Here is a 144,179-nt window from a genome sequence, read left to right as displayed (position 1 = left end):
GCAAGTCCGCTGGCAAGGTAGCCTGGGGCTCGAGTTGAATTCTTTATATATATTGGATATTAGTCCCCTATCTGATTTAGGATAGGTAAAGATCCTTTCCCAATCTGTTGGTGGTCTTTTTGTCTTATTGACGGTGTCTTTTGCCTTGCAGAAGCTTTGCAACTTTATGAGGTCCCGTTTATCGATTCTCGATCTTACAGCACAAGCCATTGCTGTTCTATTCAGGAATTTTCCCCCGTACCCATATCTTCGAGGCTTTTCCCTACTTTCTCCTCTATAAGTTTCAGTGTCTCTGGTTTTATGTGGAGTTTCTTAATCCACTTGGATTTGACCTTAGTACAAAGAGATAGGAATGGATCAATTCGCATTCTTCTACATGCTAACTGCCAGTTGTGCCAGCACCATTTCTGAAAATGCTATCTTTTTTCCACTGGATGGTTTTAGCTCCCTTGTCAAAGATCAAGTGACCATAGGTGTGTGGGTTCATCTCTGGGTCTTCAATTCTGTTCCATTGGTCTATTTCCAAGACTTTTATCATGAATGGGTGTTGGATTTTGTCAAATGCTTCTCTGCATCTAACGAGATGATCATGTGGTTTTTGTCTTTGAGTTTGTTTATATACTGGATTATGATGATGGATTTCCGTATATTGAACCATTCCTGCATCTCTGGGATGAAACCTACTTGGTCAGGATGGATGATTGTTTTGATGTGTTCTTGGATTTGGTTAGTAAGAACTTTATTGAGGATTTTTGCATCGATATTCATAAGGGAAATTGGTCTGAAGTTCTCTATCTTTGTTGGGTCTTTTTGTGGTTTAGGTATCAGAGTAATTGTGGCTTCATAGAATGAGTTGGGTAGAGTACCTTCCGTTTCTATTTTGTGGAATAGTTTGTGAAGAACTGGAATTAGGTCTTCTTTGAAGGTCTGATAGAACTCTGCACTAAACCCATCTTGTCCTGGGCTTTTTTTTTTTTTTTTTTTGGGAGACTATTAATGACTACTTCTATTTCTTTAGGGGATATAGGACTGTTGAGATCATTAATCTGATCTTGATTTAGCTTTGGTACCTGGTATCTGTCTAGAAACTTGTCCATTTCATCCAGGTTTTCCAGTTCTGTTCTCCAATGCTCTAAGGCTTTGAAAATGAGTGGGAGCTATTTTAGCTCCCAGAGACTAAGCCACCAACCAAAGAGCATTCATGGGCTGGCCCGTGCCCCCCCACTATATATGTAGCAGAGAACTGCCTTGTCTGGTCTCAGTGTGTGGGGGGGTGTGCTTGGCCCTGTGGAGGCTTGATGCACTAGAGGGGGAAGGTAGGAGTGAGTGGGCAGATGGGGGAGCATCCTCTTAGAGGAAAAGGGGAAGAGGGGTGGAGGAGGGGCTGGGAAGGGGGACAACATTTGAAATGTAAATAAATAAAATAAAAAGACAATAAACCTATACCAATACAATTTTTAAATTTCATTTTAAAAGGTCTACCTATGCAGGAGAAAAAGCTGGTACGCAGGTAAGCAGATGAAATATTAGCTTGAGGGAAGATGGGATCAATATTCATGATTAGGTTCCATGCATTAGTGGGATTGGACATATGGGGCACATGACTTTGATAAGAAAGTTTGATCTGGCCAGACGGTGGTTGTGCATGCCTTTGATCCCAGCACTTGGGAGGCAGAGGCTGGTGGATTTCTGATTTTGAGGCCAGCCTGGTCTACAAAGTGAGTTCCAGGAAAGCCAGGGCTATAAAGAGAAACCCTGTCTTGAAAAAAACCAAAAACCAAACCAAAACAAAAAACAAAACAACCCCTCCCCTAAAAGATTGATGGGAGATGGAGCAGTGGATAGGTATGGTGGCTACACAAGAGTGAAGATCTGAGTTTGAATTTTTAGCACCAAAGTAAAAATCTGGTCATGACCTTATGTACCGTAAGATTACCACTGTGAGGGACAGAGACCCTGGGACCACTGGGGCTTGCTGGCTGCCAGTCTAGCTTCAGGTTCAGTGAAAAGCTTTGCCCCACAGGAATAAGGTAGAATGAGATAGAGTGGAGCATCCAGCATTGTCTGGCCTCTGTGCACACACAGGGGTGTCCCCAATAGCGCAATTCTGATCTAGAACTGTTCAGTGGTACAGTCATTAGAACTGCTGGGCTGAGATGGAGTTGGATTTGTGAAGCAAGGTCTTTTCATCTTAAGTGCATGCCAGGAGGGGCTTGGTAGTAGAGCTTTTGACTGCAAATAAAGGTGTTAACATAAGTCTTGCAGGAAGACAGACGCCATGATCAGCTACAGCACAGACTGGGCACTGTGATGGCTTACCCTGATTGTTGATCTGTGCAGATTTAAAAGGACCCAGGAGACACGCCTCTGGTTGTGTCTGGGAGTGTGATTTCCAGAGGATTCCCAAGGAGGGAAGTCTCATGCTGACTGTGAGTGTCGTACCCCATTGGATGTAGAACCAGGCTGAGGCAGACGGGAGAAACAAAAGCTCAGTGGTGACTGCTCTTCCAGAGTACGCGGGTTCAAATCTCAGCACCTACTTAGCAGCTCACAACTACTTGAAACTCCAGTTTCAAGAGATCTGACACACTGTCCTCTGGCCCTTGGGCAATGCACGCACAAGATGTACAGACACATGCAGTCAACACACACACACACACAAACACACACACACACACACACACACAAAATCTTAAGAAGGTAAAATAACTATTTCAAAATTAAAAGAATGAAAGGAATCCAGCTGAATGCCAGCACTCTCTACTCTGTCTCCTGATCTGTTGAGGTGTGAGAAATACCAGAAAATCCTAGCCTTGGTTCCCACTGCTGAGAACTCAAAATACCCACCCGGCCACAGAGGACTGAACCTTTAGAAACCTTGGGGGAAAACAATTCCCTCTTAAGTTGCTTCAGTCTGGGACCTGGGACCTTTGTCACAGCAGTGAAAGAAGCAATTAACAGAGTTGATGACATTCTTTCTAGGTCAAGTGAGTGTTAGGCCTTGGAGCAAAGATAAGGATGAGCTTGAATGTGAAGCCAAGGGTCTTCAGCTTTGAGTGAATTTCATAAGAACCAAGTGAAGCCTGGCATCTGAAGACCACCAGAACTCTGTTCCTTAACCTCCCTCATGCCTTAGCAACTGCCCCCACCCTCTAAGCGTGTGTCAGGACAGACTGCTGGGCTCCACCCCCAGAGACTCTGATTTGAGAGATCTGGAATGGAATCCAAGAAGCTACATTTTAAATAATGGCCAGGTGACGTTGATGCAGCTGCCCCAGGGACTGGGTTTGGAGAATCACCACACTAAGGTAATTGTTCTCTGCTCACTTGCAATTTGTACAACCTGGAGAGCTCTAAAATATCCTGGTACCTGGGCTGCACCCCAGACCAATTAAACCAGAATCTTGGGGTGGGACTCAGCCATCACTATTTTTTTAAAGCTCCCGAGGTGAACACAATGTGCAGCCAACGTTGAAAATTGCTGCTCTAAGGAGAATTAATTTAATCTGTTTAACTACTGGGTACCTTGGCAGTGGATACTAAATTAGCTCATCAGTGAGCACCACCCCTTTCTCAGTTGAAATGATGCCTGTGGACACTACGGCTTAAAGCTTGAAATCTGGCCACCTTCCTGCATCCCAAGGACATGAAGTGAAGCTTCTGATACTTCCTTAAGGTGAGACCAAAGAGAAGTAACTTGGGTGTATCTCTAGTAGAGAGGAACAATGGGCATATGGAAGATGGTTTCACTGAAAAGTAGGGACACTGTGGTGCTAACCTGGAGGTGGCATAAGTCTAGGGGTGAAAGAACCTTGTCAGCTTTCAAAGCCATCACTGTGAGTCTTTAAAGCTGTCACAGGAGGAGTCAAAGCTAAGATACTTTAAGATACTTTACATTCATATAATTTTGGGAGACTTGACTTGGAATTTACCCCCAAATTGTCTATTCTGTATCTGTCTTCCACTCCATTTAAAAGAAGGTTTTCTTGATTCCAAGAGGCATCATATTCTCTGGAGGCACCATGTTCTTCCTTCCTTCCTTCCTTCCTTCCTTCCTTCCTTCCTTCCTTCCTTCCTTCCTTCCCTCCCTCCCTTCCTTGGTTTCTTGGTTTCTCTCTCTCTCTCTCTCTCTCTCTCTCTCTCTCTCTCTCTCTCTCTCCCTTCCTCTCTCTCTCTCTCTCTCTCTCTCCCTTCCTCTCTCTCTCCCTTTCATTTTGTTTTTTTTCTTTTCTTGCATGAATGATGCATGTACAACACATGTTTGATGTGTGTGGGAGCACGTGTGCCATAGTGCTTATGTGGAGGTCAGATGCTGGCTCCTACTTTCTACCTTGTTTGAGACAGGATTTCATTGATATCCACTGAGTACTCCAGGCTAGCTGGCCCACAAGCTTCTGGGGGAGTTCTCCTGTCTCCTCCTATCATCTGTCTATAGAAGTGCTGGGAATAAAGACTCATACTCATGCCCATTGTTTACATAGGTTCTGGGAATTGAACTTGGGTCCTTATGTTTGCACAGCAAATGCTTTAGCCACTGAGCATCTCCTCAGGCCTATATTTGTTTTGAACTCTGAGGTGCTATGAGATTTTCTCCTAAGTCATATCTCCTTCCATTGGGGAAATCTTAAGCCCTTACATCTTGATAAAGAATATTATAGAAATTAAAAAATACTTGAATTCACTGGTTTTGAAATGTTGAGATTGTGCACGTGAAGGAAGACACTCTTTGGTGACTTCATTAGAGGCTGAATTAGATCCCTTAAAAGCCACATGTTCAAATTCTAAACATCCCAAACCCAGAATCTCTATTTGGATATAGCATCTTTGTCATCTCTCTGTCACTATGACAAAATACCTGAGAAAAATCCATTTAAAGGAGAAAAAGGGACATTTTGACATGTGTGTGTGTGTGGGGGGGTCAATGGATTCAGCTTATAAGTCATTTGGCTTAGCTGCTTTTAGGAAAGTGTTAAGTCAGAAGAACATGATGGAAAACATCTTTCTATCTCCATGGTAACCAGGAAGAAGAGGAATGGAGAGGAAGGAGGGGGATGAAGATAGAAGAGGGAAGACAGGAAAGAGGAGGAAGGGGGAGAAGGGATAGGGAAGAGGGAAAGGGGCAGAGAAGCTACTAGGCTTGAATAGTCTAAAAGAGCATGTCCCAAATAACCTACTACCTCCAACTAAACTTCACTCTCTAAAGGCTCTGACTCTTCCAAATCCTGCTACCAGTTGGGGACCAAGGCACCAACACATCAGCTGATCATTCATGGCTCATAGCAGAACAAGGTCAGGTTACTAGGCTGAACCTGCAATAAACTAATGAACCAACAAGAAAGGTATAGGTACCAGGTACAAAGAAGGAACAATTTTCAAGCTGAGAGAAACAGTGGAAAATCTATTTCTGTCAATTTCTTATTACCACACTTGTAGACTTCAGAACTGTAAGGCAGTTTAATTCCAGTATCCTAGCCACCCACTGTGTGCCATTGTGTTACAGTAGCTCTGGAGGACTCATACAGACATGTACGGGTGACTTGCTGAAGCAGAATTCAACTTATCTAGAGGACAGGGCCAGATGATTGAAAAGTACAGGCAGATTGAAAATTACTGGCAGATTGGTTATTAGGCTCAAAATGAATGTAATTGAACATTCTACACACACACACACACACACACACACACACACACACACACACACACACACAGAGAGAGAGAGAGAGAGAGAGACAGAGACAGAGACAGAGACAGAGACAGAGACAGAGACAGAGAGAGAGAGGAGATACCCAGTGAATGGAAGTGTGGAGACCTGAAATTATGATGGATGTCTCTACCTTATTTTTTTCAGACAGAATCTGGACTTCACTGATTGGACAAGACTAGTTACTGGGTATCCTCCTGACTCTGCCTTTCTAGCACCGGGATTAGGGATGTGTGCCACCATGCCTACTCTTTGTGTGAATACTGGAGATTTGGACTCAGGTCTTCATTCCCAGACCCTATGTGTTAGCATTCTGTCTAAGCTCCGCCCCACAGTTACCTGGCAACAACCAGGAATGCCTGACTCACTATAAAAGGGGCTGCTTGCTGCCTGTTCTCTATCTTGCTCCTCTCTTGTTCTCTTGTCTTTCTCTGTTCTCCCTCCCCCCTCTCTCCCCACTCCCTTCCCCCCTCTCTCCACTTGCTCATGGCCGGCCTCTACTCTACTCCTCTACTTCTCTGCTCTCTTTCTCTGCCTCTACTACCCTCTTAACTCCCCTCCCCATGCTCTTAATAAACTATTCTATACTATACCATCATGTGGCTGGACCCTAAGGGGGAATGGATGCCTCACCATGGTCTGCTGAGGCACCCCCTTCCCCCCAAACCTCACCACACCTCCATAGATCATACCCTCCTCGCTCTTTATCTTTTTATAAACAAGAAACTATGGTCCTGTTTTCTCATCTTGAGCATGTGGGTGCCATGATGTGTATACAGAACTTAACATGGTGTCAGCTGGCTCTAAGGAAATTAATAATTTCTTATTAATGTGTGGTCATTTCACAAAATATATCTTTCATTATGACCTTTTCATAAGTGCATGTTATGGGTTTTGATCACATTTGTTCCATTACTCCGTTTCACCCCTCCCCCACCTGTTTCCCCTCTTCTTACCCAATACTCCTCTTTCTAATTTCATGTCCTTACCATGTTATTGGCACATATTAATTTCACACAGGGCTTCACCACTCACATTTGCACAGCACACTTGGATTAGAGTCTTCTTCCATAACTCCTATAATTTTCCCATCTTACTTCATGTCCATTTTCCCTCCCAGCTTCCACATGTGAGAGAAAACATCTGATATCTGTGTCTCTGAGTCTGTCTTATTTCACTTAACACTGTCACCTCTAGAATGTACATTAGTGCAGCCACCATGGGAAGCAGTGTGGCAGTTCTGTGACAACCTAAGATAAAACAACCATGTGTTTTCTCCATTTCACTTATGAGTGGATACTCTCTTCTCACATCTATGTAAGCTAGGGATACTTGTTTTAATTTGACAATTCCACACAGCCAAGCTGTGGAGTCAGTCTTCCACCAACAGATGGATAAAGAAATAATGTGGGATACATTCACAAAAAACCATTTATTCATTCATAAAGAAGAAAAGAAACCTAAGGGCTGTTACTTTCATTCTCTCAGTGGTCATTAGGAAGAAAGCTCTCCTGAGTTACACCCCCTGGATCATCCTCCCCATCCTCCCTGGACCATTCTCCCCGAGGACAGGACGAAGCACAGAGGACTGATGGCTGTTGTCAGTTTGATAGATTTTCTGTTTCTTTCCAAAGTGAGGATCAACTGGATCCACAAGTTAGAAGCTGACAAGAGGCATTATAACTCTGCGCCGTGGGTACTGCTTATATATTTAAGCCTCTGGCCCGGGAATCATTCAAGGGCAATTGTACAGCTGGCCTTATTTTGCTGAATCAGCTATTACATGGGATGTGCAGGTGGCCAGGTTGATAGATATGTGAGAAAAATGTGCTTGTGTCTATGTATCTCCCTTTTATCTGTCTGTCTGTCTGTCTGTCTGTCTGTCTATCATCTAACTATCATCTATCATTCCTCTCTCTTTCTCTCTCAAACATACATATATCCTTATTTACTTTTTATTATTGCTAAACATTTCTACAAGGTAGAAATGAATGTTATTTGGGTGTGTCTGTGCTTACCTAACTCTGTGACCTTTTGTGTATCTACAAGGCTCACATCAGATTTGCAAGATTAAGTCTATGGTGGCTAGTTTTGATTACCTCCTGTCCTAACATCTAGATTAGTGAAGCATACCTTGGAATACACCCCTTAAAAGCATTCCCAGACAGGATTATCTGAGGTGCTAAGACCTGCTTTGAGAGTGAGTATCTCCATCTCATAGCTTGGGGCTCAGGTGAAGTGGAATGGGAGGAAGGGGGAGGCTATCAGGGCAGGCGTACCTGTTTCCTGGCTGCTGAAATATGAGACACTCTGCTTGGCCATTTCTTCCTCACCAGAATGGGTTGAAACCTCTGAGACCATGAGCAACAAACCTTCCAACCTTCAAGTTGTTCCTGTAGATGTTTTGGCCAAAGCTACAAAAACCTAATATAGAATTTTAAAACATCTGCCTGCCTGCCTGCCTGCCTGTCTGTCTGTCTGTCTGTCTGCCTGTGTGAGTGGGCGTGTATGTGTGTGTCAGAGGATGGGTTGCAGAAGTCTGTTATTTCTTTCCTTGATGTGGGCTCTGGAGATTAAGCTCAGGGTGTCAGGTTTGGCGATAAATGCCTTTATTTGCTGAGTCATCTTTCTGGGCTGTAACGCAGAAAAATTTTTTATAAAATGTGATCCTTTCTTTACTCTGCCTTTTTTTTTGCCCTTTGAGGCAGAGATCCATAGCTCAGGCTGGCCTCAAACTCATGATCCTCCTGCCTCAGCCTCCAGAGTGCTGGGATTACAGGCCTGAATCCTCTTTTAAATGGACCATTTGTGTTGAGTCCTGACCCTTTTGAAAGACTAAATAGAGCAGTTACTACTTTGCTGGCACAGACATTTTGATAATGACTCCAGTAATTTCCCTAAAGTTCTTTTAGAAGGATGTACTGAACCTGTGTATTCTAAGGTTTCTCTGATAGCCAGAAATAAAACACCGCAATCAAGCTTCCATAAAAGCACACACCACATCAATTAACAGATATCGCCAGGGGCAGGATCCTTCTTCAACATCTGCTCCTTTATCACTTACAGCACTGGTAGAATATATTATGGGGTGCATGCCTATGGATTTCCGTTGGCCTCCAAGGTGTACAGAGATTCCTGTTCAGCCTTCTGGCTTTCCTACGGAGCCATGTTAACTCCACAGTGAACTTCAGAGGGTACACTTTCCTCTTCCATTCTGGCCAAACCATACAGGCTGCGAGTGTGCAGAAAGATGGTCTCTCATTTCACGGACTAGGCTTTCCTAAGAGGCATGGAGATCGAGAAATGATGGTGGTGCCTAGGTCTGTATTTCTTGAATAGTCACTGTTGGGGGCACTTCACACCTGCTACCCTATTTGGTACTGAGTGAATCCTATGGAGAAACAGTAGCCACAGATTTTTCTTTCTTTGGTGTGCACAAATTAGTGCATGTGTGTGCTTGTGTGTGTATATATATGCATGCATGTGCACAGCTTGATGTTAGATGCCTTTCTTAATTACTCTCTACTTATTTTTTAAGACAAGCTGTCTCACCAAATCAGTAAGCAGCCAGTTTGGCTTGACTGACTGGCTGGTGAGCCCCAGGGATTCTCCATTTTCACTTCTCCAGTGCTGAGCTCACAAGTGTTCTCTGACATGTCAAGCTTTGAACATGGGTCCTGAGGAGCTAAACTCAGGTCTGCATGCTAGTGTAGCAAGCACTTTCCTGACAAAGCCATCTCGCCAACCCTAATATTCACACTGTGAGTGCAAGGAAGATGAGTAATGGCGTCCAAATAGCTACTCAAGGCATGGATCAGGAATCAGTCTCTGTGGGCCCTGCTGGTTTGTCTTTCCCATTTCCTCTTTTGGAAATAACCTGAGCCTTCTGACCAAGGATTATGCAAGTATGTGATGCAAACCAGATATGCCACAGGCCTCACTATCTGGATATCCATGACTGACTTTGGGTGAACTCTAACCTAGCTTCCTGAATTGCAATCTTCTTAGGAGGTTGAGATTCTTGGAGGAATATATAAAAGATCCCCTTTTCCTGCAGAAGTTCTCAGAAAACTCACCCTTCTCTCTTTGGAAGCTGTGGTCTGAAGACACGAGTGTGAATGTCTGGGAGCCATTTTGCCGCCCAGGCCAGTGTCTCCTGTTGGATGCTCTGAAGGGGTTTGGGAGAGCAAAGAAATGACGGGGATGGAGCAGATGTCAAGTCTTTGGTTGAAGCTAGCATGAGCCTTACCTAAAGACCTCTTGTGGGTTTTTTATATTTATCTTTAATTTTAGATACAAAATACAATATTTGATTATGACGTTTTAGAGGACACTTTTGTTGTTGATGATCTTTTCCTCTGTCACTACTTGCTTTCCCCTTTCTACCCTTCTACCCAGAGTGACCCCCTTTCTGCTTTTGTACACATGTGTTTAGTTGGTCCCCCTGCTTTCCTAAGCCCCTCTTTACTATTTCATGACCCATTCCTAGTTTCATGATTCAACCTTCCCCATATATGTAAACATTAAAAGCTTGGATCCACATATGGATAGCCATACTTGGGATTTGTCTTCCTGAGTGAGTATTTTAGCCATGTAGAAATGTGAATGGTATTGTTTAAGCTGCTTTATGTTGAGTTTTCAGTTTGCTGGAATAAGATGTCCCTCAGGTGATACACAGACCAAGGTCTGTCTGGTTCCAAGGCTCAGTCTTCTAAACTGTCAATAACTCTCAAAATGCTTCATTCTACTGAAGCTGTCCTGGAAGTGGTGTTGGACTCAATGGCTTTCAACTTTGTATTACAGGGACCCCAAGAAGACAGAGAAACAAGGGACTACTGTCAATACCTGCAAGGTGTTCCTTGAGGGACAATACTGGCAGAGTGAAACTGAGGACTGTGAAATTATCTGATGTCCAGAATAGGCAAGCCTGGTACTGTAAGCTCTTAGAATAAATTTTCTTCCCTCTTTCTTCCACATCCCAGTCACCACATGCAACAGAGTGACTCATCCTTTGTGAATGTTGGTGTTTTTAGTGATAGATCACTGCTGGAAGATGTTTTATAGAATCTTTTTGTATATTTATGCTCAGGCAGTGGTTTACTGTAGGATATACAGTGATGCAGGATAAAATGCAGTCTATTTCTTTTTCTTTGTTTGTTTTATTGGTTCTTTGTGGATTTCACATTATGCACCCAATTCCACTCATTTCCCTGTTCCTCCACATCTGCCCTCTACACTCAGGAACTCCCTGCAAAAGAGAAGAAAACAAATGTCATCATCATCATCATCAGTCAAACAAACAAAAACCCAAAAACATCTTATTGTGGAAGGCACAGCATGTAACAGTGTCTCACACACTATACCCTTTTGCCCAAACAGCTTTACTTGCAAATGATCATCGCAATGGGTCATTGGTATGGTTCCAGTTCTCTGTCTTCTGCTACATCATCAATACTGGATCCTGACCAAGACTCCTCTCAGCTATCCTGTGTCATGGAGATCCTGCAGTTTTGGATCTACAGGATCAGTTCCTTCACAAACTCCAGCAGTTCATAGATGGGTGGATGTCAGACGAGCCAACTTAAAAACCCTGGCTCTGGACCTGGATGGTAGCTGTGTTGGCCAGCCTGCCAGTTCTTCTGCACCATAGCCACCAGGGCCAGCTCTCCTACTCTGCCCAGGTCGGGGACGGGACCAGCATTCTCACAGCCTCAGGCTGGCACTCCTGCACACTTGTCACCAGGGCTAGCTCTCTAGTACAGCCCAGGCAAAGTGCACGGGTTTGCTTTCTCTTGTGTTGCAGCCAGTGAGGGGTGGAGCCAGCCTTCAGACATCACCATGGCCCTAGGTGGCAGCCCAGACCAGGGGCATCCACAGGGCCTTTGGTGGTAACATGGCTCACAGACATCAGCATAGATCCCTGCTGCTTCAGGGCTACAGACCCAGCCATGACGTTTGGTGGCCGTTCAGGCTCCTCACCACCCTTGTGTTTCCAGTTTCTCTTCTCTTCTCTTCATCAAGTACAAACAATTCTGATTCTCTTTCTCGCCCATCTCTTTATCACATACTTGCTCATCATAGTGGTGCCTCCCCACTCTCCTGCCTCTGCATGGTGGCTGGTGAGCTCCAGCCTGTTTCTTTAAACCAGCACCTTGTGATGCATTCCAGCTATTCAGGTGGCTATCAAAAAAGAGGTAACTCAAGTGTAGCAGTAACAGCAGGGCTGTCTCTATGTAAACGCTGGGGGCCATGCAGCTGCAAAAGCATCTCCTGCAGGAGGACCTAATTGAGGACTGTCTCTGACAGTAGCATTCCTGCAGGAGGACCTAATTGAGGACTGCCTGAGAGAGCAAGGATTTCTGTAATGCCAGCCAATCAGGAACTGCTGTTTAGAATACTTTCTTGGGACCAATGGGGGCATGGGTGGGGGGTATTAAAGGAGCTTACAGCAGTGCTCAGATGAGCTTGCTGTAGTTTTTCTCACCTGCTCCTGGAGTCTCATTGGCTGTGCACCAACTCACCCCCAAACCCCAAGAGCAGGTACGGTCAGGCAGAGAGTTGTCCAAGGCACAGGCAACAACACAAGGATATTTGAGCACTGAAAGACTGGCAATAAAGTTCATTGTGAATGTTGGTACACATTTTTTTTTATTTGTTCATTTTGTGTGTGTGTGTGTTTCACGGGTTTGAATGTTTTATATGTGTGTGAGTGCCCTTGTGTGAGTGTGTTTAGGTATGAGTGTGCACATATATGTAGAGACCTGAGCTTAAATGTTGGCAATCACCCTCCATCTTGCTTCTACTATACTCATTGAGGTAGGCTTTCTCAATCAAACCCAGAGCTCACTGATATGGCTTCTTCTGGGGATCCACTGTCTCTGACAGAGGGTGGGATTATTAGTGAGCCAATGAACTCACCCAGCATTTACATGGGTTCTGGGGATCCAAACTCTACTCCTCATGCCTGCATGCCAAGCGTTTTAACCAATGAGCATCTCTTCAGCCCCCTTTGTACTCTGGAAAACAAAATGAATCACATTAATGTCTTTTTCTTCAAGTGTAAACAAGCACTATTTAAATTTTGTCTCTGATAAATAATAGTAATGCCAGTAATTTAAAAACAAAACAATTGTGAGGTCTACTGTATTCTCCCACAATGCTAAATATCAAAAGAAAAATCTTATTTTAGAAATACATGTACAAGTATGTCTAAGATTAACTTCAGTGTGATGCTGTATTCTGTATTTTAACCTATTCTCTGACAATTTCATGCATGCACATAATGCATTTGATTGCATGAAAATCCAATTAATCCCTCTTCTTCTGAATCCCCTCTTTTCCTTAGCTGTTCTCTCTCTCTCTCTCTCTCTCTCTCTCTCTCTCTCTCTCTCTCTCTCTCTCCCTCCCTCCCTCCCTCCCTCCTTCCTTCCCTCTCTCTGTTTCTGTAACTACTAGGCTAATTATGATTGATTGCATTGGTATGGTTAACATTTTAAGTATAAGAAACACTAGAGTAGATTAAATGTAAAGGAAGAAACCTTTACATTAGATAAAACCGTATACCAGCCAACATTTAAGAGCAATTGGAACCTCTTTTTCTCTGACAGGGTCTCCCTCTGTAGTCCAGGTTGCCCTCCGACTTATAATCTTCCTGCTTCAGCCTCAAACCTTTGGAATGATGGATGTGAACAACAACATCAATAATGGATATTTCTCCAACATGATAAAGTATTAATTTAAAATAAGCAGTCAACAACTTTGATAATAGAGAAATGCACAGCCCCCCACCCCCAGCATTAAAATTATAAATTCCTTAAGATTTTTCTTCATTTGAAATAGTCTGGAGTGGTTTGAAACAATACACTGAGACATGAAACAGAAATATCAGGGGTTTCTACTAGAAAGTGAATTCCTGGCTGACACCAGAATCCTAAAGACACTCAACTCAGTAGCAGATTTAAAAAAAATTGATAGACAAAAATCCACAGCGAAACCTTTAAACTATCATTAATAATTAATAAGAATTCAAAGCAGAAAAAAAGATTTATCCTCAACTGCAAGACAGAGAAGGCAGCACTAATTGTGTGTTGTTTGTATAAGCAAATATATACAAGTTGTATGTATTTGAGATGGAATGTATTTGAAAGTGTGATTCTGTTTTGAATGAGAAGGTGAAGGGATATCCAGGTGCCAGTGACTCAGAATTTATATACAAGCTCACACTACCCCAACCAAAATCTTGACAGGATTTCCCAAGATCCTGGGAAAACAAATACTGTTGCCATTATTCAGAAGAAGCAACAGGTAAGATTATATGGAGATTTTGATGGGAAGAAGAGGAGGACTCATCAACATCTGGAAGGCATACATTTTTCTAACCCTGTTGCATAGTGGTCTAGAAAGCCAGTCATGTTATATTGGTACAAGAAATAATCAAGCTGGGCAGTGGTGGCACACGCCTTTAATCCCAGCACTTGGGAGGCAGAGACAGGCTGACTTCTGAGTTTGAGGCCAGCTTGGTCTACAGAGTGAGTTCCAGGACAGCCAAGGCTACACAGAGAAACCCTGTATTGAAACCCAAAAGAAAGAAGAGGAGGAAGAAGGAGGAGGAGGAGGAGGAGGAGGAGGAGGAGGAGGAGGAGGAGGAGGAAAGGAAGAGGAAGAGGAAGAGGAAGAGGAAGAGGAAGAGGAAGAAGAAGAAGAAGAAGAAGAAGAAGAAGAAGAAGAAGAAGAAGAAGAAGAAGAAGAAGAAGAAGAAGAAGAAGAAGAAAATAATCAATACTAATACGTCAAATTTTCACATTTACCATGAAAGACTACCAGGAAGAAGGCACCACAGACCTGTTTCCTAGCATCTTGGAGGCTGAGCAAGATCATGAGTTCAAGGCTAGCCTGGATTATATAATGAGACCCTGTCTCAAAAAACAAGCTCAGTGGTAGAGTGCTTTCTGAACATGCACAATGCCCCAAGTTTCAGCTCCAGCATCTCGAAAGAAAAACAAAAATCTCCAAACAACAACAGCAACAACAACAACAACAACCGCAACACCAAGGAGGGGGAGGCATTGGTTTAATGTTAATCTAGAAAAAGTGGTTGTTTATTTGGAAGAAGCAATGACTTCAGGACTTTCTTAGTATATTCTCTAATTCATTCTAAATTAATTAAACACATTAATAAAAACACAAAGCTCTGGATCATTTCCTGTTCATCTTGGCTGCCTACATCTTCATATTTGCATATCAAATCTACCTGCTAACCTAGACAGAGAAGAGAGGCAATCGTGGTATCCTCGTAGGGATGCAGACATTATTACTATGATGCCGTGACCATATGGTTCTCAGACTGCTCTAATCTCATGAGGGTGAGGTGACACCTTTGCTTTTCTCATCTTCCTAAAATATTTCTAAACCAAAGTGTCTGAAAATGTACTTACCTACTAGAACCATATACAGACACTAGTCTAAAATGCAGAGCCCAGTCCCTTTACTGTCCTGTGATATGTATATGTGGTTTTGGTGTGTGTACACGTTCACCTAAATAGAGGCCAGAGGAGGAGGCTGGGTATGGGCTCTCTTACTTTCCGTGTCCTGTTGAAGAAGGGTCACTAAACCTAGGCTGGTAACCAGCCAATCCTGTGAATTCTCTGGTTTTGTCCCCCGCTCAAGGCTCAATATGTCCCACTTTTTTACATGAGTTATGGGGATTCCAATGCAGATTCTCACTTTAGTTCATCAAGTACTCTCAGCATCACCAACCCATCTTACCAGCCGCACTGGGTTGTAGTTTAAGTAGAATATCCAGTTATTATTGTTGTTGAAACCAAATCTGTTTGAGACATACTATTTCTTGGTTGTTAGTTTTGGAGACTATGGGCAGTAAGGCCCTAGTTAACCTGCAGTTGGGGAAGAGGGGGAAAGCTAAGGTGTCACCTCACCCTCATGAGATTAGAACAGTCTGAGCTGACCTGGACTCAGTGCATGGAGGAGAAGGTTTCCAAGCCTCTGCACCTTCCCCACAGAGAGAAGAGGATATGAAGAAAAGGTGCAGGAACAAGATGACAGAAATAAAACTAACCTCAACCCCAGACACATCTTCTCATTCCCTTCTCATAGTCTCAACCTTGCCTATGGGCCACAGCTGACCTTGCTTAATATCTGCAAGGGTTGGTCAGAAAGCAGAGCTCAGGCCCGTATTTCCTACTGCATGTCGGGTGGTTCACCACAGAGTTAACAGAGGGGGTCTTGAGAGAAAGCAGCATTGAATGCCCAGAGCCCAGCTCCATGCCCCAAATTTCTTCTTGATGAGTCTAACATTTTGGTTGCTACATGGAACTCATAGATTTAGCTCTTAGGAGATCATGTAATAAATGCTAATTGTCATTGTCTTTCTTCTTGCTCTTTGAGTATCCCTGGGATCTCTTTTAGCCTTTCTGAACCATGTTACTCAACTGCCCAATGGGAGGCAACTCACACCCTTCACATTTGACCAAGGATTCTATGAGATACTTCAGGGAGAGCTCTTGGGTTCCCTGCCTCCCTTCCTTTCTTCCTCCTCTCTATTATTATCTTTCCACTCCCTTTTCCTGATGCACTTTTCAGAAGGAAATAGTGGAACAACTAAAGATGTGAGTGTGTCTGTATTTGAGTGGCATGCATGTGTTTATGTATGCATGTTTACATATGCTTGGGTGCATATGTCTGTAACTGACCTGTATGGCAGGAATAAATATATATTTAAAGAGACATTTAAATATATATTTATGAGAGACATGTGTGCTCTCCTCTTTGGCCATCTGACTCTTGAAAGAATGGACTCCTGGAGTTTATTTTTTTTTCTAGGAGTCTCTTGCTTTGAGAAGAAATGGCTGAAGCCCTGATACCTTCCAGAGGAGAAACATCTCTTGGAGAAAGATTTGCAGCTAGTCAGCTGCCCTTGCAGAAGAGATTCTGCCCCAGGCAGGAATGACATCTTGCTAGGAGCTTAGTTATGCATATTTATTGCTTTGTATATAAACCATACTCCCATGTCAGGTCTCTGGAAGACAGACATGGGAGAGTCTTTGCATTTTATGGTGTCTTCCCTACATTGAAAACATTCCCTTTTCCTGCTTTTTCTATTAATCTGACTCTCTGAACTGTTATTAAGCATCCACGGTCAGATGTGGCTTCTTGGGCCACAGGATGTGATTCCCAAGTTTGGTAACAATATGGCAAAAAACAAACAAACAAACAAACAAAAAAAAGGGACAATAAGCACATTTTGTGTGCAGTAGCTGGTCACAGCTACTGTATTACTTTTCTGATTGCTATGACAAAGACCAGACAATGACACTTAAGGAAGGAACGGCTTATTTTGGCTCACAGTTTGAGGGCACAGTCAGGATGGGGAAAGTGAGGCAACAGGAACATGAGGCAACTGGACATATTGTGTCTGGAGTTGAAAAGCAGAAAGAAGAAAGTTGGTACTCAGTTTACTTTCTTCTTTTCATTCATTTGGGACTTCAGACTGTGGGATGGTGCAACCTGTATTTAGGGTGGGTCCTCCTACTTCTGTTAACCCAATCTGGAAGCTTCCTCAGAAACACACTGGAAGGATTTGTCTCATAGATGGTTTTAGAATTTTTCAAGTTGACAGGCAACATCAACCAACTTGTCAAGTGACATTTAATGACACCAGGGTGGGGCAGGTATGCTACCATAAGAATTAAGTGAGAAACTAAAAGTAGGGTGAAAATTGATGTGTGGTGTGCTTCTTCTTTGTTTTAAACATATTGAAAACAAGAGGGAACCATGTGTTATTGTCATGTGATCTTGCTGATTGTGGCGCTTATTTACATCTCCCTCTGCCCCTACTTGTGCCTTTCACATTTTCAACTGTAAATGATCAAAATCTGTGGGAAGGGAGGAGTCCTCTGTCCCTTTCTATCATCAGTACATAGGGTGAATTAAATTAATTTTTACTTATTTTTTTAGTAACCTACTGTCTTAGGATTTTATTGCTGTGAAGAGACAACATGTCCAAGATAAATCTTATAAAAGAAAACATTTAATTGGAGCTGGCTTACAGTTTTAAGGGTTTAGTTCATTATCATCATGGCAGGAAACATGGCAGTGTCCAGGCAGACATGGGGCAGGAGGAGCTTGCTCAAGGTAACAAGTAGTAAGCTCTCTTCCACACTGGGTGGAGCTTGAGCATAGGAGGAAACCTCAAAGCCCACCTCCACAGTGACACACTTCCTCCAACAAGGTCACACCTTCCCCAACAAGGCTGCACCTCCTAATAGTGCCACTTCCCATGGGCCAAGCATTCAAACACATGAGTCTATGAGGGCCAAGCTATTCAACCCCCACACCTACTGCGTTCAACTGATACTCTTCTGAATGTGCATGATTGTGGGGCCACCCAGTCAAGCATGGGAAACCAACCAGTGGCCATACCTCTGAAGAAGGAGCCATTTGTATTTTCTACAGTGTAGCAGTTAGACAGATGAGATTAGTTGACTGCAGACAGATAAAATACCTCCAAGGATAAAGAAGATATATGTTAGTTACCCTTTTCATGCTGGGAAAGTATGCCCAACTTATAGGAGATATGACTTACAATTTCAGTCTGTCATGGTGAGAAGGCATGGCTGCTGAATTGAGCCTGGTCCCCATGACAGCAGCATCTTGTGGAATGACTTGTTCACATGTTGGAGGCTAGAAAGCAGTAAGATTGGACACTAATGGGTATGTCATATAGCTCTAAAAGACCCACCTCTGTAGTGGATATCCATCAGCTCGGCCACACCTCCTTAGGAATCCATAGCTTTCCAAAACAGAACCATTATCTGGGGTTCTAATCTTCAGACATATGAGCCTGTGTGTCTGGGGGTACGTTTTATACTTAAATCATCTCAAAGAAACAGGATGGGGTGAGGCTTTGAAAGACCTAGGAAAGATAAACTCTGTTTTCTTTGGCTTCCAATAACAAAACAAATTCCTGAGTCATGGTGTAAGTAGGTGATGACCTAAGCCATGGTATAGGCAGGTGATGACCTGAGCTATGGTGTAGGTAGGTGATGACCTGAGCCATGGTGTAGGTGGGCAATATGTACTAAGAGGGAGAAATGGCAGTGAATAGAAGGTAGTTGTAAAAATGGGGACAAGTGGCTTTGGCTCCATTGGAGGCATATTACTAAGCCTGGAATGTGTCCTACAAGGAGAAGGGAAACAATTCCTTCCACTATTTCTGGATTGTGGGTATATTCTGCATGGTCTGAGGGTTAGATCTGGTTCTCTGGTCTGTTTGGTTCACACCTCTCTCCCATATCATGTGCTCATTGTGGAGGCATTGTATGCTCCCAATAGAAACACAAATAAAATTGCTATACACACAACTACCATGCCTCTCTTACCTGACAGGCTTGCTGATGAGCCAGAATGAGACAATGAGCATGCTGGTGCTTTGTACGACACAGATGGAAGTTAACCATCAGCCGTGAATTCCTGGCTAGGTTTGTGCTGTGGTTAAGTCTAGCAGCTTAACCCAGGGTGGCAGCATGTCTCTAGATTTGGCAGAGCTAGGTCCCTCATTAGTCTTTTCTGGTGCTAACAGGGCCAATTCTCACTCTCGGCTGCTGACCTGGGGTGAGGTGGGGTGGAGGGGGTCAGTTCTGTGTTACTCTGAGTACTGTTGCACTGGGGAGGTAGAAATCTATTTCTTGGAGAAGCTTTGCAGAATCTGCTGGGGGGTTACATAGGCCTTGCCTGCCATGGGCTGAACAGGGAACTGGCAGGGTAGTGGGTATGTACTGGGGCAGGAGTGGGTGTGTATTGTGGAGTGAGTGAGTCTGGGGCTCCCTAGTGACCAGCTGAGCTAGGGTAGGAGAAAGAACAAATGTCTGATTAAGGGGACTCTGGTTGAATCATCAGGGTCAGGCCCTGTCCAAGGACGCTGTTGGAAACAGATCTTTATTTTAACACTGGCATTTCTTTTGTAGCCTTGACATAAGACTGCAATTCATCTGAATCTAGTACATTGCAAGTTATTCTTTTTTCTTTTCTTCCATAGCAGCCATGTGAAAGAATGGATTGACCTTTAATTTATAATCCTCATGTCGGAGAGTTTAGCAGAGCTTAACCTATGTCGGCTGTGGTTCAAAACTGTCTGCTTTGCTCTGGGAAAGTCAGGTTGTGTTTTCGCTGTCAGCCTGGAAATAAATGGCTAAGTAAGGGAAGGAAGCATGCAGGATAATAGAGTTCATTTATAAGGCAGACGAGAAACAGACAGAGAAAAGAGAAATATCCAGGAAAAAAGGAAGAAAGCCTGGGATGGAGATGAAGTTTTGAACAGGAAGAAGGATGCTGATGTGGTAAAGAAAACTGTTCCGGCATGACGGTGATAGATACAATCCCAGCTTGGGGTAGACCGAGGCAGGAGGATCATGCACTTGAGCTTGGTAGTCTGGGCTACAGAGTAAGATAGTTACTGGAGGGATTGGTGTTTTATTTCAGGGTTCTTAGTCTCATTAATCAAAATATTCATAAATAGTTCCCAAAGAAGTTCAAGTACAATTTTCTTAGAGTATAAGAAAAAACATAGTGTAGGTGAGGTGACAATCCTGGTGGCTGTCAGGAGGAGGTGGAAAAAAAGTTGTACCTTCTATGTCATGCATGGAACAGAAATAGCCAAGCTATTAAGGAAGGAAAAAAGCATGTTCTAAAATGACTATTGGATGGCAAGCTGAGGAAGGAGTCCAGAAAGGATCTGACTGTGCAGCACATGGTCATTTGTAGCAAGCTCTGGTCTCTTTTGGGTTTTGTGGGCTTTGTTTTGATGACGTCAGGGAAAGGAAGCACTTCCATTTTCTCTCTGTGTGGGCTTCTTTCACATGTTAATCTTGATGTATCTGTTTTGATGGAAAACTTAATTTAAGTATAATTACATTGTTATCCCCTTCCCTGTTCTCCCTCCAACCCCTCCCGTGTGTCTAACCCTTCCTGCATCCTCCATTCACACTCAAAGTGATATCCTCTTCTTGATTATTATTGATGTGTTCTTTTTAGTTCCCATTCAAGTGTCACAGACCCTTCCTGAAAAAAAAAAAAAAACAGACAGTCAGACAGACAGACAAACAACAAACTCAACTTCAGAAGACTGGGGTTTGGTTCTGGCACCCACTTCAGGTGGCTCAAAACCACCTGTAACTCCAGGGATACTTCTGCTACACACACACACACACACACACACACACACACACACACAATCCATTCCATATATAATGGAGTCTCTCAGCAGCCATAGATGGCCTGTAGTTCTTCATTCCAGTCCAGACCATGTGAAATTTCTCCATCTACCCTTGAATGTGATCTCGTATTGTCTGTCATTAGTGTCTTTGGATATGACAGGGGACCTGTACCTATAAAACACAACAGTATGGTTGCTTTTCTAGTCTATCTTTTTAAAAGAAACATGATCTTTTTTTTAAAAAAATATTTTTATTAGGTATTTTCCTCATTTACATTTCCAATGCTATCCCAAAAGTCCCCCATACCCCCCCCCCACTCCCCTACCCACCCACTCCCACTTTTTGGCCCTGGCATTCCCCTGTACTGGGGCATATAAAGTTTGCAAGTCCAATGGGCCTCTCTTTCCAGTGATGGCCGGCTAGGCCTTTTTTGATACATATGCAGCTAGAGTCAGGAGCTCAGGGGTTCATAATGTTGTTCCACCTATAGGGAAACATGATCTTTAAAAGAACATATTTTATCATTATTTTATGTGTATGAATGTCTTACCTAAATATGTATCTGTATCACACACATGCCTAGTGCTATCAGAGGCGAGAGGAGGAAGTTGGATCCATAGAACTGGATTTGAAGATGGTAATGAGCCACCATGCAGGAGCTAGGAATTAAAACCAGGTCCTCTGAAAGCCCAGCCATGCTTTAACTGCTGAGCCATCTCTTTAGTCTCTACTTTTCTATTCTTAATAAGCTCTCTTTCAATTTTGGGGGGGACATGGGTCTCACTATGCAGCTCTGAGTATCTTGGGACTCACTCTGTAGACTGTGCTGGCCTCAAATTCACAGAGACCTGCCAGCTAGAATAAAAGGCATGTATAACCATGCCTGGCCTTCTGTTTCTATTTTTAAACACATATCGCAAACGTAATTCTTTGCCCTGGGACACAAGAGCGTGGAGTCAGGTGCCCTCTGAATTTAGCTCTGTGGTCAGCACCCCTAAGCATGCTTTCTCTGCGCTCTGGGCTGTATCATTATTGTTCTGACCTGTCCAACTACTTTAAATCTAGGCCTTTTTCTCATCCCCCTCCTGGCAACTGCAGGATTTTCAGTTTGCCTGCTCTGTCGTTTTTCTCTAAAATTTTTATAAGATTGTTTTTATAACTCAGCCTTTGTCTGAGCTTTTTTCTTATTTATTCTTCTTTAATATATTATATGCTGACTGCAGTTTCTCCTCCCTTCTCTCCTCCCAGTCCCTTCCCTCCATCTCTTTTTTTCCCCCAGATCCACTCTCCTCCGTTTCCTTTCATAAAAGAGCAGGCCTCCCAGGGACATCAATCAAACATGGTCTATCAAGTTACAATAAGACTAGGCACACCTTCTCATATGAAGGCTGGACAAGGCAACCCAATAGGAGAAAAAGGGTCCCCAAAGCAGGCAAAAGAATAAGAGATAGACCCTGCTCCCACTGTTAGGAATCCAACAACAACCTCAAGCTATACAATCATAACATGTAATGCAGAAGACCTAGCACAGACCTCTGAGGGCTCTGAGATGGTTGCTTCAGTCTTTGTAAGCCTCTATGAGCCCTGCTTAGTTGATTCTGTGGGCTGTGTTCTCCTGGTGTCTTTGAACCCTTTGGCCCCTACAGTACTCCCCCAACATCTGTAGAAACAGGATTCCCTGAGCTCTACTTGATGTTTGCCTGTGGGTCTCTGCATCTGTTCTCATCAGTTGCTAGATGAAGTCTTTCTGATGAGGATTTTGCTAGATTGCCATTTGAGTTTGTTTTTAACTGTGTCACTAATTGCCTAAGAACCCATAAGAGCAAACCCCAGATTCTCTGCCAACAGAACCAGTGAACTTGCTTCCTTGCTGCCGAAAATATTTCCCAAGTTAGCCTTCAACTGCCAGTCCTCTTAGAGGATGGTCTTGGATGAGAGAACCTGCCTTGCCCAGAGTGACATCCTCCAGTGTCTTACCAGACAAGCTGGGGACACTCTGGACAGACATCTGATCTGTAGAGTGGCATCCTCCAAGTCTCTCATTCACTCCACATTATAGCTCAATGCTCTATTTCTTCAAATCCTTCCTCTTTATCTACCTTTTATCAAATGTTAATCCCTATAGCATCAGTTGAGTGTCCAGCCTTCTGACCTCTATCTTAGAATCTGTTACCTGGGGCAAGATGATATTTGGCGCATGATTTCTAAATTATTTAAGAAGTGGCTTTGTTTGAATAGTTCTCACATAGATGCTTACAGATAAAAGTTGTAGTGGGCAGAATAATAGTCTGTTAAAGTTAGCTACACCCAAGACTCTGGAAGCTGTGAATGAATTATTCTGTTGCAAATGAGGGATTAAGGTGGGAGATGAGATTAGCATGGACACCCAGCTGGGTTTAGAATAGATAATCCTGGGTTATTTGGATGAACTCAGTGTAATCAGAGGGGTCCAAGGGAAAGAAGTGATAGCTAAATTAGGGTAAGAGAGATAATGGAGGCTCTGAATAGAACTCAGTAGACAGGAATGTGAGTGGCCTTCAGCAAAGAACAGATTCTTCTGTTGGGACGCTAGAAGACCTGTGACAGGAAGAAGTGGGCCATTCGAGACCTTCTCTGGAGAAACTCACCTTGTCTTTGACTCCTTCCCTTATTCTCTCATCTTTCTCTCATGTTATCTTCTCTCCCTGACCCCACACCCCCACACATTTGCTCTCTCTCTCTCTCTCTCCCCCTTTCTCTCTCTCTCTCTCTCGCTCTCTCCTTGTATGCTGCTGCAGTTATGATAGTCTGCGCCACCCCAGGCACAAAGCAATGGATCCAACTAATTTTGGGTTGAAACCTGTGGGGCAGAACCATAATGACCCCCCTTTAAACAGTTTTCCTGGGTTTCTGCCACAGCAACGGAAATTCCACTATTAGCTGTGACCTTTTTTTGGGAAAATTAATGGCCAAGTAGGAGCCAGTTTTAGGTTGTATCCCTGGGAAGCCACTGAAGGAAAGAAATGGCAGACTTGATGCTGGCTACAGCGTTATTTTAATTAGCAATGAAAGCCAGGTTGAGGCCAAAGTTAGGAAGGATATTGGAAGTAGCAGATTGAAATGTATGAGATGGTTGAGGTTGGGAACATTTCCAGAGTTCTTTGAACAAAATCTGTAATATTCCTACTTGAGTCTAAAGGAGGCCCTGGGAAATATCAAACTGGTGGGACAAAGTAGGCTTTTCTTCGTTAAGACCCCAGGACCCTCTGGCTCATTCTGACATTTCCTCCTTTTCTACGTAGTTTCTCATAATATACATTCTGAGGAGTTTAATCACCTTTATGTCTTGTGGGTGCCTTCAACTACTCCTGACTGTTCCTGAAATATTTTCTTATATTTTCAAATGCATGGTGTCCTTTGGTCTTAGAAAAATATGAATAATGATTAAAATGATATACAATTAATCACTTTGTACACTCATATCAATTTGTCACAGTATTTGCTTAAGTATTTCAGAACTAATGTTTTTAGTTATATGTATCCACATATGTGTTTATATCCCCACCCGTGTGTGCGTGTGTGTGTGTGTGTGTGTGTGTGTGTGTGTGAGACATGTATTCAGGTACCTGTGGAAGCCAGAAGAGTACATCAGAACTCCTGGAGATGGAGTTATCTGGGGTTGTGAGCCATTTGACATGAGTGCTCTAACCTTCTGTGACATCTCTTCAGCCTCTCAAATACATTCCATATATAATTGGTTACATTCATTTGTACAGATATGAAAGATCTCTCTCTCTCTCACACAGACAAACACACACACAATTTAAACAAAAATTCAAGCCAGTAAATATTTTCCCTTAGCTCTGGTGTCTAACTTTTGGAAAGGCTAAACACAAACAAATATCCACACAGGTGGGCTTGAGGTGTTGGTCACAAAGGAAAAAAGGAAGGGTAAATTAAATGAAGAGCCCATTCCTGTGAGAATATAGAGATGTTCCCTTAGCTGGAAAGTTGTAATTCAAGTGTCTGATAAGATAGCAAGTATTTACTTTCCCCTCACTCAGTAAATATCTACTTTGAACTCTCTCTCTCCTCTTCTCGTCTTAACTGATTGCACTAAACTTGAGAACCATTGCATAACTGTTAAAATGATAGACTCTCAGGCTGGCCCACTGGAGATCTGAGCTCAATTGGCCTGAGGTTCAGTGCTGGAATCTGAATTTTTATCAGGCTTGCCCGGAGGTTCTGATTTAAGTGGTGTATGGGCCACATCTTATGAAACTCTGCCTTGCTGGAATCTCCAAATAATTTCATGTCTGGAATTCCTGGGTGAAAAGGACTGATGAACTGATCTCTGCCAGAAATAGGGAGCTGGGGACCTCTCCTCCACATCCCCCCCAGAGAAGAGAGTAAAGTAACCCATTTCAGAAAGAAAAATCTCGGTTGCAAGTCAAATATTTATGTTGTACGTAGGATAGTAGAAATTCCTTTTTCTATCAGCCTCTTCCTAACATTCATTGGCACAGTGCCAATAAAAAGTGATTGCTCTTGGAGAAACTTTTATGATGTGATTTTGACTAACAAAGGGAAGAGGAAAAAAAAAACAAATTAAATTCCAGGAAGAATGACAGAGGGCGATTAAGATGGGGCCACACTGTCCCAGACAGGTTCCTCTGTTGGAACAGACAATGTAGCAGAGTTAACACTCCTGTAGACAGCAGGTGCCAGGACACAGTGTCCTGTACAAATGAGTAGGGTAGGAGAGATAGAAAAGTACAGTATGCTTTTTAGGATGCCTAAGGTTCAGAAATCTCATTAAAATATCGTTTTAATGTAATAAAAACTGTAAATTCACTGCCTTCCCATCCTGATAATAAGGGATATTTAGATCATACTGAACAATTGAAACTCACAGTAACAAGAAAATAAGTGGTTGCTAGACAATGTTGTAGAGGGACCCTTATGTGGGAGGGAATCGGACTGCTGTGTAACACTGAGATGTGAATAAATACATGCTCACCTGTCAGGAAACCAGTGACAAAACAAAGTAATGATTCCACCAAAGCCCAACTTTATTAAGTAATGAGTTTATTGGCATTACTATAGACACATAGGTGAGGGTTTATGTAGTAGGTGTGTGGACAACTCAAAGGTGGCTGTAGCACTGAACACTTACTCCAGTATGCGACAACTCACGAAAGCTGGAACTTAGGAGCTATTTGAGTAATTTTTTAAAAAGATAGTTTGAGAGGCTAAAGCTGCTAACCTTTAGAGACTTCCTGATATGTATGAGTTGTTTGCCCTGAGTCATAATAAGCCCTCATTTTAAGACGTCTGTGTTTTAATGAGCTTCCCTACATGGTGGGATGTTTTGATTAGGAGACAATTGCTACACACAGACTTTGAAACTTGGAGAAGATTGGGAATCCAGGTCTAGGAAAGTGTTATTCAGTTGTTAATAGTTACAGCTCTTAAAAATGAAAAGAACTCAGATCTAGTGAAAGATGAGCCTGAATATACAGGATTAGAGTCAAGGCTTGGTGACAGCTAGCTAACACCTCTCTAATGCCTTAAAATTGATATCTTTTATGGTATTAGTTTTGTGTTTACAATAAACAGTGCATTTTAATCAAGGATGTAGTTGCAGATTGCCAAATAGCTCTGTGATAATAAAAAAATCAATGGGCCTTCCTTTTTACCCATGATTCTTCATCATCAGAATCATTCTCTGCTTCCTTCATAAAAGTCATAGTAGGAGTAGTATTTGATGCTCTGAGCCATCAGACCTGATCATATGTATTGTATGAAAGCATTGGGTGCTGTCTTAGTCAGGGTTTCTATTCCTGCACAAACATCATGACCAAGAAGCAAGTTGGGGAGGAAAGGGTTTATTTGGCTTACACTTCCATACTGCTTGTTCATCACCAAGGAAGTCAGGACTGGAACTCAAGCAGGGCAGGAGGCAGGAGCTGATGCAGAGGCCATGGAGGGATGTTCATTACTGGCTTGCTTCCCCTGGCTTGCTCAGCCTGCTCTCTTATAGAACCCAAGATTACCAGTCCAGAGATGGTCCCACCCACAAGGGGCCTTTCCCCCTTATTTGAGAAAATGCCTTACAGTTGGATCTCATGGAGGCATTTCCTCAACTGAAGCTCCTTTTTCTGTGATAATTCCAGCTGTGTCAAGTTGACACAAAACTAGCCAGTACAATTGACCCCTTGTCAACTTGACACACAAACACATCACTAGTAAGCCTCAACCCTTAATTTCTTATAGATCTAAACAACTTTAAAAGTCCCACAGTCTTTACATATTAAAAGTCAATCCCTTTAAAATGTCCAATATCTTTTAAAATCCAAAGTCTTTTTACAATTAAAAGTCTCTTAACTGTGGGCTCCACTAAAATAGTTTCTTCCTTCAAGAGGGAAAATATCAGGGCACAGTCACAATCAAAAGCAAAAATCAATCTCTAACCATCCAATGTCTGGGATCCAACTCACGATCTTCTGGGCTCCCCCAAGGGCTTGGGTCACTTCTCCGGCCATGCCCTTTGTAGCACATGCATTGTCCTCTAGGCTCCAGATGCCTGTACTCTACTGCTGCTGCTGCTCTTGGTGGTCATCTCATGGTACTGGCATCTCCAAAACACTGCATGACCCCTTCAGTCCTGGGCCGTCCATTGCAACTGAGGCTGCACCTTCACCAATGGCCTTCCATGGCCTCTCACAGTGCCGAGCCTCAGCTGTTCTGCGTGACCCCTTCATGCCTTCAAAACCAGTACTACCTGGACGACCCTTACACAGTACCAAGTCCCGCTGTAGCAGGAGTACAACCTTGGCTATCTCTGGAACACAGCCTCTTTGTGCTTTCAGAAAACACTTCCCAGAAGATGTCACCTCAATGATGCTGGTCTCTTCTTAATCACCGCTAATTTCTTAGCTCCAGCTAACCAGCATCAATAGTCCCAGTAATGCCAAGTTTTTGCTTTAATAGTTCTGGTATCTTGTTAATCACAGCTGATTCTTCAGCCCCAGCTAACCAGAACTACAGAATCTTCACAATCAAAACAGCAATGGCCCTGAAAAGAGTCTTTAATTTTCCCTCCGAAATTTCACAAGCCAGACCTCCATCTTCTGCACTGTTCTCAACATTATCTTCCAAGCTCCTACACAACATCTGACAGAACTCTTAATAAATGGATCTTCAAGCCCAAAGTTCCAAAGTCCTTCCACAGTCTTCCCCAAAATATAGTCAGGTTGTCACAGGAATACCCCACTATGCTGGTACCAATTTGTCTTAGTCAGGGTTTTTATTCCTGCACAAACATCATGACCAAGAAGCAAGTTGGGGAGGAAAGGGTTTATTTGGCTTACACTTCCATACTGCTTGTTCATCACCAAGGAAGTCAGGACTGGAACTCAAGCAGGGCAGGAGGCAGGAGCTGATGCAGAGGCCATGGAGGGATGTTCATTACTGGCTTGCTTCCCCTGGCTTGCTCAGCCTGCTCTCTTATAGAACCCAAGATTACCAGTCCAGAGATGGTCCCACCCACAAGGGGTCTTTCCCCCTTGATCACTAATTGAGAAAATGCCTTACAGTTGGATCTCATGGAGGCATTTCCTCAACTGAAGCTCCTTTTTCTGTGATAACTCCAGCTGTGTCAAATTGGCACAAAACTAGCCAGTACAGGTGCCATAAAGGGCCCCCTGGATTTTATCAGTTAGGGGTCTTAGCAAAGCAAAGAAGAATTGGTGTGTTTCTGCCCAATATATTTTTCTTGACTGTGATAATGGAGCACAATCATAATTAAGAATAATGAAATGACTGATATGGAATAAATGCTCAGTAATCATCTGGAGAACGTTGCTAAATTGTTTGCAAAGATGAAGCATCTTGAGTTTTCAAAGTGTGCAGAGAGACTCAGAAAAGGACCTTGGTCATAGGCTATGGAGATGAGATTTCCGTCTTACAATTTTGACTTCTATGCCACAAATTCACTTTCTTTGTGCCATTTGTTATGGTTCATCTTCATTGCCAACTTGGATGGATTTTGAATCACCTAGGAGACACATATCTGGGTACATCTGTGAGCATGTTTTCAGGTTGAACTGCTGACAGAAGGCTCAGCTTGAATGTACACAGCACAGTCACATGTGGGCTGGAAGCACAGACTGAAAAAAGACAACTGAACACTAACATTTGCCCATTTTCACTTGGCCAGTTATGCCCCGACTCTGACAATGCATCATTTACCAAGATGGATTGTATCTACTCAAACCATGAGATGAAATAAAACTTTTGCCTTAGTTAGGGTTTTACTGCTGTGAACAAACACCATTACCAAGGCAACTCTTAAAAGCACAATATTTAATTGGGGCTGGCTTACAGGTTCAGTGGTTTAGTCTAGTATTATCAAGGCAGGAACATTGCATTGTCCAGGCAGACATGGTGCAGGAGGAAGCTGAGAATTCTACATCTTCATCCGAAGGCCACTAGGAGAAGACTGGCTTCCAGGCAGCTAAGATGAGGGGATGAGGGTCTTAAAGCCCAGGTTCATAGTGACTTATTTCATCAAGGCCACACCTACTCTAATAAGGCCATGCCTCCTAATAGTGCCACTCTCTGGGCTAAGCAAATTCAAACCACCACACCCTTTCTTTCTGTTTTTTGATGCATTTTCACAGCAGTGGGAATAGTAATGACCACACTATTCTCCTGTGGACAGAGAAAGGAAAATCCGAGAAGTCAGATGACAGACCCATACAGAGAGGAGAACGAGAATGAGGGAGCTTGCTGTAAAAGCAAGGTGTCAAGACTCCTAAGTCCCTTCTAACATGCTGTTTTCTTCCTCATCCCTGAGGCTTTCCTTCCACTTAGAGAAACTTTTGAAGAATCCCAGGAAATTAAAGAATAACGTCCAGCCTGCCAACCCTTCCCTGGTGCACTTAAGTAAGCTACAGAAAGGCCAGGCCATTTATTTTCAGGAACAGCCTAATGATCACCCAGCAAGTCTAGTTACGGATGTGGTTCATCAGGCCACCTGGATATACTGGTGCGAAAAGCTCACAGTCCGTCTCGGCCTGATGGATTGCCTGAGTTATTAATACGGAAAAGGAGGGAGATTTACTTTTGGTAGTGGAATTAAGGTGCTCCTGTGCACCCTGGACTAGTTGTTTTAAAATAACAGGGGACCAAGTTTCTCTTGGAAAAGGACTTAATTTTTATTGAAAACCTACCACCTTCAAATGGCCGGGAAGTTGAAGAACTATAAAACTGTCAAACAGACCCATTATTAAAAGCTTTATTTGACAAATCTTCCACTGCTGGGGCAGCTCGTGCATTTCCTTTCTTTCTCACAAGAAATAAAACCACTCACTTATGCAAACTGCTGACAAGGAATGGAAACAGATGGACTTCTAAACACGAGGAGAAACACCCTGGCCCTTTCCCACAGCCTAATGGAAGTGAGAGCCATTCATAAATCTTGGGCCGCTTGGGTAGAATGGTGGCTCAAAACTTCTCATCTCCTGGGTTCATGGCTGAGAAATAAGTCCTATTTCTGGAAGGCTCTCTGTAAATGGGAGTAGTTTAGAGGCAAGGAATATTGCTTTGCCAACCTAGATGTTCCATGTTAGTTTTCTCTACTAAGAATGACCTACAGATGTTGAGACTTACCTCATATTTATTGTCTTGTGGTTTCTCAGCGTGAGAGGTCCAGGTATAATCTTATTTGCGATTTTGCTAGGATTTGGAAGGCTGAAAGCCAGATGTCAGCCAGGGTTGGGTTATCTGGAAATTTAATAGGGGGGTTGGGGGAGAGTCCAGTCCTTTTAGCCCCAGTGTTGGTAGCCTCTAGTCTAGTCCCTTGAAACCGGCACTGTCTGTCCAGCCTTGCCATTTCTAACACGTGAACTCCAGCATGCCTGCTTACTTCATCCAACCAGAGGAACTTCCAGTGTGTTAACAAGATAGAATCATTCACAATAAGCATGCTCATGGGAGACACAGCTCATCACTCATTACAACTCTGTGCTATACAGAGTGGAAGCAAGTTATGGATTCCACCTACACTCAAAAAGAGGGAACAATATAATGTTGGAGTGTGTGTATGAAGGTCATGTTTCCTCCTTAGCTAGCATGAAGGAAAGAAGGAAAGGTAAGGAAGGAAGGAAAGAAGGAAGAAGAAGGAAAACAGTCTCCACTTACGTGTTGCTTTGGACTCATAAGAAACTGGTAGTTTTCTATGAGAATAGTTACAAAAGAAGAAATAGAAGCTGGATGTGATGATGCATGCTTCTTTCCTAGCACCAGAGAGGCTGAGGCAGGAGGCTTTCAAAAATGAGGGCAGTCTGGGCTACATAGCAAGACCTTGCTAAGAGAAAGAGGAGGCAGGGGTGAAGCTTATTAATGAACAAGCCATCTTTGAGCTGCAGAGTGATGTCTTTAAGCAGGTCTTAAATGATTTGGGAAACATTCAGTGTTTAAATACTTGGTTCTCCCATCTAGCACAGACTTTGTTATCTATGGTCATGTTCTGCAAGCCCATTCTGCTTGTTTACCAGAAGCTCTGACAGGCACTAAGAACATACCAAGTCCTAAAAAAATAATCAGTGAACTGGCATAGCAGATAATTTTATTTTGGCTGAAGCCCAGATGAATGAGGTTACAGCAGGGGTGGAGGCTGATACACAATCAGTATTCTTACATACTACAGGTGGAAATCAGGACTTCTCTATCTTAGCAAAATTGGAACAGGTCTTTCTTTGGTAGCTATCCTGGGCACTGTAGGAGGCTCAGTGTATTAATTATTTTTCTATTTCCATGCTAAGACACCATGACAAAGGCTGCTTGTAGAGGAAAGTATTTATTTGCCTTACAGTTTCAGAGGGTGAGTCCATGACCATCATGGTGGGGAGGGAACATGGCAGAAGGCAGCGAGGGAGGCAGGCAGGACACTGGAGCCATAGCTGATTGCTTACATGTTGAAACAACAACTGTGAGTCAGACAGATACACATACACAGGCACACAGACACAGGAAGATAGAGAGAGAGGGGGAGGGGGAGGAGGTAGGAGAGGAAGAGGAAGAACTAACTGGAAATGGCATGAGCTTTTGAAAACTCAAGTCATACCGACAGTGACAATATCCTCTAACAAGGTCATGCCTTCTAATTCTTCCCAAATAGTTCCACGGGGGGGGGGGGGGGAGGGGGGAAGGGGTGCGGGGACACACGACCACACATTTAAATATTTGAGCCTATTGTGGGCCATTGTCATTCAAACCACTTCAATTTGGCTGCCTCCAGACTTGCTGGCCACCCAGTCTAGCCTTCTGGGGGAGTTTTAGGCCAACGAGATTTTATCTCAAGAAAGAGGCAGACAGATAATATCTGAGGAATGAAGGTAGTCTTCTGATCTTTACATGGACACAAACACATTCTACATTGAAGTATACCTGCACACGCATATCCATACCAGAAAACACACACACAAACAGACACACACAGACATATACACAGACACAGACAGACAGACAGACAGACACACACACACACACACACACACACACACACACACACACAATCCCTATCCTAATAGATCTGAAGTATTACTGTACTAATTTAAATTTGCATTTCTCTAACAGTTAGTGATGGGGATCATATTTTCTTGTTTACATGTTTCAGGAGATAATTTCAGGAGGCTTTAAACCATTTCTAGTTAATGAGTTGTTTTTAATAGTGGTCTTGGAGGTGGCTATAAGAAAGATATATATGATTTTCGGCAATGAGATCTCCTCTGTTCCAAATACCTGATGTACAGAAGTGAATGGGACTGTTTAATGCCTGCATGAAGTCTTTCACAGATGTTGTAGGGTCTGAGAACTCCCCAGTATAAACTATGCTCATTCATCTTGGTTATCAAGTAATATCCCGCCTCCAAAGTCTGCTGAGGAAAGCACGGCCAGCTGCCATCTCTTTAATATTTAGAAATCTGCTTGAATAAATCCTAGTCCTTCCTGTACATTGCTTTCTGTATCCATGCTCTCTAGTTTTCTGGGAATTCAGTGGGATGGTTTCTTATCTGTTAGCTTGTCAGAAACGGGCACGAGAACAATCAAATGCTCATTTTTCCGCATCTGGTGTTCTGCGGGGAACAGCATTTAGACCCCTACTGTGTTTAACTGTATAAATGGTCTCTATCGATCATCTAAATCAGAACCACTTCTGTGCAGAGCAAACCATATCAGATAGAGACCCACATACGGTTGGTGCTGGGGAGGGGGCGGTCTACTTTATCCCTGTACCTCTCTTCTGCCAAGAAAGGGGAGAAAGCTGAGTAGTCTCACTGCAGCATTTCTGACTTTGCTGTTGTGTGGTTGAAGCCTCCCTTTTAATCAAGGCACTGTGTGGCGTATGTGCCTGTGTTTGCTTAAGTACCTGCATCTGTACATGACTGTAGTCTACACCTTTCGTGCCTCGCTTCTGTGTTCCATATTTGGCATCTGTCAGTCATCCACACATGCCCTTATGCAGTCATTTAATGCTTTATTTTTTTCATTGTCTTTTAATAGCTTTGTGTCTCCTGTGTTGGTTTGTGGTATCTGCCTGTGTGTCAGTTGTTCTCGATGATGCTGGCCTAGGACTTGCAGAGGTTGGTACATGCCTCTGATTGTGCTTTCTATGCAGCTATCTTGGTGTGTATGTGTGTGTGTGTATGTGCGTGTGTTCCCATGCTTTATGAACGCTCAACAATTTCTCAACCTTTCTATGTCTTATGGATGGACGTTAGCCATCCATTTTCTTGCTGGAGGAGTGTTATAGGCTTGGACTGCTGTGACAAGAAGCAGCCATCCTTGTTTCGAGTGTGAGGTGTGACTTGAAGTGCCTCTGGGGACTACTTCTCTCTGTGTGCAGTCATGTGCCATAAGCACTCTAATGGAGAAGGATCACCTGTGTTGAAACCAGCGCCTTCTTGCTTTCAGTTTCTAACAAGTCTTGCACACAGCCTCCTAAGCTCATGCTTCCTATTTCATGTAATGAATGTGCTTAGACAACGTAGGACTGGGAGCTAAGGTGACAGGTCGTTAAGTAAAATGCTTCCTGCATAGGCCTGTGGACCTGAGTTTGGATCCCCAGTATCTGTGCCAAAAATTTTGGTGTGATGGGATGTGCCTGTTGTAATTCCAGCTCTTAGGTACTAGGCAGAGACAGGACTATTCCTGGAGCTTGCTGGCTAGCAAGTCTAGTTGAATTGGCAAGCTCCAGTTGTTTCAAAACAATAAGGTGGGGAGTGGTTGAGGAAGGCACTCAACACTGGCTCCTGGCCTATAGCCTTGCCCCCAGAAGTTGTAAGGCTAGCGCAGCTGCTCTGGCATCTCCCCACTTCTGGCATCTCCCCACTACCCGCAATGATACTAGTTCTCTCGACTGCGTTCCTGGCTTTTCTTTTAGCAGCTTGTCCTGTACTGTGCCCTGCATTCTACAGTGGAGGACTCACTTCCTCTGCCTGATCATGTTTCTAGCAGGCACGAGGATGGTGGCAACATTAATTGTTACCATCCCCATTATCATCCATGTTAACTTAGCCGTACACATGCTTTGTAAAGAATGAAGGCCTGCAGCGTGGCACACACAACCTTCTTCTACTACCTGGTCAGTAGTGGAGTTAGGAAGAGAACACGGGCATTCTGGATGGACTTTATTGCTGTTATTACTTATCATATAAAACAATGGCTTTCATTACAACTTTTTAGTACACTTACTCACTGTATTTTGCCCATATCAATGCACACACTCTCTGAGCACCTCTAACTAGTTCACTTCCACCTACAAACAAAATTGTCCTTCGTCTGCTTTCATGTCACACTCATATGTATTAAAACCTCTATTCTTTGTATGAAAGAAAACTTGTAATACCTGTCCTTGTTTTACCCCTTGCCTTATCATTACCTTGTTTCCTTTTAGCCCCCATAATGCATCTTTATTCCCAGGAAGCTACTGTTTCTGCTAGCTGTTCAGTGTCTTTCTAGAATGACTCTATACATATACATATACATATACATATACATATACATATACATATACATATACATATACATATACATATACATACACATACACACATATACATGTATATATACATAAACATATACATACATATATATATATATAATCTGTGTGTATGTCTATATATGTGTACAGCATCTATCCCTGTGCCTGTGTGTGTCTATATGTGCACAGCATCTGTGCCTGTGTGTGTCTATATGTGTATCAGCATCCAACCCTGTGCATGTGTCTATATGTGTACAGTAACCTCCATCCATGTGTTGTGTATGTCTATATGTGCAGTAACCTCCATCCCTGTGCATGTGTGTCTATATGTGTGCATCAGCACCCATCTTTGTGCTTGTGTGTCTATATGTGTACTGTAACCTCCATCCATGTATTGTGTATGTCTATGTGTGCAGTAACCTCCATCCATGTGTTGTGTATGTCTATATGTGTGCAGTAACCTCCATCCCTGTGCATGTGTGTCTATATGTGTGCATCAGCACCCATCTTTGTGCTTGTGTGTCTATATGTGTACAGTAACCTCCATCCATGTGTTGTGTATGTCTATGTGTGCAGCAACCTCCATCCATGTGCGTGTGTCTGTATGTATGCATCAGTACCCATCCCTACCTGTAGTGGTAAGAAATACAGACAGGCTTTTATCATCTTTTCTTTATTAACCTTTTTTAGAATCCTTTCCCATCAGGACATGAAGAATAACTTGGGTTTGTAAACTCTCTGTCTATTATATAATTACCAAAACATGCATTTATTATCCTTCCAGTCCCCTGTTGATAGACTTTTGGGCAGTTCTGGATGTTCTTCTCTTACAGACGTGACTATAATTAATAATGCAGCCCTAGCATCATTTCTCACAAATGCAAATCTATCTGCAGGATGAATTCCTAGAAGTGGAATTGTGTTGGCTTACTTAAGGAAAAAAAATCAATGCTTGGTTAGTTTAGCTTTCACAAGAGGGGGGTGTATGGCAGTGCTGATCCAGAGGGTAACCGTGCCATTGTGTATCATTATGTCAGAATTAAAAATCGACTCATTAAACAGTTAATGGGGACTTGCAATGAGTGGTAACTTGGAAGCTCTGCTCTCTGCCCCTCCCTTCTGCCTTGAGGAGGTGCATGAGTCTTTGAGGCTGAAAATGGGAAGCCATAATTTCCCCTCACAGTAGCACTGAGGCTGGGCCTTCCTTCAGGTTTGTGCAATTACTGCCTTTGACTCTGCCTTTCTCTCACTGGAGGTCCTTTTTAATCTTCTTCTGATATTTGTCTTGTGGGGACAGCATGTGGTGAGAAATGCTGCCCTTTATAGAAATGGACTGAAAAGGGAAACTGAGGACATGAGCTCTGCCTCAGAATCCTGTGAAGCTCTGGATACTGAAGCTTCTCTTCTGAAGAGTGGAGATAATAACACACCCATCCTTGCCATGCTTGATAATGCAAGTTTGCAATCTCAGCTACTTGAGGTCTAGGCAGGAAGATTCAAGTTCAAGTCCTTCCTGGATTACAAAGAGAGTCTGGGGCTAGCTAGTGCAACTTAGAGAGACTGTGTCTCAAAAACATAAGGCAGACAGAAATCATAATAAAAATGACTGGGGATGTAGCCCAGTGGTAGAGCACTTGACTGGCATGAACACAGCCCCAAATTGTGTCTCCAGCATGGCAAACCCTAGCAGCAGCAAGAGTGAAAATGAAAACAGCAGCAATAGTGATCACCTATACAACGCAATGCCACCACCATGCTAGCCCTCCATGCAGCTCCTCCTGGCACTCAGCTAGCTCATGGATTCCTGTGTTAAAAAGATCTACTGCATCCCATGCAGGTTGGAGGTTCAGAATGCAGAACTGAACAGGAGTCACAGTGTTTCCTGATAACATGGGTGTGATAACCTATGGAGGGCTGTTCACGGTGTCAGCCATGTAAAGGACACTGGAGAAGAGAGTGAGATGTGTTGGGTTGTGTTGTGTCTGCCTTAAAGAGTTAGAATATTGGTGTTCTGGAAGGGAAGAGGTGTGAGTATACCTTACCTGCAGGCAGAATGTTGTGGAGAAGGCATGTAAGAGCAACAGCATAAGGATGTGTTTGGAAAATGGAAAAGATATACAGCAGGTTATGGGGGGGGGGTGAATCTAGAACTTTGTGCATGATAAGTGTCTAAGTCAGGGTTTCCATTGCTGTAAAGAGATACCATGACCAAGGCAACTCTTATTATAGACATCATTTAATTGGGGCTGGCTTACAGGTTCTTAGCTTCAGTCCATTATCATCATGGCAGGAAGCATGGCAGTTTCCAGGCAGGCATGATGCTGGAGGAGCTAGCTGAGAGTTCTAAATCTTGTTCTGAAGGCAAACAGGAGGAAACTGGCTTCCAGGCAGTTAGGAGGAAGCTCTCTCAAAGCTCACCGTCACAGTGACACACTTCCTCCTACAAGGCCACACCTACTCCAACAACCATACCTCCTAATAGTGCCTCTCCCTGGCCCAAGCATATTCAAACCACCACAATGGGAAAGCCCTCTACCACTGAGCTAACCTTAACCCTTTCTTTTCTCTTAAAATTTGTATATATTTGAGATAGGGTCTTTCTACGTTGTGTAAGCTTGCCTTGAGCCCAGTCTGTAGCCCAGGCAGACCTTGCACTTGCAATCCTCTGTGAAGTCCACAAATTCCTGGCTCTTCCTCACCATGTGAAGATCAGGCTCCAGAGCTCACAGCTTTTTTTTTTTTTTTTTTTTTTTTTTGTGGTTCCCATGTTCAGTTCTTTCCATGCCCTCAGCTCAGCCTGCACCTGTCTGACCCAGAGCTTCCCACCTCCCACCGAGCTTCATTTCACATAAGACCCCATGTGTTCCCTCCATCTCTCCACACTCTGTGGCCAGCGCATTTTAGCAAAATACCAACTTTTGCTCATGTGTGTTCTGTCAGTTCCCTTATGGTTTTTAATCACTCTCTTTTGACTTGATAAATGAGTCTCGACTTCTCCTAACTTTCCTGAAGACCCAGGGTAGAAAAACATCCTTTCTAGTAGCTGCGGCGATGGTGAGGGAAAAATGAGCCTCCTCCATACTCAATAAATCACTTTGTCACCTTAATCTTTTATTGATCTCAATAAAAGTTGTATTTTGTTTCTTAACAAAAATCCACCAGGGAAGACATCCTATATAGGTGGGGCATGATGAGAATCATGGTCAAGCCATCACCTCATATAGTTATTTATGGGAGAGCAATGGATTTGAGAGGGGCTAGGAGTGGAAAGAGACTACGGAACCATTCTCACAAGTGATGCATTGTATTTTAAAAGACACACTTGACTCCAGGTAGCCCACTCCCAGACAAGCCTCTGAAGCTGTATTTTATGCAGACATTTATAAACAGGTCGTAAACATGCTGCTTCTCCAAGCCGAGAGAGCAAAGGCTCTTGTGATCGTGCAGGTAATGCATCTATGCGGTCAGTTAAATTTAGAACATGGCAATCATTGTAGTCCGGGTCGACTTGCTCTCCAGGGGAGGATTATCAAAACAGGGTACTCAGGAAGGAATGGGTCCAAAAGCAAGCTCTTGTTAGGGTTTGAAATAAATATATTTCTCCCTTGCTGCAGAAGCAGAGAAATACTAATAAAAGATGGCCTTCAATGTTAATACACGTGTCTTCTCATCTTCCCCCAGGGTGTGAGTAAACCTGATAGCTTCGTGACTGTGTCTGAAAACACAAAACAAAAGAAAACAAAATGAAACAAGACAACCAACAAACACATAACACAGGGCAATATACAAATGTGCTGGAGTCCTTCTGCTTACTTCTCCTGTAGGTCTTAACTCAGTTGTCAGTTCCATGAGGACATTACGTCACCTCTCCATCCTCCTGACCCAGAACTGGAAGGCTGAGGTACTGTAAGATACAAACCAGACAAGGTCAATGACCTCAGTGACCATCTGTTCTCTAGTGACACGGGCATGGCCATCCTTCTTTCTGAGTTCCAGTTACCTGTGGTCAAATATTAAATGGAAGACTCTAGAATATACAATTCATAATTTGTCACTAACTTTAGTTACACCATACAGTTCAGCGTCTTCTATTTTGTTACTTACCATTGCTAATATCTTCTTGTACAGAATAAAATACATTGAACTGTATAGTTGGTGTGATTCTATAGAAAATGTATGGCATGGGACAGCAGGAAAGCTCGAGAAGTAAAAGTGCTTGATGCACAAGCCTGGCAGTAGTTCAGTCCCAGAACCCATATAAAGATAAAGAGAAACTGACTCTAAAATGTCATCCTCTGACCTCCAAATGTGTGTGTTGTGTGTGCTCCCATGCATACATACTCAATAACAATAATAAGTATAAGAAACAAAAAGAAAATACATGATATAGATAGACGTTCCTACCCATAGTCTCACACATTCTAATGAGGGCCTTCAAATGTGTTCCCATGGCTAAGGGGGGAACAGTTTGTTCAACTGAAACTCAAATCTTGGTGCATGTTGCTTAACACATGGGAACTAAAATTTGTCTTCATTTCTTTTTCATCTGGCTGATAAGTATCACAGCACCTTTATGCTCAAATTGTGTGTGTTTGTGTGTGTGTGTGTGTGTGTGTGTGTGTATGTGTGTGTGTGTGTGTGTTTGTGTGTGTGTATACAGTAGTGATTCAGGGCTCATAGCTCTTACCAGAAAGAAATGGGCTAAATAATCTCCAAAAGCTAACTCTTGTAACTTTTGGTGATACTGAGCCCTGTTACTACGCTAAGTCCCATGGGGTCTTGCTAACAATGAGTGAGATTTATTGTATGCCTACTGAGATAAGTCACATTGTGACCTTGAACCATAGAGCCTGGGCTCCAAAACCAATTTTTCCTTTACCAGTTTGGAAACCTATGGACACATATTTTAATCGCAGTGTGCCACAGTCTCTTTTTATTGTACTTTGTTAAGCACATTTTCATGTACTCATCTGTTAATCTTTCTATCAATCTCTCTATCAGAATGGAGGTGTTGCGGCCATTATTGTGGTGGTGGTGGTTGTTGTTTTTCAAAGAAAAAGAGACTACGGCACACTGAGATGAAAATAAATGTCCATAGTTTTTCAAATTAGTAAAGGTAAAGAATTGGTTTTGGAGCCCAGGTTCTATGGTTGAAGGTCACGATGTGACTTATCGCTGTTCCTCTAGATTCTAGAGATTCTAATTCTACTATTCTCATTTCTGTGAGGCCACAGTTACAGACAGGCCATGGTTACTATTCAAATCTGCAGTAGAAGATGCCTGGCATAAATCTGGCCAATCAGAGGTATTGGTCAGGAACTACTCTGCTCAGATGGGTTCCAGATGTTGTGAACACTGGACATGTCCTGATGACTATGTGGAAGTCTTTCAAACATCTCTGAGTGGAGCAAGAAAGGGCTGATCATCCAATCTTCCCAACAGACCCCATAATGCTAGTGAGTGCTGTTTTTCTCTCTGCTCTCTTCTCCTGTGAGCAGCTTCAGCGATACCTTCTCATTAGCATATGTCACCCAGGATGCACTGGAGAATTGAGCCATGACTCCAGGAGATTTTTTTGTTGTCATTTCCCGCCCCATCCATATGCAGTGATTTATCCACTTGCAGACCATAGAAATCTCAGGTCTTTGCACATTCAGGGAAATATAAAGTGCTATATAAAACAAAGGGGGTTGCTAGTAAAACAGATGCAGCATTAACAGCACTTGTGAGAGCAGCATAAATAAAACAGTGCATGCACGAGATAGTCCTTTTATGATGCTCAGACTTTACAAAACTGGCTTCCATGCAATGGCAAAGGGAAAAAAAAGAAAACACAATTACCAGAATTAGGTCTTTAAACACATTGTTTGGATAGAAGCTAATGGAACCGATGCTTTTCATTGCTGCGCTCGTGGTTTTCACGCAACAGTTATATGATGGAGGTCACCTACACACCAGACCACAGCTCAGTGAAGCTTTATGAAGAGCATTGACTCCTGCCTTCCGGGAGCCCCAAGGTTACATGGTTATGACAATGTTCTCATGGGGTGAGGTGGTAGGAAGGAATTTGGCAATATCTGGAGTTCTGTTTTATAACAGTTTGTCACAACTGTTACAGAACTTGGGGGTCTCAGTCTGTGTCCAAAGAAATCACTTTCAGCTATCATATTCAAGCTAACATCCATGTCAATGTTAAAAATAAGAAAAAAGATTTATTCAATGTTGTCACATTGGTGAGAGGGACAAAGATATTTAAGAAGTCCCTGATTCCCCAAATCTATTTTAGGGGTTTGAGTGAGATTAAAATTTATAGAATTAGGGGACACATAGCAGTCAGTGTGGTCCTACACACATTGGTCTCTCACTGTTCCTGTAGGTTTGTCAACCTTCTCAGAGAGAAAAGCTTCAACTCTGGCTGGCCCAGGATTTTCGTCTCCCAGCACAATAATCCTGGCAGGAGAATTCCAGTCTCTTGAGTATCCTTGGTTTAACAGTCTGATGCACCTGGATGCATTATGGAGTACAGTCATTCCTTCTAGGCACACTGTACAACTGGGAAGGCTGTGCTGTTGGAGTAGTAGGCAGAACTATTGGATGCTTCTAAGCACTGTACAGTACAGAGGACATCCTATAGCCAAGAGTTATTTGTGCACCCAAAACTAGCAATACCAAGATTTGTAAACTACCTCAGCATGCCAAGCAGTGAGGGCTGGGGCTGTGGGGCTGCGGGGCTGTGGGGCTGGGAATGGGGCTGGGAATGGAAATGGGAATGCATTCAAGGTCTTTGGGAACTTAAAAGAGCAACTAAAACAGACACTGCAATAATTTCTATGTAGAATGTGATATTTGTTGTGTCAAAGATCTCAGCCCTAAGATTAATGTGCTTGCTTGGTGGAAGAAAAGAGCAGGGTATGCAAAAGATGTGTATGATCAGGGTGGGTTTGTAGCTTAGTGCATCATGAACCCAGAGTAGAGCAAGCTGATGTTGTAAAGGGTCCTTCAAGTGCCACACTCAGGACTCTGAAATCTTCTCTAGGTCAGGCATCATCACACTGGACCAAGGCATATGGCCCATGCCTTTTTTGGATAGTGTTTTAGCTAAAAATGTGTTTAAATGTGTCAAAATTCTTTCAAGAGAGTTCAAAGAAAAATAATATTTGTGACATATGCAAGTGATATGCAATTAACTCTCAGCATCTGTAAATGAAGTTTATTGGATCTCAGTTGTTTGTGTGTTGATCATTATCAGCATCCTCACAAGTAACAGTAGTGCTAAACAGTGCTGAAAGGAGGCTGTAAGTTCTGGAAAGCATGGGATACTCATTATCTGTCACTTTAGTTTGATAATGCAAACACAGGCTAATGTCATAATGACATACAAACGTATGTCATAGAAACTTGGATGATAACCCATACATTGGGAAATGTAGTTTGAAACTGTTGTTAAACTAAGCAGGGTGTAGTCAAGGTTGTGTATCAGTCAGGATATGCTAGAATGTGCAGTGGTAACAAGCAAGCTCATAGAACTCAGTGGTTCTGAAGCCTGCATTCGTGTTAAAGTAGTGTGTTAGTCAGGGTAGGATAAGTTGTGCTTCAGTAACAAGTGACTTTGAAGGGTCATTTTTTTAGCCTATTGTAGACTAGCCAGGGTTTTTAATTTGCCAACATAGATGTCTCTGAGATGTTTCAGCTCTTGAAGAAGGAAGAACAGATTCAGTGAGGCAGGTCTAGTTTTTAGAATCACAGCAGAGAGAGAAGTGTTCATGGTCCTGCTAACATTGCACTGGACAAAGTAGGTAGGCAATGCCTCCTGATGTCGACAGGCATGGATGTAATTTTCCTGTGAGGGTAGGCACCATAGACAGCAGAAGAATCAACAAAGATGAGAAAAAAAATCCTCTGGTCATCACACAGAGAGAGTGGGGATGGGGGTGGGTGGGAGGATGGGGGTAGGAAAGCACAGAGCCTAGGGCTCACTCAACACTCTGCTTCCTGCTTCTGGTGCTTTAGTGTGTGGTGACAGTGCCTTCCTAGGCAGCTGGGGCGGTAAGGGGTTGGAGAACAGCAGTTTTATTTCCCTTGTGATTCTCTTCCTAAATTAAATTACAAGATAATAAAGTGTTTAGCACACTGACTAGCACAGAATATAATATCAAATATTTCAGCAATGATTGTTTTTTATGAACCAAGTAGAATGATTAGAAAACTCATTAAATGATTTGCCTACACACACACACACACACACACACACACCTTCCTGACAGGAAGCTGATGTTGTTAAGCATCTACCCTGGAAACCTAATATGCACATTCAACTCACAGCCATTTTTGAGATCAGGTGGGACTGTGGTTCTATGATGCTACTAACCAGAGACGATTTTGGAATAATTAGAATTCTTTTTTTTTTTTTGGTTTTTCGAGACAGGGTTTCTCTGTGTAGCCCTGGCTGTCCTGGAACTCACTCTGTAGACCAGGCTGGCTTTGAACTCAGAAATCCGCCTGCCTCTGCCTCCCGAGTGCTGGGATTAAAAGTCTGCGCCATTAGGATTCATATCTTTCCAGTAAAGTAAAAAACCAACCAACCATTTTCATGGTACTTGAGAGCACTAGAGCTTAGGGAACATGGCAACACCCAGGTCCAGGTTTCAGGCACTATCTATACTTGTATTCCCCATCAAGTTAGGGAGAAAATAAAATTGTTTGGTTGCATTGGAAAGAACAAGTTTTTGATCTTGGTGGAAATATGGTTTCATAGAATCTACGCTGAACAAAGAAAAATTATATATACTTATACATAATCACACACAGCTCTCTTAAAGCTAGTCAACTTGGGCATAAATTCAAATATTTGTTCCACGTACATCTGGCTATTGTATTGTAGGATTCGGAGGTGGTGAAATGGTAAATAAGACAGAGGAATTTCCTGGTCTTTCTTTTTTGGACGAAAAGACATTAGCAGATAAATAGTATAGTATTGACTTGTAATACTCTAGTGAGCAAAGTTGACAAAGCAGGGCAGCGGCTTGACAAAGTGTCAAAGAAGATGTGTCTATGGTATGTTTGTCTCCCTCTGTTACTTTAGCAGGACCGGCTGGGTATGTACCACTTAGGAGATGAGTCTTATCGGAGGATTGAATTCTGCCAGGGTTTGGTGGAAGAAGTGTTCCAGTCAGGTAAAGAAAACATGTGACTCAAGAAGAACAAAGACCAAAGTGTGGACACTTTGCCCCTTCTTAGAATTGGGAACAAAACACCCATGGAAGGAGTTACAGAGACACAGTTTGGAGCTGAGGCGAAAGTATGGACCATCTAGAGACTGCTATACCCGGGGATCCATTCCATAATCAGCCTCCAAACGCAGACACCATTGCATACGCCAGCAAGATTTTGCTGAAAGGACCCTGATATAGCTGTCTCTTGTGAGGCTATGCCAGTGCCTGGCAAACACACAAGTGGATGCTAACAGTCAGCTATTGGATGGAACACAGGGCCCCCAATGGAGGAACTAAAGAAAGTACTCAAGGAGCTAAAGGGGTCTGCAACCCTATAGGTGGAACAACAATATGAACTAACCAGTACCCCCAGAGCTCGTGTCTCTAGCTGCATATGTAGTAGAAGATGGCCTAGTCAGCCATCATTGGGAAGAGAGGACCCTTGGTCTTGCAAACTTTATATGCCTCAGAACAGGGGAACACCAGGTCCAAGAAGTGGGAGTGGGTGGGCAGGAGAGTGGGGCGGGGAGGGTATGGGGGACTTTTGGGATAGCATTTGAAATGTAAATGAAGAAAATACCTAATTAAAAAAAGAAGAAAAAAAAAAAAAGAAAACATGCAAGGGGATGGGGTGGGAATACACTTGGGAGGAAGGTGGGAGCTGAGAGGGTGTGACCAGGGTGTTATGAGGCTGAAAGGGTGTGGCTGGAGTGATGGGACATAGAGGCAACATGACCCAAATCTCAGTTTAGAGGGATTGATTGCTGTGGCCTTCTCTGGGGAAGGGCTGTGTCAGATGGCCACGTTATGAGTGGGTTAATTCCTACCGGTGACAGGGATCTTTGTGAGGAGTTGAGAACAGGGGACACATTTCCAAGTTAAATATTTGCCAAGGGACTGCATATGGTGCAGGAGAGAATGTACAGGACTAAAAATGACCTCATGCATTTCAGACAGAGCAACTGGATTCTGTCATCTGTTGAAATGAGGAAAGACCAATGGGGGAGGAATAGACAGAGCTGCATCGAGAGCTCTGCCGCTTTCTACATAACCAGGCTTGTGTACTCAGAGATGACTTATATCCTTGTAACACTCAACATTTTGCAGAAACAATTTCATGTCAGATGTAGGATCTAGGCAGGATGGATGCTATTTGTTTCCATTTTGAGAATGGAAATAACCAGGGCTCAGATAGAGTGAGCCAGAGACAGGGTAATAGACAGGACAATTTTGAAACATGAGACAGAAGCCCAAATCCAACTAGCTCAAACACAGGAAAATGGATGGGCTCTTGTGGATGGTGGAATCTGAGAACGAGGCTGGGGCTGAGGACAGTTTGCCTGTTTCATTTATCCTAGATGGTACCTTCCAACCAGATGCACTCTCCAAACTCCCAAAGGGGGGTCTCACGAGACTGTGCAATATCCACACGGAACACACTCCTTTCTGAACTGTTCATGCAGTAGCCACTATGGCCAGCTGGGTGAGGACACAGGGAGGGGTGTTCAGTGAGTCTGCTGACAGGCTCTGCTTAATTCTAATCTGGGAGAGGAGACTCTCCCGGAACCCTGCCACCTCTGCCAGAAGTTGTTGCTTTCTTCTGCCTGGGAAAGATAAAGAGCTCCCTGCATCCCAAGGAAGCACTTTCCCTGAAACCAGTTTCTGCCAGAGCTTCTGGGATAGAAATTTCCCAAGATTCAGCTCCAGCTGGAACAGACATTTAGAAGGTCTGGTTTCCAAGCCTGGGTTGGAAGGTCTCTCAGCCAGGAGCCTCTGTGCTTGGAATTCTATTAGTCAAAAGTTATTCCTCTGGGCATTAACTGCCACCCTAAGCCCAATCCTTTTGGCACAGCTACAAATCCTAAACTCTCACAAATGGCATCCCCTTATCCTTATGCTTCTTTCTTTCTGTGTCTCCATGACAGCAGGACACACTTGCTTTCTTCTTCCTGGCTGGTTACATTCTGTGTCCTTTGGTTCTTTTATAATACAAGGTCTCACTATGTGACCCTGGCTAGCCTGGAATTTTCTATGTAGGCCAGGCTGGCTTTGAAGTGTGGCAGGTCTCCCATCTCTGCACTGGGTTCAGGTATCCACCAACATACCTATATCTTCCAGGCTATTTGGCTGATGTCTTGCCTACTCCTCAGCATAAAAATATTGTTTTCTTAGCCATCAGCCCATGTCCTAATTTCTGCTGCCTCTTTCCTTTCTACTGAGACACTTCCATCACTTCCTGGGGTAGAGACAATTGGCTTTCCTTCAGGTAGCAATGTCTCTCTTTTCTTTCACAAAATCCCATGTAGTTTAAGTGTCTCTAGGCAGAGATATGTTCAGGAAAAGTGGGAGACTAGCTCTTTCACTTGTAGGACAAGGGTTCATGATAGGAGTGAACCAGTCACAGTAATTGAATGACTCCTTGCTCATGATGATGAGTTTAGGGATAAACAGGTGAACCAGTTCTTGCCAGTGGGGTTCGAAAAAAAATGCTGGGGATTATGGGAGAAATGTTTCAAGAATCTCAACCATTTCCCACTCATGAACAGTTGAAAACAGTCTTTGTGGTAGTTTTCCCTGTTCTCTAGTGGATGGACTTTGACTCAGATGAAGGAGTGCATGGCATTGCTGTTCCTCTACAGTTCCTTCTTCATACATCCTTTGACCTTCTTCTCTCTGGTCCTCTGGACTCCCATACTCACTGGCCAGGATAAAAGGAGACTTTCTTCCTTGATCTTCAACTGTTATAGAGCAGAGGAGTTGGCTCATGCTATTTTTAAATATCCTAATGACATGAAGAAAATGTTTCAAAATCTGACCTGGAACACTGAGAAGGGATTGGTAATGTGGGAAAGATCAAGAACAGGACAGAATGGGGGAAATCTTGGGATACATACAGCCTGGATTCCTACTGTTTACAGGATACATGTTCTTATTAGCTTTAATTTTCAACTTGGCCCAGCCCAGAGTCCTCTGAGAGAAAGAGGAGCCCCAAGTGAGGATTACTTGGAACAGAATGGCCTGTATACACATCTTAGTTATTAATTAGTATAGGAAGTTCCAGTCCACTGTGGGCAGCACCATTCCTAGGCAGGTAGTCCAGGGCTCCTCTATATAAGAAAGTGTGAGCCCATGAGTAAGACAGCTAGTTAGCATCCTCCTCCATGGCTCTTGCTGCACTCTCTTAGTTATGAGTTCCTTGGTCAGAGGTAATGTTATCTGGAATAGCAAGCAGTCCTGTCTCCAGGTACCTTTCCTAAGTTCCCTCAGTGACAGACTGTGATCTGGAAGTATAAGTTGCTTTTGGTCAGAGTGTTTTTTTTTTTTTTTTCATAGTATCAGAAATAAAAATAGAACAATTCCTAAACTCATTCTGGTGACATCTAGGCCCTGATGCTTTCTTCTCTTATTATATCTCTACCTTAAGTCTCTTGCCTCAAGTCCACAGCACTGGGAACTTCAGGTTTTTAAACTCATACTTGTTACCTTCTGTCAGACAGCTGTGCCTTTGCACTGTTACTCTGCCTGGACTTTCTCTCCATCTGACTTGCCTTGTCAAACTCTTCTCATCTTTCAAAGCCTTATTCCAACATCATGTTTCTAGGGTGCTTTTTCAGTGTCCTCTCGAACACCCTTCATGACTCCCATTCTGCATTGAAAGGAAAGTTAGCAGTGTTGTGGTCTTAAGACATAAAAAACAAACAAACAAAAAAACTTTAGGTAGACAATAGGGATGAGAGCATTAGGTAGGGCCTAGATGTCACCAGAAAGATTGAGGAATTGTTCCATTTTCTGTTCTGCATTTCCCTGTTCTGTACTCCTTCTGTTATTGGACATACCTGCAAATGTGGCAGTTGGGCAAGTTGGCTGTGTCTTATGCCTCTGCATCCTGCTCAGAACCATGGATTTTCGGCCTGCAGACTCAAAGTTTCCTTCACAGATGCATCTCTGGTTAGATAGAGCCTAGTGTATCTTGGGATGATTCAGTTGAGCTCAATCTCTGGCTTTCCAATGACACTGGAGCTCCTCTTTAATATGTTCACTCAGACTCTGGCACTAGTCGTGAACCAATGGGAAATTAGAATAACAAGTCTAGCTTAACATTCTGAGCATTTGTATATGTGTATGTGTGCACATGTTCCTGTGTGTGTGAGAGTGCATGTACACTCTAGTGTATGAGTATGTATATGTGCATGTGCATGGGGAGGCTAGAGGTTAAGCTTGAGTGTTATTTCTCTGACACCGTCCACACACATCCCTTTTTGAGATGGAGTTTTTAATTGGCTCAGAGTTCACCAAGGAGCCTAGGTTGGCTAGCCAGTGAGGACCCACTGTCTGAAATCATAAGTGCACACCATGCTGCCCTTTTATGTACATGTAGTTTCGGGAGATCATGTCTTCAAAACAAGCAACTGTGCTCCCTTCCCAGCCCATTCTGAATATTTATTAGGACCCCCTTGGGGCTAGGGAGGTATTCTTGCACTTTATCTACAACCATTTTGCAATAACATAGAGGCAATTTGTATTTTGCAGACAAGCACAGAAAGGTTAAGTCCCAAGGTCACAGAGTCAATAATGGACAAATCGAGAATTCAAACTCTGATACCTGACCCTGATCCTGGTACACTTTGGGAATTAATAGCTCATGCCAACCTGTTGTCACTGTGGCCTGCCATATTTCCTGTGGCCTTGTCCCACATCTTTGCAACAGAGCTTTTCAATTCAGAAGTCTGCTAGAATTACTTCTCCCACCTCTGGCTGCAGAAAGCACAGTGATGTACATCACCGAGCCTGTGGCACAGTCTTCAATCTTCTTCACACTCAGCCACTTCCAACCTTGACCTTAGAGTGGTGAAGACGATTCTTACGGGGCTGTTACTCAAAGGAAAAGTGAAATGGTCCCTGTGGGGAGACTGCAGGATTTCCGTTCCAGCCTTCTAATTTCAGATCAGCCTGAAGAAAAGAACTGTGCTAGCAGCTAGATCCGCAAAATTAGGTGAGCTCCGTTCTTTGCCTCTCTTAAGAAATATGGGCGCTGCTCTAAAAATCTTTTTTTAATCTCCTCTCTGGTCCATGTAACAGGAAATTGGTCTCTGCCATAGGCCAATAAATCTCCAACTTTTTATTGAATATTAAAGAAAGACTTCAAGTCAAGTTCAAAATCTCTGTGCTTGGAGCATCTTACATAACGCTGCAGCTCTGGTACCTTGGGTCACAAGAGCTTTAAAAAGAAAGAGAAAAATGGGAAGCCTGCGGGTCAGCGGCCCTCAGGGATGATTACTTCTCCTTAAAAATAATAGCCTATTACTCTGAAAATCTTAAACAAGGCATTCCCTCGCTGGCTTGCACATTATAATTGAGAAGAGAGGGGATTAAGAGCTGCTGGTCTCTGGGTGTATCCACAATGAGCTTGCAGTGCCTTCTCCCTGAAGACTTCAGCCTTGAAATGGCTGTGGCCAGTGATGGATGATGGTGGCTCTTCTAAGCTACCTCTTTAGGACCATGACTCTCCCTTCTGCTGCATGGTCTAGCCATGTTTCTCTCTCAGAGGTGTCTTTGGCCTGAGAAAGCTGCATGGCTTCAGATCTTTTGTAGTTAGAATGTGAAATGTCTGCTGCAGAGTCGTGGGTTTGGACACCATGTCTCCAGCTGGTGGTGCTTTTCCAGGAAGTTGTGGAATCTTTAATAGGAGGGAGATAGCTGGATGTAGTCCACTGCTAGGAGGTAGAGCTTGACATTTGTAATCAGGTTCTGCTGATTTGGAGGCTCTGACAGAAGAGCACAGCTACTCATTTACTCTGGACCAAAGAATAACCCTCTTCTAACTGTCAAGATCTTTTACCTAGGACTCAACTTCAGGAAGGATGGATACACATAGATCCATGGGAGACGTGAACAATCAAGCTAGCCAGCAGGATCATCCAAATGAACCCTGGTGGAAACTGGATGGCAGATGTCACAGATGTAACAATCGCATATCTCCCACACCATCTCTCTTCATTCTTCCTGTTCTGCAGAAATGGAAGGAGGCATGAGTCCTAGCTCTGGAGCTGCCTGCTGCCATGCCTGTCAAGATGAATTCCTGAAACCATGTGCCATAACAAACCCTTCCTCTCTGAGTTGCTTCACACCACACATCTGTCCCTGCAAACCAGCACAAGGTCATACCCTCTTCCAGAGCACAGTCCAGATGCTCAGTGGAGGAAGAACAGGATAAAACGCTTGCTTGTCTCCATTTCCAGAAACGGAAGGCCTTGCCCCTACAGAGGCTTCCACATTGTGATTCTCCCCCTCACCTTGGTCTCTCACTCTGCCATAGGTGTGGATAATGTTGTACTCTACAACAATCTTCCTCCTTCATGGAGAAGTCTATGTCTCCAGGAACCCATCTTAATATAGATGTATCTCAAAGAGTCAGTATCTACAGAAAGTTGCATGTTTGATATGGAATGATCTTATAAGAAAACAGAGTAGAACACAGTTATAATATTTTAAGATGCACATACATCTGTTTTTCTTCCAGATGAAGATGTTTTAGTTTCAGTTCTGTTGCTGTGCTAAAGTATCCTGACAAAAGGGAACTTAAAGGAAAAAGAATTTGGAAGTTTATCACAGCTCACAGCTCTGGAGTTGACTTCTCTTTATTGTGGGGAAGTTGAATCAAAAACTTCAGACAGTGAGTCTTATCACATTCATGGTCAAGAGCAGAGGGATTTAAGTTCATGCATACTTGCTTACTTGGGCTAATCTTGATTTTTCTTTTCTTACATAGCTTAGGAACCCTTGTCTATGGAATGGTGCCACCCACGCTGGAGGTAAGACTTCTCACATCAGCTTACCTAAGACACCCCTCCCATTCATAGACATGTCCACAGGACAGCCCAATACACCAGTTATTCATTGAGAGCCTCTTCCTAGGTGACTCTAGGTTGTGTTGAGTTTACAGTTAAGATTAACCAGCACCAAAGATATAAAATTGATAAATACTATTTTCAGATGAGTGTTCACATTATGGATGGGGCAGCAAAACGTCAGAAAAATGGGGTACAGGATGGACACAGAGGTCCTTTAGTTCTGTTGGTAAAAAGAGATGTGTGCATATTTATCTTATTATTGGTTGCATGTTTTGGAGGCTAACATATTCTATAGGAAATTCAAAGGAGGAAATTTTATAGTTGCAGACTTGGAGCCTGTCTTTCCCACTTGAGAGTTGTGTGACCATAGACAAATGAGTTGACTTCTCTGATGCTACAACTTTGTAAGAAAGAGAAGATCTCTCCCCCTCCCTCTAATGACCAGAAGAGTTTAAAGATCTGGAGTTAAGATCCACTGAGAGCAAGTCTTTCCTCTTAGTGTTTCATCTCTCCATGTGTTTATTTGTCTCGGCCTTCAGAGGCTTTCTGTCCATGTCTCATCACTACGCAGTATCATGACCTTTCACCTTCAAGTTCCTAATTCCAATACTTACTCCAAGTTCCAAGGAGAAGAGCCTCCTCCTCAGCTCAGTGTGAGCCATTTTGGCACTGGGTGCTTATCCATGCTTCAGCAATTTGGCTGAAGCTTTCATGGTCGGGTTGGGAGGTATGTGTGGACTGCATTTAGGGTTTTCCTGAGAAACAGAAGCAGCAGCATCATTATGGAGTCATGGGGTGTAGTGTCAGGAATGCCAGGCATGGTAGTATAGGCCTGAAATCCCACTACTGAGATAGGATAAGTTCAATTTCAAAGTCAGCCTAAGTTATACAGTAAGACCATCTTAAAGCAAACAAAACTAAAACTAAAATAAAATCCAAAACCATAGCTACAAACAAACAAAAGAAAGTAAAACAAACAAAACGAAATAAACAAACAAAAACTCCAACCAACCCAACCAAACCCAACCAAACCCAACCCAACCAAACCAAAACCTTAGAACCCAATCCCAGTGAATCTGTAGTTGATTTTACCATTGTGCAAACACAGACAACACTTGTGAAAATTAATCTGGCTATAGCATCAATAAAAATTATAATCATACGGGAGTAGGATAAAGTATATGGTCAATGGTTGACCACATGCTGTTGTGCACATTTGGCTATGTATCTCTCTCTCTCTCTCTCTCTCTCTCTCTCTCTCTCTATATATATATATATATATATATATATATATATATATATATCTCCAGTTTTATACATTTCCCTAAATGCATATGTCTGAGTTGTCTCATAAATGCTAGAAGTGATGGGTGGAACCAATTCCAAAGCTAGAGGACAAGAATGAACAGCTATCTCTCTCATACATCTCAATACAAATATTTGACACTTCAACAGCCAGGAGTCACACGGTTGAGTTAAACAGTAAGTATCAATTTGAACAAAGCTTGGCACTAGAAGGTGCCCTGGAAGAGCCATCTCGGTTCCTCACTGTACTGTCATACATGGGTACTTCACATTCAGTGTCCTGTAGATCAACAGTTAAAAAGGTTGGCAAGGGCTAGGAAGATGACTCAGTGGTTAAGAACTCATACTGCTCTTGCAGAGGGCCAGACTCGGGTTTCTTACTCAACTGCCTGCTCCAGCTCAAGATCTGACTTCTTCTTTTGCCTCTATGGACACACACACACACACACACACACACACACACACACACACACACACACACACACACACACAAGAAATAAAATACTAAGGAAGCTGGTACAGGTGGGAAAGTGGATCTCCAGCATGCATGTGGAAGCTAGCACGGTGCCCTGAGCTTGTAACCCCAGTGCTATGGAGGAGAAGACAGGAGGAGCTCTGGGGTTTGCTGGCCATCTAGCCTCACTAAATCTGTGATCTCCAGGCTCAGTGAGACACCTTATCTAAAAAAATCTAAGATGGAGGGCCTGATGTTGACCTCTAGCCCCCACAGGCATGAGTATACACCCTGCCCCCAGCCAATGGGCATAAGCAACTACAAACTAAAAAGATTAGCAGCCTAACTTCTAGGACCCAAATTCTGTCCCTAGCTTTTCCTCTGTGGTATAGAAGTAGATCTTTTTGTGTCTTGCATTCCTTCTTTTTAGAAGCAACCATGGGAACAGTGTCTCTCCACCGTTTTTTCTCAGGAGGAATAAACGAGCTGATTTACATAATGCAGTTTGCTGGTTCATCCAGGCATTCCACTGCTGAGTGATTATTTTTACTGTTATCAATAAAAAAACACCCTTTTGGATAATGAACTCACATGTTGATACCGTTTGGCTTCTTCATCACCACCAAACCAACCAGGGATATATTTACTAGACACATTTACTGGTTACAGACTTTATTTTTAAAGATTTACCTATTTATTATACATAAGTACACTGTAACTGTCTTCAGACACCCTAGAAGAGGGCATCAGATCTCATTACAGGTGGTTGTGACCTACCATGTGGTTGCTGGGATTTGAACTTAGGACCTTCAAAAGAGCAGTCAGTGAGTGCTCTTAACTGCTGAGCCACCTTTTTGGGCCATCCTACAAATCACTTAATTACTGCCCTTCGAAGACAAACCTGAGAGTGGGTGTGGCTATGTTCCCCATTGTCCAGTTTCAGTGCTTATCAAGAAATGGGCAACAAAAGCAGAGTCCTCCCCTTTCCTCTCTTTAGGAAACCAAATCGCTCTGCTAACACTTTCCCCTAGTTTATAAAGCACAGCTTCAAAGACTGGCTGGCAAAGATTGAATGTGCAGTATGTAAATCTACGAGAACAGAGCCCTGCATGTAATAACTGCTAGGCGAGCATTGTAATTGTTTCATTATTATTGTTTTATTATTATTCACAGTGTTATCACTATTATCGTTTTCCAAGGTCTTATGGGTTACTTCCCCACTCTCATAATTAATTTTTTTTATTACATTTATTTATTTCTGTATGTTTGGGCGCGCGTGTGTGTGTTGTGTGTGTGTGTGTGTGTGTGTGTGTGTGTGTGTGTGTGTGTATGTGTGTGTGTGTGTGTATGTGTGTGTGTGTGTGTGTGTGTGTGTGTGCTGTGGTGTGTGTGTGTGTTGGAATGCATGTGGAAGTCAGAGGACAATTTCGGATGGTTAGTTCTCTCCCTCCACCACAGGGTCCTGGAGTTTGAACTCAGGTCATCAGGCTTGGCCGTGCCTTTACTGGGCCATCTCATGGCTCTCATGTACTTAAAAAGACATTTACCTCCCAGAGACTTGTCCCCTATGCTTCTGTGTGCAGACACCTTGGGCTTAGTGTACATGGGTTTGTTCGCATTTAAATGCTAGATCTTGTTTTCTTGGGTCCCTCTGGGGCTTTCTTATGCCTTTTCTTCCGGTTCCTGATAAAACCACCCTGATGCCTAGCTCCCTTCACTAAGCTCTTGACTGACCTAGAGGCCCCGGGCCTGTGGACCCAGATCCAAACAAATGAGAAGGTCAGACATCCACACATATACTCCCCCAACCTCTGAACAGCAAGGCATTCTTTTGCAAGGCTCCTCAAGACAGGTGCTTAAAGAGGTTAATCTCCAGGAAGGTTTCCAAAGACATGACTAACTGCCTTATTCCAACGTCTACGACAGAGCCCACATCGCTGCAAAATTAGTGACCAGACTTTCAGGTGCTCACAGGGAACTCTGCTGGGCTGTAAAGCTCACCCCTACAGGCTGCTTTGTATGATAGCCCCCCACCCCCGCCCTTAAAGAAAGCAGGCGATGACTTTTTGATACCACCCAGACTCCAAAGTAATATTCAGCTTACAAAACCTCCCCTCCCCCCAAAGCGAGTTATTTGCCAGATCCCAAATGGTCCAAGGTTGATGGATGGTGGGTGATTTCTACATCAGCACACCTTGGAGCCCCAGAGCTAACCCTCTGACAGCGTTAGCATAAAAGATTTACATTTATGTTACGAGGGCCACACAAGAATAATAATTTTAAGATACATTGCCTTGGCTGCTGGTGCGGCTGCTGGTGCACCCTGGGAAATCTTGCAGCGGCAGGAGCAGAGCAGCACTGTAATTACAAAATGGCAGTGCAGGAGAGGGTTTTTAAAGACAGGCAGCTAGAGACCAAAGCCATCTGCATGCCTTGGCGGATTGAAATTACAGTAATATATTAAGACATTACCTGAAAAACCCAGCACCATTTAAATGATTTACTTTTCAGCCCCGGCAAGCTTTAATTTAAGGATAAAGTCATTCAGAAAGCTAATCTGATAGGGGAGGCATTATTTCACACAGTTAAGTTAATTTACAGTAGCTGATTGTTGTGGTTACTTTTGTATTGTTATCTTCCTACAAACAGCTGATCTGCTAGACAGAAGCAGTAGATTGCTTACCTCGGTGTCTTAATTCAGCAGGCAAGCTATCTGTGATAAAGGTTTGTTTATAAGCAATAATGGGAAAGTCATTTTGAGGCCACCCTGATAACACTGATGAGAACTATTTTTAAGGGAGAAAACACACAATTAAACAGATGGACTCATAAGGCTTGCACTTGTGTGTCTGTCTGTCTTGTCCAGAGGGGTTGATGTTTGCAGTCCGTCTTCTGCCTCCTTCCCACCTCTTCTACACAGTGGTCCTCCTCTGTGCTCCCCACTGTGGTTATGACAAGCTGTCTCTCAATGACTTCTTTATAATCATTCTGGCGTATCTTTGAGAACACTGAATTTTGTGTTAGCTGCTCACTTAACTATCTGATTTCCAAAGGGGCAAAGTGAGCTTGGAGATTTGTCTTTACTAATTTTGGGGGGTGGGGTGGTGAGATGGCTCAGCAGGTGAAGGTACCTGTGACCAAGCCTGACTACCTTAAGTTTGATCTCTGGTATCCATAGGGTGGGAGGAGAGATCAGATTCCCACAAATATAGTACTCTGACTTTGGCACAAATGTCTCTCTCTCTCTGTCTCTCTCTCTGTCTCTCTCTCTGTCTCTCTCTCTCTCTCTCTCTCTCTCTCTCTCTCTCTCTCTCTCTAAATAAACACAATAGAGTTTTAAATAGAGATTTTTCTTTTTTGAAGACAAAGCCCCATGTAGCCTAGGTTGACTTGAACTCCTCATCATGTTGTCTCCAAATTCTAAGTATTACAGGTGTGCTCCACAGTGTTTGGCCTTTTCATGCACTATTTATCACTTCTGGGAGATTCAGTATATGAAAACATCAGGAAGAAAGTTTTAGAATGGATGAGGTGATGGAAAAAAATGTGAAAATTCTAAGAAAGTGACAGGAGGGATTGTGTTCCTCAAGGGAAATGAAGGGGCACCCGCTGGGCTTAAGTGTCTTCCTTCATCTGTATGGAGATGCTTTCTTTATATGGCTCAGTATTGTCACCTGATGACTTTATCTTGACAAAAGAGGTATTGCTGTTGGAAAGGTGAGGACGGCAGGGCATACCTCCCATTCCAGGGGATAAGGGAATCATTCTCCAGTGATATAAGAAAGGAAATCAGATAATTGTCACCTGTTAGGAAGTACTAGGAAAAAAAAAACATGCCTTAAAAAAATGAAAAAGGTTTAGTCCATCTACTCCTACATACCACCACTTGTGTGCTTATGATCTGGGCACAAGAATATGTGGATGTTGCTCCATTTCACCCCTAGTTTATAGAGGGACAACTGAGGTTCAGAAGTGTCCATACTCTGATCAAGAGACAGGAGGAAACCTATCCTATATGTGGATGCATATGATGGCTGGAGTATGAGAACACGCCATAGGTTGCTCTCAGGATTGCTGTTATGTGACTCACTCCCTTGGGAGATGTGAACAAATGAGTACTCAGTGCAGATGGTGCAAATGGGTGAACCAATGAATTTATTGAGGTTATTTACAGGAGAATGTGTGTGTGTGTGTGTGTGTGTGTGTGCGTGCGCACACGCTCAAGCACTCATGTGCACGCATGAGTGCATGCATGGATAAACGTGGTTATTTAGAGGAGCAGGAACCACTCAATGATAGCTGCATTACAGAAAAGTCTACCCTAGTATGGACATTGACTTAGGAAAACTGGAACTCTGGAGCTCTGTATGACTTGCAGAAAGCACTGTAGTTTGGAGAGTCTCCTTCAAGGCAGCTTGGCTGGTCTTGTCTCTTCAGCAGGCCTTACTTATTATATAACCTTGAAGAGGTGTCTTGTGTATCTGGTCAATTTCAGGAACTTCCTGAGACTTATGAATTGTTTGCTTCCTATTAAGGAAACTTCCTTTAGAGTCCCAAATCTTAATTTCCTTAGTTTCCTTCCAGGCTGGAATGCTTTAACTAGGAAGACATTGCTTCACATCAGCTGCCCACCTCTTGGAGTCTATATACATGTATGATCATCTCCTCTTGAGTAAGGATTATCTCTTTCATTAGACATGAGAGAAAAGCACCACCACTAAGCACATTCTGTTTAGTAGTCACTAAACACCCTATGGCTGAATAGTTCAGTAAATCAACAGAGAATGAGTTTCCTTAGGTATAAGATGAAGGTGCATATTCTGTGGTGTTATTGGAAGGTTAATGTGCTAACATGGGCTAATGTGGCAGAGCATGTGTGTCAACTAATATCCATGTATAAAGATATAGGCTAGAAAGAAAATAAAAAGGAGCAAAGTATTAGAGAAGCAGTCAGAAGACAGTAGGGACAACCCCCTCAATGGCGGGAGAAATAAATTGCTTATTTTGCACATGAGTGGCTGTCACACATCTCTGTGTGATTTCCTTCAGTGGGAGCTGGGGGCTTTAAAAAAGATTGGCTTCCATTTTCAGAGCCTCCCTTCAACGTTAAGTAGGAGGAAATGGATCTGGAGAGAGAAAGCTAAAGGAAGTCCCTGGGTCCAGAGGGCAGAGATCTTGACATATAAATTCTGATACTAGTTAGTCCTCTGGTCTGTAGGCTGTGACTTCTATGTGTAGCCTGATTACCTGCCAAAGGGACTAGAGAACTTGAAAATTTGGAGGGTTAGGAGAGCTAAGCTTTTCCTAGATAAAGTGCTCCTCCCAAGGCAGAGACATAGGTACCTGACCAAACTCAGCATCCTTTCCTAACAAGCTCCTCTTTCAGATAGGTATCAGTCAACATAGATAAGACAAGTGTGTGTTCTCATAATATTAGGCTATGTAGACTTTTTTTTAATGGGCAGTAGCTTTCCCAGAGTCTAGACCCATTCCTGTTTATAGTGACTGCATTATTCTCTCCACTCTCAACCACTGGTCCCTGGGATAGGTCTGAGATTCTTAACAATGTATTTGGCTATCCCTGACTTCCCACTTCCCCACTGTGCCCCTCTGAAAGTTCTCTAAATCACAAGGCATGGCAATTCAGTATTCCTTGTCACCTGAAAGGCTGTGTTTGCACCCATCTGATGAGTTCTATTAAATATGGGGTCCCAATGCATTCAGAAGTACCAACTCCTTTTCCAAATACCATGTCCATTTGACAAGACTGAAGTAGATTAATTAACGTGGTGGGTCTATCTTCTGCCTAGCTGTCTTGTGCTGCAATGGAGACCAAGAAAAATCCATTAGATTATACTGAGAGATAGCAGAAGAAGGTTTAGATTAAGTTTATCTCTCGAGGCAATTTTATTAGATAGATTAAGTTTCTGTTCATCTCTCCAAAGACGGCAGTAATAACCAGTGTCATGACTTTCAAATCCTTTGGACTGCAGAGGGTAATCAAACATGGTTGTCTTTTTATCCTCCCCTTTTACTTCTTAGCATTCTACAATCCTGCCTCGCTCATCTGTCAGAGGGATAGCATTAAGGGGATCAGTGTTGACAAGCGATAGTACAAATTATGTAATGCTGATGACATTTCACTGTCTCCTTTTGATCTGCAATTCCCACTCTCAATCACTCCTCATTCTATAAAAAGCGTTGAAAGGGAAAGGCAGCCTTGGACACCACTGGCTGTGGTCCCTGAACCCCAGGGGCAAAGCAGGGTGAATGTGAAGTGCATGAGAAGCTTCTGAATTACATGTGGGGCTTAGGAAGATGGCCTGACTGACAGAAGGGGAAATTGAGGTCATCTGCCTACAACAGGCCTTTGACAGCTGTCACTTGGGACCACAGAGCTATATTCCCATGAAATATTTGACATGTTTGGCCCATGCTAGCAAAGGGCTTTCTATTCCAAGCATGTACCTTCTGACTTTTCCTGCATCAGGGATTCTATCCTTCCATTTGAGGAATTGATGGAACTTAATCTAAAAGAAAGAGTCAAGCTAGTGTTGTGAGAAGGGTGGATGACTGAAATGTCAGATACACACAGCTAGCTTTCCTGAAGGAGAGCACTGTGTTTTAGACCAAGCAACAACAGATCAAGCAAGATGAAACATCTGTGTATATTCTGTGTATATCAAAAGGTTTTTTTTTCCTTTTTTTTTTTTTTTTTTGCTGAGAAGGGGAACACATCTTCTTTCCTTATTGTATTTCCTCTCCCATGGAGGAGTCTCAGTTATTGTAACACCCTTGGACTTCTATTAGGTGTTATCTACTACCTCCACCAGAGGCCTAAAGGAGAATGACTGCTTGCAAAGAGATGTGTTGACCTGAGACAAAGATATGACTTTGTAATCATAACCTCATATCATGCCTTATTTCAGAGGTTCAGAGCTTTGGTATTTGCAAAACAATAACAATAGCACTAATCTTAAATGCATACTGAAACTTACAAAATGCTAGAATCCATCTTGCTAAATACTTCTAAATAAGGATAATCTATAAAAAAATCATAAAAGTTCCCTTGTGGAGTTAGATTTGTTTTAGAGTTTTCCATGAGCATTGTGAGCTGACATATGGTACATGACTAATAAAGTCCTTTAGGGTTCCAGCAAGCAAACAACCTTTTCCATCCCTTTGGTCTTAAAATGAATAGAGGAATGTATAGGAAGGATGGGGTTTGGAAGATCTAGAATTGCTTAACTCCTGTATATTCATTTATCTTGTAACCATTTATTAACTATATACAATGTATTAAATACTAGAGGACTGTCCTAGAGTTTCTGTTGCTGTGGTGAAATACTATGACCCAAAGCAACTTGTAAAAGGAAGAGTTTATTTCACTCACAGGTACATGTAGTTCATCATCAAAAGCAGAAAGGACAGGAACCTCGAGGGAGGAGCTGATGCAGAGACCACTGGGGGAGTGCTGCTTACTGGCTTGCTCCTCATGGCTTGCTCAGTCTCCTTTCTTATAAAACCCAGGACCCCAGCCCAGGGGTGGCACCCCCACAGTGGACTGAGCCCTCCCATATCAATCACTAATTAAGAAAATGACCTACAGCCTGATCTTATGGAAGCATTTTATCAATTGAGGTTCCTCTGCTCAGATGACTATAGCTTGTGTTAGGCTGACATAAACTTAGCCAGTGCAAAGACTGAATGATAAGCACGCACTAAGAGATTTACCCAAAAGGGTGGATGAAAAGCACAGATGGCAGAGTACTTACCTTGCATGAGTCTCATCTTGGATTTGATCCCTAGTACCACATTAAAATAAACAAACAAACAAACAAACAAACAAACAAACAAGAAACTGGGTGTGGAGGTCCATGCCTGCAACCCTTGAGGAGAGGTGGAGGCAGGAAAATCAGTATTTCAAGGTTATCCTCAGCTATGTATCACATTTGAAGTCATCCTGGGCTATATGAGCCCTGTCTCAGAAAACAAAACAAAACAAAACAAAAACAAAGTAAAGCTTGATTGGTACAAATTTGTCACTTCATCGATAGAATTGGATCTGCTGCACCCATTTCTGTGACCTGCTATGTGACTGCTACACACTGGGTACTCAAATAACCGTTCATGAATAAATGAATAGATAAATGCATATAAACTACTCATATTCCTCCTACCCACTAACACCAACTTGCTGAGAGGCAGAATCATGATTGGAAAAGTTTCTCAAGCCATGAGAAAACACTATCATTCAAGACCAGCAATGAAAGCCAGGAGGAAGAAATAGGTTTCAAGACCCTATTTTACCACAAGGTATCCTTTAGAATGTAAAATAAAAACAAATAGAATTTTATTAATCTATTTTTGCCTACAGCCTGGAAAAACCCTTATGTCAAAAATCCCTACCTCTAAATTATGCCTTGTCTACACATTATAAATGTTATTAACCACTCTTTTATTAGCAATCTTATTACAGTTGATCCGCACATGAATAGAAACAATTTACAAATGATCAGGGTTGGATTAGAGAAACCATAAACTCAATGCAAATTGTTACAAATTATTTACTGGCTTTGCACAAATCTGCATATAGATTGAGGAAGTCAATCAGAAAGGTACCTTCAGGTATTCTTCACAAGATATGATTGTGAAGATAGTAGCAGACAGGCATGTGTCGTGCAGAATAGAAATGAAAATAAGTAGATGCATTTGTCAAATACATTTAGGTGTGGGTCTCCTCATTTAATAAGCATTTTGGAGCACAGACTATCTGGAAATTGAAAAGAGGTAAGGAAGTGGCTTGACTCCAAGTATAAGGTCAGGAGTCTGAGATGTATAAAAGGATTTCAAAAAAACAAAATATGGAAACATTGACCCAGCACATTAGGGGACTACAGACATTTCATCCATTAATCTTCCAGCAACCCTAGGAAGTATGGAGGACCTATATTCTTGTTCTTCAGTTGAGAGAGCTGAAGTTCCAAGCTTGGTAAAGATCATATGGAAGTCAGAACCTGGGCCCAAATCTTCTAGTTTTGTGTCTGAAGACCCATCTGTGAAAGCATTGGCTGTGCTCACATGGCTTCTTCACTGAGGGTATGTAGGTCCTTGGAAATTTCTCTCACGTTGTCCCAATCATAGAACTTGCAAAAACCCTCTCTCTTTCTCTCTCTCTCTCTCCTAATTGGGAAGTGAAATAGTTTAAAGCTAAGGCCAAGGCTGGGCATTAGGAGGCGTCAACTCTTCTACCTCACGTCTTCTATCCTTCTATCTCACACAGGTCTTTCCCTTTCTTTGGGGCTTGCTTTGTAAGGAGAAGGGGGCTAGTTTTCCCCAAACACTGTACATCTTTGCCAAATTTTAGCTTGGAGCCTGCCAATATGGCACCCACACTTCCTCTATATGTGAAGATGATCCCTTGGCAAGAGGGACATTAGACAGAGTAGGAGTCTTCCAACCTCATTTCCACCTCTCAGTGATGTATTTACCCTCCCTCGTGCCTCAGTTCTATCCTTGAATCACAATTATGATCTTGGATTATTCTCCCCTCTTTCTCCTCCTCCCTGTCTCTACCATCTCTCTCCTTCCTTCCCTCCATCCTTCCCTCCTTCCCTCTCTCCCTCTCTCTGTCTCTACCACCTTCCCACTCTCTCCTTTCTCTCTCCTCCAGTGCACATGTAAAGGTCAGAAAACAACGCTGGGGATTTGCTTTTCATTTTGTGCAGGGTATCCTTGTTGTTCATCACTGTGTATGCCAAGCTGGCTAGCCTGTGAGCTCCTTGGGGACAGGGGAGGGGGACTCTTCTGTCTCTGACTCCCACCATTTCACAGGAAGAGTATTGGGGTTATAGACACTCATTACCATACCTAGCTTTACATGAGTTCTGAGTTCTGGAGACTCAGATCTCACTACTTGCATGGCAACTTTTTTCCCTTTGAGCTACCTCTGAGTTGTTGTTGTTTTTAATTCAATGTAACCCAGTTTTTCTCCCATGGATGTTTGATTTTAATGGAGATAGGTATTAGAATGATGCTATTTCAGATCTTTTTTTTTGTCAAATCTGGCAGACTTTTGGCCACTTAGGATGTTCTGAGAGACCTGGAATTTTAGTCACATGTGCAGTTGTTATTTGATCATCCATGGGTCAGGTGGAGATGGGATGCCCATGCACGTGTGTGCATGCACCTTTGGTATGTTTACATCAGCAAAGAACTCTGGAGTGGAGAATAATTAACAGGCAGCAATATACTATATTCAGCCTTGCTACCTATAAGGGTCCTTGCTCCTGCTCCATTAATGAATGTTCCAGTTGTCCTGTGCATCCATTAAATACCAAGGCGCTGGCTGTGTTTCAGAGTCTGCTGACATGGGCTCCTCCAGAATGTGGTCCAGCATTTGGGGTCCACAAGGGATCCACACTGTTGTTGGATATTTTCTAGGCTGCTAAAGCTATGCAGAATGCATTTAGCAAAGTCAATGGGACACCTGCAGGGACTCTGGTGGTGGTAGCAGTAGCTGGGATTTTATTCCTCTTGGAATGCTTAGCCAAAGTCCTCAGTAGTTGAGTTCAGATAACAGTGAAAGGTAAACTAATTATAGTGGGGCCATTTGTGCTTTTGTGGTTTGGCTTATGTCAGCGTTTCCCAACTAAGTGGGGTTCTTCAGGGATTTCAGAATCTGCTTTAAATGTCTTTTTTCAACCTTATTATTATTCTGAACCTATTTCCATGAAAGGTTCTGGTATTTAGACAAAAGGAGTTTGTTGCCACTAAACATGGATCATGGCTCAGATAGTTTATTTATTATAGACATACATACATACATGCATACATAAACAAATACATACATATGCACCCCCCAAACACCCACATCTTCTTCACCACCACACCACCCCCAACCAAACACATGAGTGCTGTATTTGTTCAAGACAGGCTCAATTGCAGCCGACAGATACCCAAATTAGAAGGAAAGAAAATGTAAAATTTCAAGTTTAATCTGTTCAAGTGAGAAATCAAAAAATGGGTGTGATTTCATCCTCAAATGTATTGACAGAGGTTTGTCTCTCAGTCTCTGTCTATCACAGTCTCTTGTTTCTCCTTGCCTTCCCCCATGCCTTAAGCAAGGTCTCGTGTATCCTAGGCTGACCTCAAGCTCTCCATGTAATGGTTGGCCTTGACCTCCTGATCCTCTTGCTTCCGTCTCCCTGAGCTACCATCTCCAATTCCTCTGCCATTTTCCTCCCTGAGGGGAATCATTACCTCAGGCAAGGCTACAAGTTGGCCTGTATCCATGGTGCAGAAACTTTCAACTTTAACCTCAGTGGGAAATGATTACTGTGGCCTTGGGTCACATGTTCAATCTTCCCCAGCCAACCACAACAGTTCTGGGAAGACTGGGGATCGGTCTGGTCACTGTTAATGACCCCAGTCACAGATAATACTTCCAGCCCATTGAAAGCCAAGAAGCGTGGGCTCTGTTCAGGGCAATACAGCTGTGAGCTCTTTGCCTCTCAGTTTGTTCACCTCTCAGGAGTGATTAGGAGCAGGTGAAATACTTTCACATAGAGACATTTTCTAGGGGAGCTACTACTCATAGCTCCTGTTCCTATGTGCACCATCCTGTCATGCTGCCTAGCTCTGAGTATGTAGACGAAACAAACCGCAGACTCTTCTATATGTGCCAAAGAAACAGCTTTCCTCAGTAGAAGCCTGAGGATGCCTAACTATCCACCAAGCCAATTTTTCTTGGGCCCTATTTTGGACTCTTAAAGTGACAGTTGCTACATATGTCCTACTGTATAAGAACACCATTTATAACTTTACATTATAATTAAAGGTTACCCAGGGGTCTTTGAAAAGGGCTCACTTTGTGTCCTTTCTAATGGAAAATTTCTTTGACAAATTTCATTGTGAGGCAATAGTATTAAAATAGTTAATTTTAGCATTGAAATCCAGTTATGTCTATAATGGGATAGGGCTGGGGTTATGAAATAAAATCCCCATTAGGACAAACTGTTCTCAAACTTTAGTGCCAGGGAATGTGTATCTCATCCAAGCAGGTGGCTAGTTTGAAATTTTCTGGAAAGTGTCTCTCTTTGCTTTGGCTTCCAGGCAGCTCAGAGCCAGCTGTTAGCCTTGCCTCTAGCAAGAACAGCGCACCTTTGCCATGCATCTACTCTGTGAAACTTCACCCTGACTCTTTCTTTGTCTTCTGTCTCTTCCTTTGTCTTCCTGTCTCTTCCTTTTATTATCTTTACTCTAGTCTTAAAACTTCTTATATTAACTTTGTTTTCTTTTTGTGGATAACCCAGATTTTTGTGGGGTTCAGATGGAACATCTTAAACAAATAATAAATAAAGAAAAATAAGTAAAAAATAAAGACAAAGTAAATAATAGCTAACTAAATGAATGAATGCAAGTGGACTCTCAGGGCCCCTTTTCTTCCAGTAAAGATAATGCTGGCTGCACGGGGCCCTTTCTCCTTCACTGCTGATGTCTTGGCTCTGCTTGGAACCACTTGTTCAATTACAGTGCCAAGCTTCTGTTTTACAAGGCTTCCTTTGAGCTCATCTAATCAGGAGCAGATCCTCAATGCAGTCTCTTTGTTCACTGACTGGAACCTTGAATGCCTTGCTTTGCCTAATAAATAACCCAGGGGCTCAAACTTGGCCTTAGCTTTTATTTGGAAAATAGAACGGGTGAAGCTCTGTAGCACACAGGGAAGCAAAGCTGTTGGAAGGTCAGGCACCTCTCGGGCAGGCAGCAAGGTTGTATACTGCTCCACTTCCTTCCACATTTACTGCGTCTTTTTTTTTTTTTTCATAAAATTCTCTGTCCTTGCTCATATCTTGGACTGCAGCAGGAGGTAAATCTCAGGGTGGAAGGAGTGTCAGATGACTCAAAAAGTAAATGTTGGTCACGTGCAAGGTAAGGCTAAATCTGGTCACCCTTTGTAACATCTCGGTTGCTGTACATACTTCTCCAAATACCCCAACAATAGCAGAAGGAAGGAAGGAAGGAAGGGAGGAAGGAAGGGAGGGAGGGAGGGAGGGAGGGAGGGAGGGAGGGAGGGAGGGAGGGAGGGAGGGTTGATTTTAGCTCATAGTCCAAGCTATACACCATCATGGCAGTGGCAGGGCAGCGGGAACTTAAGCAGTTGGTCATATACCATCCACAATCAGGAAACAGAGGGCGTGCTTGTGCTTAGCTTCATGGTTTCTCAGCTGATACATTCAGGGATCTGAGGAGGGAGTGAAGCAACCCACAGTGGGCAGGCCTTTCCAGTTAACTAAAGTAACAAACATCATCCCCCAGTGGCAAGTGCAGAGGGCAGTATTCAAGATGATTTTAGATTCCATCAACTGGACCCTTAACACTGCCACATAAGGCAACTACAAAAGGGAAGTGAATGCCGGTTAACAGCTCTGAGAAGGAAGCTGCAGTGTGAGATAAGCTCCATACTGGCTCTAGTCTGGGGTTCAAATCTCAGCTTTGTCATCTTGGGCTGTGCAACCAGATGTTGTACATCTGTTCATCTCATCTCTAAGCTGCAATTTCTCATCTATAAAGTGGGGGTACTGCTAGCACTTACCGCAGTGTTCTAAGATGAACAGGGATTATAGCTTGCTTTTGTTCCCTTCAAGTCCATCTATTGAAATCAAATTTCCCAATAGATGGAGTTTGGAGACAGAGTCTTCGGGAGGCCTTGGAAATCAAGCACTCACAAACAGGGTCAATGGCGTCATGGAAGGGTCCTGGGGAACTTCCTTACTGTTTTGCCTATGTTTTGATGACTAAGTCAGCCATGTATGAAGTAGAATGTGGTCCCTTGTTCAAACTGTATCTTGATCTCGAACTTGCCAGCTCACAGAGTGGTGAGCAATAAATCTGTATTATTTGTCAGCTACCCACTGATATTTTGTGGTAGCATCTGGAGACTGAGGCATACCTCTTTTCCTCTCTACTCCACTCACCTCCGTAACAACTTTCTGCTTCTCCTTCAACTCTTGGCCTCTCTGCACCTCTGCACCTTCAGGCTGGGATATAGATAGCTCCATACAATACAGGTGTCTTAGTTACTCTCCTATTGCAGTGACAAAACACCATGACTACATGACTAAGGCAACTTATAAAAGAAAAGTGTTTAGTTGGACACGAGTGATTACAGAGGACCAGAGTCTGTGATCATCATGACAGAGAGCATGTCAACAACAGGTAGGCGGGCATGGTGCTGAGAGTTTACAACTGATCCAGAACCACAGGCAGAGAGGGAGAGAGGGAGGGGAGTAAGAGGGGAGGGAGGATGGAGGTGGAGATGGGAGAGAGAGAGAGAGAGAGAGAGAGAGAGAGAGAGAGAGAGAGAGAGAGAGAGAGAGAATATAAATTGGGAATGCCTTGGGGTTTGAGACTTAAATTCCACCAATTGGGACCAAGTATCCAAACATATGAGCCTATAGGGGCCATTTTCATTCAAACCACCACACCCTGACAACTGCCGAGCTGCATTTTACATTTGCAGAGAGGACTATTTGATATCTACCTCTCTTACCTGACTCTGCCCTCCATGATGGTAGGTGGTAGACTTCCTTCTCATCGCCATTGGATCCCAGTGTTTTTCTTTAGCTCCTGGGGACATTTAATAGATGTTAAATTTGAGTGAATGGATGAATGGATTTATACGGTGGGTGGATGATGGCAATCAGAACCTTCAAATGCAGAAGAATGTGCTAAATGGAGTATCTGTGAAGGTACAAATCCAACATGGTGTATGTTTCAGGCACAAACATTCAAAGTTCAACACAAGCCAAGGAGCAGTGTTTGTGTTGTATTTGTCTCTGACCCCCAGAGCCATATGGAACAAAGTCCCAATGAATGCTGCTGCTTTCATTACTATTTCATTACTATTTAGTTTGGTTTTAATTATATTCTTGTCTGTTTTTTTTGTTTTATTTTGCTTTGTTTTTTTTTTTTTTGAAATAGGGGGCCATTATGCACTTCTGGCTGAAGCTTGCTATGTAGATCAGACTGGTCTTGAACTTACAAAGATCAAACTGCTTCTGTCTTCTTAGTGCTGTTATTAAAGACATGTGCCACTGTACTGGGCCCTTTGCTTTTTAAAAATAAATTTGAATTAAAATATAATTATGTCACTTTCTCTTTCAGTTTCCTCTCTCTAATCCCTCATGGCTTCTCACTCATGTTAAAACTGATAGCTTTTAAAAAAAATTCTTAATATGTTTATGTGTGTTTATATGTGTATATTTATATATAATGCACACACACATATCCCACATATCTATTTGTGTTTGTTTGTGTGTACATGGGTTCAGGGATGACAACGTTATATTGGGTAACCAATTAGGGGCACAACCCTGGGAGAGGATCAGTTTCCTGCTCTCAGCAGTCACTAGCTGTCTGTAGTTCTTTATTTGGGGGCCAGGTAAGCTTTTGCTCTTCTCTGTATCAGCATGTCTATCACCATTGTTCAGGTCTCATGCATGTAGCCATTTTTAGAAGAGACACTCTCACAGCAGACATCCTGGTATTCTAGCTCTCTCTGCACCCTCTTTGGTGCTGCTCTCAGAGTAATTGATGCAGGAGCTGTGCTGCAGATGTGCCTATAGGGGCTGGGTGCCCAAGATCTATTGATCTGTGCATTATGTTGTGTCCTAGTTTTCTGTGATGTTCTCCATTTGCTATAAAGAGATCTTTTTCTTTGATGGGCAGTGGGGGGTTAGGGGTTGATCAGGTCTTCAAGACCAAACCACAGAGTTATCTTTCTAGCCATGTGTTACTATTTTAAATAAACAAGCAAACACATTTCTGTTTCATGATCAGAGCTAAAAGTCATTTTCAAAAGTAGTTCGCTAGGATAGAGGTCTGGATTCCCCTTGCACCTGTTTTCTTGGTGGCACCAGCCAGAAAAACAATCACTTCTAGCGAGAATCACTTCCTCCCCCGCCTCTCGCTGAACCCCAGCTCATGCAAGATGGTGTGTGCTCTTTATTTATTATACATGTCTGCATATTGAGATAATTGGGTTGTATAATATTGCACGCAGACTAATCTGAGAATGATTTCTGCTGAATAGAAATTACTTATTTTGATTCCTCAGGGGTTTGTTTTGTCAAAACTCATGTAGTATTTAGCAATGTAATCATTGTTCAATTGCCAAGCACAGGAAGTGTAAAATTATCCTAATAAGAACGAGAAGGATAAAGTGAATGGGCAATGCTGACCTCGTCAACTTGATTAGTGATGGTATTTCATCATGTTCTCAAGGCTTAACCTCAAATGCTGCCCGTGAATATTTCCGTGTACCTCTTCATCTGGCTGGCCCTAATTAGATATGTAATTCGTCATATGGCTGTTGAGCAATAATAGGAACACACAAAGTGTGTACAAAAGAAGGATGATGTTGTTGAACTTGACATCGCCTCCCTTTGCACAGATTCTTCATGCATTAAAGGCCATCAGCAAGAGTGTCCTCCTTGTGCTAGTTAGCTCCTCATAACCAAGAAGCTGATGTTAGCCAGGCACAGCACTCCAGGCCTGCTACAGGAGTTAGCTACTCAAGTTAGCTACTCGAGGGCTCTTGAGGCTGGTTCCTGCAGCCTAGTAATGTCAAGGCCAGTCTGGGCAAATCCGAGAGAACTTATCTCAAAATAGAAAGTAAAAACAGGCACGAGGATGCAGCTCAATGTAATGTACTTATCCTGCATGTGTGAGGCCCTAGGTGTAATCCTCAATGAAGAAAGAAAAAGACAGACAGACAGACAGGCAGGCAGGCAGACAAAAATCTGCTATATCCATCCACTTGATTCAAGAAGGTCATTGAGCATTTGGCAGCCAGATGCTTTGAATAAAATCCTGTCTTTGTGAAAATGTGGAGGCTCATATCCACTTATCAGTGATCACAAAAGAACTCACACAATATGTACTCACTGATAAGTGGATATTAGCCCAGAAACTTAGAATACCCAAGATATAAGATACAATTTGCTGAACACATGAAACTCAAGAAGAACGAAGACCAAAGTGTGGACACTTTACCCCTTCTTAGAATTGGGAACAAAACACCCATAGAAGGAGTTACAGAGACAAAGTTTGGAGCTGAGACAAAAGGATGGACCATCTAGAAATTTCCATATCTGGGGATCCATCCCATAATCAGCTTCCAAACACTGACACCATTGCATACACTAGCAATATTTTTCTAAAAGGACCCAGATATGGCTGTCTCATGTGAGACTATGCCGGGGCCTGGCAAACACAGAAGTGGATGCTCACAGTCAGCTATTGGATGGATCACAGGGCCCCCAATGGAGGAGCTAGAGAAAGTACCCAAGGAGCTAAAGGGATCTGCAATCCTATAGGTGGAACAACAATATGAACTCACCAATACCCACCCGGAGCTCATGTCTCTAGCTGCATATGAATCAGAAGATGGCCTAGTCGGCCATCAGTGGAAAGAGAGGCCCATTGGTCGTGTAAACTTTATATGCCTCAGTACAGGGGAACTCCAGGGCCAAGAAGTGGGAGTGGGTGGGTAGGGGAGTGGGTGGGGGAGTGGGTGGGGGACTTTTGGGATAGCATTGGAAATGTAAATGAAATAAAAACCCAATTAAAATATGTTAAAAAAAAGAAAATTTGGAGGCTCTATAGAAGAAGAACCCTTGCAGGGAAAAATATTGTTCCCTTTGATATCTTCATGTGTGCATAAGATTAAAACCATGGCTCACACACAAGTATTTCATGTGAATTATTTTATACATATGATAATATTTTGGGGTGGGTTGTATAAAGAGAAACCAGGTTTCAAATGCAGTTCTCAGGACTTCTGTTGGGTGTTTTGCATGTATGGGTGTTTTGCCTCCATGCATGTCTGTGTATCACATGCATGCAATGCCAATGGAGGTCAGAAGAAGGTATTGGATCTGCTGGGACTGGAGTTACAAGTGGTTGTAATTCCATGTGGGTGCTGGGAATGGAACCTAGGTCTTTTGCAATAGCAGCCAGTGTTTTTAACCTCTCAATCATCTCTACAGCCGTCTGATGGTTCTTGGGTATGTGGTCTTAGGAAAGAACTTTAATTTGCAGGATTAAAATGAGGATTTCAAGTTCTTTGATGCTATCTCCATCAAAATATGTGTTCTTGGAGATTCAGGACACTTGTAAGATACTCTTTTCTAGACATGACAGGAAATTGCACCCATGAAATCTCAACAGTATTATTGCTCAAACAAGATCTGCACAATGGCCATACTAGTTGACATTTCAATGTAGATGCGGGAAATCTCAAAAGAGAGGGAGAATCAGTTTTCATCCCCAGATGAAAGCCCCTTGATAAAGCTGTCTAGTCTAAGACTAGTTTGTCCTAAGCACATATGCATATCAGTAACACTAAATGGGATCTGTAGGTTGTATTTATATATACATGTGTTATTATTGTTGCAGCCATAGAAAAGGAGACCATGAATTCAAGACTGTCTGGGTAATGTGGAAAGAGTAGAAGAGGAGGGAGGGTGGGAATGATGCAAACAAAGTGTATTTATATATGAAATTCTCAAAAATATAAAACATGAAGCTGGGCAGTGGTGGTGCATACCTTTAATCCTAACACTTGGGAGGCAGAGGCAGGCAGATTTCTGAGTTCGAGGCCAGCCTGGTCTACAAAGTGAGTTCCAGGACAGTCAGGGCTACATTGTTGCCTTTCTTTTCTTTTTCTTTTTCTTTTTTCTTTCCTTTTTTAAAAAAAGATTTATTTATTTGTTATGTATACAGCGTTCTGCCTGCGTGTATTCCTACAGGTCAGAAGAGGGAACCAGATCTCATTAAAGATGGTTGTGAGCTACCATGTATGTTGCTGAGAATTGGACTCAGGACCTCTGGAAGAGCAGTTAGTGCTCTTAACTTTTGAGCCATATCTCCAGCCCCCCAAATGGGACTTTTTTATTTGCAAGTGAGGCCACAAAGTGCCAGGTAGCTGTTGCTGAATGACTTAGAGATCGCCATGTTGCAAGCCAGCAGTCACAAGTTGCTGTTCTAACTAGGTGAGTCTTCCATTACTCAGCTCAAGTGTTAGGTGTAAATGAGGGTAAGTCCAGTTATTTTCAGATATAAACCACTTGAGTCTGCACAGCCAATAGAGTCTTACCTTCTAGACTCCCAATCTGATGTTGAAGATAATTTGCCTTTACTATACCCTCTTCAAACTCCCAACTCATCACACCCATGAAAGTTGTAAAGTGAGTGCTACACATTTTATGTTTTGGGTCACTTGTGATGCAGCAACAGTCATTGCTATTGAAATTTCTGTATCCTCATTTGCATAATGCTAATGTCTTTCTCCGGTGATCATTGGGTATAGCAAGTTAAAGAGCTTACGGTCCTATCTTCCACATAGTAAGTGCTCTTCAAAGGATAGGGATAAACAGGGTCAGCACTGTCTGTCCTATGAGGAGATGGGTTTTGGGACATTGACAGGGGATTAGGGAATCTAGGAATGCTCAGGTTGCTATATTGTCACTGAAACAGGGGCAGCGGCCAGTAGGCAGGGAAGCAATACCAGCTCTCAGAAGCCTTTGTTGTCTTGCTTCTACCTCCTGGGAAATAACAAAGTTGCCACAAGTGCCCAAGGCAAGCTCAGCTAGAGTATTTGCCTTAACTTCAAAAGTTCTCAGGGAGGCAACTTCATTCATTTACCTACCACACCGTTCTGAATTATCAATAACATGCTACTAAAAGGAAATTTCATGCCTCTCCGATCCACCCCAATTGCCATGCTAACATCGTCCAGCAGGTTGGTCTGTTTACTTCTGGCTGCAGGAAAGTCAGTTAACATTAATTGTGCCATGTGTTTTCTTTCCCTCCACAATTCCTCCCCTGTATCCCCCACCAGTGTCATCTCAGTCTGGACAGTGGGATGCTATAGCTTTTGCCCAGAAGTCTGCTGGGGCATCCAGCAGAGCCCTGAGGTCTCATTATAGAACCTAGCACCCTCTGAGCTCTGATCAGACTGTGTTGCTCTGCATCTCTTTGAAGTGGAGATTTTTGGCTATCTCTGCAACTCACAGTTCCTTACTAGGTTACATGACCTATTTTTGCCTTAATGCATTGATGCTTTGATTATTGCCTGGCTGTGGATGGCCCAATATTTCTCCCCCAAAGCTGAATGTAGCCTTGAGAATGAGGCTCAGCATGAAACTCTCGGCGCTGAGCTCTGGGAGCTCGATTCTGTTACCAGAACTGGTCCTGTGATCCACCGCGCTGTTTGCCATGTACTTGCTTGCACTAGGAAGACTTGGGGTTATCATTCTCAATTTTCTTCCCGTGGTGACAGTGTCTAAGATGTGATAAACGCTGGTCAGAGAGAAGCCAGCCATGCTATTTATCTGTTACAAGGGTACCAAGGCACCTTTCTTTCAAGAGATAGAACCAGAGCTTAAAAGTAATTTTTTCCCAAGCTCACATTCCTAAATGTTGACTGTGTGACAGGTGTTATTGTAAGTGCTTCTGATGAATTCTTCCACTGAATCATTGCAGCAACCCTTCTTTTAAACCCATTTTAGAGGCCAGGAAGCAGCAGGTAGCTTGCCAAATGTAGAAAGTTAGAGTCATAAATTGTATTCACGTAAGCCAGCTTTGGAAGTTCAAGTTCTAATTTACTCTCTATACTGTCTCTGTGTGTGAGATACGTAAACCTGTCCATGTCCTCCAGGCAGGAGACTTATGACCTGGTAAGGAATGCCACCCACTTCTGCATACTTTGAATGTTGTTTAGTGCCCGGGTAACAGGAAGCCTTGGATAAGTGTTTGTTAAATGAATTAGCATGGTGGATAAGGACTCCCACAGGGATGCAATGGAGTAAGAACTAGTTGATGTCACACATCATTCTTGAGGTCCAGAGTCTTTGAGGAGCAACTGTAGTAGTTAGCACAACCCTGATGGAGATCAAATAAGGAAATATAAAGTGAGTGGCAGGAGCCTGACAGAGCATCTGCATCATGGAAATCCTCAGGGCCACACTTTAGCAAGTTTGGGGCTGGGATATGTCAAGACAGAGGACTTTTCTGACCTTGTTAGGAGTCTGTGCATCTCATTAATTTTTTTCTCCCTAAACCAGGGAGAAGCACATTTTTTTTCCCCAAAACCATTTTTCCCTTTGCTCATGCCCATGACTATTGAGCAACCTCCAGAGATTTCCTGTTTTAGTTCAAGTCCTAATTACACATTCTTGAGGGCAAGCATCCAGTTTCCCATGCTGGTTGGAATGTTCAGCATTGGTTACCTGAGGTATCAAGGGACAAGATGTGGAGGACAGATGGAGTTGCCAGTAAACCTTTGCCTCAGGTTGAGGCATAAAAACACACCCAGAAGCTGATGTGTCAGTTTCATAGTAGATCTGCCTGAGGATGTCTGAGTTAGGAGGTAATGAGAGTTGGCCCATGAAAACTTCTTTCTACAATAGAAAATTGCCAGCACAGCCTTGGAAACATGGTACCCAAGAATTGAGGCCTTTCTACAGCAGTTATGACCATCTGGGAAGTGGGAAGATTGGAGAGTCTCGCTGAAGATGAGTTCCTTACCCTAGGGATGCATTTTGATATGTGGAGTGATTTCCAAAAATTACTTCTAAGAAGTCCTCTGGGAGAAGAGATCCTTGATGGAAGGGGCCATGTTCACCACTGCAGGAAGTCTTATGTTCCCTGCCTGGAGTACAGCATGCATATATATTGGAGAAACAGCAATTTATTTATTAAGCTCTAGTATTGGGCATATTTATAATTTACCTGTGAGGCATTATGTATTCCTGTTATTTCCTCCCTTCTATTTTATAGACAAGGCACTTGGAAACTCAGAGAGGTTATGTAACTCAATCTAGATCAGAGTTAGCAAATTATAGATTTTAAATCTAGGTTTATCCAGTTGGGTATAAGTCTTAGTCCTGTCTCTACGCTTTGCAAGTCTCCTGCTCCCCATCCAAAATGAAAGCCTTAAAGAAAGAGAAGACAGACAGCAATGTGATTCATTTTTCATGAGACTCTCTGGGATGAGGCTCCTCCAGGTACCCAAGCACAGAGCATGGGAGGGATGCTGATTGGGTCTTAATTAAGCTTGGCTTTAATCTGTGACACTTGGCACGCTGGCAGTGGGAGGAGGAAGCTGTGCATATCTAAGAACTCTGGGTAAACAGAGTGGATGCCAGGGCCAATTTTTCTCTCAGCAGGAAGTCTCAGAAGGCAAGTCTAATTCTGATGAAGGCAACAAACCCAGAAGGGAGCAAGTGCTGCTCTGCCAAAGATCAGTATCATCTCAGAGAAAGGAAGGAGAGTGAGAGAGGAGGCCAGTACACCAGGGAGAAGAGGGTGATGTATTCATTTTCTGTGCCTAGGGTCTGAGGAAAGCTGAACCTTGCTAATGTGGTGAGAAGTGGAACAAGTCCAAGGCAACAAGCCTGTCCTTCCTTTGGGATGCTCATGCTATCAAAGCTTTTCCCCTTTTCTTTATTACCCTTAGAAACAGAAGAGCTGAGTCATTAATGGCCTTTAGCTTGCCGTCTTTAGCAGTTGTTATGGAACTGATTCCATATCCAGGAGGCCATCTGCACGCAGTTGTTCTTGACGGTCCAGTAAAGCTCTGCTAGTCAGAAGCCACCAGGAAACAGCATTTGGTCTCTTAGAAAGCTGGCTGTTTGTGGAAGGTAGTATGTTGGAAGTGATCAGATCCAGTTCACATTATACAGGTTTTGAGATGAAGCCTCCCTAACAATCAGTCCATAGCTAAAAAAGATTTAAGAATTATATGGTTTCTTTCCACATATGCTAATTTTATTTGATTTAAGAATTTCTAGAGGAAGTAAGGGACCTCCAGGTGCCCCTGTCCCTGGAACTATGAGAAATATGTTTGCCAGGTGTTGGGTATCCACATAGCATAGCATTCACATCCTTGGAATTACAGTTTGTCATTGTTTTTATTTTGCAAATGAGGACACCAAGGAACAAAGATGTAAAGTCATTTTCATCCATCTAGTAATTGGCAGAGTTAAGACTTAAACTTGGATGCTGAGGTTCTAGAGTTCAAGGTCTTGGTTGGCTTACACTTACTTCAATTTCTAAGTCAAAATATAAACTTGCAATCCTCAAGAGGCAGTGTTAGGATTAGAATAAGTAACGTTTGAATACTGGGTCCCTAGAGGATAGTGCTATTTTTGGAAGTTGTAGAAACTTTAGAAGGTGGACCTGGCCTCATATGATGTACACAGCTAAGATAGTTTCTATATTAATAATTCACAGTGCTGTGGTAAAAATGCCCTAACAGAAGCAATTTAAGGGAGAAAGGGATTCTTTCAGCTTACATTTCCTTAGGTATACAGTCTACCAAGTCATGGAAGGCATGGGGAGAAGGGCAGGAAGCTGGCTGGTCACACTATACCTAGACTCAGAAAGCAGAAGGGTCAGTAGGAAGTAGGGGCAATCTATAATGCCTCCAGGCCTCCTCTAAGTGTGTTTCCTCCACTGTGTTTCTATCCTTTCCCACAACATTTCCAAAACAGCCGGGAATCAAGGGTTCACATATCTGAAGCTTTAGGGAACATTTTACATCCAAGTCACTATATCTTCCAAAAGGGAAATACCAAAGGAAATCAGATGAGATATTCTTGAATGTGAAAAAGTATAACGTAAAAGCAAAATTCTAGGCCTTTAGGCCCAGGCTTGAGAATGTGACCTCTGTGACTCAATGCTCCAAGGTATGCTAATCATAAAACCGAGAGCGACATTCCTCCACTCACCCACTTCCTGGGTTCAAGGAGTGTTCATTCAAAGAAAATCACCCTGACCCACCCTGACCATTGCTGGAACCCGATATGCAAATGTGCTATTGTTAGGGGCTCTTAGAAACTGCCTTGAGAAATAATCCACACAATTACCAGGAATTCCTGTGACTCTTGTGACTTTGCACTTCCTTGTGACTCTTAACTGGTATTTTTGGTATTTTCCAACAACGCCCTCCCCACCTCCTTGAGTTGTGGTTTCTTCCTTTAAATACCCCCTTACCCAGCTACTCCACGCACCACGGTTCTCTACCCCTGTGTGATGTATGACCGTGGGCCTGAGAGTGCTCTCGAATTAAAAGTCCTCCTGCAGTTTGCAGCAAGACCGCTTCTCGTGAGTGATTTGGGGTGTTGCCTCTCCTGAGTCAGAACATGGGGGAGTCCTCACGTTGTGGGTCTTTTAAATGCTCTAATTTCTAAGTATGGTTTTGGTTCTGTAAGGATGATATTGGGGTCACAGATCTTGAGATGTTCTGTGGTAAACCTTCTCTAGCTTCCTGTTTCATTGGACTCCAAATGACTTTGAATTAAGTTATGTGCATCACAGGTTGGCATTTCTGGGAAACCACTCAGATCACACACAAAGCAGGTCGAATGTGCCAGGGAGTTAACATCCCCAGGTGTAAGTAGGCCTCAGTCAGCATCTGATGGGGTTAGGTGAATGTGTCCCCCTTCTCCGATAGTGAGGCATGTGTTCATAGTGTCTGGCACAGGTTTCCTGCAGGCTGTAGCTTCACTCCAGCTGGAGAAGCTAGTTTAGTCACTAGCGCATTTTATCACCAGCCTTCTTTCCCCTGTGTGGGGATGGGGGTATGGGGGAGGTGTGGGTGGGTCTCCACTTCCCATTCAGTGCTCTGTGAACTTTCAGCAAAACAACTTCTGTGAAGATTATGGTCTTGGGGGTCTGTTTCTGGGGGAACCCAAACTAAGACATGCTCCAGTTCTGTCCTGATACTCGGGCTTTTCTCTGCCTGGCTGAGGAAAGTACAGCACGCAGAAAAAGCAACAGCTAAATGAGAAACAAAGTACTGCTTGTCAAAGAGCTGGGTAAGCACCCGATGCTCCCCAGTGCATGGCGGTAAAATGCTAGGTGGGGAATGTGGATTCTGCCTGAAGGAGGGTTCCTGAGGTCCCCTGCTGCTGCTTCCTGTCTGGATGTGCTGACAGTATGGGGGCGGAAAGCCATAGGGAGTTCCACTCAAGGATGCAGACCATAAAGGCACAGTAGCACATCCAGCAGCGAATGTGGCTCAGATTAGCATCTTCTCTAGTAGGGGAGCCAGCCAGAGGTGTGATCAGGAGTTCAGAGGAGCAGAGAAGGAGGAGGATGGGCATTTACATCCTATCCAGGGACCCAGGACCCGAGGTGGATGCTCATGCCTGCCTCATTTGATCTTCTTTCATGTGTGAAAGGTCATTGATTTTTTTTTTTTTGTCCAGTGAGATGCTGAGTTTAATGCTTTTTTTTGGTGTCCTTGTGAAGGAGTTAAACAGCATGCTTAGGATTTATGCAACATGTTCTCTGTGGCGCATTGGTGAGATGCCTGCAGCTTTTGTGGATTTATAAATTGAATACACATGCTACAAATTGTGAGGAAGTCACAAGCAGAAGTGATGGCAGCGATTACAATACAATTTAGCAAAGCTCAAAGGACTTGTGGGGTTTACATGCTGGCCCTGTTCCAGGTAGTGTGAGAAATGCTTTGCACGCAGCTCATGGGCACTCACAGTGAGTCTATGACATGGATAATATCATGTCTTCCTTGTGCATGAGATTATGAAGAAACTGATAAGAAAATTAAGTTACCATCACATGGTTACAAGAGGTTATGGAAGTGGTGCTATGAGACCACATTCAGCCACCTCCTTACCCACACTACACTGTTATTCATTGAACTCAACCTGCTCCAATTCTAGATGCCTCTGCTACATCTACCCCTCAGTGTCATATTCTCCTTTTATAGTCTACTAAGTCCAGTCAATGATGCCCTTATGTGCATGAGTACAGGACCACCAATTGTGAACAGACATCTAAAACAGACTCTCCCTGTCCCAACTGCCTCAATTACCAACACCCCTCATCTAGAGTTAGGGCTCTGTGAGCTGCTCTCCCATCTATGCTGGACTTCTGATTGGCTCCATCTTATATAGGACTTGTGCTAGCTACTATTCATGCATGAAATGACACTAACTCATTCGGAAGAACTGCTTTCTCAGTATTTCTCCCATCCCCATGCTCTTAAAATCTTTCTGTCAGTCTTCCAAAAATCTTCCCTGAGACATATACTAACCCATTTCTTTATGATGCTCTTGCTTGTGGAACGCTCAGATTACAGGAGAACTCAATAGGGAAAGAGGACACAGAATAAGAGTTATAGACTTTTGTGAAAACTTATTATTGTGATGCATAATTTCCTTTTTAGCAAACTGTCAGTCCCCCAGCTCCAGGGGGACTCACCACATTGATGCTGAACTTAGTGAGGATACCTCATCCATATAGCACACTACAGCCTAGAAGTCCTGGACTCAAGCGATTCTCCTGCCTCAGTCTCCTGGGTAGCTAGTACTATCGTTATGTGCCACTGTGCACAGGTGATGAGATAACTTATAATGAAGTGTTATAATTTTATTAGCTTTCCCCACATCTACCCCTGTAATACCAGTGTGGTCACCCCCAAGTAGAAGGAGGGTCATTTAATAGGATGAACAAATACATCAGTTACTATTTTCTTATTTCACTTTTTAAAATATAAACTTAAAGTCCCTAAGAGGCAGTGTTGGGGTTTGGATATGTAAAGTTTAAATACTGGGCCCCTGGATGAAGGTGTTATTTTGGAAGGCTGTAGAAACCTCGCTGGAGGGCTTGGTCACTGGAGGCAAGTCCTTTAGGTACAGTATCATTGACTGCCCCCTCTCTGATTCCTAGCGTGCATGATTAACTAAGGCTTTCTACCAGTCCACTTTTGCCATAATGGGTGATACCATTTGAAACTGTGAGCTCCAATAAGCCCACTCAGTCCTTAAGACCTTTCTGTCTGGCATTTGCCATGAAAAAAATACTTAATTCTGTCTGTTAGGTTTTTGTTAACTTGACCCAAGCTAGGATTATCTGAGAAAGGAAACCTAAGTAGAGAGAATGCTTCTATTAGATTTGTCTGTAGGCAAGACCAGGGGGTCACCTATTTTTAAAATTAGTGATCAATGGGGAGAGGCCTCAGCCCATTGTAGGTGAAGCCACTCTGTGATTTTGACACCTGAGAGTGAGGTTTGGGGAAATATCCTGGGTGGTACTGCTAGCCTGGACTTACAAGAGAAGAAGAGTTACCAGTCTCAAATCAGGATGGGAGAAAGAATCAATAAATGGAACTATGTATACAGTGGATTTTGATTAATGACTGGTCCTGGGTATATAAGAAAGCAGCCAAGTAGTAGAGAAGGGCAATAAGTAGTACCTCTCTCCATGGTCTCTGTCTGAGCTCTGGCCTCCAGGTTCCTGCTTTGCTTGAGTTCCTGCTCTTGCTTCCTTCAAGGATGGACTCTGATCAGGATGTGTGAGCCAAATGAGCCCTTTGCTCTCCTCCTTGCTTTTGGTCCTGGTCTTTATCACAGCAATGGAAAGGTAACTAGGATGCTAATGTAGGCAGAAAGGGCCTCTATGAAACGGTTCCTAAAGAGTTGTTCACAGACATTTGGTCACCACTGAAGGTTAAGGGGCTGGCTGTGGATGGCTGTCTGTGTTTGAGAGGACTTTGGGTCAAATTCTGGTATACTGAAGAGCCTTTGCAAAGGCGCCTCTAGCTGCATAGCCTTTTATTCTCTCTATTCCGATAGACTGATTTCTGCATCCCGTTCTCACTGAGGAGATTTTGGTGTTTTAGAAACTGGCGAGTGGATGGAACCTCCTCCTCCATGGGGTAAATAGCTTAGAACAAAATGAACATGTTCGCTGGCAAATGTTTACAGATTTCACAAGGGGCCCCAAGACCTGTGGAGACCATGGACACTAAGGGTTTTGGAATTTTTATTTGGATTTTGAGTGTTCTACTTGCTAACTCCCCTTCCTTTTCTTGATTAGTCTAAAGGAGTTTAAGTGTTTAGTCTGTAGCAAGGATTTGGCTTCTGTAATTATTGATTGGAGGGGGTAAGAGCAGTGTACCTCAGCTTCTCTGTGGTATAATAGGTACAGAAAAACTCACTGCATGGGAGGGGAACAACTAGGTTTCTGTGAAACAGAAATGTACTGCTAAAGACACAAGCCACCAAGAAGTGGAACTTTTGAGGGCAAAAGCCATAAAAAAGCAAACTGAGGTTTCATGTTTCCACTTCTCCCATCCTCAGGGCCCATGGCCTTTTTTTCATTTTCAAAAAAATTCCTGAAAGATGCAAGATAAATGTGAATCCCCTAGTGATGGAATTCAAGTCTCATATCTTTGCTGGGCTTATAGCAAAAGGCTCCTTCTTCATGGTCCTTGTTGCACAGGCAGAGCATCTTCCTGCACCCTTCTTCCCACCTGTGGGCTGATACCTACAACACTGGACTACAAAGAGGATTAGGTCCCAGAAACAAAGAAAACAGGAGGGTCTGAGGAAGAGCAGGAGCCAGAGTTGTGAAACCTCCCATTTATCAACATCTTCACCATAAACTCTATGCCGCTATCCCCTTCCCCCTGTCACCCAAGCAGCTCCCAGAGCCATTCAATTGAATTGAATTCCCACTGAGTCCCCAGTGGCTCAATGGGCCCTGGGTGCTGGTTAAAAACCCAGTGAGCAGCAGGAGCCGCTCGACTTCTGGTCGGTCTAAGCCAGTCGATGACCTTCATAGCACAGGTAAAACAAGTCCCCCTTTAAGCATTTTGTTGACAAGCATGGAAAGGCTACTGTCTGGGGCACAAGTAAATTTACCACTTGGTTTTGTTACTTGTCTCTGTCTTGTGTAAGTGACAAGAGCATTTAAATCATCCAGTATCTTCCATTGTTACCAGACAAGAGGTCATGTTGGAATGGAATGGGAAAGAGACCGTGTATTTCCAGAGTTCCCACAATGTGACATTCCTCACCTTGACACGTCAAGAACCCAGTGGGATAGTGTTTATTTAGATCTCATTCTCCAGTTGAGGGACACTGAGATATGCAGGAGCCAGGGTTCAAAGCTTCATCTGGCACTCGTGATCAGAATATGTCTGTCAGGATACTAACTATTCAGTTAGGAGCATCTTGAACTTTACTTGAGGGGTGATTTTGACACCTGAGAGTGAGGTTTGGGGAAATATCCTGGGTGGTACTGCTAGCCTGGACTTACAAGAGAAGAAGAGTTACCAGTCTCAAATCAGGATGGGAGAAAGAATCAATAAATGGAACTATGTATACAGTGGATTTTGATTAATGACTGGAGCAAACCAATGGGAAGAAGCAGAGATGTATGTCTTCTGGCTGGTTTTACCTCAATTGGGAGTCTATTGATATGTGTTTTGTGGCTATTTCCTCCCAAGTGAGACATTTCTTCCTGGAGTGAGGCTCATAAGGCTTAGGGAATCAATGCAAATCACAAGGCTTCAGGAAGTCACTGAAGTTAGTAAGATTGACAGACCTTTCCACAGGTTATAAAACAAAGAAACAATTACAGGGGAAAGGAAATTTTCTTTGATGAACTGTCTGCAAGTTGTACAGTGAGCTCCAAGATGCAGCTTTCACGAACTGTTGGTCATGCTAGGGTAGGTTTTTCTCTGGATACATGAGACTTTGAGTCATTCATGCTCCTGTAAGTGACCCAAGTCAACCCATTGCTTCACAGAACTAGATATGAGTAAAACATTTTCTTTGGTCTGTCATAGGCACCCAGCTGTAATGCTTAGACATTTCTTTATGTTTCCCAACAAAATGAGGCAATGTGTTTCTTACCAAGCATCTTCTACTGTGAAGGATGAGGGCCAAACACATTTTCCTACTTTTCTGTTGTAGCACGTTCCTCTAATCTTCTTTATCCACAGAGGGCAACAGACATCAAGCAAAGCCAGCAAAAACTTCACTGCAAAATAAATCTGGTCTGCAAAATAAAAGTGGGAGATGTGCCTGATACTCAACAGACTTGAGGCCCCAGGGAATAGGGAGGTCTGGTAGGGGAGGAGCACCCTCTTGGAGGCAAGGAGGAGGAGGGATAGGATGAGGAACTGTGGGATGGGGGAGCAGAAAGGGAGCAATGGCTGGAATGTAAGTAAATAATTAATTAAAAAAGGAAATCTTGTCCATATCAAAGTGTTTATTCTGTGCTGCAATTGGAAAGATCTCAAACAACATTACTTAGATTTTGGCTGTGACCTTCAATCCTATAAAGAGTATATCTCAAGTAGCGCTTTATACCCACAAAGATATCCACCCAGCAGCAGGGAAGGCATGCACAGGGCAGCAGCTGGGCAGGTCATTAAAACTCACCTTCTTCATTATTTAATATGTCTTTACAACCTCCTGGGGCAGGCAGGGAGAGGTCTGCCATAAAATGTGTCTACTTTGCAAGGAGGGCGTCAAAGGAGAAAATAAACTCTTTCTCCTCAAAGGAGAGTCATTCTTACAACCCTTTGTGGAATGGGAGAAAGAGGTCTAAAGACAGGAAGAGCCTCAAGAGAGGAGGGGCAGAGCGTAGGCATTGGTGTCCCCGTGAATGAAAGCTGTGTGTGTGTGTTTAGCAGCTGGGTACCTATGACAGACCAAAGAAAATGTTTTACCCACACCTAGTTCAGTGAAGCATTTCTTACCTTTTTATAATATAAAGATAAGAAATGTCACAATGAACCCCTCTAATCAATGTACTAAAAATTAATTAAAAATCATGTAAAACAGGAGAGTCATCATGCTGTCCTGGGCCAGGTGTGAAGCTGCTTGTTGGCCTGGTGCTTGCTGTCAGTGCTTAGGATTTGGCAATGGCCACCCCATCCAGTCCTGCTCTGAAATTTCTCTGTTCTGTGGCCCACCCATGTTTTACCAGGAGATTATTTCAAATATCATTGGAAAATGCTGAATGTGTCATGATTATGAACCTAGAACTAAAGTGTCACAGAAAGATAAGCTTGGCAGCTACAACTACCATTTTGAACATTTTAAGCTTGCTGGGCCTGTTTAGGATTTGCAGATGTGAAACTGAATAGCATTGAATAACATGATGTTTATGCACTCAAGGAGATAACAGTCTAATGAACAAAAGTCATATTTTTATTATTTTTAAAATTTTGAGGCAGTGGTAAAGCCCAGGATAACCTTTAACAAGTAATATTTCCACTTCAGCCTTCTGTAGGCTGAGATTACATGTGCAAAGCACTATAGTTAGTAAACAAATTAGCATATTTAGGAAGATACAATTGAGCACTCATACACTGTGTAAGATGGGGGTGCAGTTGCATTTGTCTTGAATGGTAAGGATAGCTTTATATCTCAGATGATACTGAAGCTAGAAGAATTCTTTAAAGTATAGAGAAAGGTGGAGACAGAGATCTGCCATTAAGTCTATGTGCAGACCCAAGGGAAATTGTGTCTGTAGTAGAGGACACATGGAGGAGAGATAAATATAGGATATAGGCTGATCTCAAAGACTGTGAAAATTTTAGTCTGAAGAGATAGCTTAGTCATTAAAATACTAGCCATGCATGTAAGAGGAACTAAGTTTGATCCCCAGAACCCATGTAACATAGCCAGATGTGGAGGCACATACTTGCTAGGAATCCAGCGCTGGGGAGGTAGAGACAGCTGATCCTTGGGGCTTACTGGCTAGTGATCTTAACTGAATAACTGAGTTCTAGGCCAGTGAGAATTTCTGTCTTAAAAACCAAAGCTGGGTGACATCTAGAGGAATGACACTTAAGGTTGACTTAACTTCCACATGCACATGTCTGTATGCACATACACCTACACACAATATCTATATGTACCTGACCTACATACAAACATACATATACAGGGTGGGTTTTGGATGACACTGATGCTATTCCCATGTTTCTATCCATTAGGAACAGTCAATTAAGAGAAGTGGTGAAGTTAGATTTGTCTTTTAAAGAGTGGTCCAAGATGTTTCATCCCTATCTTATGGCTGATACGTAACTGCCCAAGTATCTTACTTACAAGAAGCACATTGTAGAGGGCGGGCTTACTCACTTGCAAGCCCAAATCCTCTGCAAGGTGAGAAAATGCCAGGAGGAAGGATCCTTGAATTTATAGAGCCTCATTTGGAGGCGAGAGGGAAATCACAGTTCCAGACAAGACCGAAAGTATTAAGCTGCACTTTTAAGTCCTAATCAAATGCAAGCAAAGCATTTTCAAAGCAAGAGTAATTGGTAGTCAAACAAAGCCTTCTTTTAAGCCACAAATATTTTCCCTGCACCCAGAGACTGATAACAGGTTTTTCTAGCTCCATTTTCTTCTAGGTGGCTACTTAAAGCAGCAGCAGCATTTCATCATTGGAGCCTAGTGGAGATGTGAAATCTAACCACCGTCAGTGTCTGTGCCCTTTAAGATGGCTGGTGTTACAAGGTTGACCAAGAATGCTAGGATATTGGTTTTTATGCAGTCTCTAGTCACACATACACCCAATAGAACTGTAGACACTCTTAGAATCCACCGAAGTCCACACCCTTACACATATCATCAGTCCTGATATCACACCCTCTTCAAAGAGCTGTATCCTTCATCTTACTTTTGAATATTACCTCTAGCACATACATCACACATTAGATAGATTGCTGGCAGCCTCACATACCTCCTATAGAAAACAATGTTCTTTGTTCGCTCACCCACACCCTTAATGCTCATGTCTGAAAGGTTTGCCTACCTGCCTCTCATGTCTCATGAACATTTCTCCTCACCCCACTTCTTCCAGCTCACTTTTGGCTCCCAAACATTTCTGTCTTTCAAACACTTTTCTTATAATAGACACAACCATACCTGTTTCCAGGAGGAGCTGTGACTATAATGTTAGTCACATAAATTCCCACTGTCTAATGGGTAGTGTTTCTTACTTAAGCATGTTTCTGACAAAACTCTGGGGGCATACTTACTTGTCCTTCTGGGCACCTGGACCATATGGTTGGCAGAAAGGACAGGATCAGCCACCAACATGGCTGGCCCTGAAGATGGCTCACCTGGTCAGTTACTCATCTTTCTTTTCTCTAAGACTAATTTTGTCAACCTGTAAAACAGAGCAAAAGTCTTGCCCACTATAATAGAGTCCACACAATCCTGCTGTACTACTCTGATACCCAAAGCACTCAAAGCTAGTGTAGAGATAGTGCGTGGTGATGCTTGTTGGCGTATCATTCGCAGTAACCAAGACATAGAACCAGCTCGGATGTCTCTTAGCAGATGAGAGGATGAAGAAAATGCCCTGCCCTACTCCTTAATAGAAAATATTTCCTGTCTTTTATTTTAAATATCACATCATTTTAGATCACTCAAAAAGGAAACATCACCAAAAACTAGAAAAGACCCACCAAAAGGCCAAAGATATTGTGGGGTGTCTATTAAATGTGGATGGTCTTTTTTGAGGTATCTCCTAAAAAAGATTGGAGAATAAGGGGGCAAAAGAGTAACTAGGTGGTGAATATGATCAAAGTCCACGATCCATACACAAATGTCATAATTAAGTCCACTATTTTGTACAATGAATGTTTTGTACAATATACTTCAACACATATAAACCCAAAGAATATCTTCTTTTTAGACATGACAATCAAACGAATAAGAAAAATGGGCAACTATTACATGAGTATCCAGGGCATAATAAAAATTAGGTCAAAGTTGCCTCATGACAGGCTGAAGTGATGCCAGTATTTTAACCAGGTTTTTAAGAAAATGTCATGTCTTGTACCAGGCCTGGTTCTGTGAAGACCAAATTTCCTGCGCAGGCCATTCTCTTGGGAATGGGTTCCTGAAGGAGAAACACAAAGGCTTCTCAGAGAGGAGTTTGAATGGAGTCTCAGGTTGCACTTACAGATTATGATCTGCATAAACTCATAACATCCTTCCTTCAAATACATTTTTAGTTTATTCCTTGAGTGCAGTTCTGCTTCTGCTTTCGGGGTTTCAGGCACTGCTGCACACCAGGCCTGAATGAAAAGAAGGAAGCTTGTGCGCATGGGGTGGGTCCATGCGAACTCCATTGGCTTGAGTGTTGGGGAGAAATAAGCCTTCTTCAAGATGGTTTCCAGAGTCACAGGTCTCTTTATTCTTTATATAAATCTGGGGAGCGGGTGCAGGTTTTCGGGGTGACTGTACATGATTGGTACTGAGGTACTAGGAATGCTTCATTTGCAGGAAGAGGAACTCCATGTGCTTAAAGCCTGTAATTTGGCCACCAGGCTCTGTGACTACCTCAAAGGAGGTGGGTGTTACAAGGGTACATCAGAGGTGGAGGTTGCAAGGATACATGCACAGTGGATACAGACCCAGAGCAGGGAGGGAGAGAACTTTACTCCGGCCAGTCTCAAAATAAGGTTTTTGGCCATGTCTCAACCTCACTCTTGCTCCAGGTACATGGCTCATTTGCCCCACATTTGAGAACTTCTTACATGCATATAAGGTATTTTGATCATATCCATCCCTGACTCCCCGACTTCAACTCCTCTCACATTCCCTCATCTCTTTTCTCTTCCTCTCTTAACTTAATGAGTCTAGTTAGTACTGCTTACACACACTTGGGTGTAGAGCCATCCACTGGAGCATGGATGACCTGCTAGGGGATATACCCCCGAAGAAAACAGATTCCTACTGTCCCCACCCCAGCAGGCTTCAACTATCAGTAGCTCATCAGGTAGCTCACTTTGTCAGCTCCTCCCACAGTGTGATGTTTTGTATATGATTTACCCAGGGAGTGGCACTATTGGGAGGTGTGGCCTTGTTGGAGTAGGTGTGGCCTTGTGGGTGTAGGCTTTAATACCTTTGTCCTAGCTGTTTGGGGGCCCAGTATTCTGCTAGCAACCTTCAGATGAAGATGTAGAACTCTCAGCTCTGCCTGCACCATGTCCGCCTGGATGTTGCCATGTTCCCACCTTGATGATAATGGCCTGAACCTCTGAAACTGTAAGCCAGCCCCAGTCAAATGTTGCCCTTTATAAAACTTGCATTGGCCATGGGGTCTGTTCACAGCAGTAGAATCCTGACTAAGACACCCAGTAATGCTAGATATCTGATTGGCTTGATCTTGTACAGGTCTTATTCAGGGACCCACAGCAGCTCTGTGATTTCCTTAGTGTAGCATCCCTGTTGTGTCCAGAAGACACTGGTTTGCAGCAGCCCTCACCTCAATCCCTGGCTCTTATGACCTTTCTGCCCCTTCTTCTACAATGTGCTCTGAGCTTTGTGGGGAGGAAGTATGGGAGAAATATCCCAATTAGGACTGAGCACGCCACAGAGTCATTCTCTGTACTTTGAGCAGTTTTCCATGAGCCTATGTATTAAGCTCTGTCCACTGCAAAAAAACTCTTCTTCTCTTTATATGCTGACTATGTCCTAGGGTTTGTGCTAAATGATTCCCACAGTCTTCTTGTTAGTGGTTGATATTCCCTCTGCATGGACAAGAGTACTGAGGCTCAGACTAGAGGAGTGGATAATGCCTTCTAGATCAGAAAGCTAATATATATATAAATGTATATCTATATCTAATCTACCTATAGTATAGTATATGAGTATAGAGTATATGCATTTATAATGCTGTAGACTTTAAGCAATGACCTAATGGTATTACTTTGCTAAATGGACAGTTTCAAGCTCTTTTTATATAGAGAGGAGTCAAGATAACTTGAACATGAAGGTCAGCCTGGCAGGGGATTATAGTTGATGTGCCAAGTGGATGTGACTGACACTGGCTCAGGATTTGGGAGCTGCTGTTGGGAAAGAGCAAACTGAATGCAGTCCTTATGTGCTAATCCTTACTAACCTTTCGATGGAGGTGACCGGTCTTTCTCATTTTCCCTCTGGAAACAGGCAAAGCTGTGGCCATTGCTGTGCTCATCTTCCTGAGCCTTTGGGATTTCAGTGATCAATCTGCTTGCTTTTCCTAACAGTGGTGATAAGGGTGACCTCTTCCCAGCTTCCATGTCACTCTGTGATTCTGCCTCTCTTTATTGAAGGATGGTTCTGTCTTAGGGTTTGTGCTAAATGACTGCCTATAGTCTTCCTGTTAGTGGTTGATAATCCCACTGTATGGACAAGAATACTGAGGCTCACCCTAGGGGGCAGAGACCGTCTTCTTGACCAGTGATTGGCAACACTCAGTTACCTGGAGTCATATGTCCTGGTGGGCTTCCTATGAAGACACTTATAGAGAGGGAACAGAGAGTCATAAGGATATGCACACACTTGCCGGGTTTGGTTGCTAGATGTGGGAAGCCATCTCTCCCTATCCCAGCTCCTATCATCACAGAGCTAATATCCCCTTTCATGCATGTGTGAGTTTCTTGGCAGTTTGATCCGTCAGAAATCTTGTCATTACACTGCCATTTTGCCTCTTTAAGAATGACAGAGAACAGGTCAAGTATTGCCAGCCTTGTCAGGCTTAGCTCTCTTATTGATCGATTTTTATTTTCAGAGCACAAAGGGGGCACTAATGGCAGAAACCTTCAAAGACATCAACTGGTTGATAGGAGGTTGGACAGTTGGAGGACCTGTGATGCCTGCCTTCAAATCTTGGCCCCACAACACTTGCTGGTGCTGTGCTATGTTCTCAGATGCCTGCTTGCCATCATTTACAGGGAACACGGTCACGAGCAGTGTATCAAGAATCCGGAAGACCAGTGCTTGAATCCTATACTAAACAGCATTGATTTCAGACGAATCCTCATGAACTCTCTATCTAGATGCTTTATGGTAAGCCTGGAAAATGGAGTGATTGCAATTCATTAGCTGGGTGTGGCAGCTGTAATTCCAGATGGCTGGAATGCCTCTTTATGATTAAACATGCTCAAAATTGAAGTTAGTCTGGTCCTGATGTATCAGAAATCAAGGCATCAGAGCAAGCTCTCACACATATGCACTGCTGAAGGTTCCACACCCACAAAAGACCTGACGTCATTATGTCACTTGCATTATAGTTATGATACCCTGCTGCATCCCCCCCAACGTCACAGGATTTTCTAGAGGACTATGGGAATAAATACACCAAAAGGGAGAAAATTTGGTTTGCCATTCACAGCATTAATCCTCATATAAACTTAAAAAAAATCCTTTAAAAAATACAGAACAACTGCAGGGAAAGCCTGGGATCCAGATTCAAGATTTCTACAATGCCACTGAGGGAAAATTCCAGGGACATTAATCAGCTGAGCTGTGATAACCACAAGAAGAGAAATTGAGATTGTTATCACTCCACTCTTATTTGGTAAATATTTTCTCCATGCCAAGCACTGTGCCTGTGTTTGTGGTCAATGTATTTATAGCAGCCACACTTCCTGGGAGTAGGACCTATAAATCTGGAATCTTAAAAGCGTAAAAAAATTCCACCTAAGATCATATTGCCAGAAAGTGGTTGATTAGGAGAATAACCAAAGTAACAAGAGTGTTCCCCGTCTTTACAGACAACTGTTGCATGGCTTAGCTTTGGGGTAGAGATGGAAGTGGACTGATGAGAGAGAAAGTTGAATAGGGTTGGTGACTCTTCTTTACTCTCCTTTAGTTTGTTTTAGTTTGCTTCAAAAGCTGTTCTGAGTCCAGTCCTATAGTCACTGAACTGTTTGTCAGTCTAGCATGAGGGATGGGTCTCCAAGCCTTGAGTCTGACTCTCACAGTCTTCTGAAACTTGTTTTTCTGCCTTGGATCTTACTTTTTTATTTAAATCCTTGAGTCTCTGGTATTTAATTCTTTTCATACTTTTTGGCAACACTGATTTACTATTTTTTGTCTACTATGAATCCACCATCTTCTTTATTCTCTGATATGATTTGAATGTTTAGTGTCTCCTAAAGACCCAGGCATTGAAAGCTTGGTCCTTAGTTGATGGTACTACTGGCAGGGAGTTAAAGGTATAAGAAGAGCAGCCTTTTGTGACACAGTTAAGTCATTGGGGTAGTTCCTTGTAGGGACCACTTTCCCTCCCTCTTGCTTTCCAGCTATCATAAGATGAACAGATCTCCTCTAGTACATTTATTCTCCACAGATCCAAAAGCAATAGAGATAAATGACTACGGAGTGAAACTCTCTAAGTAGTGAGCCAAAACAAACCTTTTCTCTTTTCTTTTTTCTTTTTTGTTTTTTTGAGACAGGGTTTCTCTGTGTAGCCCTGGCTGTCCTGGAACTCACTCTGTAGACCAGCCTGGCCTCGAACTTAGAAATCCACCTGCCTCTGCCTCCCAAGTGCTGGGATTAAAGGCGTGCGCCACCACACCCGGCCTGAACCTTTTCTTTTTTAAAAGTTCATTATCTCATGCAATTTGTTATAGCAAATGGACTCACACAACTATATCCTTAACTTTTATATCACACAATGGCAGGTTGTTTTTTTTTTCCATTTTTTTATTAGGTATTTAGCTCATTTACATTTCCAATGCTATACCAAAAGTCCCCCATACCCACCCACCCCCACTTCCCTACCCACCCACTCCCCCTTTTTGGCCCTGGCGTTCCCCTGTACTGGGGCATATAAAGTTTGCGTGTCCAATGGGCCTCTCTTTCCAGTGATGGCCGGCTAGGCCATCTTTTGATACATATGCAGAGCTCCGGGGTACTGGTTAGTTCATAATGTTGTTCCACCTATAGAGTTGCAGATCCCTTTAGCTCCTTGGGTACTTTCTCTAGCTCCTCCATTGGGAACCCTGTGATCCATCCATTAGCTGACTGTGAGCATCCACTTCTGTGTTTGCTAGGCCCCGGCATAGTCTGACAAGAGACAGCTACATCTGAGTCCTTTCAATAAAATCTTGCTAGTGTATGCAATGGTGTCAGCGTTTGGATGCTGATTATGGGGTGGATCCCTGGATATGGCAGTCTCTACATGGTCCATCCTTTCATCTCAGCTCCAAACTTTGTCTCTGTAACTCCTTCCATGGGTGTTTTGTTCCCAATTCTAAGGAGGGGCATAGTGTCCACACTTCAGTCTTCATTCTTCTTGAGTTTCATGTGTTTAGCAAATTGTATCTTATATCTTGGGTATCCTAGGTTTGGGGCTAATATCCACTTATTAGTGAGTACATATTGTGTGAGTTCCTTTGTGAATGTGTTACCTCACTCAGGATGATGCCCTCCAGGTCCATCCATTTGGCTAGGAATTTCATAAATTCATTCTTTTTAATAGCTGAGTAGTACTCCATTGTGTAGATGTACCACATTTTCTGTATCCATTCCTCTGTTGAGGGGCATCTGGGTTCTTTCCAGCTTCTGGCTATTATAAATAAGGCTGCTATGAACATAGTGGAGCATGTGTCCTTCTTACCAGTTGGGCCATCTTCTGGATATACAATGGCAGGTTGTTATCATTATTTTTAAAGATGTGTGCTTTTGAAAAAGATCATCAGATTTGCCTCTTCCTTCCTACCTCCTGCTTCATGAAGCAAATAGTTTTCTCTGTCCCATTATCATTATTTTTAAAGATGTGTGCTTTTGAAAAAGATCATCAGATTTGCCTCTTCCTTCCTACCTCCTGCTTCATGAAGCAAATAGTTTTCTCTGTCCCGTGCTTCTTTTTCAGAGGCCCAAAGCAACAGCACCATTTGAAAGTCCAGTTTCATGTCCTCTACAAACCCTTATTCTTTATAAGTTATTCACCCCAAGTGTTTTGTTATAGTAACAAGGAGCTGACTAATACAATTATAAAAGCATTTGGTGTGCTGGATCACAGGCATTATAGACTATTCAATTATACCCACAGTGTCAATCTGGAGGACTCTACATGCTAACAATGATATTGAGGCGTATGTTTCCTCATGTTCAGTCCACACAGATGTTTCAATGTGCATGCAATTACTTTTCAGTACACAAAATGCTAGAAGTTGAAGCTTCTCATTGTGCATATTCTAGTGTTGAACTTGGACACTGTGGTTCTTGCTTTCCATGAAAACAGTTTTTCAAATAGAAACAAATTCACTAAGGCCCCTCACATCTGTGCTTCTGAGCTTCTGCAGAATCACTCTGTACTATACACCGAGGTCCTAGTGCTACTCAGATGTTCTCTTTTAACTGAACAGTTTCTTTTTTAAATACTGAAAACTTAACCTTTTACTATGATTGAAATTTCCTTTCGTGTATAGTATAAGGGAGAGATAGAATCTTATTTTTATATAAACATATAAGAAATTACAAATAACCCCATTATATTTTAAAATAATCCATCATAGCCTCCTCATATTTGCGATTCTGTTTCCTCTCTGTCTCTCCTTCTGCTCCCCTGTCCCTCCCTGAAGCCCCTCCCATTTCATGTATCATCTGTCCCACTGCCCCTACTTGACATTTCATCACGTTGTGTAGATAACAATGATTTTCAGGACACTCTAACATCTGGTTGGCTGAGTTAGCCTCTCTGCTCTTTCCCCTGCTCTCCAATCTTTTTCTTCCAAAATTGCTGTTGTTTGAGTTTTATTCTTACAAACACATTTAAAACCCATCTGTCAAGTTTCTATAAAGGTTACCCCATAGGGTTGGTTGGATGATGGAATGAAAAAAAAATGTATGAAAAGGGCTTTGCTGACTGTTAAAAAGTCTAGGAAAGTAAGCACAGTTGGAGATAGGACCAGGGCTTTTGGGGCCAGCCACAATTGTTTTGAAGTCCCTTGGAACTTGGGTAAATTATCTGATTCTTGGGAGACTTACTATCTCTGTCTGTATGAGTGACACTGATACTAGCAGCTCCATGTTTGTGGGAGAAAAGAAAAATTATGTGGGGCATGGTGAGTAAAGGTGAATTGTATACTGGGGAGCTAGAGGCCTTAGTGTATGTGTGTGTGTGTCTGTGTGTCTGTGTGTGTGTGTGTGTGTGTGTCTGTGTGTGTGTGTGTCTGTGTGTGCGTGTGCGTGTGCGTGTGTGTGTGTGTGTGTGACTCACAGGATAGGAGGAGAATGAGATTGCTGAGCTGGGCTCCCCACAAGGGACTGGGGCTGTTGTTGACATGGTACAGGCTGCCAGGTTAATGAGACCATTCATCAACATTATGTTCAGGGCCATGATGGACTCGCCCAGACCCCCTGCATGAATCTTCTGGGGGAAAGGACATTAATGGGGACATCTGTGAGCACAGGAATGTGTCAGGTTCCTGGAGTGGCATTCAGGAGAACAGTTGCCTCTCTCCTTCAAACTCTTTTCTGCTTCAACACCTTAAACTCAGCAAAGCCTGGTGGGACCTGCTGGGTTATTACTTATCTGCCCTAGAATCAACCAGCTATGGGAGAATTGTCTGCTATTAAATGCTCAAACAATGCTGGGAGGCAGAAAGGTAAGGGGAGACGGAGACCAGACACAGAGGCAAATGAGTCAGAGACTGAAGAGCTCTGCTTAGCAGCTATGTGACCTTGGGCAAGTCTCTGCCTGGTGATGGTGCTTCCCATTGAGGTTGGCTGAATGGATCACATGAGATACAGGACACAGAAGGAAGACAGCATTTGGTAATGTGTCACAGAAATATGAAGTGTTGCTATGATTTCTAAATAGGCAACTGTCTCTTGGTAGTTTCTACTTGAGTCTCACAACTCATGAGCTTGAGGTTTGCTGTGATTTCTGGCAATGATCTCTCTCTTTCTCTCTTTCTCATGTATGTGTGTATGTCTAATCCTGTGTGAATGCATTGGGGGAAGGGTCTGGTAATGAGAAAAGTTGGTGATAAGAATAATTATAGCCAAACAAAAATTTAGGGATGATAAAATTAATTTGGATTTTTCATTAAGCACAAGTGTACTGAGAACAGAGTGACATTGGTCTTATTATTATAATGATGAGCATATCAGGTAAGTTATAGTTCAATGTGTTCCAAGAACTTAATGAAATCATCGTGGATTTAACTTTTGTATTTATTTATTTTTTATTTTGTGGTGTGTGAGTTTGTGTGTGTGTGTGTGTGTAGGTATGAACACGAGAGCATGCATGTGAGAATCAGAGGGTAACTTCCAGGAGATAGGTCTCTGTTTCCATTATGTGGGATCTGTGCACAAATTCATGTCACCAGGTTTGGCCCCAGGTGCTTTTACTTGGTGAGTCATCTTGCTGGCCATAATGCTTAGTTTTTTATTCATCTCTATACTAGTTCAATAAACCCCTGTCCTATAGATGAGGAAACAAAGGTACCCAGAGTTTAAATGTTGCTGATGGTAGATTGCAGGAGTTGGGATTCAAACCCATGTCCATCTGGGCCTGATATCCAATCTCATAATAACTTGAAAAGTCCTGTCAGTTTCCCTGTGAGATTTATTTGAGTTTTTTTTTTTTTTTCTGTCAAAGGTGCAATGTTCCAGCCATGTCATTTCTGAAAACAGCAATTTCTGGATCTGAGACTTTAATTTTTTTGGATTGGGAGGCTGACAGTGAGTGGAGGTATCTCACTCTGTCATGTCAGCCTCTATCACTGTCACAGAGGGATCCGAGCAAAGCAAGCAGCCAGCAGGCTGGCCAGTAGAAAAATCTGAAAAGAAAAATGTGGCTTCCCTTCTCGGAAAATTCACTATTTTCTGTAGCTTACTAGGGCCTTGACCCCTTTCCAGGAACTTCTCACTCAGCCCACACTGAGAATCAACCTTCTCCTTAGGTCACTAAACCCATGAAAACCCTCTTCAAGGACTCTGGCCGAAGAAAGCAAGCTATGCTAATGTACTCAAGACTTAGTCTTGCTATCATGAATTAAGTTTTTTTTTTCTATCACACAAAGAACACAGCTATTACAAAAAAACAAAAAACAAAAACCAAAAAAACCCAAACAACAATAACAAAAAACCAACCCCTCCCCAAACCAACATATCAACAAAACAAAAAACCATTGCTGTTTGAAAAGATAATATAATTCCTTTTTGCTTTATATAAGGAGCTGAAGGGATGGTTCACCAGTTGAGTATTTCTTGTTCTTGTACAGTGTCCAAGTTCAGTTCACAGCAGCCACATTGGTAGGCTCATAACTGCTTATAACTCCATCTCCAGGAGTCTGATGCCCTCCTCTGGCGTCCTTGGTCCCTGCACTCATGTGCACACATGTATACACACACACACACACACACACATAAATAAATATTTAAAAATAATAAATCTCAATCCTTAGAAGCCTTCTTGGCAGAACAAAGAAGCCGAGAAGACTGGGACCAATCAGATAGCCAAACCCATGCACTCCTTGAAACATTCTACAGTTTCATTGCAAGGTGAGACTATGGAGGATTACTTGTTTTCATTTAAAGGAAGAAGGTTTTATTTATTTATTTGTTAGATTTTTGACACTACGTCCTATGTAGGCCACTCTGCTCTTGATGTTGATAGACATGCCCTGGACTTCTGATTCTCTCATTTCTACATCTGAGAACTATGATTACAGGTGCTCACACACACCACCGTGCTTACTTAGTCCAACTAAAATGTAGGGGACAGAATCCAGAGCTTTGTTTGTGCTAGCTAAACACCCCACAAACGGACCTACAGCCCAGGCTCCATGGGAGGGTTGATTTTTGACTCAGTATCAGAGGGGTCAGTCTATGGAGTCTTGCTTGCTCGTCTTCATTTGCATGGACAGAACATCACGGCAGCAGGAGTGTGTCGCAGAGGAGGTTTGTCTCTTCATTCTGGGGAGTTTCTTTGGCCTTTGAGGAGGATAAATATGCCGCATGGCTTCAGGGGTGATGTGCTACTCAGCCTGGACTTTCAGGTGAACTCTCCTTGGAATATAATGCTTTTTTTTTTTCCATTTTTTATTAGGTATTTCGCTCATTTACATTTGCAATGCTATACCAAAAGTCCCCCATAGCCACCCACCCCCTCTCCCCTACCCACCCACTCCCCTTTTATGGCCCTGGCGTTCCCCTGTACTGGGGCATATAAAGTTTGCGTGTCCAATGGGCCTCTCTTTCCAGTGATGGCCGGCTAGGCCATCTTTTGATGCATATGCAGCTAGAGTCAAGAGCTCCGGGGTACTGGTTAGTTCATAATGTTGTTCCACCTATAGGGTTGCAGATCCCTTTAGCTTCTTTGGTACTTTCTCTAGCTCCTTCATTGGGGGCCATGTGATCCATCCAATAGCCGACTGTGAGCATCCACTTCTATGTTTGCTAGGCCCAGGCATACTCTGACAAGAGACAGCTATATCAGGGTCCTTTCAGCATAATCTTGCTAGTGTATGCAATGGTGTCAGCATTTGGAAGCTGATTATGGGATGGATCCCCGGATATGGTAGTGTCTACATGGTCCATCCTTTTATCTCAGCTCCAAACTTTGTCTCTGTAACTCCTTCCAAGGGTGTTTTGTTCCCACTTCTAAGGAGGGGCATAGTGTTCACACTTCAGTCTTCATTTTTCTTGAGTTTCATGTGTTTAGGAAATTGTATCTTATATCTTGGGTATCTTAGGTTTTGGGCTAATATCCACTTATCAGTGAGTACATATTGTGTGAGTTCCTTTGTGAATGTGTTACCTCACTCAGGATGATGCCCTCCAGGTCCATCCATTTGGCTAGGAATTACATAAATTCATTCTTTTTAATAGCTGAGTAGTACTCCATTGTGTAGATGTACCACATTTTCTGTATCCATTCCTCTGTTGAGGGGCATCTGGGTTCTTTCCAGCTTCTGGCTATTATAAATAAGGCTGCTATGAACATAGTGGAGCATGTGTCCTTCTTACCAGTTGGGGCATCTTCTGGATATATGCCCAGGAGAGGTATTGCTGGATCCTCCGGTAGTACTATATCCAGTTTTCTGAGGAACCGCCAGACTGATTTCCATAGTGGTTGTACAAGCCTGCAATCCCACCAACAATGGAGGAGTGTTCCTCTTTCTCCACATCCACGCCAGCATCTGCTGTCACCTGAATTTTTGATCTTAGCCATTCTGACTGGTGTGAGGTGGAATCTCAGGGTTGTTTTGATTTGCATTTCCCTGATGATTAAGGATGTTGAGCATTTTTTCAGGTGCTTCTCTGCCATTCGGTATTCCTCAGGTGAGAATTCTTTGTTCAGTTCTGAGCCCCATTTTTTAATGGGGTTATTTGATTTTCTGAAGTCCACCTTCTTGAGTTCTTTTTTTTTTTTTCTTTTTTTTTTTTTTTTTTCCATTTTTTATTAGGTATTTAGCTCATTTACATTTCCAATGCTATAGCAAAAGTCCCCCTTACCCACCCACCCCCACTCCCCTACCCACCCACTCCCCCCCTTTGGCCCTGGCGTTCCCCTGTACCGGGGCACACAAAGTCTGCGTGTCCAATGGGCCTCTCTTTCCAGTGATGGCCGACTAGGCCATCTTTTGATACATATGCAGCTAGAGTCCAGAGCTCAGGGGTACTGGTTAGTTCATAATGTTGTTCCACCTATAGGGTTGCAGATCCCTTTAGCTCCTTGGGTACTTTCTCTAGCTCCTCCATTGGGAGCCCTGTGATCCATCCATTAGCTGACTGTGAGCATCCACTTCTGTGTTTGCTAGGCCCCGGCATAGTCTCACAAGAGACAGCTACATTTGGGTCCTTTCGATAAAATCTTGCTAGTATATGCAATGGTGTCAGCGTTTGGATGCTGATTATGGGGTGGATCCCTGGATATGGCAGTCTCTACATGGTCCATCCTTTCATCTCAGCTCCAAACTTTGTTTCTGTAACTCCTTCCATGGGTGTTTTGTTCCCACTTCTAAGGAGGGGCATAGTGTCCACACTTCAGTCTTCATTTTTCTTGAGTTTCATGTGTTTAGGAAATTGTATCTTATATCGTGGGTATCCTAGGTTTTGGGCTAGTATCCACTTATCAGTGAGTACATATTGTGTGAGTTCCTTTGTGATTGTGTTACCTCACTCAGGATGATGCTCTCCAGGTCCATCCATTTGGCTAGGAATTTCATAAATTCATTCTTTTTAATAGCTGAGTAGTACTCCATTGTGTAGATGTACCACATTTTCTGTATCCATTCCTCTGTTGAGGGGCATCTGGGTTCTTTCCAGTTTCTGGCTATTATAAATAAGGCTGCTATGAACATAGTGGAGCATGTGTCCTTCTTACCAGTTGGGGCTTCTTCTGGATATATGCCCAGGAGAGGTATTGCTGGATCCTCCGGTAGTACTATGTCCAATTTTCTGAGGAACCGCCAGACTGATTTCCAGAGTGGTTGTACAAGCCTGCAATCCCACCAACAATGGAGGAGTGTTCCTCTTTCTCCACATCCTCGCCAGCATCTGCTGTCACCTGAATTTTTGATCTTAGCCATTCTCACTGGTGTGAGGTGGAATCTCAGGGTTGTTTTGATTTGCATTTCCCTGATGATTAAGGATGTTGAACATTTTTTCAGGTGCTTCTCTGCCATTCGGTATTCCTCAGGTGAGAATTCTTTGTTCAGTTCTGAGCCCCATTTTTTAAGGGGGTTATTTGATTTTCTGAGGTCCACCTTCTTGAGTTCTTTATATATGTTGGATATTAGTCCCCTATCTGATTTAGGATAGGTAAAGATCCTTTCCCAATCTGTTGGTGGTCTCTTTGTCTTATTGACGGTGTCTTTTGCCTTGCAGAAACTTTGGAGTTTCATTAGGTCCCATTTGTCAATTCTCGATCTTACAGAGCAAGCCATTGCTGTTCTGTTCAGGAATTTTTCCCCTGTACCCATATCTTCAAGGCTTTTCCCCACTTTCTCCTCTATAAGTTTCAGTGTCTCTGGTTTTATGTGAAGTTCCTTGATCCACTTAGATTTGACCTTAGTACAAGGAGATAAGTATGGATCGATTCGCATTCTTCTACATGATAACTACCAGTTGTGCCAGCACCAATTGTTGAAAATGCTGTCTTTCTTCCACTGGATGGTTTTAGCTCCCTTGTCGAAGATCAAGTGACCATAGGTGTGTGGGTTCATTTCTGGGTCTTCCATTCTATTCCATTGGTCTACTTGTCTGTCTCTATACCAGTACCATGCAGTTTTTATCACAATTGCCCTGTAGTAAAGCTTTAGGTCAGGCATGGTGATTCCACCAGAGGTTCTTTTATCCTTGAGAAGAGTTTTTGCTATCCTAGGTTTTTTGTTATTCCAGATGAATTTTCAAATTGCTCCTTCTAATTCGTTGAAGAATTGAGTTGGAATTTTGATGGGGATTGCATTGAATCTGTAGATTGCTTTTGGCAAGATAGCCATTTTTACAATGTTGATCCTGCCAATCCATGAGCATGGGAGATCTTTCCATCTTCTGAGATCTTCCTTAATTTCTTTCTTCAGAGATTTGAAGTTTTTATCATACAGATCTTTCACTTCCTTAGTTAGAGTCACGCCAAGATATTTTATATTATTTGTGACTATTGAGAAGGGTGTTGTTTCCCTAATTTCTTTCTCAGCCTGTTTATTCTTTGTATAGAGAAAGGCCATTGACTTGTTTGAGTTTATTTTATATCCAGCTACTTCACCGAAGCTGTTTATCAGGTTTAGGAGTTCTCTGGTAGAATTTTTAGGGTCACTTATATATACTATCATATCATCTGCAAAAAGTGATATTTTGACTTCCTCTTTTCCAATTTGTATCCCCTTGATCTCCTTTTGTTGTCGAATTGCTCTGGCTAATACTTCAAGTACTATGTTGAAAAGGTAGGGAGAAAGTGGGCAGCCTTGTCTAGTCCCTGATTTTAGTGGGATTGCTTCCAGCTTCTCTCCATTTACTTTGATGTTGGCTACTGGTTTGCTGTAGATTGCTTTTATCATGTTTAGGTATGGGCCTTGAATTCCTGATCTTTCCAAAACTTTTATCATGAATGGGTGTTGGATCTTGTCAAATGCTTTTTCTGCATCTAACGAGATGATCATGTGGTTTTTGTCTTTGAGTTTGTTTATATAATGGATTACATTGATGGATTTTCGCATATTAAACCATCCCTGCATCCCTGGAATAAAACCTACTTGGTCAGGATGGATGATTGCTTTAATGTGTTCTTGGATTCGGTTAGCGAGAATTTTATTGAGGATTTTTGCATCGATATTCATAAGAGAAATTGGTCTGAAGTTTTCTATCTTTGTTGGATCTTTCTGTGGTTTAGGTATCAGAGTAATAGTGGCTTCATAAAATGAGTTGGGTAGAGTACCTTCTACTTCTATCTTGTGAAATAGTTTGTGCAGAACTGGAATTAGATCTTCTTTGAAGGTCTGATAGAACTCTGCACTAAACCCATCTGGTCCTGGGCTTTTTTTGGCTGGGAGACTATTAATAACTGCTTCTATTTCTTTAGGGGATATGGGACTGTTTAGAAGGTCAACTTGATCCTGATTCAACTTTGGTACCTGGTATCTGTCCAGAAATTTGTCCATTTCGTCCAGGTTTTCCAGTTTTGTTGAGTATAAGCTTTTGTAGAAGGATCTGATGGTGTTTTGGATTTCTTCAGGATCTGTTGTTATGTCTCCCTTTTCATTTCTGATTTTGTTGATTAGGATTTTGTCCCTTTGCCCTCTAGTGAGTCTAGCTAAGGGTTTATATATCTTGTTGATTTTCTCAAAGAACCAACTCCTCGTTTGGTTAATTCTTTGAATAGTTCTTCTTGTTTCCACTTGGTTAATTTCACCCCTGAGTTTGATTATTTCCTGCCGTCTACTCCTCTTGGGTGAATTTGCTTCCTTTTTTTCTAGAGCTTTTAGATGTGTTGTCAAGCTGCTAGTATGTGCTCTCTCCCGTTTCTTCTTGGAGGTACTCAGAGCTATGAGTTTCCCTCTTAGAAATGCTTTCATTGTGTCCCAAAGGTTTGGGTACGTTGTGGCTTCATTTTCATTAAACTCTAAAAAGTCTTTAATTTCTTTCTTTATTCCTTCCTTGACCAAGGTATCATTGAGAAGAGTGTTGTTCAGTTTCCACGTGAATGTTGGCTTTCCATTCTTAATGTTGTTATTGAAGATCAGTCTTAGGCCATGGTGGTCTGATAGGATACATGGGACAATTTCAATATTTTTGTATCTGTTGAGGCCTATTTTGTGACCAATTATATGGTCAATTTTGGAGAAGGTCCCGTGAGGTGCTGAGAAGAAGGTATATCCTTTTGTTTTAGGATTAAATATTCTGTAGATATCTGTCAGGTCCATTTGTTTCATAACTTCTGTTAGTTTCACTGTGTCCCTGTTTAGTTTCTGTTTCCACGATCTGTCCATTGATGAAAGTGGTGTGTTGAGGTCTCCCACTATTATTGTGTGAGGTGCAATGTGTGCTTTGAGCTTTACTAGAGTGTCTTTAATGAATGTGGCTGCCCTTGCATTTGGAGCGTAGATATTCAGAATTGAGAGTTCCTCTTGGAGGATTTTACCTTTGATGAGTATGAAGTGTCCCTCCTTGTCTTTTTTGATAACTTTGGGTTGGAAGTTCATTTTATCCGATATTAGAATGGCTACTCCAGCCTGTTTCTTCAGACCATTTGCTTGGAAAATTGTTTTCCAGCCTTTCACTCTGAGGTAGTGTCTGTCTTTTTCCCTGAGATGGGTTTCCTGTAAGCAGCAGAATGTTGGGTCCTGTTTGTGTAGCCAGTCTGTTAGTCTATGTCTTTTTATTGGGGAATTGAGTCCATTGATATTAAGAGATATTAAGGAAAGGTAATTGTTGCTTCCTGTTATTTTTGTTGTTAAAGTTGGCATTCTGTTCTTGTGGCTGTCTTCTTTTAGGTTTGTTGAGGGATTATCTTCTTGTTTTTTCTAGGGCGTGGTTCCCGTCCTTGTATTGGTTTTTTTCTGTTATTATCCTTTGAAGGGCTGGATTCGTGGAGAGATAATGGGTGAATTTAGTTTTGTCGTGGAATACTTTGGTTTCTCCATCTATGGTAATTGAGAGTTTGGCTGGGTATAGTAGCCTGGGCTGGCATTTGTGTTCTCTTAGTGTCTGTATAACATCTGTCCAGGCTCTTCTGGATTTCATAGTCTCTGGTGAAAAATCTGGTGTAATTCTGATAGGCTTGCCTTTATATGTTACTTGACCTTTTTCCCTTACTGCTTTTAGTATTCTATCTTTATTTAGTGCATTTGGTGTTCTGATTATTATGTGTCGGGAGGAATTTCTTTTCTGGTCCAGTCTATTTGGAGTTCTGTAGGCTTCTTGTATGTTCATGGGCATCTCTTTCTTTAGATTTGGGAAGTTTTCTTCAATAATTTTGTTGAAGATGTTTGCTGGTCCTTTGAGTTGAAAATCTTCATTCTCATCCACTCCTATTATCCGTAGGTTTGGTCTTCTCATTGTGTCCTGGATTTCCTGGATGTTTTGAGTTAGGATCTTTTTGCATTTTCCATTTTCTTTGATTGTTGTGCCGATGTTCTCTATGGAGTCTTCTGCACCTGAGATTCTCTCTTCCATCTCTTGTATTCTGTTGCTGATGCTGGCATCTATGGTTCCAGATTTCTTTCCTAGGGTTTCTATCTCCAGCGTCGCCTCACTTTGGGTTTTCTTTATTGTGTCTACTTCCCTTTTTAGGTCTAGTATGGTTTTGTTCATTTCCATCACCTGTTTGGATGTGTTTTCCTGTTTTTCTATAAGGACTTCTACCTGTTTGGTTGTGTTTTCCTGTTTTTCTTTAAGGACTTGTAACTCTTTAGCAGTGTTTTCCTGTTTTTCTTTAAGGACTTGTAACTCTTTAGCAGTGTTCTCCTGTATTTCTTTAAGTGAGTTATTGAATTCCTTCTTTATGTCCTCTACCATCATCATGAGATATGCTTTTAAATACAGGTCTACCTTTTCAGGTGTGTTAGGGTGTCCTGGATTGGGCGAAGTGGGCGTTCTGGGTTCTGATGATGGTGAGTGGTCCTGGCTTCTGTTAGTAGGATTCTTACGTTTACCTTTCGCCATCTGGCAATCTCTGGAGTTAGTTGTTATAGTTGTCTTTGTTAAGAGATTGTTCCTCTGTTGATTTTGTTACCCTCTATCAGCAGGCGTGGGAGACAAGCTCTCTTCTCTGAGTTTCAGTGGTCAGAGCAGTCTCTGTAGGCAAGCTCTCCTCTTTCAGGGAAGGTGTACAGTTATCTGGTGTTTGGGCCTCCTCCTGGCTGAAGGTGAAGGCCCAAAACAGGATCTTTCCCAGAAGCTGTGTTGCATTGGCCAGGAAGGTGGCCAGTTGTCTGGAGTCGAAGATGTCGCCGCCTGAGAAGCTCTGTGGCTCTTGTCCGGAAGGAGGCCGGCCGTCTGGAGCTGAGGATGGCGCTGCCTCAGAAGCTCTGTGGCTCTTGCCGGGAAGGTGGCTGGTTGTCTGGAGCTGAAGATGGCGCCGCCCAGAAGCTCTGCGACTCTCGCCCGTCCCAGAAACGGCTGGCACTCTGTATTCCACACGGTCACCCGTGCAGCCTGCCCTCCGCGGAGTCCCGGAGCCAAGAAGGCTCCCGCCGGCGCCTGTGCCACAAACCTCTCAGGCCTGGCAGACCCCCGTGCTCTCACCAGGAAGGTGGCCGGCTGTCTGGAGCTCGGAATATAATGCTTATGGCTCCTTCTCAAATTGTGTGAGACAGTTTCCATGTCTCAAGACACCATGCTCATCCATATGAAAGAGATGATCTACCAATCCCTTTAAGAAATGCTTTCATATTTAGATGTCATAGAGAGAATAACTTATGTTTGATGGATGTGGCACCTGTCAATAATAAATCAAATAGCCTATGGCTTAGGCAGGAAATAGGTGGTGAGAGAATTCTGGGATAGAGCCAGGCAAGAGATTCACCGGGGAAGATGTGAAGAGACATACACATGGTACCTAAACACAGGTAACCAGCCTCAAGGCAGAATGTAGATTAAAATAAATGGGTTACATTAAGCTATGATTCTAGTCACACAAGAGTCTAGTTGTATGGTCAAGGGATTTGTAAGTATATTTTGAGTCTGAATTATATTTCTTGGGACACAAGGCTAAGAGAAAGAGCCAGGACCTAATTTCTACAAGATGTGGGAGCCAATGTGAAGAGGCCCAACTTGTGGTCAGGGCTCTGCAAGTGTTCATTCTTTCTGAATGCTTTTCAGGAACTGAGAAAAGTGGACATAAATTAGATGTAGCATAATCTAGTGCTGGGAAGACCCAACAGGAAGATAATGATGGCCTCAAACTTTGTGAGACAATATAACAGGAGACTGCAAGATGATATTGTATGAATGTTAGGACGAGTATCGTCTTTCTATGCGAGCGGTTATCTTAGGGGAGGCTCCCAGGAGCTGATTGTGAAATGATTCACCTGTGAATGGTGAAGGAGATTCTCTCAGAGAAACAGTCAGAGGAGAGGAGGAAGTGAAGCAGGGCAGGAGAGAAGTTCAGGGTTAGAGACCATTTATCTGAGTTAGATTCTACTTGTAGCAAGAATTTCTATTCTCTCTCAGACTATAGTGTCTATAGGGAACTGCCCTCTGGCCTCTTTCAGATTTCTTTGTAGTTCCTTTAAGAGAATATATTAACTTTTTTCACTGATGTGGCAACATACTTTGCAGAAACTAGTTGTGGGCATTAAGATTTATTTTGGCTCACAGTTTCAGAGTACTTTAGTGCATAATAGCAGGTACTACAGGGTGAGCATGCTCCACTTGTGGTGATAGTAGTGTGAGGTGCAGGAAAGAGAGTGGGCTGGAACCTCCAAAAGCCCATCCTTAACCCTCTGCTTCTACCAGACAGGCTCCATCTTCAAGACCTCCATAGTGTCCTCAAATAGTGCCACCAGTTGGAGGGACAAGTACCCAAAACATGAGCCTAATGGGGGAAGTTCTACATTCCAATGTGAGTGCCACAAACACACGCCACTAAGACAAGATCACAGAAAGCTGGTGGAGATTCCCAAATGGCATCTGCCTCAAAGGGCTACAGGAACGTTTTCTAACCCATCAGCTTCTCAAGGATTGCTGTCCTCCTCTGTTGAGAGGCAGTCTCTTGACTTGATCTCTACACAATTTTTATGAGTGGACAGTAGCCCAAGGAGTGCTATTAAAGTTCCAAGGTCATGAATGGCAAGGGCTTTGTGCTTTGGAACTAAGACAAAATGCTTTAAAGAAACTCAGACTATACAGAGAGACCCATAATGGCAGGAACTCCAGACCTCAGCTCTGGTAAAAATCTCACTGATATTGAGCACTAGATGGCCAATAATATGAGTAAGACCTCTTCAAAGTAGATCCTATAGCCTGGGTTGCATGGAGCAAAAGGAAGTTAAACTTGCTGATCCAAGCTCATACTGTAGAAGCATTAGCCAATAAATAAATAAATAAAATAAATAAATAATTGAACGATTGCTCTTCTTTTTAATAGCATTGACTGGAACAAGACAGCGGACAGCAGATCTGTTTAACTTCCTATGTGGTAGATACTGTTGAAGTTTTGTCCATATTACTTTACCACATGGATGTACCTAGATCCCAGATCCTCTGACTCCTGGGTGCTCACAATGCCCTTCACAACTCTTTAAAAACTTCCATGTGTCTAGTGGAAGTCTTCAGCTGGAATTCACCCTCTTTCTTTCTATGAGACATTGACAATCAAAGAGAAACTTACACAGGGATTCCAAAAGGTTCACCTTGGGTCTCATGGTGTAACCACTGTGTGATGTAATTTGTGATTTTAATTTCTTCCATGGTTTCTGTTTTTCATAACTTTTAAATTGATTCTTTGTGAATTTTACATCATGCCAATTCTATTCATTTCCCAGTTTTTCCACATCTGCCCCAACCTGCAAAAGGAAAAAGAATCTCACTGTGGAAGCTGCAGTGGGCCACAGTATGTCACACAGCTTTTGTTTTTTTGTGTGTCCCAAACAGCTTTACTTGCAAATGTTTATTGCAATGAGTCACTGGTCTGATTTGGCATCTCTGGCTTCTGCTACAACAGTGGACCCTTACCAAGACTCCTCTAGGATATCCTATTGTTGCCCTGGGTCATGGAGACCATGTAGTTTTACATCTGCAGGACTAGCCCCTTCATGTGCTCCAGGAGTTCCTAGGTGGGGTAAATGTTAGGGTATGTCAGCTCAAAGTCCTAGGTGGTAGCTGAGTTGGTCAGCCCACCAGCTCTCCCACAAACAGCAGCTGCCAAGGGGGCAGGAGAGCTCAGATACACTCTCGGATATCAACATGGCCATAGGTAGCAGCCCAGACCACATACATCCATATGGCTTTTGATGTAACTTGGACCTTAGACACTGACACAGACCTTCGCTACTGTAGAGTCATGGATCCAGACATGTCCCAGACAGCAGCACAGGCCCGGTTATCACCATGGCCTCAGGCTACACACATCAGGGTGATCCTCACTGCTCTCACATCTCCAGTTGCGCCTTGCTTCCTAGTACACACACTGCTCTGCTTCGCTTTCTCTCCCATGTCTTGGAGCCCAAGCTGAAATTGAGTTTTTTATGTAAACAAACATGACTTTGAACTTCTGATCCTCTTGATTCTTCTTCCCGAGTTCTGGAATTGTAGGCATGTGTCACCATGCAAGTTTATGTGGCACTGGGAACAAACCAAGGGCTTTGTATATGCTTGGCATGTGCTCTATCAACTGAGCTATCCCTTCATCCCTCACATGCTTATCTTGAGGGAAATCACTCTTACAAGAATTTTCCCATCCAGGCTCTGTTTCTGGGAAATTTCTACCACATGCAATGTTTTTTTATAGAGCTATCACTATAGAAATAACATATACAAATACAATATATCTTTCAAAACACCTTTTATTATTGATGAGTCAAAGTAATAGAAATGATGGTGATAAAATTGTGCAGCTCTGGTGTAAGATATTATAGCATCAATACTAACATTGTGTATTCTAAATTCCCTGTAGGGTATAAAATCAACATGCCTTTATGTGTGCAAATAGACAATGGTCCTTGTGTGCTAAGACTGTACTAGACAGCCCTGCATAAAAGACATCTGGGTCAGCACCAAACTGCAGATAACACTCAATAGTTTGTTGACAGTGCACACTCGTGCACACACACAAAGTTATGTCCAGTTCTGCCCCACAACAGGTGAGACCCAGATACCCCAATTAAAGGGCTATTGTTTCCAGTAAGTCCCATTTGTAAGGTCTTATGCCATTTCTCACATATCAAGGCTCTCTCCCTTGATACTATCAGGATATTAGAAAAATCCCAGGTCCTGCCAAGGGATTACTCAGTTTATTAAATTTAGCTTCACAAACAGAGACACTCTGCACTTTGTATCACCCTCGAGAACGTGAGCATTAAGGCATTCTATTGGCTTGAAACCCTGCAATTTCACAAGACAATAAAACAATGTATGTTCTTTTCAATCTTTTCCCGTGTACTTTATTTGCTAGGGGAAGTAAAATGCAGTTCAATGATCTACCATTATGTGATGTGGAAGCTCTCTGCTGAAATTAAATCTTGCCATTACCAGGGTGAGTACCCAAATCTGTTGTGTTAGCACTTTCACTTTGTGTGTGCCTGTGGCTGCAGAAGGGTAGTCTACTTCAGGGATGTTTCCATCTTCTTTGTTCTGTCTGGAGCTCTGCAAGTGTGGTGATTCCAAAACTGGATGTTCTGTAAGTCACAGAGAGCAGAAGAGGAGGGGAACACAATGTTACCCACCTTAGAAATTTGCTCTTAGATTTCTGGAAGTAGAAAGGACTTTGAGATTCTTTCCCACTTTCTATTCTATTAGATTCAGTGTATCTGGTTTTATGTTAAGGTCCTTGATCAACTTGGACTTCAGCTTTGTACAAGGTGACAAATATGAGTCTATTTTTGTTCTTCTACATACAGACAGCCAGTTAGACCAGCACCATTTATTTAAGATGCTTTCTCTTTTCCATTGTATATTTTTGGTGACTTTGGACTTTGTCAAAGATCAAGTGACTGTAAGTGTGTGGTTTTATTTCTGGGACTTCAATTCTATTCCATTGATCAACGTGTCTGTCTCTGTACCAATACCATGCAGTTTCTATCACTACTGCTCTGTAGTAAAGCTTGAGGTCAGGGACTCATTGGCACAGGGGGAAATTTCCTAAACAGAACTCCAATGGCTCATGATCTAAGATCAAGAATTAATAAATGGGACCTCAGGAAACTAGAAAGCTTCTGTAAGGCAAAGGACAGTCAATAAGACAAATCAGCAACCTACAGATTGGGAAAAAAAAATCTCCACTAACCCCACATCTGATAGAGGATTAATATCCAAAATATATAAAGAACTCAAGAAGTTAATCACCAAAAAAACCAAACAACCCAATCAAAATATGGGGTATACAACTAAACTGAGAATTCATAACTGAGGAATCTTGAATGGCTGAGAAACACTGAAAGAAATGTTCAAAGTCCTTAGTGATCAGAGAAATGCAAATCAAAACGATCCTGAGATTCCACCTTACACCAATCAGAATGGCTAAGATAAAAACCTCAGGTGACAACACATGTGGGAAAGGATGTGGAGAAAGAGAAACACTCCTCCATTGCTGGTGGGATTGCAAACTGGTACAACCACTCTGGAAATTAATCTGGAGGTTCCTCAGAAAATTGGAAATAGACCCAGCTATACCACTCTTGGATTTATACCCAAAAGATGTAACTTGACAAACTTTTTATACCCAAAAGATGCTCCACCATGTCACAGGGGCACATGTTCTACTATGTTCATAGCTGCCTTATTTGTGATAGTCAGAAGCTGGAAACAACCTAGATGTCCCATGACAGAAGAATGGATATAGAAAAAGGTTCATTTACACAATGGAAAAATACTCAGCTATTAAGAATGAGGACATCCTGAGTTTTTCAGGCAAATGGATGGAAATAGAAAATATCATCCTGAGTGAGGCAACTCAGACCCAAAAGGATGTGCATAGTATGTACACACTAATAAGTGGTTATTAACAACAAAAAAAGTACAGAATACCCAAGATACAGTCCACAGAACTCAAAAAGGTCAACAAGCTGAACTGTCCAAGTGAGGATGCCTCAGTCCCACTTCAGAGTGAGAAGAAAGCAGTCACAAGTGGGGATGGATGGAGGGAGGGAGCTAGGAGGGAAAGTGGATGGGGGGGAGTAGGGTGGGGGAGAGGGGAACCTGATCTGGTATTGGGTGAGGAAAAAGTACTGAAGCCTAGAGGGCCAGTAGAAAGAATGGAAACAAGCAGCCTCAGGAAATAAGAGGTTGGGGAACCCTCCAGAATGCACCAGAGACCTGGGAGGTGAGAGACTCTCAGAAATCAAAGGGAGTGACCTTAGATGAAATGCCCAACAGTAGGGAGAGGGAACTTATAGAGCCCACCTCTAGCAAGAAGACAGGGTGTCAAGTGAGTGATGGGGTTGCCATCCTACAGTCACATCTCTGACCCATAATTGTTCCTGTCAGAAAGAATTACAGGGATGGAAATGAAGAAGAGCCTGAGGAAAAGAAGGTACAGTGACAGGTTCAAAGTGGGATCCAGCTCAAGGGGAGGTCCCAAGACCTGACACTATCACTGAGGCTATGGAGCACTCACAAAAAGGGACTTATCATGACGCCCCTCCAAAAGACCCAACAAGCAGCTGAAAGAGTCAGATGCAGATATTTGCACCCAATCAATGGACAGAAGCAGCTGACCCCTGTTGTTGAAATAGGGAAGGCTGAAAGAAGCTGAGGAGAAGGACAATCCTGCAGAAGGACCAGCAGTCTCAATTAATCTGCACCCCCAACACCTCTCAAACACTGGACCACCAAACAGACAGCATACACCAGCTGATATGAAGCCCCCAACACACATACAGTAGAGGACTTCCAGGTCTGTGCATAGAGATGATGCACCTAACCCTCAAGAGACTGGAGGGTCCAGGCAGTTTAGATGTCAGGTGGGGTGGGAGGTTGGGTCATCCACGTGGAGATGGGGGTAGGGTGGGGTGGGGTAGGGTGGGGAGCATGTGTGGGAAGTGGAGCAATAGGAGGATGGATGGGGGGTGGGAATGGAATATGGAGTGTAAAGAATAAATTAATTTAGAAATAAAAAAATTTAAAAATAAAATGAAAGGACCTTGAGACTCTAAGAAATACATGTGTTTTCCCCTCAGCTATAGAGTGGGTTAATGAGAGTCAATTAGCCAAGTATTACAACTCTAGGTACCGTGATATTTCTACAGGTCACAATATTCTGCCTCTCCTATCCTTTATGGACATGTAACCACAGCCTGGAGGGCATGTTTTTCTGGCTATCATTAAAGGTTGGGAAACAATATCTTGTTTCATGCAAGAGCAAATGGGTTGGATACAGAGGTCTGAAAGGATATGAGAGGCTTGAAAACTGGAATAGGATTTTCCCAACTACTGCAAAGTTATTAGTATTCAATGCCAGATAGGAAAACTATGGAGAATTTGCTGAAGTTGACATTCGAAGACATTGTAATAATGTCACTGGAACATGGTTACAGACAGATTCCTGTATCTCCTCATATTTTCACAGCAAAACTTTCAAGAAAAATCAATTTTCATGAATTTCTTCACCTTAAAAAGAGAGCATTGAATAATAGTCTTGGTAGCCCAGAAGTATGAGGTGTGCCATGCACCTATGTTTGTTTGACATTTGGTTTTTGTTTTTTTGTTTTTTTAAACAAAAATTCCAGTTGTTCCATTTTACTAATGAAGACTTGGGAGCCAGATGCTTGGGTGAAAGCTTGCTAACTCAGAGGCAGAGAAAGCACCCAGATGACCTTCTTCCTTAGTGGACAAAGTCCTGAAAGGTAAAGGAAGCTCTTGCTTTTCATGTCTCAAAAACCCTTCAAACTGAATCTCCCTCCCTTCTATTTCCTGTGTATCTGTCTATCTATCCTCTGGACTCCCTCTTACTCTCTGGTTTCTCCTCTGTTCACTCACTATCAACTGGTTTCTTGCCTCACTTCTTAACCTATGGTTGACTTTATTTAATCCTGTGTAAAATAAATAGAAAGCTCTTGGATTAAAGGTTAGAGCTAGAGCTGAGCCACACCATAACCAGAAACAGGTCTGTCCAGTAATCAATAGTCTCAGGGTGAAGTGGAACTTTCTGGTTTCTTTGGAGATTCAGTTGTGTCATGTGATGCTTTTTTTTCTGGAAACTGTCTTATGAGAGGATGTTTTCCCGAGGCAGACACATAGGAAGATGTTTTTCTGAGAGTGTGGCGTTTTTCTGGAAGTTGCCTGGAAAGGGGGCGAGTGATATTTTGCTAGAGCAGATGCTTGAGAGAACATGTGGTGTTTGGAAAGGGTGTGAGTGTAACCCAACCGACAGTGGACAACACTGTGGCACTGGTTTCCCTTGCCTTCTCTGCTGATCATCAGTTGTCCTGACTTCACAGAGAGAAATATAGCAAAGAACTTCTCATGGTATTCTAACAGTTTCTTGCTACTTCTGTGGACTCAGGCTGGCAGAACCTCTCCGTTTCTTCTGTATAGAACTACCATTGCTGATTAGTAGTGGTGTTTGCCAGTGGATCAAGCTACTGCTGCTGATTCATGTGAACTTAACTGCGGATATAATGACAACAAAGAGTGGAATTGCTCCAAAGAACTATTTCCAAACAGGTCCACATCCTCCTTTGCCCTAACTAACCTTTCCTTTCCACTACTTCTGGTGGGTAGTAGGTTAGAAAAGAGGTTAAAGTATTTAAAACCCCTTATTAAAGTAGGTTTTGAAAAAAATCTTAGCCTATAGCAAGGTTCATTGTGTGAACAAATATCCTGCAACATTTGCTTTCTCTGAGCCTAGCTCATTCTACATTTTGGGAGTAAGTTTACCCTGCATTCCTACCTTGTAGGAATGATTTTGGGGATCTAATAAGATCATTGGTACAAAAAGCAGAGCAGCTCAGCAAGCATTGGTTCTTGTTATTAATAACAACAGCTAACAATCAATTCAGAAAATAAAAGTTGCACTAAGACAAGGCAGTGCCAGCTCGGCTGGGTTGGAGATTCCCCCACCCCTTGCATTATATACAGATATGTGGTTTTTTAGAAAGACACAACTTCCTGCTTAAATTTACCAAGCCTACCCAAGCATGCTGGTCCCAAATCTCATGCCTTTATTTACATGTTTATGGAAACGAAAAAGGAACTTTGGAGATCATCATCAAATCTAGTAACAACATCCACAACTGGGTTAAATACATACTGTATAAAAATAAGCAAGTTTATGGGATGGGTCCCCGGGTGGGGCAGTCTCTGGATAGTCCATCCTTTCCTCTTAGCTCCAAACTTTGTCTCTGTAACTCCATTCATGGGTATTTTGTTCCCTATTCTAAGGAGGAACAAAGTATCCACCCATTGGTCTTCCCTCTTCTTGATTTTCTTGTGTTTTGTAAATTGTATCTTGGGTGTTCTATCTTTCTGGGCTAATATCCAGTTATCAGTGAGTGCATATTTAATGACTTCTTTTGTGATTGGGTTACCTCACTAAGGATGATATCCTCCAGATACTTCAATTTTTCCAAGAATTTCCAGGGCTTAGGACTGAGAGAAGAAGGAAGGAGAAGGAGATCCACTGTGCCTGGAGAGTATGGGGAGAGGAGACACCTTGTCTGAGAGGAGTGCAGGACAGCACAGTTAGCCTCCATGTAAAGGAGCCAGGAGAATGTCACCCAAGAGGGCTGCCCAGCTGGTTCCAGGGCAGCCAGGTAGAATAGAGAATGTAGTAAGTGGTAATTTGGGTTTAGCGATGGGAGCTGGATTAACCACATGGAGGTTAGAAAGTGGCTCAGCTATTGTGCTCTTTAAGACATATGAAAATATACAGGTCGTGTGTGTGTGTGTGTGTCTTTCATTTAGGAATGTAAACCATTGGGGTAGGTAGCAAGAATGTGCTGTTGGGATTTATTTATTAAATATCATCGCTACAAACAAGTCCCTCTTAGTATCTATCATCTAGCTGAGTTTTGGACACCTTGGATTTCACCATTAGAACCTTCTGGCCCCCAAGAAAATTCACTTTCCTCTTATGCCTCCTTCTCTTTCCCTTTTCTGACAGCCCTGTCTGTTGATGAATCTATCACAGGATGACAGTGTCCTGATGATGTACTCATATAATACATCAGTCCTGATGGCCCTGTGATCTATGAAGCTAGATTTTGTCAATGCCCTGCTGCTCAACAGATTGATCCATTACAATAGCATCTTCTCCATAGGGTGTGTCATGGAGTTGGTGTTGGGAGAAAATGAGGAGCTGTGGGGAACAGTACATAGAGGTGAAGATAATCTGGAGAGATGTTCTCAGAGAATAATTAATCCTTAAGATAAGAATGTTCAATGGGCCATCTTTGTGGAAACTAGCATTCATTTGAAGTATATCAAACCAGCCACTCTTCCAGGCATTGAAGATTTGTCAATTGACACAGACAGTGATCAATGTTATGCCAGCTCTTCCTACATAGCAGGCATTGTGGTTAATACTGAGAATACCCCACTGGGTACTTCCCATCCTTCAATCGTAGGACGGCTCCATCTGTGGAAAAAGAAACTGAATCACAGAGCTATAAGATAAGTAGGACATATCCATCATGTCAACTGTAAATATTGATGCCAGAATCTAAAATTTAACTACTAAGTTTATAGTATCTAACAGTAGACACAAGCCCTCATAAGGACTCAGTATGGTTTTAATGCTAACAGCATTTTATAAAAATAGTTTTAACTAATGACATTTTATAAATGAGAAAACTTAGAGAGTTCACGTGTACAGGAAATGTCAGAACTGTGGTTTATTGTATGTCAAATCTACCTGTCTTATATTGCAAAACATAGATATGCATAAGTCAGAGTGAGCTATAGAAATTCAGATTTTTACATGAGTTGAAGAACTTCCAGCCATTTGGGGTAACATAAGTACTAGCACCAAGATCTACTTCTTAGGATTTTCAAAGGATTGACGGAGACAATGTGCATAACTGTATAAAAATACCAGACCTGATCAAGATTAGGGCTTTACGGAACAGTGAAGAGTCAGATATATTGGAAGAGAAATCTATCACAGCTGCTTTTAGAAATTGATATCACAGTATAATTAACACCCAGACCTGGGATGGTTAATCTTCATCATCGAGTTGACTGGATTTGGAATCACCTAGGAGACACACCTTTATGTGTGTGTGTGTGTGTGTGTGTGTGTGTGTGTGTGTGTGTGTGAGAGAGAGAGAGAGAGAGAGAGAGAGAGAGAGAGAGAGGGAGGGAGGGAGGGAGAGAGAGAGAGAAAGAGAGAGACTTAGCTGAGGAGGGAAGACTCAGTCCTAGACTTAAAAGGGGGGTGGGGAAGCCGCCAGTTGAACACAACGAGAAGAATCTATCTTCCCGTGCTTCCTGATCTTGGGTGCGATGTGTCCAGTTGCCTCACAGTCCTGCCACCAAGATTTTCTTTTCCAGTAGATTGTGTCCTCAAACCATGAGCAAAAAATAAATCTTTTTTTCCTTACCTTTCCCAGATATTTTTTGACAGTAACAAGAAAAGTAACTTCTACAGATTCTAAATGCCATTCTCCAACTATGTATCATTCCTATAAAGCTAACAGTATCTCAAAGCAAATGCTTTAAAACATGATGAAGATTTATAAACATTATAGGTGGTTTCTGTAGGTAGCCTAGCAAAAATAAAAGATTACCATATTGTTTATAATAATGATGAGTTAATAAAAGTAAAATTAACTGCGTGAAAAATTTTCTCTCAACCTAAATACAGAGACTAGAAATTTCATTGTTTTGCCTCACTGGGAGTCATAAGGACACAGTGGGACTATGACAGCAAACACTCTTTCCTTTTTATTCTAGTCTGTAGACAGATGAATGAAAAATGATCAGAGAATGTAGAAGATTTGGTGGGTAGACTCATGATGGGGAAACCCAGTCTGTGTCATGGTAACATGTGACAATGCAGTGGGTGTGGTTGGACCAGGAACACAGACAGAGCTTAGTGCATTGAGTTGGTGGTTACTTGAGCTTTGCTCAAGGTTTGATACTAATTAGTAACCAGGGAAGCTGGAATTCATGGACCTGTATGAAGTTTGTTCTGAGTGCAAATGATAAGATTGGGATTTTGGACCGAGAAACAGTAGAGTCCATTGCTCTATCAAATTAGTGTGGGGCAAGAAAGGAGCGAGTGAGAAGCAATATATCAAATAGAATAAAGTTTCTCTTCTTCCTCCTCTTCTCCTCCTTCCCCCAACTCTTTCTCCTCTCCATCTTCCTTCTCCTTCCCCATTTTTCTCCCTTTGAAATATGACCTTGCTATGGAGACTCCCTCTTGAAATTCTGATCTTCTTGTCTTAGTACCCAAGTGCAGTGATGACATGCACTGCCACCTCATGATAAAAGTTCTTTAAAGAACTTTCCATCAGTTACTTTCTTACCTGAGATGGAAGGTTACCTATGAGACAACAGCCTTACTATGTATTATTAGCTCTTGCTCTTGAGATGTGATTATTAAACACTTTCTCATTGTGTATTTAAGGATTTGTATAAATATGTAAAATCTCACTACTGGATATGCATGCTTTTGAGAATTGAAGTTATAAGTTCTCTTAAAAATTATTTCATTTATTTTTTGAGTTTATAATGTAATTACATCATTTCCCTTTCTTCTCGCCAAACCCTCTCATAAGTCCCTCCCTCTCCTTTTTAAGTCTGTGGCTTATTTTTCATTAATTATTGTTATGGACATATAAGAATGTACATATATACTCCTAAATTATAAACACAACCTGCATAACCTGTTACTTGTATATATGTGTTCAGAGCTGACCATTTGGAATTGGATAACCAATTGGTGTGTTCTTCCCTAAGATATTATTTCCTCTTTTCTCAGAAGTGTAGTGATCACCCTCATCAAGGAAACTTCCCTTTGCAACAGACTGAGACCATTACAGAAAATCACAATGAATCAAGATATGATTTCTGGAGCCCAGTCCCAGTGCCCAGTGTGGAGTCCCAATACAACCCCCACACTTAGGCCGGGAACTGTGGAAGAGGGGCAGAAAGGTTGTAAGAGCCAAGGAGACAGGGAGTTTGTAATGAGACTGTACCTTTTTTCAGCTGCCTCATTAAAGGGAGGTCTTCATAATAAGATGCTTACATTTCAACTTATATTCTCTTCTATTACCTTGGACATCTTTGTAACCGTCTCATTTTACAGATGTGGAAATACATACAGAAGAGTTAAATGGACACAGAGAAAATGAACTCAGTTTCTTCAACTACACTGTTTTTTTATTCTTATATACAGGTTTAGAGCAGCAGTTCTCAATATGTGGTTCATGACCCATTTGGGGGTTGAACAACCCTTTCATATGATTCACAATAGACACCCTGCATATAATATATTCACATTATCATTAAAAATCAGTAGTAAAATTACAATTATGAAGTAGTAACAAAAATAATTTTATGGCTGTGGGGTCACCATCACTGTAGAATACTACACTGAACCAAGAAATTAGGCATGTGGTTTTTTGTATCAGCAGAAACAAATGCAGTGAGTACAATACTTCAAACTCCTATCCCTTCAAAACACATACAATGAGTAGTCTAAGACTACTCATTAGTTGCTAATGTGCACACCAGATCATCCTCCATACCCTCAAAGCAGCACACATGCTGTCTGTACAGAGCTTCATGGGCCCGTGTGAATGGGAAGGCCAGATGCCTTCTCTAGGGTATTCTCACTTGGACCAAATCTGCATCCTCAAATTCAACTTGGAGCTGTTGGTGACTTCCAGAAAACCACAGGAAAATCAGTCCTCTCAACTAGGTAAGTAATATCTTATCAGCTGTGGCTTGGCAACTTCTAGGGCTTTCCTGAAGGCCAATTTCTCCCCTTCCCTCTTTCTGTCTCTCTCTGTGTGAATGTCTGTCTGTCTCCCTGTGTCTCTGTCTCTCTATCTGTCTGTCTCTCTGTCTGTCTCCCTGTGTCCCTGTCTCTATCTGTCTCTATGTCTGTCTGTTTCCCTGTGTGTGTGCATGTGTATATGTGAGTGTGTGAGAGAGTATGTGTGTGTGTGTGTGCCAGTCTATCCACCTGAATCCCTGTATCTTTCTCCACCTCTTTGTGTCTCTCTTTGTCTCTCTGTCTCTCCCTACTTCCCTCCCCCTCTCTCTTTTTCCTTCTCCCTCTCTCCCCCTTCCCTCTCTCTCGCTCCCCCACCCACTCTGTGTGTGTGTGTGTGTGTGTGTGTGTGTGTAAAATGGGTGGTTCTCAGCAGCAATCACTTCAAAGACAGACTGAGGCTTAATCAAAGGTGAAACCAACACTGGCAGATCAGCTTTGTCTTTGCTGCAGGTATAAGGGTGTTCATACCATCAGCCTTGGTGCTTCTAATAGTTTTCAGAGATTATGTGACCCTTATCCTCCTTACTAAATGACTGGAATTTGTTCCTTTAGAATTTATGGAAAAATCAGATATGGTAGTACTGTGATCCTAGCTAATCGTGAGGTTAAGTGGCAAGTTCAAAGCCTACCTGGGTTCAAAAAAGAAGATATCCTGGGTAACTTAGTGAGACCCTGTATCAAAGTAAAAGTAAAAAATTGACTGGGGAGATGGTCACCAAGAGAGGAGCTATTCCAAGAGAAGCTGTCATGAAAAGGAAAAGGGAAGAGATTAACAGTGGCGTTTTACACTAAAAATAATATAACGGTACAATAAACCATTTTATCTATACAGTAATCCTCTGCACAGTTGTTTCCATTTTATGAAGGGGGAATTGCAGTTACAAGAGTTGGAACCTTTTCTGAGGTCACACATCCAAGCAGGGTCAAGTTAAAAGTCTAAGTTCAAAGCCTATCTCATGTCATTCTTGTGTCCTTTGTCACATGAATTCTCTCTTCGCAGCCCATTCCAGAAGGCTTTCCTCTAAAACCAATGGTTCTCAACCTCCATAATTCCTAATGGGACCCATGGACTTCTGGAAGAGAGGTGGGAAGTAGCTGTTATCCATCCTCGCCCTCTTATTCTCTTAGCCCTCTCCTGTCCTGCCCTCCCTTCCCGCACCTGATCACCCCATTCCCTTCCATCCCCCAAACCAACCAGTTTCCTTCCTCCATCCACCTCCAATGACTATGTTATTTCCCCTTCTATGTGAGATTCAACTATCCTCCCTTGGGCCCTCCTTATTATGTAGTTTCTTTGGGTCTGTGTATTATAACATGGTTAGCCTGTAATTTATGGCTAATGTCCACTTATAAGTGAGTATATACCATGTATGTCTTTCTCTGTCTGCGTTACCTCACTCAAGATGGTATTTTTTAGTTTCATCCATTTGCCTGCAAATTTCATGATGTCTTTGTTTTTAATAGCTAAATAGTATTCCACTCTGTAGACGGAATTTTCACATTTTCTTTATCCTTTTTTCAGTTGAGGGACATTTAGGTTGTTTTCAGTTTCTGGCTATTATAAATAACGCTACTATGAACATAGTTGAGCAAGTGTCTTTGTGGTATAGTGGGACAGCATTTGGATATATGCCCAGCTGTAGTATCGCTGGGTCTTGGAGTAGAATTATTCCCAGTTTTCTGAGAAAGTTCCAAATTGATTTCCAAAGTGGTTGTACAAGTTTCCACTCCCACCTGCAATGGAGGAGTGTTCTGTTTCTCCACATCCTTGCCAACATCTGCTGTCCTCTTGAGTTTTTAATCTTAGCCATTCTGATGGGTGTAAGATGGAATTTTAGGGTCACTTTGCTTTGCATTTCCCTGACAACTAAGGATGTTCAACATTTCTTTAAATGCATCTCATCCATTTGAGATTCATCTGTGGAGAATTCTGTTTAGCTTTGTACCCCATTTTAAATTGGATTATTTGGTTATTTGGTTTTTCTAATTTCTTCAATTATTTATATATTTTAGATATTAGCTCTCTATTGGATGTAGGGTTGGTGAAGATCTTTTCCTATTCTGTAGGCTGACGTTTTGTTCTATTGATGATGTCCTTAGCCTTGCAAAAGCTTTTGTTTCATGAGATTCCTATTTACTAATTGTTGATCATAGTGCCTGAGCTATTGGTGTTCTGTTCAGAAATTTGTCTCTTGTGCCAATATGCTCAAAGTAAATTATTTCCCAACTTTCTCTTCTAGTAGACTTAGGGTGTCTGGTTTTATTTTGAGGTTTTGGATCTATTCAGAGTCTAGTTTTGTGCAGGGTAATAAATATGGATCAATTTACATTCTATATTCAGACATCCAGTTAGTCCATCACCATTTGTTGAAGATGCTTCCAATTTCCCATTGTATGAGTTTGGCTTCTTTGTCAAACATCAAGTGTCCATATGTTTGTGGGTTTATTTCTGGGTCTTTGATTCTATTTCACTGAGCAACTTCTCTGTTTTTATGTCAATACCATGTGGTTTTATTACTATTGCTCTGTAATATAGCTTGAAATCAGTGATAGTGGTAGCTCCAGAAGTTCTTTTATTGTACAGGATTGTTTTTGCTATCCTGGGTTTTTGTTTTTCCATATGAATTTGAGAATTGCTCTTTCTAGGTCTGTGAAGAATTGTGTTGGACTTTTGATAGGAAGAGAGCCATTGTCATTATGTTAATCCTACATATCCATGAGCATGGGAGAGCCTTCCATCTTCTGATATCTTCCTCAGTTTTTTTCTTCAGAGACTTGAAGTTTCTGTCATATAGTTTTTTTTCACTTGTTTGGTTAGAGCTTTATTATTTGTGGCTAATGTCAAGGGTGCTATTTCCCTAATTTCTTTCTCAGTCTGATTATTGTTCTTATAAATGAGGGCTACTGATTTTCTGAGTTAATTTTGTATCCAGCAACTTTGCTAAAGATGTTTATCATAAAAGTTCTCTGATAGAACTTTTAGGGTCACTTATGTATACCATTGTATCATCTGCAAAAAGCAATACTTTTTTGACTTCTCTCTTTCCAATTTGTATTTCCTTGATCTTTTTTAGTCATCTTGTTGCTATGTTAAATAGATATGGAGAGAGTGTGCAGCCTTTTCTTGTTCCTGATTTTAGTAGAATTGTTCTAAATTTCTCCCCATTTAATTTGATGCTGGCTATTGGCTTGATATATGCTGCTTTTATTATGTTTAGGCATGTACCTGTATCTCTGATGTCTCCAATGCTTTCAACATGAATGGGTGTTAGATTTTGTCAAAGGTTTTTCAGCATCTAATTAAATGATCATGTAGTTTTTCCTTTCAGTTTGTTTATATGGTGGATTATCTTGATGAATTTCTGTATATTGAACCATCCCTGAATCCCTGTGATAAAGCCTACTTGATTATGCTGGTGACTTTTTTGATTTGTTCTTCTTTTCAGTTTGCCAGTATTTTATTGAGTATTTTTCATCAATTTTCATAAGAGAAATTGGTCTGAAATTCTTTCTTTGTTGAGTCTTTGTGTGGCTTAGGTATCAAGGTGACTGTGACCACATAGAATGAATTTGGTAATATACCTTCTGTTTCTATTTTGAGGAATAGTTTGAGGAGTATTGGTATTAGCTCTTTTTTGAAAGTCTGGCTAAACTATCTGGCCCTGGGCATCTTTTGGTTGGGAGACTTTTAATGACTGTTTCTATTTCCTTTTGGCTTATAGGTCTATTTAGATTTTTTATCTGATCTTGATTTAACTTTGGTAAGTGGAATATATTCAGAAAATAATCCATTTCATTAAGATTTTTCAATTTTGTAGAATACAGGTTTTTTTGAAGTAAGACCTAATGATTCTTTGAATTTTCTCAGTGTATGTTGTTATGTCTCCCTTTTCATTTATGATTTTGTTAATTTGGGTACTGTCTCTGTCTTTTAGTTAGCTTTGCTAAGGTTTTGTCTATCTTGGTTTTGTCAGTTCTTTGTATTCTTATCTTTGTTTCTATCTGATTGATTTCAACACTGAGTTTGATAATTTCCTGTCATCTACTCCTCTTGAATGTATTTGCTTCTTTTTGTTCAATAGCTTCAGGTATGCTTTTAAATTGCTAGTGTGAGAACTGTCTAATTTTCTTATGAAGGTAGTTAGTGCTATGAACTTTCCTCTTAGTACTGCTTTCATTGTGTCCCATAAGTTTGGGTATGCTGTATGTTCATTTTTATTGAATTCTAGAAAGTCTTTAATTTCTTTCTTCCCTCATCCTATGATCATTGAATAGAGAGTTGTTCAGTTTCTATAAGTTTGTAGGCTTTTTCTTGTTTATGTTGTTCAGCTTTAATCCATGTGGTCTGATAAGATACAAGAAATTATTTCAATTTTCTTGTATTTGTTGATGCTTACCTTGTGCTGACTATATTGTCAATTTTGGAGAAGGTTCCATGAGGTGCTGAGAAGTTATATTCTTTTGTTTTTGGGTCAAATGTTCTGTCTTTGTTGCTGCAATGTGTTTTATGTATGAAGCAGAATGATGGGTCCTGTTTTGAATCCATTCTCTTAGCCTGTATATTTTTATTGGGGAATTGAGTCCATTGATGTTGAGAGATATTCATTACCAATGGTTTTAAATTCCTGTTATTTTGATGTTGTTTGTATTAGTGTGTGTGCGCACGCGTGAGACTGCTTGCTTCACTTTTTTTGTTTTTGGTGGTGTGGGTTTTCTTGGGTGATGCTATCCTCCTTGAGTTAGAGTTGTCTTTTGAGAATTTTCTGTATGTCTGGATTTGTGGATATATACTGATTAAATTTGGTATCTTCTTAGAATGTCTTGTTCTCTCCATCCACAGTGATTGAGAATTTTGCTGGGTATAGTAGTCTGGGTTGGCATCTATGGTCTCTTAGATGCTGCAAGACATCTATCCAGGCCCTTCTATCTTTAAGAGTCTCTGTTGATAATTCATGTGTAATTCTAATATGTCTGCCTATGTATATTACTTGGCCTTTTCCCTTGCAACTTTTAATATTCTTTCTTTGTTCCATAGGTTTAGTGTTGTTGTTGTTGTTGTTTAATGTGGTGGGAGGATTTTCTTCTTTGGTCCAATCTAATTGGTGTTCTGTAAGCTTCTTGTATGGTTTTAGGCATCTTTTTTTAGGTTGGGGAAATTTTCTTCTATAGTTTTGTTAAAAATATTTTCTGGTCCTTGGAGTTGGGATTCTTTACCTTCTTCTATTTCTATTAGTATAAGGTTAGGTCATTTCATGGTATCCCAGATTTTCTGGATGTTTTGTGTCAGGATTTTTTTAGATTTAACACTTTCTTTGACTGATATACCCATTTCTTCTACTGTATTGTCTAGGCCTCTTCCATTTCTTATATTCTGTTGGTGATGCTTGTATCTGTTCATGTTCTCTTCCCTAGGTTTTCGATCTCCAGGATTGCCTCAGTTTGTGTTTTCTTTATCACTTTTATTTCCATTTTCAGGTCTTGAACATTTTTCGTCATTTCTGTCACGTGTTTAATTGTACTTTCCTATATTTCAGCTGATTTATTAATTTCCTTTTAAAGGCCTCTATCATCTTTATAAGATTGGATTTAAGGTTTTCTTGTTGTGTTATGATAACAATGGCTTAGGATAGTTGTGCTTTCAAGATGCTATAATGCCCTAGCTCTTGATGATTGTGTTCTTACATTGGCCTTTAGTCATCTGGTTGTTCTTTGGTATTCCTGATGTAGCATGCATCTGAGAAGGAGGGCCTAACCTAGATGTTTATGGTGAAGCAGATATCAGCTAGGCAGCCTTGGACTGGATGTTTCTGGTGCAGCAGGCCTGGTAAAGGTGGTCAGAATGGTGGCCAGACAACAGAGCTTGGAGGGACAGCATGCAGCTTGGGTGTGCCTCAGGGGACTCAGTGGGCAGGAGATGGAGGTGGGTAGGAAGGGATCTAACCTAGATATTCTTAGAGCAGCAGGCCTGTGAAGGTGATGGAGTGGTGGCTGGACAATAGGCCCCAGTTTCTAAAAGAGATATTTCCCTAAAGAAGATAAACAAGTTGGCAAAAGTCATAGGAGAACATGCTCAATGTTTTCAGCTGTTAAAAGAATGCAGACACAAACCACAACAAGAAATGTTTTCATTTTTTTCTGTGATGGCTGTAATTGTCCCAGAAGATAATGGTCGTGGAAATGGAAACTTACATGTGATTGGGATATAAAATAGTGCAGTCACAAAAAGAGGCAGCTTGGTGTTTGCTCACAAATCTCACCATGGAATTATCAGCAACTACCCCCTGAAGCATTCGCCACAGAGGTTTGACAATATCTGGTCATACAGAAACTTATAAATGAATATTTGCAGAAGTGTTTCTCATAATAGGCAAAAGACAGAGACAACCTCAATGTCTATCAACAGAATGACTGGATAAACAAATTGTGGTATAGCCAAGAAGTGGAACATGACTCAGCTTTCTGATGTTCTTCGATAGCACTTCTTAATTCTACCCAAGACATGGTCCAACTTGGACAAGTTTCGAGAACATGATCTTAAGTGAAAGAGTGAGTGGAGATTTCATTTACAAAAAGCACCCATGCAAAGCCACAGGGACAGAAAGCAGACACATAAGGGATGAAGAAAAGGGGAACTTTGAACTGAGCACTTAAATGATGTGTGTAAGCTGTTCATCTAGGGTAGGAAAAAAGTTTTGAGGGTAGAGAAAGATGTTTGTACAACTTGAGAATGTCCTAAGTGACTGTGCATTTAATGGCTAATAATGTGCAAGTTTCACCTCAAAAAAAAAAAAAAAAAAAACCAAAAGACAACAACAACAAAAAAGAAGCAGTATTGGCCAGGCATGGTGGCACACGCCTTTAATCCCAGCACTTGGGAGGCAGAGGCAAGTGAATTTCTGAGTTCGAGGCCAGCCTAGTCTACAGAGTGAGTTCTAGGACAGCCAGGGCTACACAGAGAAATCTGTCTCGAAAAAAAAAAAAAGCAGTATTTCATATAAAATGTTTTTGTTAAATTAAAATTTTCATGCTCTGCCCATTTAGCTTCTGTGTGAATCTGAATTTTTATAAATTAAATTAAATTAAATTGTTTTAAAAAGAAATGTCCTTTATCATTATCATCATGATGTATGCTTTTCAAGACAGGGTCTCACTCTTTAGCCCTGCCTGGTCAGGCCAAGGCTGACTTCAGTCTCATGAGCATCCTTCTGCTTCAGTCTGAAATTACAAGTGGGAAGTTGTCATGCTCATCTCTAGAAAATATTATTTTTTAATGCTTATTATCGTAGTGTTTACTTTTGGGGTAAAGCCTCTTGATGTTGAGTTGCCAGATATTGCACTCAGCAAAAGAAACTAGTTTTGCAAGGTGACTTGGTATAGGCATTTGATAATCCTACTTAGTCAGGATAAAAATACCTTTGCCCTATTCCTTGGCAGTTGTAGTTTGTTATGAATCTTGAAGATTCTCATGGCCACGTGGGAAGATATTCACTCAGGCACTGTAGAGGAAGTACGTTTTTTTCTAGTTAGCTTCTTTGTTGAAAGGACATAACTGTGACCAAAACCAGGTTTGGGGAGGAAAGGGTTTATTATAACATATAGCTCATGGTCCCTCATAGAAGGACTCAAAGGTGAGATCTTAAGCAGAAACCTGAAGGCAGAGACTGAAGTAGACCCTAACCAGGAATGCTGCTTACTGGCACGCTCAGCTTGCTTTCTGATACAATCTGAGACCACTGACCCTGGAGTGGCATCCTAAACAGTGGGCTGGGCTCTCCCACATCAATCATTTCTTAGGAAAATGCCTCATAGACATGCCCACAGAGCAATGGGATAGAAGGGAACTCCTCTATCGATGTTGACCAGAAATCACCAGCACAGCAGCTGAATGGTCATGGGCGAGGATACCCAGCATGGAATTCTGTGGTGTAGTAAAACAGTCAGTGAGTATAGCAGCACAGTGAGCTCTTACTACACAGGTCTGGGGCTGACAGATGACTCAGTGGGTAAAGCACACATTATATGAGCAAGAGGTGCAGGTCTCCAGCACCCATTTCAAAGCCAGGCATGTCAGCATGTAACCCCAGTGCTTAGTGAATGGAGAGTGAGATGGGAGGAGCCCTGGAGCTCTCTTGCTAGCCCATACATCACCTGACAAGATTGAGGTTCAATGAGGGGACTTATCTCCAAAAATAAGGTGAAGAGTAATTGAGAGAGACAACTGACATTGATTTCTGGCCTTCACAGTCATACATCACATGTGTATGTGTACCTGCATGCACACACATCAAACTTTACATGCTGGTAACACTATGTCCACATATGCACACATGCACATGCCTAAAAATATCTCACAGGCCTGCGGTATAAAACATTCAGCAGGAAACTTGTTGCTATAAACAAACACACACACACACACATGCACACGCACACACACACTATATATATATGCACACATAAAAGGTCCAAGCCAATAACACTCAATGTACAAGATTACATGCAAATAAAAAGATATATAGAAACCCCATGTCAGTGGTAGCTTGAAGAGAAGGAAGGGAATGGGATTTGGAATGGTAATAGAACTACCAAATAAAGAGCTTAGCCGTAGAACCATGAAGAAGTATGAATACCATCTGAAATCCAACTTTCCAGAAAACAAAATTCTACAAAACAGTATTTAACAACCTAGAGATGTTGAAGACTGAAGATGGGTTCTAGCTTCATCCCTAGCCTTGTAACTATCTCTGTCTGGGTTTCTTACAGTCAGACGCTGTGAAGGTTGGATTTAACATTACCACATTTGGAGTATGTTCAAATTTTATTTGGGGCCTCTAATTACTTTCACCTGGTTTTCTAGATCAGTGTGGATTACAGTCTGTGGAGACCGGCAGGCGATTTCCACTGTTTCTACTGTGAACTTATAGTACAGAGCACTGAGCTAAGTGTTCAAAATCAAGGTTGGCATGAAGAACTTTGAATGATGTGGGAAGATGCCACGATGGATAAGAAAGAAGAGAGAATGGGAGGGATGAGGGGAGACTAAGAAGTAGGCATAGGCCAGATGATATAGAATAAGGTTTTAGACTTTTTCCCAGAAATGAATGGGGGAGATATTAGGAGAGTTTTAGATGAATAGAGACAATGACAGTGTTTACCCTCTAGAAGCTTCTGGTTCTGTGTCTAGCATGGATGGAGGTGCTGAGAAAGGAAGAGGATAGTGCACTGAAGAAGGTGTCTACGTGTTCCATGGGGGCCTATTCTGGATAGCATACAGCTGGAGCAGGTTGTAAATATGTATTCAAGGCATGAAAAAAAATCTGTGTTTACAGATGGGAGGCAAGAAATAGTCATGACCACTGCATAGTGCACAGCAGCCTCAGCAAAGTTCTTCTGTCCTCCTGTTTGTTGCACCTGTCCCAGCCTGCTCAGTCACCAATGCCCAACTGGTCAGGTATACTTTTCACAGCTAAGATGACTAGGCTGTCACTGTCAGGGTTACTCTATAGGAAATAAGTCCTTCTGATAATTTATGTAGCAGCCACCATTGAGTGTAGCATGTAGATTATAGGAATGAAGTTAGAGCAAGATATGTCTGTAAGTTAAAGAAAGTAGCTGGATTCCCATTTTAAAAGTTGGTGTCTGGGTCTTTGTATGCATGCAAATCTACTGAAGTTAGGAGCTACAATTGTGAAGGTAGTTACAGAGTCATACCTGTGAAGTCAGGCTCACTGGATCTGCTCAAGGAGACAGGATGATAAGCTAACATATATGGGGTGATTATAAACTGTTGAGTGTTGTGCCTTGTGTATCTCATTTCTCCTAACCATTTGGATAGTCCTGTGTTACAAGCAGATTCTTTCAATTGCAAAGACATAATGCCCTCTCTGAACTAGATAGGGACATGTTTACTATTTCCTCCAAGTTGATGACATAGTCAGTACTGGTACTCGCCTCTTCTGATCTCAGAGCAGTATCTAAGTGGTCCTTTGACATGATCAGATTTGCCAGTTTTTTAAATGTATTGTACTCCCTGCAAAGTGTTGTCTCTAGTCTAATCCAGGAGGAAAGACAAACAGCATCTTCAGATACACCAGGGTTTGTTAATAGATGCTCTGAGTGCTCCTAAGAACTGCTAAGTCAACTCATCAGGCTGGCAAACCTGGGGATGTGGCATTTGGTCCTCTCCAGAATGGGGCCAGATGAAGGTGCTTGGGGGACAATTTAAGGGCTTCCAGAAAAACAAGAAAAAGAACAGTTCCCAGAAGAATGTGGGGCTTTGGCTGTCACAACGGGGCTGCCCAAAAGACCCCACATTGCTATGGAAACAGAGCATTTCTCTTCCTTTTTTTTTTTTTTAATGGAGCAAGCACATAAAACTCCCAGAATGTGTCATGAAATAAGTTACTACTGTCCCGAGGCAGCCAAAGATGTACACCCTCATTAGGGGAGCGATGTGACAGTTTGGGGTTTTATAATGAACAGTTTGCAGGCTCAAAGGCTGGTCTAAGTTTACCCTGTTGGGATTGCAGCCTTTTGGGGGTTGTTTGGGGTTTGAGGAACTGTTAAGGGAGCCCCTTCCTCTAAGTGTCCCCACAATAAAGATCCAATGCAGGTGATTTGCTTATGGTCTCATTTACATGCAACTGGTGAGCTAGTGCTAGCATTTCCATAAAGACACTCCTGCTAAAATGCAGCATTTTGTTGCATTTTCACCTGGAGCCTTTAATTGGTTAGATCTGCTCTCCTTGAAGTTTGGTTTACCTGATAATATGCAGATGTTAGTTGGCCAGATCAAAAACAGAGTCCATGAAAAGGAGAGGAAGGGAGGAACCACACAGGTATGTCTTGCCTTTTACCAGAAGGGAGGCAGCCCTTGATTTTCCACTTTGCCTTGTATCCTAACGTCTTCCAAAATCTTAAAAATCTATCATGTCTCCTGCTGACTGACAGGCCTCCAACAGTGTTTTGGAGGGTGGTGTGCTTGCTTGGAAAAATGGATAGAAAACTGATGATTCCATTGCATAAGTTGGGGGAGAGTGGGAAAGAGGCAGCTATGACACACAACTCAGAGAACACTGGATTGCTGCCAGTGAGACTTGGGCGATCCCCAAAGGAAGACAACCATTGCCATTCAATAATTAAGATGGAGCCAGGGCACCTGAGAGAAAGATTTCTGTGGCACTAAAGAATGAATTGTCATAGTAAAATGAACACCCGGACACTCACAACATGGCAGTATGCATCTGTTTTGGGGGAATTCTTACTAAGCAAAGGTCGTGTGGCAGGTGGGATATTCTTGATCTAGGTTTGATTTTTTTCTTTTTTCTTTTTCTATTTCTTTTTTTATTAGATATTTTCTTTATTTACATTTCAAATGTTATCCCCTTTTCTAGTTTCCCCTCTGAAAATCCCCTATCCCCTCCCTCCTCCCTCTACTCACCAACCTACCCACTCCCACTTCCTGGCCCTGACAGTCCCCTATGCTGGGGCATAGAACCTTCACAGGACCAAAAGCCTCTCTTCCCACTGATGACTGACTAGGCCATCCTCTGCTACATAAGCAGCTAGAGACAAGAGTCCCACCATGTGCTTTCTTTGGTTGGTGGTTTAGTCCCAGGGAGCTCTGGAGGTACTGGTTAGTTCATATTGTTGTTCCTCTTATGGGGCTGCAAACCCCTTCAGCTCCTTGGGTACTTTCTCTGGCTCCTTCTTTAGGGACCTTGTACTCCATCCAATAGATGGCTGTGAGCATCCACTTCTGAATTTGTCAGGCACTGGCAGAGCCTCTCAGGAGACAGCTATATCAGGCTCCTGTCAGCAAGCTCTTGTTGGCATCCACAAAAGTGGTTTTGGTGGTTGTTTATGGGATGGATCCCAAGTGGATGGTCATTCCTTCCGTCTCTGCTTCACACTTTGTCTCTGTAACTCCTTCCATGGGTATTTTGTTCCCCCTTCTAAGAAGGATCGAAGTATCCACACTTTGGTCTTCCTTATACCACTCTTGGGCGTATACCCAGAAGATGCTACAACAGGTAATAAGGACACATGCTCCATTATGTTCACAGCAGCCTTATAATAGCCAGAAGCTGGAAAGAACCCAGATGTCCCTCAACAGAGGAATGAATACAGAAAATGTGGTACATTTACACAATGGAGTACTACATAGCTATTAAAAACAATGAATTTTTGAAATTCTTAGACAAATGGTTGGATCTGGAGGATATCATCCTGAGTGAGGTAACCCAATCACAAAAGAATACACATGATATGCACTTACTGATAAGTGGATATTAGCCCAGAAGCTTGGAATCCCCAAGATACAATTTGCAAAACACATGAAACTCAAGAAGAAGGAAGACCAATGTGTCAATTCTTCCTAGAAGGAGGAACAAAATATCCATGGAAGGAGTTACAGAGACAAGGTCTGATTCTTTAAAATTGGCGTTTTGAAGTGCTTCTACATGCAGGGCACCATGCTTTCTAGCTTCACGATCTTAGTGAGTTATTTAACCCATCTAAGCCCTTGCTAGGTTATAGTGATGGTCTTATAAAGTATTGAATGCAAGGCACTGACTGCAATGGAAACAGTGAATGCTCACCATTGCACTGCTAATCCCTTGCAAGCAGTGTTGGCCCTGAGAAAGGTGGAGCAGCACCACCATTCCCTTCTAACCAGAATGGGAAGGAAACAGATAACTTTTTAGAAATGATCTCTAGTATGGCTAGGGCCAGACGATCTACTAAAGATTCAGAATACCAAGGTGGAAATAAACAGAGAACTGCAACAATCATAGCAATAGTGACAACTTCCAAATGTGCCTTTTGATTAAGTATTCCATTATTTACCCAGTTTGGATGTGTAATATCTGCTGAGACTGTGACTAATGCTGTACATTTGAGTTAGTTGAAGCAATTTGTCCTCACATTAAGATGACAATTCAGGTTTGTAAGTAACATCCACAGAGGTGAGAAAGGCTCAGCTAGTCACTTTGCCAATCAGTGGAGAATCCTCAATGTTAACTAAGGTCTCCTGGTTCCAGTTCCTTCTACTGTACACATTTGCTTCCAATGGAAAGCAGTACCCTGAGACTTGAGAAACCTACAATGGCCTGCAGTCAGACTATATGAAAAAACAGTTTTGATCCTCAATCTATGGTCACTTTCCTAGGATGACAAATTTCAGAAGCAATGAGCCCCACCTTGACCATAATTGACACTTTCCGTATTATATCCTTGCTTCCAACTTTGGACAACCAAATGTAGTCTCTGAAGTTCTTGTGAAATATCTCAATTTAATCTCAAAGTAAAGAGGTTACCATTCAAGTTTGAGTCCCAGATTTATATTTAAAAAGCTGGATATGGGAATGCTTGGAATCTCATTGCTGGGGACACAAAGACAGGACGGGAAGATATCTGGAGCTTACTGGCTCCCGCATCATATCCTACTTGGTGAGTTTCAGGCTAATGATAAAAAACTTTCTCAAAAACCATTATGCCTGGTGCCAGAGAAATAATATATAAGGTTGACCTCTGACCTCCCCACACATACATATTGAGTTTTCTGGGTATCTTATAGGATACTCCAAATGAATAAGCCCTCTTTCAGACTCTGTTGAGAATATCCTTGAAGGTTAGCATCTTCCAAGCAAGGCATCCTTGAAGATGTCCTCTATTTTTTCTACTGTGAGGGGTTTCCATTCCTCTGCTGCCTTTGAATAAATGGTCCTTTCTTTCTCTCATCTGAATGGTCTTCACTGATCCCATTGGAATTCATTTAAAAGTAAACGTATCTTATGCTAGATAATTGAAGAGGCGAATACTCAGAAAACTTACCAACTCAGCAAAGGGACCATTAAGAGTCACAGTCTTCTGGGTTCCTTGGCCATCACTAGAATCAAGCTATCCTATTTAGTAACCATTCAAGCAGCACAAGGGATGCTGCTACCAGGTGGCATCAAGAACCGACTGCATGATCCAAAGGCCAAAAGGAAAGGAGAAGGAGTGGAAGTCAACTCACTCCAGGAGATATCTTTCACATCCAATCGTGTTGAAATCATACAAGATCACCATTCTCAACTGTCACCATGGTTTTCATTTTAGACCAAGATGTCCAGATGAGGGCTGTTGTGATCTGTTCAAGGTTTCACAGCTCCTGGAGTAGCTGGGTTAAGATTCAAATTCAACTACAGTGTCCATGTCACATTCCTGCTCTTTGATTCTAAGTAACCAAAAATAGTCATGAGCATCAGCTAGTTTGGGTCAAAGTTAGAGGTCTACTTAATGAATCTATACGATTAAGTACAGATGAGCTATTAATTCTTAATACCTACATTATTTTGAAATTGCTATAAAAACAACACCTGACAGAAACAGCCTAAGGGAGAAAAGATTAATTTTGGTTTCAGCCTATCTTGGTGGGAAGGAGATTGAAGCATCTCACTTCATGCTACACAGGAGGACCAGAAAACAGAGGGACCGAGATAAGAACTATTGTTGTTTATAACTTTCAAAGGTCCAATTGTAATGATCTACCTCCTCTGGCCAAGTTTCACCTCTTAATAGTTCCACTCCTTTCAAAGCTAGCAGCATCAGCTGGGGTACAAGCCTTCAAAACATGATCCTTTGGGGGGTGTTTCATACCCAAACTATAACAATGCTCAGTGGGAAGATGGGCACAATAATGGACAGTCTTGTTTGGTTTTATAGAAAGTCTTTGTTCGGTTTTAGCCACTGACTCTCGATGGTTTCATGTCCTCTCCATTATTTTTCTCCTTCCTCTAGAGAATATTTGACAGGGCCTGGGGATATTGACACTTGTCACAGCTGGACACAGGATTGTTTTGGAATCTGAAGGGAAATGGTCAGGGGCAGATTGAATATCCTATCTAAATAGGAAAGCTCTTCAAACCCTGAAGTTATCTGGCTTCAAGTTTCAAGCTAAAGCTCTGACTTGTACACCTCTAATATAAGCTTAGTCTTGGTCAAGGTACCTCCATCTCAGCATATGATTTGCTTTTCTTATCACTAGAAAATACAAAGTGATGCTGGATGATGACATCACTCTTTAGAGTTTGGAGAAAACCTTGTGCTCTGCATTTACCAGCTGGGTGTCTTTGGACAAGTTGCTTAGTCACTCTGAAAGCTCCATCACTTTTTAGCTGTAAAGTGAAGCATTTCAGTATTTATGTGGTTGAACGTGTGTGTATATTGAAGCCCATGGACACCTTAAATAAGGTGCAGTCTAATAGGCTGCCAATCATATTTGTTCCTTCTTCCTTTCTTCCTTTGAGACGGATGCCATAACATTCTCTTTTAATTTTAGAAAGTATAATAATGTGGAAGTTTCTCTCTAAGCATTAGAATCAAATAAAATAATAAACCCCAGTCCTAACTTGGTAACAAGAAATAGAGTTTAAAAATTCACAGGGTGGAATTATAACATAACTGAAACCGAGCTGGCCTCTAGCTTGTCTCATTACATGGCACCAAACTCTGTAGCAGACTTCAGGGAGATAAGTCACGACTATGTCATCAGACACCAGTGTAGGAAGGACAGAAAAACTTCATCAGAGGACAAGGAGGGCAAAGTTAAGTAGATTCTTGAAATGAGCTCAGTTCCAGTATGGGAACAACAGAAACTACCCATTCATTCAGAAACCAAACAGAATTATTTCACTGGGAGAAATCACTCTATATAATTTATGAATCTCCTTTTTTATTTCTCTGCTTAGACAACAGAAACAGATGATATTGTATCCATTTTCAACTCTAGCTGGGCTAAGAATGTGATCAAAGGTGGAGGAACCTAATGAGAGCAATAGGAGATTGTTTATAATCCACCAAGGGCACAGACTTCTAGCTGAGACTGCTCCAATGTGAAAGCTATTCCTAAACACTCTAAGAAATATATTTAAAAGAATTATTCTCTTATGACGAAATATGATTGTGTCCACCCCCTTCTATACTCCAATTCATTCTATTTCCTTTCCAATTTCTCTTTCTATTTGATAATCTATTAAGTCCAACTAGTGCTACCCATGTGTGCATGAGTGTGGGGTCATTCACTGCAGCATGGGAAACATACCTATGACCACACCCTAATGAGGACTGATTCTAAATTGCTCCTCAGTTATGGGGGTGGTGTGAGGCATTGGGAGATCTTTTCTGATTTATGCAGGTCTGGTGCAGACAACCATGGCTGCTGTGAGCTCATGAGTATAATGACATTGGCATGTCCAGAGGACAGCATCTCATGGCAATCATCACGTTACCAACTTTACAATTTTTCTGCCTCCTCCTCCACAATGCTCCCTGAGCTTCGGGTTCTCAGTGGATTGATAAAGATGTCACACTTAGGGCTAAATACAGACACTTGATTCTCAGCATGTTGGCAGTTATGGGTTTTTGAATTGACCATTGTCCACTATGAAAAGAGTTTTTTTCTGGCCAAGGTTGAGGGCAGGCCACCTCTGTGGGACTAAACACAGATATCTAGGAGACACTTTTCAACATGCCTCTCTAGCAAAGTCACAATAGTAGGTTCTACCCTAGGGCCTCTACATCCCCATCTATGAACTATGAAGAGAAATGACTTTTGTACATATAAGTACACACACAAATATTTACATCAATTGGACCAAAGTTTGCTGTCCAGACATTACCACTTTAATGTATAGCATTTTATTATAATGGAAATCAAATACATTGCTTCCAACTCTTTCCAAATTGGGATTATTTGGATTATTTCCTATTTGAATCTACTGCAAACAGCAAGTGGTGGACATTCTTCCTTTTGGTTATAGTTTGATTTTGTTCTGATACAGGGTCTTTCTATATGTTTCTGGCTAGTCTGGCATTTACAGTCCTTCTGCCTCAGTGTCCTGAAGGACTACCCTTACAGGTATGAACTGCCTCATACGTCTAAGAGGAACATGTTGGTGGAAAGCTTGTAGAGGACCTCAAGAACCATTGCTTCCAGTTTTGATGATTTTCCACTATCCTTTGCCTATCCCAATTTGCACAACTCGATTCTGGTCAATATAATGTGGTGTCTAAGAATGTGTGTTATAATTTTGATGTAAATATTTGCTTTGTTTGTTTTTTCAATGGACACAAGCCAGAGTCCTGTGAGAAGAGGGAACCACAACTGAGAAAGTATGTTTATCAGACTGGTCTGTAGGCAAATCTGCGGAGTCATTTTCTTGATTAATGACTTATGTGGGAGTGTCCAGCCCATTATAAGTGGTTGCCACTCCTGGGCAGTAGACCTAGAGAAATTACCTCCAGATTCCTGGTCCACAGACACATGGAGATAAATGTCTATTTGTTACAAATTTGTTACAAAGCACCAGTGTTTGTAAGTGTGTATGTGTGTGTGTGTGTGAGAGAGAGAGAGAGAGAAAGAGAGAGAGCATGCATTTGTAAGTGTGTGTATGTGTGTGTGCATCTGTGCATGCACATGTGTGTATGAACAGAATGCAGAAGTTCACATCAGTTGTAAGTGTGTGTATGTGTGTGTGCATCTGTGCATACACATATGTGTATGAACAGAATGCAGAAGTTCACATCAGGTGACTTCTTTAATTACTGTCTGTTTCTTTTTCTGAGACAGGTTTCAGCACTGAACCTAAAGCACATCAACTGAGGTAGACTGGCTGGCCAGTGATTTCCCAGTATTCATAGCTCTTCCTTCCCAGTGCTGGGATCACAGACAAATACCACCACATATGGTCTTTTGCACAAATGTTGAAAATTTGAGTAACCCTAACCATAATCAAAACCATAACCCTTACCCTAACCCTGTGAAGATAAACACACACCTTTAATTCAGGCTGACGAAGAATCTGTTAAGGTTCTCATTCACTTATTCAAGATTTTTTTAATTGAATGTTTTCCTTTGCATTAGGTATGGTGCAGGGCTCAGGGACCACAATAATGAAGATCAAAACAAAACACCAAACCAAACCAAACCAAACCAACTGATCAACCCATCCCCTTAAACAAACAAACACCATCACCACCACCACCACCACCACAACCACCACCAAAAACTAATGAACCAAAAAAAAAAAAACAAACAAACAAACAAACAAAAAAAACCTAAAATAAAACAAGCCTTTTTTTTTCCTCTCTTGCTTATTTTCTAGAGGAAGAGAGAAAACAAAGAACAACCAACCAAATAGATAACCTCTAGTAGTTATAGGCAGCAGCAACAGCAGCAGCAGGAGAGAGAGACAGAGACAAACACACACACACACACACACACACACACACACACACACACACACACACACACACACAGAGAGAGAGAGAGAGAGAGAGAGACAGACAGACAGACAGACAGACAGACAGACACAGAGAGAGACAGAGACAGAAACAGAAACAGAAACAGACACAGGGAGACAGAACTTGCAAATAGGGGACCATGTGCGCTTCTCATCGTTGGTGGTCAACATGGGTTTCTCACTAGCCAGCTGTCACCTTAGGGCTGTTTCCTGAAGTTCCATGCAGTTTCCATCGACGCAGAGGGGCACGGGGTCCGGCTCTCAGTTCTGCTGTGCTCACTGGCGCCCTGCTCCCTTACACCACTGTGGCAACAGGAGGTGGCTCAGCCCAACAGAGGCAACATATTGGTTCAGGGTTCTGCAGCACCTAGCGGAGGAATGATGGATGCTGTGGTGGTAGGGGGACCAGCTTTGATGTGCGTGGCCTGGTTTGATTAATGAGCAGCTCTGCCGGGAGGCTACACTGGGAGTAAATTACTCTTTTCAGAAATGGCTGGATCGGCACTATTGTACTAATTATTTCACAAGCTTGGGGTCAGTTCCAAATTCCCTGACACACACAAGGGAACAAACACCCGGGCTAACAGAAGCCGACAGAGCTCTAATTAAAGCAGAAATTGTTTGTGACTCTCTCCTTCTCCCTCCACCCCCATAAGGCTTCTCTTCCCAGAGGAGAAGGCTGTCAAGTATTTCCTTCTTGCCCCAAGCCTGGCCTAGAGTTCTAGGAAACAGTATGAAGCCCCCTAGGGTACATGTGTGTGCTGAGCATTGACAGAGATAGACCCAAAGTGGGTTGTTGTTTTATCCCAATTTTATGTGTGGCTGTAATACTCATAGTTCACTCATTCATCCCCTTGCTCATTCACTAATTCATACCCTCACTCATTCACTCATTCACTCATTCACTCACTCACTCATTCACTAACTCAGTCCTTTGTTTACTTGCTTCATACTTCTTGGATACATTTTATGAGCTGACCATTGAGCAGGGAGGGCCTCAGCCTCCCAGAGCTTGGTAAATGAGACTGACATGGACCAGAGAGTGACACAAACAAACAGAGAGTGACATAAATAAATGTAAAACTGTGGTGAACAGAACCATACAGAAAGGACAGTGGATCTGAGGGTGTGTCCTAGAGGATTTGACTCTGTCAGGGTCTTCTAACCTTGGAAGGTGTCGAAGCTAAGGATAAACTCAATGACAAGTCTGGACTCTGTGGCCTAGATGCTGTGGCATTCTGACCACAAAGAAAGGAAGTGTGACTGGGACTCCATAATGGAGGCAGGTTGACCTGGATTCAGGTTTCTGTTCTGTGCATAGACATATGCATGTGTGTGTGCACGTATGTGTGTTTGTGTCCTGAGCTGCATGCTTCCCTCTTGAGTTTCTTACCCAAAAAACGAGGACAAAATTTCTTAGTTTTTAAAATGGTATTGAAAGATAATTGATTTATTTTTATTAGCATATAAATAGTGGACTGTGTTATAACACAGCATGTATGTCATTTATATTCTCCCCTTGCTTTGTCCCTTCTTACTCTCTTTTCTCTCTTGTCCTTCCTTTACCTTTCAACTTGGTCTCCTTTTTCTTTTATTTTGGTACCCTTGTGTTTCATGCTACATAGATGTACACATATTATACATGTAACATGATATTATATATATATATATATATATATATATATATATATATATATATATATGTTACTTAGAATATATAACATACACATGAAATACATTATATGTATTGTTTATATGTGTATAGTCTGGTGTATATACGAGGGAAACCATGTGGTACTTGTCTCTCTCTCCTTCATTCTCCTCCCTGCTCTGTTTCCTGTTAGATCCTTACTCCCCTACTGAGTCCCCTTTTAACTGTCATGTGAGGGATGTTCATTTAGCTCACAGTATTAGAGAACACAGACCATCCTGAGGGGAAAGGCTGTCAGATGGAGCCATGACTCTGTAGAAACTTGTGGTGTGCGTTGTTCTCTTAGAAGATTGGGAAGCAGAACAAGGACACACGCCTATCTTGGGTGATGTGACAGCCTTTCTTGCATCTGTCCTCTTCTCCTTGATTTAATTAGGAGTTCTGTACCTCTCCCATGCAGCCTGGAGTTGCCACAATGAAGGATAGGTGATGGATAGGAGGTAGCACAGGGGCATGCCATCAGAGCCTTAAAGTCCAAGGAAAGGACCAGTTGTCACCATGATGGCCTTGTGTTATTATCTCCTTTCTTCCCGACTCACTGCTGGGCCCTAGGTTCTATAAGAGCCACCTTTGACCTTCCCTTGACCTTCTCTTGATCTTCCCTGGACTCTGTCTAGTCCAAGCACCAGTCACTGTGCTCCAAATGTATTTTGTTGCTGAGTCCCTATCCTTCAGGAAGCCATTTAGACTCTTAATCACCTCTAGGGGCAAAGCCAGATTAGGAGTCTGATCATGGCAATCCTGGCTCTTTCTCTCCCTGGTTGCTTATGAGATACTTGTAGGTGTTCTTCAGTGTCTTCCGTGCAGGTGACTCCCACATGGCACTGACCTTGCTTAGCTTCCAAGGGCAGAAGAGGTTGGACACCTTTAGGGTAGTAGGGTGGTATAGCTATAAGCTTCAATGTTCATATCAGTTATTTAAGTTTTCTTTCTAATATGGCTAATGTATATCTGAATACAGTCTCCAAACTTCCCATATCTGATCAGTAACAATTATATAATTTGCATTTGTTCTTATATTGAGTCATTTTGATAAGCCTTTTGGCAGGTGTGGCCACTGTCACTGTGCAAACAAATGATTCTGTAGCTGGAAGTGTTAACAAGATAGCACAGACCTCTTCAGGATGTGTTAGAGCTGTGTTTGGGCCCTTTGATGAGGCTTTTCTCTCAGACCATGAATTGGCATGTTCATTTTAGTTTAGAACTAATACATTATCACACATCAAATGTCTACTCTGTATAAGATCATGTCAAATATGTTTCATGAGTTAGTTTTTTTAAGATTAATTTTTATTCATGTGTGTGTAGTTGTCTCTCTGTTTTGCAAGCGTCCATAGAGGCCAGAAGAGGGCACTGGAGCTCTTGGAGACAGCATTACATGCCTTTAGGAGCTTTATATTGGTGCTAGGAACAGAACTCAGGTCTTCTGAAAAAAAAAATTCCATGTGCTCTTAATCACAGAGCCATCTCTACAATGCCCTCTTTGTGTTAATTTATACCCACCCCATAAACAATAACTATAATTCTCTCTGCACTGAGAAAACTGAGGGGAAAATGGACTCTATAGTTGACCAAAATTACATAGCTAGTCAATGGAGGAGATTGGATTTACATCCAAGAATCATGAGACAGAACCATGATTTTTGATACATGTTTAGCCTTTCATCTTTTATATGACAAAGAATGACAGACTCATTCTTTTGTGTAGTACAAGATCGTGTGTGTGTGTGTGTGTATGTGTGTGTGTTTGCATGTGCATGAATGGGCGTGTGTTTGAGAAAGAGAGTTGTATGTGACTTGCTTATGTGTGTTTACATGTCTGTAGGGTCTTGTGCATGTATGAGCATGTGTGCATGTTTAGACATGCATGTTGAGGCCTAGAGGTGGATGTCAGGTGCTGTGCTCAATCCCTCTTGATCTTCCATAGCAACCCAAGGTCTCTTGGTGGACCCAGAGCTTGGTGAACGCAGAGCTTGGTGGACCCAGAGCTCGTCAGTTTGGGTAGTCTAGTTGCTAGCTTCCCTAGGATCCCTGTCTCTGTCTCCCAAGCACTGGCATATGGGCAGGATGCCACATCCTCTTGGCATTTATATGGGTGCTGAGAGCTGAACTCAGTCCTCACGATTGTGCTTCAAGTCTCACCAACTGTATTCCAGCTCCAAAGACTTCCCCAGTAGGAGTCCACATGGGTGACTTAGCGTCCCTTCCTTTCCTTTGGGGGCTGGGCATGTTTCCACGGCAGACTTCTTTGCACAGTCAGGGATGAATACACTAAATGAGAAAATCAATAATGCACAAAGATGGCCCTGGTGATGTTCATGCTATTTAAGAGAACAAACTATTCTAAGCATCTGGGATTCATTCTTTCCCATAGAAAAGAAGAAAAACAGAGGGGAATTACAGGTCATTTTTATCTATTCACTGAAGTTGACTCCCTAAAAGGCAATCACTCAGAGTTTATGTTAGCTCTATCTGTAGTTCCCCACACCTTCACGAATGCCAATTAAGGAAGGTTTACCATACTTCAATTTCTAGTAAATAGAGTATGTACAAAGACTAGAACTTATCCAATAAATATCTATTGAGTGTCTACTATGTGTCTCTAGGCATGAGGAAAAACAGAAGCCAATATGACAAATGCTAATAACACAGTTGTCCTTTGATAGGATCTTGTAGAAGGAGGTTATTTAATCTATCAGAGGTCTGGCAGGTGAGTCTGCTCATCACTGCTGCTTTATAGACATGGAGGCTGGGGAACAAAAGGATATATTTATTTTTAAATTTTATTTTTAATTATTTACTATCTTTTTCTCCTTCTTCTCCCTCTTCTCCTTCTTCTTCCTCATTATCCCCATCCTCATCCTTCTCACCACCATGTGCACGTGTGCACATGTGTGTACAGGTACCCTCAGAGTCCAGAAGAGGGTATTTGATCCCCCAGAGCTAGAATTAGAGGCATCTCTGAGCTGCTGTGTGGGAGCTCTGTGGGTGCTCAGCACAGCTACCTGCTATGCCATCTTTCCAGACTGAAACTGATATAATTATAATAAGAAAAAGTAGGGTGTCTATATAGGCAGCCTGATAAAATGTCAAAAATATAGTCTTTGCTCTGAAACTGTTTTCCTATCAGGGAGAAAGGCAGGGCCAGGATACATGGCACAAGAACCTGTGTAAATGAAAGCCAGATGTGGTGACATGGGCTTATCATTTCAACTCTGGGACTCGAAGAAAGATTTCTTTAGTTCTCTGGACAGCCAGGCTAGGCTAGTCAGTGAGCCCCAGGGCAAATGAAAGACCATGCCTCAAAAACAAGGTGGACAGCTCTTGGGGCTCATACCTTAGCTTGTTCTCTGGACTCTACATGTGGGTGCATGTTAGCACAGCCAGACACACACACACACACACACACACACACACACACACACACACACACACCCCTATCTGCCCTTAAAGGAGCATGTACATACACTTTTACCTGCATAGAAGGAGATTTTAGTAAGTCTTCAAAGGGATAACTATCCTACCGATTTTGACAATAGGTGTAGGGGTGGAGGATATTGTGCCAACTGAAACAAGCCAGTCACATAAAGGCAATATTCTACTGATAGGAGATACCTGAAACAGTCAAATTCATAACTAAGAGAAGATGTCAGCTAACTGTGTCTTGGGAAAGAGAATAGTATATTAAACTGTCCAGAAAAACAGACCAATAAAAGAGACAAGATAGTTTGACTTATAAGATTTTAGATGTTAAGAGTCTTAGGATGTGCTGTCTTGAGACCCAGGGGAGCCTACTTCAGCTTCCCAGTTCAGAACCAAAGGCCTGAGGATCAACCTGAGGGTAGGAAAAGGATGCTCCAACTCAGGATGAGGGCACGGATCCATCACCCCTGTTACAGTGAGTCTTCATTGTTAACTTGATGGGAGTTAGCATTACCATGAAAACAAGTCTTTGGTCATACTTATGAGAGTCTATCTACACTGGTTTAATTGAGGCAGGAAGACCCATGATTAAAGTGAATACCAGTACTGTGCCATGAACAGAAGTCTGGGACTCAATAGAAAGAGAGAGACCCAGGCACCAGCATTGGTCTTTCTCTGCTTCCGGACTGTGGCTGCAGTGTTGCACTCTGCACCTGCCACCCAGAGGTGGTGGTGACCACAGGGAACCCCCTGGTTGTGAGCCTCACACACACACCCTTCTTTGTTCTCTTCCAGATATCTTGGTGCATTGAGGGAACAGCTAGCAAGTCCTCTGCTTTACTTGGGTCCTCTGGCAATTGAGAAGTGTTTATACTCACACAATAGAGGCAACACTTCACTCAGTGTCAAATACAGGTCTAATCTCTTCCCCCAAACACCCTCACAGGCACACACAAGCATAACGTTTTGCCAGATGTGAGGACAGCCTTAGTTCAGTCAAGCGACTGAAGACAATCAACCATTGGGAGCAGAGAGAGACTAACGGATGGCATAAGGTTTTGGGCAAGCCTGGTAAGTAAATCCTAGAGCTCTTTCAGAAGACATTGTCCCCCAAACTGCCAGTCTTTCATTATGTACTTATACATGTGGTAAGTGGGTGGGTATCCTGTGAAGTGTTCTTACCACAATAAATCACACTGGAAACAAACAAACAAACAAAAAAAAAAAACCCAAACCAAACCAATCCAAAAGAAAAAGCATTTTAAGTGTGCAGAGGAGGGCTGACAGAAGAGAGGCTGCAAAGCCGAGTGAGGGAGAGAGCAAGCGAGCGGCTGCTTCTCATGCAGACCCTTGTCCTTCCACTGCCTGCTAAGCCTCTGGGCAAAGATGACAGGGAGCTGGTGCTGGAGAAACCTAAGGGCTTTATTCTAAGACCTTCTGTCAGGAAAGGCCTTTGGAACAAATTCAGCCACTCAGCTGCGTTCCTGAAGGTCAAGCAGAGAGACATGATCTGCCGGATTTCGGAAAAAACCTTTAAAAACCAAGAAGGGGAAGAGGAAAACAAACGCTTTCTGAAAGATCATTCTTTTTTTGTTTTTGCTGCACAACAGGGCAAGATGTGAGAAAGTTTTGTTAGGAAGGGATTAAAGGGAGACAAGGAACACTTCCCCCACCACAGTGGCTGTTGACACCATTATTATATCAAGCGGAGGTGCTCAGACAGGGCCATATAATTGATTATAAATGTTGAGATTTATTTCAATAAAAGCTGCCATTTCTGAGCAGCTGTTTCACGTCACAGCAAAGCAGCAAGCAGAGTTGCTGGTTGCAGCCTGTCCTTTGTTTTTCCCTTTGCTACATTGGGGTTGTTTTTTGGTGCTTGTGGAGGAAGACATGAAGGGGTTCAGCAGAGAGGATTGGGCAGGTGCAGGGATGGGGCAGAGGCAGGGATGGGGCAGAGGCAGGGATAGGGCAGAGGCAGGGATGGGGTAGAGGCAGGGGTGGGGCAGAGGCAGGGATGGGGCAGAGGCAGGGATGGGGCAGAGGCAGGGATGGGGCAGAGGCAGGGATGGGGCAGAGGCAGGGATGGGGCAGAGGCAGGGATGGGGCAGAGGCAGGGATGGGGCAGAGGCAGGGATGGGGCAGAGGCAGGGATGGGGCAGAGGCAGGGATGGGGCAGAGGCAGGGATGGGGTAGAGGCAGGGATGGGGCAGAGGCAGGGATGGGGCAGAGGCAGGGATGGGGCAGAGGCAGGGATGGGGCAGAGGCAGGGATGGGGTAGAGGCAGGGATGGGACAGAGGCAGGGATGAGTCAGAGGCAGGGATGGGACAGAGGCAGGGATGAGTCAGAGGCAGGGATGGGACAGAGGCAGGGATGAGTCAGAGGCAGGGATGGGGCAGAGGCAGGGATGGGGCAGAACCAGGGATGGGGCAGAACCAGGGATGAGTTAGAGGCAGAGATGGGGCAAAGGCAGGGTGCATCAGTTATATTGCTGCTTTCTGAGCCCAAAGACAGTGACCATGCTGTTGCCTCCTATTGATTAAGCTAGAGTGCTATTTATGTATGGTGACAGGAAGCCCGTCTCTGAATTTCAAACATTAATGTCTCAAGTCTGGAAGATTCCAGGAATGCTCCTGTGTTACAGGTTTGGTTTCCTGCTATGGACTTATGATCATACCCTGAAAGCTTTAACCTCATTAATGGGCCAAGCTCCTGATGGACCAGCCTTGTCAGAAGGCCAGGAGGTGCTGAGAGGAGGAGATGCACTGGTGAAGGAAGGAGGCTGCTGGCGTGTGTATTAGGGCTCTCCCCCACCCCTCCTTTTCCTGCTTACCAGGAGCAGTTTGGTCTGCCATACCCTTTGCCCTGGGGTTCTTCCTCACCTCAGGCTCCTTAGGGTCTCTGAAACAGCAGTTATATGGTTATATTTAATGAAGGAAAATGTTTGAATGTAGGAGTTGATGGGCAAAGAGTGAAAGTGGAAGCCTGCTGTACGCCTCCCCCATTCCCACTCCCCCCCTCCGCCACGAGAGCTGCCTTTATCAGCTAGGGCTGTTGACAGCCCTGTTGTCCTGGTGAGCTTCCTATCACTGTGATAAGCACCATCACCAGGAGCAATCTGGGGAGGAAAGGGTTTATTCCAGCTTATAGCATTACAGCTTACCATCCTCTATGGAGGGAAGGCAACTCAGGAGCTCCAGGCAGGAACTGGAGGCAGGAATGGAAACAAATACCAAATTCATCTTCTCTTCTTTCTTTTTCTTTTAATTTAAAATCATGTACTGTCATAATTTAAAGGCATGTA

Source organism: Mus musculus, chromosome 16 (genome assembly GCF_000001635.26).
Source record: "Mus musculus strain C57BL/6J chromosome 16, GRCm38.p6 C57BL/6J".
Lineage (NCBI taxonomy): Eukaryota > Metazoa > Chordata > Mammalia > Rodentia > Muridae > Mus > Mus musculus.
Note: the sequence above shows the minus strand (reverse complement) of the source record.